The sequence below is a fragment of the Periophthalmus magnuspinnatus genome, chromosome 22 (genome assembly GCF_009829125.3).
Source record: "Periophthalmus magnuspinnatus isolate fPerMag1 chromosome 22, fPerMag1.2.pri, whole genome shotgun sequence".
In the NCBI taxonomy this organism is placed as follows: domain Eukaryota; kingdom Metazoa; phylum Chordata; class Actinopteri; order Gobiiformes; family Gobiidae; genus Periophthalmus; species Periophthalmus magnuspinnatus.
The window spans coordinates 16,927,162-17,071,340 of record NC_047147.1 but is presented as its reverse complement, the minus strand read 5'-3'; the positions used below and the strand labels follow the sequence as shown (position 1 = coordinate 17,071,340).

General features: G+C 41.6%; 3 protein-coding genes across 10 annotated transcripts in view; all 3 read left to right on the top strand.

Annotated features, from left to right (window-relative positions):
• Positions 1 to 7,431, top strand: part of LOC117390089 (intraflagellar transport protein 43 homolog A) — a gene marked incomplete at its 5' end in the record, with an annotated part of 15,773 nt that extends 8,342 nt beyond the window's left edge. The window contains 7 exons of the mRNA XM_055231292.1: positions 730 to 800; positions 2,307 to 2,342; positions 3,144 to 3,190; positions 6,086 to 6,158; positions 6,829 to 6,904; positions 7,041 to 7,103; positions 7,293 to 7,431. Of these exons, the coding sequence (XP_055087267.1) occupies positions 730 to 800; positions 2,307 to 2,342; positions 3,144 to 3,190; positions 6,086 to 6,158; positions 6,829 to 6,904; positions 7,041 to 7,103; positions 7,293 to 7,394 (468 nt within the window). The remainder of the gene's footprint in view (positions 1 to 729; positions 801 to 2,306; positions 2,343 to 3,143; positions 3,191 to 6,085; positions 6,159 to 6,828; positions 6,905 to 7,040; positions 7,104 to 7,292) is intronic.
• Positions 7,432 to 26,336: 18,905 nt separating this feature from the next.
• LOC117390876 (G patch domain-containing protein 2-like) lies at positions 26,337 to 122,286 on the top strand. 4 transcript variants are annotated; one of them, XM_055230972.1, is made up of 11 exons: positions 26,345 to 26,400; positions 26,920 to 27,564; positions 31,725 to 31,786; positions 32,265 to 32,417; positions 32,619 to 32,689; positions 32,769 to 32,833; positions 32,898 to 32,937; positions 33,018 to 33,109; positions 36,546 to 36,625; positions 41,527 to 41,577; positions 122,277 to 122,286. In XM_055230972.1, exons 2-10 carry the CDS (start codon positions 26,924 to 26,926, stop codon positions 41,556 to 41,558), a joined length of 1,236 nt encoding a protein of 411 aa, XP_055086947.1. In that variant the 5' UTR covers positions 26,345 to 26,400; positions 26,920 to 26,923; the 3' UTR covers positions 41,559 to 41,577; positions 122,277 to 122,286. The 4 variants fall into 4 exon arrangements, 3 of the variants coding, with proteins under 3 accessions (XP_033844574.1, XP_055086947.1, XP_033844573.1); XM_033988683.2 differs by lacking the exon at positions 122,277 to 122,286 and having other exon boundaries at positions 26,337 to 26,396; positions 41,527 to 44,412; XR_008649197.1 differs by lacking the exon at positions 122,277 to 122,286 and having other exon boundaries at positions 36,550 to 36,625; positions 41,527 to 41,591.
• esrrb (estrogen-related receptor beta) lies at positions 67,142 to 101,616 on the top strand. 5 transcript variants are annotated; one of them, XM_033988571.2, is made up of 8 exons: positions 69,182 to 69,519; positions 72,117 to 72,182; positions 78,351 to 78,757; positions 82,383 to 82,499; positions 87,332 to 87,442; positions 87,776 to 87,937; positions 96,813 to 97,082; positions 99,533 to 101,616. In XM_033988571.2, exons 1-8 carry the CDS (start codon positions 69,470 to 69,472, stop codon positions 99,775 to 99,777), a joined length of 1,428 nt encoding a protein of 475 aa, XP_033844462.1. In that variant the 5' UTR covers positions 69,182 to 69,469; the 3' UTR covers positions 99,778 to 101,616. The 5 variants fall into 5 exon arrangements, with proteins under 5 accessions (XP_055086946.1, XP_033844462.1, XP_033844461.1 ...); XM_033988570.2 differs by having other exon boundaries at positions 87,332 to 87,499; XM_055230971.1 differs by lacking the exons at positions 69,182 to 69,519; positions 72,117 to 72,182 and adding an exon at positions 67,142 to 67,202 and having other exon boundaries at positions 87,332 to 87,499.
• Positions 122,287 to 144,179: the final 21,893 nt, after the last annotated feature.

The following is a 144,179-nucleotide window of genomic DNA, read 5'->3' as shown; positions in this document are numbered from 1 at the left end:
CTTCATAAAAATATGCAATATACTTTAAAATTTACTTTGAAGTGTCCTTTTGCCAGATGGACTCATAAGTTGTGTTATCCTAGACAAGAGGGCCCCCTTCTGGCGCCACATAAAAATAATTGTGATGGCAGCTTTTCACAGTCCTCTTTGATAAAGCGTATGTATTTTTGTTAGGATTAATGCAGCATGCAAAGTCATTAATTTAATAGAAAGTAGAGCTTGTGGGTTGTGTATGCTACATTACATAAAAAAATCTGTTCTGATGGGGGTCTGCCAACATGCAGATGCTGTTGCCTGGAGTGTATTGTAACAAACCATGTAGTTTCAACTACATGTGTTTTCTGTGGAATGCAATAGAGCACATTGCATTATTCTTTCACTCCACACTCGATGGTGGTAAGCTACTACTGTAGTCACAGCTGCCCTGAGGTGGACTGATGGAGGTGAGGATGCCAATCTGTGCCATTGGCCTGTCCAACCAACACTCATGCACACACCACAGTAGACAACGTGGGTGAAGTGCGTCATCTAGGAACACAACAACAGTTCCCATTAGAACCACTGCTGCCCCACTTGTCACAGTGAGCGGACTTGCCACATATATGACCTGTAAACTGGCCTGGTGACATCCCCTAGTTGTCTCTATTTAGATGGATATGTTTAATGACGTACTGTGGAACAATCCATGCAAATGGGCTACATTCTGTTTATTATGTTTTGTGTTTTCAGGGTCCTCCAGTGAAGCCTACGCGCAGACTGGGAGGCTGGGCTGAGGAAAGCTCTGGTTCAGGATCTGCCAAGTACAAGTCTTTGTCTTTTTCTTCTATCTACACAAAAAGCACTTCTACTGTTATTAATGAACCCTCATGCTGTTGAATGAGCTTATTTATCAGCGCATATTTGGCACTCGGGCTGTGAATCAACAAGGTTAGAGGGAGTCTGTCTGTGCGGGCAACTCTCCATTCGTCTTCATCTGCGAGCAGGGCAGTAATTGACATGGTTAATGCATCAGCCACAGGAGGGCACTGTTAGTCAGCTAGCCACTTCATCACGCCGGTTCAAGCCACTTAATCACCCCCATACCACTGCGGGCTGGTCTTTACACAGGGAGCGTAACATGACAACTCCCCGAATATTTGGAACAGATGGAATGCGTTGGTCATAACCAGCCAACCCTATCTTGCATCAAACCAGCTAGTTGTGCTATAGTCTAACAAGTATTGGAAATGCACTGGACTGATGCATTAGATCAGTTGAGCTTGTTTATAGTGAAAGCAGCTAGAAAAGCAGACTCTATAGATCGTCCCTTTCACAAAGACTGGCAGCGCAGGCTTGCATGCTCTGGTGTAACCCAGTTTAACTTGTGGTCCCAACGCTATTGTAATAAAGGTGGTGTTAGAAAAATCGGCGCACGTGCATTGATCCTCTCTGAAACAAAGTAAGTAATGGCCCCCCTCGGAACGGACAAGGACTTGCGCGTTCAATGTCACCCCTTCTGCTCAATCACCGCCGCCCGCCCTCCTCCCACTAATCCCAGCACAGATATCCCAGGATTTGTCGATCTATCACTTCTAATTGACACTAAATGATCTGTCAGTGTATTGATGAACCTTTGAAGCCAGTTTGTCACAATATATTTTATCCCTAACAACTTTTTCGAGACAGTTTTACCATGTCTATCACTTTGCCTTACATGAGTCTTAATCAAGAAGCCAGTAATGTGTCGCCCCCCACAGTCCCCTCACCCAGACAGGACACTGGTCAAGGGCAGCCAGGTAGCTCTGCACTGTTCTGCCTTTACTAGGCTAAAAGGCCTGACAGATACGCTTTTCTGTTTAATTATTCTGTTTCAAAGATGAATTGTCTTAGAATATGAAGACAACAGAAATATTAAAATTTGAAATTCACAAAAAAATAATTCATAGTGCACTTTCTGCATAAAGGAGACAAACTTCAGGAACATTTTCTAAAAAGTAGAAATATATTTGCAACGGCTGCAATGAATATTTTCCTCTGCATAATTGTTGTTCATCATTTGTACTGCTATGTATAGCGAGTTTATAAAGTTTGTAAACTGGAGTTTCTTCTAACTCCACCAGGGGGCACTACTCCACCAGAATTCTGTGCAATCCTGCTTTGGAAATAGTTTTAATCTGTTTCAAAACCTAATACAACTAATGTGTTTTAGGTATGATCTGAGTTGTACGTATTTGGATAGTGTTGATGATTGCATATTACTAAACATATCACTTTTTGAATGCCTATCCAAGAGATGTTATTCCTAATGTCTCTTCATATTTATACAGATCCTCAAGGAGACCTGCAGCTGAGGACATGGAAGAGTAAGTCCCCACATACTTCACATTGCAGTCTAATAATCTAGGCTTAAGGTGGAACTTAAACAGCCAATCAGATATTTTTGTTTGAAAAGTATAATTAGCTTTCAGATTGTCCTCTCATCCCCTCTCTCACACAATCACTTGATTAAAAATGCAGTAACTGATTTCTCATTGCAGTTATTCTGGTAAAACTGAAATTAGCCAATGTAAAAAGATTTAAGGTTGTGTAAAGCTGCAAGTTTAAGTTCCCTCTCATTTTGACAAACAGAAAAGAATTGTTGCATTTTTCACGTCTTTGCATATTTTTTTCTATATCCTTTAGGGTTGTCAAAAGTATGAAAAATAAGATACTAATCGAATCTAGATCCTTATTTGAGCAGGTATTGATACTAAAAAAATCAAATTCACAGAACAGAAATGAACCTTTCCTGAACAGCTTTAGAATGATTTTGAGCACATCAGAAAACTATAAGACCACATAGACTAGTGTATGCCTATAAGGCCGCATGGTAATATAAAAGAAAGTACTATTATTTAATGTTGAAACATTTTATTGCCCTAAAAAATTTAGTTTTTTGTTCTCATCGTGGTATTGAGTATTAAGTCCTTAGTACCAAAATCAAGTTTGAAATTTTAGTGTGACAACACTAATGTTCTTCCAAAATATTTCTCAGCAGACTGTCCATATACCATTTTAGCAGCTCGCAAAGAAATAAATGACTGAAGGCCAATCATCAAAAGAAACAGAGATGACCTCACCATTAAAAGTATTAAATAATTCATCTCTTCTTCTTTTTTTAACAGCCGCCGATTACGACCACAGACTCCTGAGGGATCCGATGATGAAGGAGGTGAGAGCACTCTTGCAGTGTGGCGCTTTGTCTTTCCTCACAGGCTAAAAGAGTCCCCCAGTGGCTCCCAGTGCATCCATCCTGTGGAAGTGGAGCAGATAAACAGGCTCATCATGGCTTTGCATGGCTCTCACCACGCTCAGGAACCTTAGGAAAGCTACCACACTGTCACCACTGCAAACAGTGTCTCTTTATGTAGTTCAGTTTGAGTTAGAATGTAATCAGAATGTGGAAGATGGATAGCAACTGGCAAAACACGACAATGTTGCTTTAACACTGTAGTGGCGATGTAGCAGAAATAGCACAGCAAAGTCCTATAGAAGGCTCATCACAAGTAAGGAATTAAAGGAAAGGTATGTAAGATTTCGATTTAAAATTGCATAAACATGACCTAACTATGTTCCCAGATTTGAGGTTGACATACACAAATCAAATATAGCTTTTACTAATAACTGTATTGCTGATTTATTCTTAATTAAACATTGGAGATGTTGACCAAGTTGTTATAATTTGGTGTTTTGCATATCAAGATGATCATCCAATCAGAATCATTTGGGTTGTCAGTTTCCAGTTTCAGGTTTAAACCTAAAACGAATCTCTGATCTGAGTCCTTACTTCTGAAAGCACAACATATGTAGCCAATCATTAATCAGTACCTATGCTGCTGCAGTATATGCTATCCATATACTGAGAATTAGGAATTCTGTGAACTCTGGTAATGATGTGTTTATTACCTAGTGGTCAGGCTGTTGGTTATTTTGCACTTAATGCTCTAGGAAACATCATTACTCGATGGAGGGAGAGCTCTTAATGCAGAGCCTGAGGCAGGGGCATCAGAAATTACAGTGCTGAGGGTTAGCGAGATAGGCCTGCCATCTTGATTGTGTCCCCTACCCTTATCCCTTATGTCCACTGGCAACGAGAGGAGAGGAGAGAGAGAAGGCATGCCCAGTCTCCAGCTCCAATCTCCTCATCAGTGGCCCCAGAAGCTCCCCGCTGGTCACTTCTAATAGCACCAGTATCACAAACACAGCTAGCCTCAGTCACACCTTGAGCCAGTTAGTCCAGTGGTGAGTTGTGTAGTGTAAACTGTGTGATGATTGGAGTGGGCCAGCTTCTGTCCCTACATTCACAGTATGTGATTCCCTTTTTGATACCCGCTGAATCTGACTATGTAATAAAAATACACACGGGCCTCTTTCTGCCAGACAAAAGCCACGTTGATCCACATCAAGCTGGGAGAAAGGAGTCTGTGTTGGTAATATGCAGAACACCGACAGCTGATAGACCTGGCCTTTGCATCAAAAGAAAACACAGCTTGTTTGCATCTGCCCCTTTTGACACGCTGTAATGGGGTGAATTTGAAGCTCATTTAGAACGTTGTTGCACCTAATAATACACTTTACATATAGACAGCATATGCCTGTTAGCTTTAAATTTAACTCGTGCTAATCGTACATTACTGGAAGGTGTGGGCTCTGTGTGTGTGGACAGATAGACAACCCGGTTAGCTGTTTGCAAAGAGCTGGATGGCAAGGCTTTTTGATGTCATTGCACTAAGACCATTAAATTTGATTGGGGGTCCAGAGGGGACAGATTCTGCTGAACACCGTGCTTTGTAAATGAGAGGACAAAGTGTCACCCCAGCCTCATGCATATGAAATACCCGCGCCTGCATTTATTTGGATATCAGAAACACAGATGAGTCTTGTCAGTGGCTAAACGAGAAGAGCATTTTGAATTTGGGTTGATTAAAACAGAAGAAATCAACAGGGTCAGAGGTTTGTTTATCTACGAGGTCATAGGTCATATTTTGGTGTTACTTAAAGCTAGCAATGGAAATGTAAAGATGCTGATGGTGTCCGGAGTTATTTTGATGAAAAAGATGGCCAGATATGTCCTCACATCAGATGTTCACTTCCACCTGCTCACCTCTATTTACCTGTAGTATTGACTTTCCCCTGGGGCTACAGTACTGTGGTCAGAGATTACTGACAAGCCTCTTCATGCAGCTCCTTTTCTGCTACAATCCATTTCTGATCCCACTATGACACTTTGCTTCATGTGGAGAGCGCTGCAGCAAAGTCTGCAAATACAATGCAAATGGTCCAGGGATTTGTTAATAGCATGTTGTCCATGTTGTCCATGTCTAGAAATATTTTTCCCAACACTTTTACAACACATATACAGTACAGTATACATATAGTCATTTAATTTCATCTTGTGACAGACATCTTGTTTTTCTTCATTATTATACTCCTATTAATTCAAATAATCCCCAGTACCTCTCTGATTTTCCTTCTCTTGCAATTGTCCATCTGAAAATGCTGTGAAAGTTTGTCTTGTCCTTCTTGGGAGTGGAAACCTCCTCTGTCCTGTTGCGTTTTCCCAATTAAAGTGGATTCCCACTGTTTGAGCAGTGGTTGGCAGCTCCTGGCACCGGAGCCCCTGCCAGGCCGCACCGTGACTTCCGACCCCACACAGATGGGCCCGTAAGCAAATACTCTTGCACATGGCTGGACACGGCCCCAGTCAGAGTGGCAGAGTGGACACGGAGGTCGGCCCGGCGGCCAGAGCAGGTCCTGGGGGTGGGCCGTTCTGACAAGGCCCAAATGCTTAGGTAGCAGGGGGTGCTTTCTGGGGAGCCCCTGGCTCGCGCCCCTCTCACAGCGGGGAAAGCTGACGTGTGGCCTCCTGAATATTCATGGCAGCATGGCTATTGTGACAGGGCAGCTCTTATGAGGCTGTAGCTGTAGTGAGAGGAAGAGGGAACACATGGCTACACAATCAGGCTCCTCCTGCCATACACCTAGGGCCTACTGTAATTTAGAAACAAGTAAATAAATATATCCATATTTCGATAGTCTTTAATTTGAAGAATCTTATGTCTTTTAGATATTCCAGTCATTCCAGACCTTGATGAGGTGCAGGAAGAAGATCTCACCATGCAAATTGCCGCCCCACCAAGGTAGTGAACCCACTTCCCCTCCTCCATGAGCAGTTGAGGTGCTTGTGCCGCGGGTACCTTCAGCATAATGCAGAGGATCTAGAGGAGTGCAGTGGCCTGCTCTGTGACTTTGATGGCTGCCTGTCCTCCACTGTGCCATCACAGGGTCTTGCTTTATGGGGCTAAAATGCAGAAATAACAGTTGGTGTGATTTATGCAACTCTGTTACCAGGGTCCTCACTAACCGGGCCTTTGATTTACAGGGCAGCCAGAGACACGCCGACATGTGTCGAATATGTAGCACGGCTATGACAGCGGTGGAGGTTATTAGGCTCGGGCTTGCTCTCTGTGCCAGATAATATCCACATTGAACTCATTGTGAGGGCAATGTAGCGTGTAATGTGCAGTAAGTAGGACTGGCATGCACTGCTAGGCCCCAGCCACTTTGAGAGCCCCCCCCACTTAATTCCAACCCACAGATAAGCAGCTGGGTTTCAATTTAAGGCATTTACCACTTGGCAACAATCTCCCTTTTCTCTCAGTGTGAGATCTTAGAATCTTGTTTAACACAAACTGTACAGTTTGAGCAGTTGTAGTTGTCTTTCATATTTTATTTACATGTGCCCAGATTGCTGTATTAGTATTGCATGGTCAGTCTCTGTAATCATCACAACATTTTGTATCCTCTTAGCATTCAGGTGAACCGGGTAATGACCTATCGAGACCTGGACAATGACCTGAAGTACTACTCGGCGTTTCAGACTGTAGTAAGTCCAAGGAAATGTATTTTTGAATGTTTGACATTCACTTCTCCTTTTGTCCTCAAGGTTGTCCATTTAAACACATCTTCACCTTTATCACTATTGTGCAACCAAAGTGAATTTCTTCTCTCTCTCCCTTCAGGATGGAGAGATTGACTTGAGGCTTCTCACCAAGGTTTTAGCACCGGAGCAGGAGGTGAAAGAGGTGAGTGAGTTTTTTGGTAAATATAGCTTCTGAGCTCCCACTGAGGCTCTGTCCAGCTGTTTCTGGGGCACGGGGGAGCATGCCACTTGTCTCTCAGGTAATCAAGATTTATGATGTGTACATTAACACTTCCCCCATCTCTTCTTGGGCTGTCTAGTGCTGCTTCTAATCCCTCTTCCCCCTCTGCAGGACGATGTGAGCTGGGACTGGGATCATCTGTTTACAGAGGTGTCCTCAGAGCTGCTGATGGAATGGGATCAAGGAGAGAGTGAGGAACTGTCCGTAACATGAGGACAAAACTCCACATGCCCAAACTTCAGAGTAAACTGGGAACAACCAACAGCAGATTTCAGGACTTTGTGATTCACATTGTTATTGTTATCACATGTTTTTGTAAAATATATATTTATATAAAACATATAATGATGCAGTTTGTCTTTAAGATGTTTTGTATCTACCCAATAGAATGCGTTTTCTTCCAATACTCACTGATAAAAATGTCCTCTGCAACAACAGCATTATCGCCAGACCTACAAGTCCAAGGTTGATAATGAGCTAAGCTGAAATCCACTTGATTGTGTTCAAATTAACATTCTTCATTAAAGCCCACAACCTTATTCTTATTGACAGTGGCATTGACTTTATCTTCCAGCTCTTCGATAGGAGCAACTCTGTCTTCACTATTATCTCAAAAGCATTGAGCACAGTTCTCATTGACACCTGGAGGATTACCATACATTAAAGTTTCACTGGATAAAAGCAGTGTATGTGAGTCAACACCAAAGCTGGTGTTTTCATTATAGTAAACCAACAGTTTCACTTGAGTGTGTTGCAGTGAAGAACATGACAAGCCACACTCTGAACAGATGTTCCCCCGATTTGAAGTGAGAATGTAATATAGTTAATGGAATGCTTTGTGTACTGTGCTGCTCTGTTTGTCTTTGGTTCATGTGTGGGAATATTGATGTATTCCTCAAAGTCATTGCAGCTCTATTAGTGAAACAGTTGTAATATTTACAGAAAGTGATTAGGTTGATGTCTTAGGTACCGGCTGTCTCATGACAGTTGGTGTGATGCACAGCAAAGTCTTCAAGGACACACAATCTATGCATCGAACAATTAATCACCACCTTTAACAAATAATCCAGGTTTTTCATCTGTAAGGCATTGAATCAACTTCATCAGGCCTACTTTCCTGGGACATGCTGATAGAAAACAGGACAGTCCAGCTCACATGTGTGCACTGTCCAGGCTTCTGTCCAGAAAGTCATCTCTGTTGTTTGTCTGTCAGACCTGCAAACACACATTTTTAACCGCCTCCACAATTGGCGTATTTAGCCAGACTTAATGAATTCTGCCCATATGCCCTGAGCAGCTGCTATTTTGCCCCTTCCTCCCGCCCCTGCCGAGCTGCGAAGTGCCCATCCATGTAGAGACAACCTCTAGCTGTCTCTGCAGAGAAGTGTGCGCCTGCCACTTCTCGACTGGCAGCTGGCCCGGGCCGTCTGAGGTGTACTGTGGCTGGGCAGAGGACTCAGATTAGGGCCCACTGATCACAGGTTGAGGAAGGCCCCAATGATTGGCCCAAATATCTATGGATCAGAGAAGGGATTAGAGTGTGCGAGTGCGGTCCAGAGACGCTGTTTGGCATGTGTTTGCATCCAGTTTTTCAAAGTGACCTTTCTCCACTCCCTCATCTCTTTGCTCTTGCTTTATTCTCAACACAGAGGAGTTTACTTCGATGCTACAGTGACCTCTTGTGTGTGAGGTGTGTCTGCTGTGAATGTAATCACATGGAATTAACTGTTAAGTATGTGTAGTAGAGAAAGGAAGAGAGCGCAGTCTGACAGCAGTGGTTATCATGGCACACTAACATGGTGTCACTGAGAGGGGAGCAGTCTGAGGCCGTAGTGATGTTGTGGATATCTGATCCAAATACAGGCCATACAAGGTTTTAAGAGCCTCTATATTCTCCCTTGACATTTTCTATTAAAAATAATAGACCCATTGCTGTAGTGGAAAAAGAGGTCCAGTTTCAATGTAGGCATCTGTTTTCCAATATTTCATTGATAATGTGCAGATGTTGGCACTATGTTTAAAATACATTGAAGTTGATAGCATTCTCAGTTTAGCAAAGGTTTCTAAACTTGAAATGAGTGTGAAATGAGCCTTTTGTGAGTGAGTGTTGTTTTATCCTTAAAAGTGATAGGTTTGACCTTTTTAATGTGTAGCCATTTTGTTTTAACCAAAAACTGGATTTTTAAAAATGTTTTTTGATTTTACTTTTTGATGTGGTAAAAGTAAAAGAAGTAAAAGTTGTAGATGTGCTAACCTAAATTTACAAATAATGAATAAAAAAAAATAAAAAATGTACCTAATACTGCTAGTGAGTATAAACCCACGATTAGTCTGAATGGACACAGAAACTTATTCAAGTATTATTGAATCATCTGGAAATTACTTTTCATCTACTGGCATAAAAACAAATGGAGATTTGTAATACAATTTTAATAAAAATCAGATAAGGGGACCATTACTGTAATGTTCTTCCTTCTCCTCATCGACAGGCTTGTCTTAATGTATTCTGATATCGGACACTAATTGGAAGGATACAGGAGAGATAATATGGTTCCAACTCTAGTTAATATGCTGTAGTGTTGACAGAAGTTTATACATCTTATCTGGTCTCAATATCTGGCTTCCATATGGCCCAAAAGCAATATGCCAAAGTGTAATTAAAGAAAATGGGAGATGTGGAGATAGCTGGGGCAGGAGCCGGGCCACTGAGTGAGGGGTGAGGACAGATACGCTAAACCTTATGGAGTATTAAGACTAGTTCATTCCACTACAGGCCAGGCTCATCAATCATGTGCCATAAAGCAGCCAAACACTAATTAACAGTCCCAAAAGGCATGACCATAAAGGCATCTTCAGAATCCTTAGAGAAGTGAATCTAATGTTTTGCTCCTAAGCTGAACTGATGTAAGCTCCATTTGAATTCTGATACATGCAAATAGAGACATATTCAAATGGGGCACTTTGAAAAGACCCTCAAAAGCAGTATTGATTTGCCACAAAGACGCCATGAGATTTCAAGTTTAAAGGAGAAATCCTTGCCACAAACCGAAGGCAGTCAGATCAATATCATTTTTGATCAAAAGGGGATTTTGCTTTGAAAACAATAGATTAAACAGCTGTTTTATTTTTCATTAGATATAGTCCACCTCTGAAACCCTGCGGGGGATCAGAGTGTGCAATGTTGGAGGGAGGATTACTCCAGTAAAGAGCCAATGAAAGTGCTGTTTTTAAGACTGAAAGTTTGACGGCTGCAAAGTGTTTGTCACTGCTCTCCTTTTGAGTTAATATTCCACTGCTCTTAGTCCTCTTTTGTTTACCCCAGGTGGGCCCTGACATGAAATGGCAGCGCTGGCAGCAGCTTGGAATGCCCCTGGGCGTCTAAAGGCCGTCATGTTGTCAAAGGCCCTAGGAGGGAGTGAGAGGACCGGGTGGCACTCATGGCAGCTTTTTAAAAGTACAAACCATCAGACAGAAAAAGCTCATGCTCTTTTTTTGAAATGGTGAAATTGGCTGAATTCATTATACTCATATGTTCTTATAGTGCAGGCTGCTTTTGAAGGCGAGACCAGGGTTTGAACATGAAATACAGCCGTGCTTCACATTTGTCATGTATTTTATTATTTCCTCCCTCACCTCCGTCCGGCTGGCGAGGTCCTTCATTTTTCACTTGACTGCTTTTCTTATCATTGCAGGGCCGATCAGCTGGCCTATGAGTGACTTAAAGGCAATAAAACACAAAACATTCTGTAAAACACGGATGCGCCCTGCGTTGGAGAGGCCCTTGTGAGAAATTATGATAATAACTCAGAGGCGGTTAGAGTGGCCAGGGCATGCTGGGGGCTGGGAGCAATGGGACAAGGTTCAGGAAGGTCCTCTGAACAGGGACAGGTCAAGGTGGCCTATTGGGCTCCAGCATGCACCCCCCTGTCATAAACTCCATCAAGAGAGGCGCAGGCTGTGGCCAGGTACACAGCTAAGCTCTTTGTCTTGTGGCTGTTGGTGATAAAGCAGAGGATGATGGGAAAGTGGTAGTGCTGGCCCGATGGCAGAGGCCAGGTCAGCTGAGAAGTTTATCGTAAAACAACTGAGTCAACATCACACCACTGTGTGCCCTCCTGGGTCACAAATATACCACTTTGAACTGAGTTTTTGGAGGTGGACAAGACACAAGTGTATTTGCGCTGCCCTCTGTTTGGATGGTGCAGTCTGGAAATGTGGTTATGTCTGTGATTCAAAGGTACAAGAAGTACACTGGTCTTGTAGTGTTTTAAAGTGATATTATTGTAACATATTTCTCAAGTAGCTGCACCACAGTAATATAAATACTAAACCACTGTCCAACCATCTTCAGCTATGGTCAAATGAACTATTCAGCCTACTCCAATTTCTGAAGGAAACAACATATAGGCTACAGCTGCGATATTCACGCCTACAATGACTGACAGTCCATTTGAGCACCCATTCTGTTTTGTGTGTACTGCTTTAGCTGTCAAACATTTTGCAAATTTCTTTCCTACAACTTTCCTGAACTAGATATTTGTAAAGTTTTTAGTAATCTACTTTACAGTACTTCCCATAAAGTGCCATAAAGTTTGCCTCTCTAAACAAATTCTCTGACTTCAGCCCTTCAAAGTCTTCATCTGGACAACAAACCGAGACACCGGGCCTAATAGAAGCAGTGCCCCAACACCTCTTGACTGTGTGAATGAGAAGGAGAGAGGACAGGAAGAGCTGAGGAGGCTGCGATCACACCTGTTCTGCTCTGGTGCCCTCCCAGCGTGCCTCCACCCCACTCCTGGGCTTCTGCTGGCATCTGCGCCGTGGGCCGGGCCAATCCCTCCTCTCCTCTGCTCGTGGAGGCACTGGAGGCTCCATCTGCCAAGGGGTTCATCGCGGCCCCAACAGCCCGCCCGGGGAAGGGGGCTCTGGGCCTTCAACGAGCAGCCATTGGGGGGTCTCGCAGTGGTAAGCCGCGGTGCACCACATCACATGTCACGTGCCAGCTGGCCAGGCTCGCTCACCGTAAACAGAGACTAATGACCACTCACCAACACAGCAGAAACACGGGCCCTAGAGTGGAGGAAGGGAGAGAGAGCAGTCTTGAGGTCACACTTCTAATTAAATACATATACTTATAAGACATCACATCACAGAAGTACTAGTGGTGATTCTAAACTGAATGTGTAGCATGTGTAAAATTGGGCGTTAATGGTTTGTTAAGGCTAACTATCCCTGCTACTGCACACTATCACCGCTGTAATGGACCAAGAACTGCCATTCGAGATATTAACTGTATGTCTTATTCTTAAAGGGAACATATTACCCTATTTTCTTGTCTATGTTATAATGTTTCCTCATCAAAAACATACCTGGTATTGTTTTGTTTCATTCACTCATGTTTAACACACAAACTCTGCATATTTAGGCTGAATTTTGAGTTCTGTTCCAGAGATGTAGACATACTGTTAATAAACTGTTACTCAAACATGTGAGAATGAAACAAAACACAACTCCAGGTATGTTTTTGATGAGGTACCAACATTCTAACATGGCTTAAATCTCACAAGAGTCAATTTTGCATAATATAGGACATTTAATATGTTGTATTGATGCTGCAAATATTAAGGAAACGTATCCCCAATGTTAAACCATTAAGCTTTGATATAAATGTACCTGGAATGCATAAGTTACACTTGAGAAAACAGTACATTTGTGTGAAAGTAGTCTCACTAAATGCAAAGTTTTGATTGCAATTCACCTCTTTTCAATCACATAGGAACTAACTTTTAAAAATCCTTCCTTACTAGGCTATATAGGCCTGCTGGAGTTGCTTAAATGTTCCACCATCTCATTTGCCCTGGTGCCCTGACTTGCTTTATAGATATAAGCATATAGGGCAATATAAATAAATATATCAGATGTGTTACAGAATGACATTGAGAGTTATTCCCTGGTTTGGTACAAAGGGGCAGGGGGGTCACTCGGCTGCTCTCCGCCACTGGCAGCCCCGGCCCGCCGCTCCCGTAGACTATAGGCTTCATCTACAAAGTTGCAATAAATATCTGGCCATCATTTATTTTAATTCACTCCTTTCCTGCTCCGATGGAATGGATTCTTAACCTTGCAGGACAAGGACACCCGGATGCTGCCTGCCGTCCCTTTAGCTGCTAAATTATTCTTCATTCTTCAGGGGAAATAAAAAAGGAGTCCGGCGTTGCTCAAACTGTCAACTCCAATGAAAAGCGCGGCTGAAAACGTTGTCACTGAACCCCTGGACAAGGAAAAGAAGGAGTGGGCAGTGCAGACGCAGAGGCATGAAGTGGGGGTGAGAGGGAGTGGGACGGGCGAGCAGCAGCCTCCAGAGTGATTTATTTGCCAAATCAGGACACAATGAGTCGATTATGAGTCCTCTAATAAGAGAGAGTGTTTGGGGACCCGCTAATTGGGCATGATTGAGTTGCAGTCTGGGAGCCAGGCGAAAAGGGAACCTGGTCGGCGGCTGTCATGCAATCATCAGCTAATCAGAGCTTTGAAATTAAAACTGCGTGTTTGGGCTAGAGGACGGGGTAATGGCAGGGACCAGGCAGGGACTTGGCCGGGCACAGGAGCTGCACAGGAGCACTGTGGATGTTTAGTGCACTACATGTTTGTATGTAAGGGACAGCGCGTGTGTATGTGTGCGTGTGGCCGTGTACGAGTGTGGGGACTGTGCATGTGAAGTCTCTGCTCTGACTGTGCTCTGGGCTGCTCTTGATTAGGACAGTGGAGGAGCTGTAATCAGACTTTGCACTTTATGTGGGTTTGTGTGGCTCTGGCACAAGCTGATTCATGACAACTATTAAGACCCTCCCAAACAGTTGTTCCAATCGCCAAGTAAAATAAATATTTGTTTGGGTTATTATTATTTTATTTTATTTATACTTATTAATATATTCAAATTACTTAGGCTAGTTGTTTGACTCAACACAATTTAAAATCACAACAGCAGCCTACATTTACACGAGTAAAAGAAAAAAACAAAACAAAACAAAATTTATTTTTGTTTTAATCACGTGTGATTGAAATTGCTAACAAAAATGCCGTATGGCATGGCATTCTAGTAATTGCCTTAATTTTATAATTATAATAGGCCTATATTATTATTACAATTGAATCGATTATTGTAGGGGGCGAGATAGGTCTACATCTTCCCCTGTCTCTAGTAACCGCTTGTTTGTTTAACAATATAATAATAACAACAACATAACAGTGAATGTCATTTTTACCTTTGCACTTGTATTTTTAATTTGATCCTTCTCGGCATCCAGCTCTTTTGGCACATACCTGCGAGTAAAGGTGTGACAGAAGATCATTATTAACCAGTTTCTACCGGGTTACACTCAACATTACATATTTAGTTCAAACATTCACAGATTAAATACAGTATCAACTTTGTCTCAAAATGGACCGCGTGTCTGTCTGACAGTCTGAGTTGTGGCGTGAGTTGTCACTAGGGGGCAGTATTTATCTTCATAGCCAGGCGAAAGTGCAGGGGGTGATGGATGTGACGCTGAGCTCTCCACACGCACCGCCAAATATTTACCAAAGACCAAATACACAAAAATCTACACCAAGTGGTAAGTTGCCTGTTATAAGCCTGTTTAAAAGGCTACACAGCCACTTGTTGTTTTCTTGTGCGGTGCGAGTGTAGAGTAAAGTAAACTTCTGTGCGCACACTCTACATGTCTGTTTTCTATAGGCTGCTAAGGAGCGAGGCTGCGCCCGGAGTGCGCGTAAAAATCTGGGATTTGTTTATATTTCTTAATCAGAATCAAAAAAGTTCAAATTATTCCTAGCTAACCTCAACTCAGTCTCCGAAGCTGAAATGGGCTAATAATAGTTCTTCCATCAAACCTATCATCAATATTCTCAATCATTTCACCAGGAAAAAGACAAAATCCTTGAAACGCGGAAAAGAATGACATTTTATTATATACGGTAACTACTACTTACTACATAAGTAGTTACCGTATAAACATAATCTTTTAATGTAAAGATTATTTAAAAAAAAATCTTAATTTAATATTTTAACTTTCATTTTTTACTGTTGAGGATATGGAGTGAATTTTGCATTATCCATTGTGCTAGCTCCTTCCTTCATATTTGTCTTTAACACACTTATTGCTATAAATAACACAATTATAAATAGCTTGCAAGATGTATAGGCTACTCTGATCCTTTTAGACAGTGGAGTCAGAATATATATATATGAGGCTACATGATGCATTTTTCAAAAATTATATATATTTTTTTGTGTAGCATTTTTATTTTTAACATTTAGATAAAACTTATATAGTATAGTTCTATTTTTCTTTCATTCTCTGTGTAAATCCAGACACAATGTCCTAAACAAACCAACAGTAGTTTCTTGCTCTCAGTCCTCCTAGGCCCTGTCTAATTGTAAATGCACCTTACATCTAAAGAGGGGCTCACTATAAAAATCTGAAGTGGGTTTAAAGCATAAATGGGATTAATTCCCAAAGAATGTCCTTTGCTCTTCCTCCCATAATTTCATTTGCAGGGTCCACAGGATGAATAGCCAAGCAGGCAGCCGTGTGGAACTGGAGGACAGGCCTAGCGGGGCCCGAACACAGCGCAGCCTTCAGGTTATGTTACCTTGATAATGTCACAGCAGCTGGATCCCCCCGCCCACCGCCCAGGACACGGGAAATCCAATTATCCTCCTCTTAATGTGTAGGAATTTTACGCTCTCATTTCTTAGACCCGGAGTCCAGCTCTGCCCCAGGCACATCTTAGACAAATTCTGGGAGATGTTATTTATTTATTTACCTGGAAAAATGTCTAGTGACTTTTTAACAAGAATCAATATTAGCAGAAAGTTTCTCCCAGTCCACAAATACAATACTGACCCTTGATTCATGTATCAGCTGTTTGTGAGTTGAGTGGCCGGTACAGGGTATAGGGGCAGGTACATCTTCCACCTGCTTGAACCCCCGACTGTTTTGTGATTTAATTAAACGGAAGAATGTGCATCAATGTGGTCCGTGTGCTGGAGATGACGGTACACAAATTGAAAGTAAGCATGTCAGGGGAGCTCGGGGTGGGTGCAGCCTCATCATTAACATGGAGGACAATTCTGTGCAATGTAACAAGATTAGAGGCTTTATTATCTTTCTGCTTCCTGCCAGACACACGGGGGTATTTACTCACCACTTGACAATAGTGTGGATGCACTGATTTTTAACACTTGCACATTTAGTGGTGGCTTAGGAAAAACACATAGTACGCAGTGATTTTAATGCTCCATATGTACAATTTTATGACATATTCTATGACATATTCTATAACACATAGGATTATGATTATACCAGAGTTCTTTTTAATACACAAGGAATTGCTCAGCTCACCGGACAATCCAAAGGAATGTGAATGGAATGGAGCTGCAGCATGTGCCCTGTTAATGAGCAGTAAAGACAGACAAGCCTCCCCCATGCCAAGCAGGTTGCCTCAAATGGATTAGCCAAGCCAGGATTGGGATTGATAGCTTTCTTTGTGCCAAGTAACCATTAGCACTTGCCAATACGCCAATATTACAGTGAACAAAACAAGAACAGAATACCCTTCTGAGAACTTCACACTTAACCTGTAGTGAGCCACTAATGATTTAAGAAGCTGTCCTCACATGATAATAGGCCATTAACATATTTTTGGTAGCAATATTAGGAATTAATAGTTGGTTCAGGTAGTGCTGTATTGCATATCAAATGATACGTGACTACAGCCCCTGACAGTGAGGAAATCCCAGTATTAGTTATTGTTGACTGTGGTCTGTCAGTAGCTGTCACAGTGCACTTTATGAATGGAAGCTGCACTTCCTGCATGTGTCAATGCTCCCCGGGCTCCTGCCCTGTGCTCTAGAGGCGATGGACGGCTTGGCGGATGTCTCTGAGTGCCACGGGCCCTTTGCCAGCCCACTATACAAATGGGCACAAGTATGAAGAGCCGGGAAGTGTTATCAATCACTGTATTCCAGTGGAGGGGCCTCTGGCGCAGCTGTGCAGAGTCCAGTCACACCCATATAAAAGGTCCTGTGATGTATTAGAGCAGATGAGCGGGGCCGCCCCTGACACATGACTGACAGCTCATTTGACAGCCTCGGGAAAGTGTGCCGCCAAGTTTCAATCTAATCTAATGCTGCTGAAGGAATGGAGCCATGCTGTGAAGTGATGTGTTCATGTTCTCCCTTTAGGACAACACGCCTGAGCAGAAGGGATATGATGTAGATGACCCTGGTCCAGGCCACACCAGACCTGCCCCAGTCTACATCCAGGTTTGAACAGGACACACTGAGCTCAGCACATCTGTGGGTAAACAGAAACATTTGTGTCATGCATTAGCAATGCTTTGTCTATGGACTCTCCAAACAGGTAATCTGTGTCATTCAATCTGTCCACCGCAGAAGTGTACCTCTGGAAACAGGAGAGGCCCAAAAACACACATTAATATTAAGAGCTAGGTAGCTCCATTTCAGCTCACAAGTCTTTCCTTTGTCTCTAATAAGAGCTGCTTATATGGAACCCCTTGGTTATTTTAATATACTAGGGTATAATATGTATTTATTTTTATAATCCATGTGTCCATAATCAATAATAGGGAGCTAATGAGGCAATTTCTGGTCATCATTGAGAGACAGCCTCTCACTAGATCTACAGACAATATTTCATCATGGTTGATTTATCCAGATCCAGAATCTTTTTTTTGTTTGTTTGTTCATTTTTTGTTGTATTTTGATTTGCAGATATACTTTTTTTTCTTATTGACCTATATGTACTTTCTTGCTGTTGTTATTGTCAGATGAGGTCAGTAGTTGGCCTGCAAGCATTAAATGACAGCAGCTGTTTTTCCATGGAGACTAGGCCCCAGTATGAGGTGTGTGACGTACCTGATGTGGCCTCCTGGCCCAGTAACCACAGAACCTGACCCAGCAACACACAGTTGCCAGATCAGTGCAAACTCCCTTTTTCAAAACCCCAAACATCTGCCTTACATTCATTAAACTTTGGAGTCTTGGATTGTTGTAAGTCATCCTTTTTATTTTCTTATCTACTGACTTCATCCTGATAGTAATAGAGGATTGGCATAAGTCATGATTATGTGATGAGACTATAAGACTGAGTGTCCATAATGACCAATTGGACGGGGCTGTTAAATGGTATAATTAGCCCTGTAAAAGGTGAATGCTTTTAGATGGAATAAGTTATTAAATGTTTGGATGAACCTGATCTCCATTTGCCTAACTACCGCTGTCTTCCTTTCACTCATGCTCTCCCCTCCTCCATGAACCCATTAGCAGTTATGTGATACTATATGCTGATGGGGCAGTGGACAGAGAAAGTGGGTAAATTAAGCCTGACCACTGCTTGTGTTATGGACTGCTCTTATAAGGGGCTACTGAAGGACACAAGCCCAGTCAAGAGAACTACTGCACAACCCCACTGAACCCTCAATAGGCCCGAAATGTGAGCTGATCTGGCTCTGACAACAGTACAACTGTTCCTCTGACCTCTGTCATCATGGCACGCTGTAGGGGAGGACCTTCACTATGAGGATATCCTATAAGAAGTATATATTTATATGCTTATGCTGTCACATACTAATCGACATTGTACCTTCTCCTAGTCCATAGTAGTGTCCATCCTCCTGGCGTAAATTTGGCTAAATGTAATTCTCACAGTGTCACAGTGTCAAGTGACAATGTCATAGAGTCACTGCAAACTCATTGCACTTAGATGTAGAAATTGCCGTTAGAACAAATTTTCACATCTAAGTACTATGAATTTGCAGTATTCTTTAATGACAAGTTTCAGGGCATAACAAATGCCATCTATTCTGCAATGAAAATAACAACCCAGCAGTCACCTAGACACTTAGAGCTGAGTCACTTTGCAACTATAACTGACAAAACTGTCCCAGGGGTCGTTATCAGTCTGAGTTCATCTATATGCTGCCTCCATGTGTTACCTACTAGATATCTAAATTCTGTGCTCAATAGTTTGCTATCACCACTCGCTTGCATAGTTAACATGTCATTGTTTACCAACAGCTTATTAACTTTCTTCAAATGCACAACTTCCCTGATGTTTTCCAGTCAGGTTTTAGACCCCACCACAGCACTGAGACTGCTCTTATCAAGGTGACAAATGACATCCGCCTGAACACGGATGCAGGCAAAGTCTCAGTCTTGATCCTGTTAGATCTGAGTGCTGCTTTTGACACTGAGGATCATGGGATACTCTTACGTAGGACTGAGAGGGCTGGTACTGCACTAAACTGGTTCAAGTCGTATTTAGAAGACAGGGAGCACTTTGTTGAAATTGGAAACTCTTTCTCAAATCACATGGCCCTGACCTGTGAGGTACCCCAGGGGTCAATCCTGGCACCTTTTTTGTTCTGTCAGTACATGCTGCTGTTAGGCCAGTAATAATGTGTCCTAACCCAACTAGGCAAGTGACACTACGATCTATGTCTCACTGGCAACAGGTGAATATGGATCAGTGGATTGTGTGGATGCAAAACAACTATCTCCAGCTAAACTCAAACAAGACTGAAGTCATAGTCTTGCTCCACAGAAACAAAGAAAAAGTGTCAGCACTCACCTCCAGTTTCTCTCGCTCTAAAACCTTCAGGCTACAAATTTAGGGGTAATAATGGACTCAGGCTTGAACTTTAACAGCCACATCAAATCATTAATATCTGCAGCTTTTTACCATCAAAAACCATTACAAAAATCAAAGGTATATTGTCTAAACCAGACTTAGAGGGACTTATCCATATGTTTGTCTCCAGTAGTTTAGACTACTGTAACGGCCTGCACACTGGCCTCTCCAAACAAGCGTTAAGACAGCTGCAGTACATCCAGAACACTGCTGCTCACTAGAACCAGGAAGTATGAGTCCTCTGCTCAGGTCTCTACACTGGCTTCCTGTGGCTCAATTCCATTCAGTTCATTTATTTTTGTAACGCCCAAAATCACAACAACAATTGTCTCCAAGGGCGTTAAGAGTAGAGCTCAGAGAATAGACTTTAACGCGCTACTGCTTGTGTACTTGTCTCTCAGTGGCCTAGCACCAAAGTACATCTCCAAGATATTAGTACCATATGAACCATCTCATACTCTGAGGACTTCAGGGACCGGCCTCCTGCTGGTGCCCAGAGTCAGGGCTAAACATGGGGACACAATTTTATGCAGCTAAAACCTGGAACAGTCTTCCTGAAGATGTGAGACAGGTCTCTTCTTTGACAATGTTTAAATACAGGCTCAAAATGGTTCTGTTTAGCTGTGTGTATGACTGAAAGGTTTTTATTCTGTAGTCTTCTTTTTTTGACAATTATTCATGTTTTGATTTGCTTGTACTGTGATTTTAATGTCTTATTTTATTCTGTAAAGCACTTTGAATTACTTTGTGTACAAATTGTACTATACAAATAAACTTGACTTGCCTTGCCACAGGGACATTTTGTCTTGTGGACAGTAGGGACCAAAAAAGGTCCCCATGAGGTTCATTAACAACATGGTTTAATGTTAGGATATGTGTTAATTTAGGTGAAATTTGTGGCTTATACTATGGTTAGGCTTGGTTTAGGCAAGATGTAGTAAATTTAGGATCAGTCTCCAGGAATTGGGTGTAAGTCAATGTAATGTCCCCTCAGAGTATGGAAACCTAACATGTGCTCATATGTCTGTGTGAGGTAGTTGAGCAGAGCAGCAGGACTGCGCAGAGGCCAGGTTGGCTCAGCAGGCCCACAGAGAGTGACACTTCCTCTGTGCTCCTCCTGCACACAGCCCTGACAGAACGTCCCTTCATCAGCAGCACTCGCTCAGCACCACAGCAGGTTTCCCATCACCTCCTGTGTGTGCTGAGGCTGGCCCCTCTCCAGAGAGACTGCACACCACACATGCACTCGACTCTGATTGTTTTTGTTCCAAGTGAGCAGACAAATAGAGTTTGGCCTCCACAAAAGAACATGGCGCAGCTCACCTGATCTTACTGCCCTGAGGAGTGGCCTGGCCTGAAGGGCCAGTGATTGGAAAATTACAGTGGTGCCCTGGAGATATCATCAAGGAGACTTGGACTGGGGCTGTGTGAACTGCCATTGGCTAAATGGCCAACTTGACTCATGATTGGCTGTTGACCACAGAATTTCAGAAGAAGATAGTTCAATTTACTGTATTTGGAGCTGTCAGTTAAAACATTTTTTCAGATATGAACAATTGTATGGAGTCTTGCACAGTGTTTTTTGGATATGATAAAAGTGACTCAACACAGGCATTTAGAAAGCTGTGCTTTTGGGGGAAATACCTGTTGTGCTACAAAGTGGCACTGAACACAGCTGTCCCTGGCTCACAAGTGGTCCTCTCATAAGTGATTACAATTGGGTTTAAAGGAGGAGTAAAAGGAGGCCTTGTCAGTACAGAGCCTGGAGATTTGAGGTCCATTTCTGTCTGATTGCATGTGTCGTTGTGTGTCTGGGAGCACAGTTCTCATCACTGCTGAGCTGTGTCTGCTAGTGTGCTCTTTGAGTTGAGTTTTATTGTTTTGGCCCATGTCCTCTTCCTTTGTTCTTCCCTATCTGCTCTCAGTCGGCCCCTCTGTTCTTTCGTTCACCCTGTGTTCGCAAATCACTTCTTCCTGTGTCAGCAGGTAAATTGTTTTGTCCTCCCATTCCCTGCTTTCATTACCTTGTGTAAATTAAGCGATATGTCGTCCACCGGTGCGCGCCAGAGCACTCCCCGCACCAACGCCAAAATCATGAGATTTGGCATAATAAATGAAGACAAACTGGCAGTAGCAGTGCTCCTCTCCGCGCAGGCTTGCCTTCATTATTCGCTTAACTTGCCGGAGAAAATGACTTAACCCTGACCTGTGTATTACGTCCCATATTCACTCCAGATAAAAGCCTTTTTACAGCACACAACAATTTATATTCCAGCAAAGAGGCTGCTTTTCTCTGTCAGTTTTCCAATCTCAGCTCCTGAACACACATCATTAAACTTGTCTTGCCTTCCTGTATTTGTCCATCATTCCTTCTTTTTACATAAAATCTGGCAGCATTATTCTGGGATTTGATGGCACCCACTCATTTTTTCCCCTTGGAATGTTTGATTGGAAGAAATATAACCGGGTAGGGGCTATCTCCTCTCTTCTGAGGAATCATGCACTTGATGAAATAGTGTTCCCCCAGCAAGAATAATAAAAACAGACCTGTGCATTACAGGAGGCTCTCAATCTGCCATGGGCTGAGCCAAGCAAAAAAAAAAAAAAAGTCCCCTGTCTCCTGACAGATTTTTATATTTCTCCTGCAGATAGATGGAAACGCAGGCCAGACTGTGGGGAGCCCAGCTGCAGCACCTGTGCTGGACCTATAGGTTTAAGTACTGGTTGTCCAGGGGGTGTTTTAAAAATTGCACAAAGGTACAAAATACCCAAATAATGCTTGATGTGCTTGCATGGGCATCATGTGTTCCCTGTGCTGTGACCTGTTTTATTTCCTTTGGCTGCTGCAGTGAGCGAGACCTTAGTTAAAGCCCCGTAATCCGGCCCAGTGAGAGAGAATTGTGGATAAACAGGTGATTGTGCCTTTAGAGTGGCACATTCAGTTTGTCAAGTTATTGTAACTAGAATATTAAGTGAATTAACTGAAAGTCATTTTGCCCCCAAATGGATTTTTTAGCTTTTAAAGATGTGTAGGCAACTTTTAGTGGCTCTGGATTCAATAAATGTATGAGCAATAGGGATCCTCTGCCCCTACCCGGGTTCAAGCTAAAAGAAAGACCATTATTGCCTAATTAGTAGGAGTCTGGAGTTCAAATGAAGATTGGAAAGTTCCTCTGTGAATTGTAGCTTCACATTTTTCTGTCTGGGAGGATAATCAGCTATAAATGATGCTTGTTTCCAGCTAACAGGCTCTGATTAAGCAGCCAAACTGTGCAGACCAATCAATCTAGTTGTAGTGCTTTCTGCAGAGAGTGCAGCGAGCAGTCCACGTGGTTCTTTAAGTGTTTTCATTGTAGAGAGCAGTCCATTATAAGGGCTAAATGTGTCTGCTGTTGATTTCTCTACACTTTACACACCCACATAATCAGTGTTTGATTTTTATATTTCTGCTTTATGGCATATTCTTTTCCATAACTCAATAATTGTACTTTTTGTTTAAAACTGATGTAGCTGTTTAAACTGAATTGTCTATTTTGATTTTCTTTAAGACTCAGTAACCAAATAAAGCCACCTGGCATTTGTATATTGTCTAAATAAATAATGAAGATAAACATTTCCAAACAGTACAAATGTAACATTAACCACATCAGGTGGTGGTTAACTGATCTGAAATGCTTTCAAAAGGACATAAGCATGCTTTATGTTTTAAATTGACTATACACAAGTTTCAGATGAAAAATTAGGACAGTTGCCATAGCAATTGACAATTTAAAACAAAACGTCATATTCTGAATGGTGAAAGTCCTCAAAACATCCCCTATCCATAGGTTTCAGAATGCTGAAAAATGATACCTGTTACCATACTGATGAACAATTTCAAACAAAGTATTGTATCTTTTGAATGGAAAAAAGTCCTCAAAATGTTACATATACCAGGAAACCTAACCGCATGAGTAGTAGGATGCTTTATCTGGGTTAATAGGGATAAATCTTCTGATACACATCCTACTTGAAGTGGACAAGGTTTTTCAATAGAAGGATTTCTCAATGGGGCAGAAACTTGGATGTTCAGACAGGAGTGGGAAAAATTCTCCAGAATCCAACTCATTTTTTACTGTATGAAAGTTTCACAAGGTCGTCAGGAGAGCGCTGCTAACACAACACTTGAATTGTTTCCTTGTTCTACAAGTCACGGAGCCCTGGGTCTTTAAGCGATCATTATTACCATACAAATAGACAGATCTATTTAACAAGCCCCTTTTTTATCACATAACACTTATTCTTTAGTGTTGCTCTGTGAAAGGCACTCCAATGTGTCTCTCTCTCTTACTTTTTTGCAGGGAAATCGTCTACGGTTGATAAAAGCTCAGAGCAATAGAAGAAGCAAGGCTGACATCTTCTTAAGAGATGATAGTGGAGCCAAATCAAATAGGATGGAGCAGTCACTCTTTCACAGATAGGTAGCTCATTTCTGGTGGCGGAGAGTTTGCATCCCTAGTGGCGCTCTGCCTGGGAAAGATAGCTCACTCGGACTCCATTCATTATTCCATTCCCAGCCACTTTCCCATCGTAGCCTTTTCTTTTTCACTTTAATGAGTTACTTTTTTTCTCAAGTGTTGATGGGATCTTAGAATTCAGATTTACTGACAAAATGTTTAATCACACTTTTTCCATTGGTGTGGGAGGAAGCGAAAATCAATTATTTCTATTACACAATGCTGATTGGAAATGAATAGGAGTGGATTCATTTAGAGACAATGGCTCCACAGTTGCAGAGATAAGTGTCACTCTTGGCCCCTTGAGGTATATGTGCCTGAGCTTATAAAGTAGTTTGGAAAACACTTCACATCAGTCCAAAACTAAAACGTTTTATTCACTGCTTTTATTTGATATTATCTTAACTTATTTCTAATTATCCATACCGTATCATAATTACACTCCATACTGTTCTTTTTAGACTATTTACAGACAGGCTTTATCAACCGGGCAAAGGCTCAATATGTTATGCAGCTTAGCACTTCCTGAAAGGCCTTTGCTATCATATTAATTTCACTCTTTCCAAATCCCATAGAAAATTATTTATTAAAAAAAATTGACTTCTCTTGCTGGGGGTTTCTTTGAAAAGAAGAATTACAGGAAAAGATAAAACACTTTTATCGCCAGTGAAAGACCAGACAATGTACGTTGAGAAATTGGGAAGAAGGAAGAAACAATGAATATTAAGTGCCTCAGAAACTAAAGCTGCTGACTAAATTGAAAGTATATATCCTGAGGGGCCAAGGCTTCTAAATTGCTAATTACTGTCTCTGAAAGGGGGCCATTTTTGATATGTTTGCTTGTAAAAGGCAGGCTCTTAATGAAGCAGTGGCTAAAGTTTTTCTGCTCTCAAGCTTGTGGGGCTCTCTCCGGACAGCCTCCCAGGCCAGAACAATAGTAAGCCCAGGAGCGCTGCGTCCCCACAGGCCGCAGTGAGAGCAGGCTGGGGGCTGCGCTGGGAGCCGCTGATGTGCACACTCACATGTGGACTCCTCAGATAAGGTGGCAGCGGCACAGAGAGGCCTTCTCCCCTGGGCCCAGGGGGAAACTTGCAGTTATTAAGAGAAAGATGAAAGATTATATGGCATTTATACTCGCTTTCACAGACTTTTCTTTTTATTATTTGAACTGACTTCTTTAGGCACATGAAAGAAGCCATAAATGAGTTTAAATAGCCTACACAACAACACTTAAGCAGCAGTTAACTGAGATTAAACAGATGTAGGAAAAGATACAAGTCAAGCACAGGTTGTGTTGTTCTGAGAATAGCTATATATCTATATCTATCTATCTATCTATCTATCTATCTATCTATCTATCTATCTATCTATCTATCTATCTATCTATCTATCTATATATATATATATATATATATATAATGGATGTTTTTATTGCACTGAAAACCATAGAAAGCAAGCAAGCTTGCATCTTCACACACCTGACCCTTATTTGACCTGGAGGAGGGGTCCGTCCTGGTTGTTTCCATGGAAATGTGTTTCCTTTGGCTATAATCCTCCAAAGTATGACAAAAAACTTATTCATGGAGAATGTTCCCAAAGTATGGTTTTAACTTTCTATTTCCATGGAATCATACTGTTGACTTTCAACCTCCAGAAAGTTCCATACTATAACTTAGGAGATATAGAAGAAATAATAAGACACGAGGGGAGGTCAGTGATTCAAACAGCTCTTTGTTTTGTTATTGCTTTGTATTTATATTGTTATAGGAAATGGAAAATTAAAGGTTATCTACTGAGGAATTTAGATTTGTGAATATTACATTTGGCTAGGATTATAAGGAGATTAATGAATGTAGTATTTACTTTACACCTTTATTGCCTTATCAGAGGCGCGCACTTTTTTACAAATGCGTCATCGACAAAAGGAGACACCGGATTGGCTGAAGCAAGGCGGAAGTGCGTGTCCTGTGTCAGCTTTGGTGAAAACAAAACAAGACAGAACGGTGGGTGAGTGTTTGCTTAACGCTGTGATCGGAGTGCCGGTTTGTCAGTATTTAATACAAAAAAATATAAGAATATACGCGTTAGGTGTATTCAGGATTCAGTCGATCCGCCCTTGTTACGTTCTCACGTGTTTGATGTTATGTAACAGAATGCACAGAGCATGCGGCTCATTTTCACCGCTGTGATCGAGGGCTTGCAGCAGTGCCTTGAATATAGACCATGCAACATTTCTAGCTCTAGTCTCTTTAGTCGCAAACAGAGACTATTTAATACAGCTTCTTATAGGTAGCTGCTGTGAGCTCCTAGATAAAAATGACATTACATACTACGTTATAACCTAATCTTAGTAGCTGATTCGTAACTGTTGGCTTTTTGCACTATTTAGACCCCCTGTAATCCGTTGATGATTAGAAAAGAAATATCTGCAAATTAATTATATCTTACATTTTTCTATGTAAACACAGTGTTGTATGCTGAAATACTTCTTAATGTAAACACTGACAGTAGTGTTGTTTTGTGTAGCACCATGATGGATGAGCTGGTGCAGGACCTGGTTTTGGCTCTGGAGCAGTCCTCAGAGCAGAGTAAACTGGGCGAGCTGTGGGAGGAGATGGTGCTCAATCCACTGCAGCAGCAGCGCAGGCAGGTGCGGCGGCGTAGAGCACAGCGCAGGCACCGGGACTCCTCTCTCTACCATTACTGGCTCGAGGCCTCTGAGTCCAGTATGGACGAAGCCTCCAGAGGCTACAGAAGGAGCCTAGCCACAGCCTCTGTGGCCAACTGCAGTGACTCGGATGAACGGAACACAAGCAGCCGATGGCAACGGATGAGGAGACGGCCCCTTAGAAGTAGACCGTCCACATGGCCACACTATGATTCTTACACTGAGAATTCACCGGGACGACCACTCAGGAGGAAGAGGAAGGTTAAACGCATGACCTCTGATGTCATTCCCCGAACGCAGCCCAAGCTGAGGGGTCCTACTGTGGACCAAAGACCGGCACCCAGGATGCAGCATCTGTCACGATCAAAGAACAGGTCTGGTGGCTGGGTGAGGGCAGAGCAACCAACCGAAGGAGCCCGGCTCATGGGACAGGAGCACTGGAAGAGGAAACTCTCACGGGCCAGTGAGCACCAGGATGGAGCAGAGGAGAAGATGTCAGATGGGTATGTTTAGTATGTGCACAAAATAGGTCAGATCCTGGAGTTTGGGAATATAGAGTCACTTTAATTTCTTTTTGCTTAGCATATCTTAGAAACTCACATTTAATTTAGTTTGCCACAAGCCAAATGTTAACTATGCCATTGTTTTAAAAAGTCAGGATTAAATCTATTGTGAAAGATGTGCTCAAAATTCTGACAGCCCTTTTTACCCTTTAAATGGATGGACAAAAGCAGTTAAACCCGTAACATAAAAGTCATGGGCCTAACTACTTTCAGACAGAAGCAATTAAACAGCACGACATTTAAGATGATCTATATGCCTGTGTTCATCTCTCCAGTTGTCAATATTCAACGTGTCCTCAACTAAACTGAAAAAGGATCACAATCATGGCGCTCCACTTTAACGTACTGAGTTGACATTAAAAATGAATGATAGACTCTCCTCGGCCTCGTCTCCTGTAGCAGCAATAATCACTGGGGAGGGATCTTTGATAGTTATGCCTGCAGGCACGTGCCAGCTCATTATGGCTTTTCAAGAAATAGTGTCACAAGTAAATAAGTGACCTGGTGCTGTATTGATTTGTTTTGAAATAAACTCCAGTCTTGGGCCAGTAATTAAAGCTGAGAATGTCCCAGTGTCCCTATGCACACTGTCTCATGTGCATTTTATTTTACTTAAGTAAATGGATTTGCAACCAGCAATGGAGAGGGACATTATGGAGTGGATACACAATTATAGTGAGAACATTATAGTGTCAACTGGAGAAAGACAAAAGTCAAGTACCTTTAAGAAGTGATATTGATACTTTGCGTTGACGCTGGGGATGTTCTGCAGGTATGTGTGCGGCTACCATGTGACAAAATGCACACATTTGTAAACACAGCCAAAAAAGGTTTAAGATACATAAAAAATACAAAATTGATTTAAGCAACACATTTTAAGGAACCTGTGATCAATAAGAGCATTCATAGTTCTGTTGAGGTGTTTGGTTTTCAACAAAAAGGTGAGAGTGACTAACTGAAAAATGTTTGGCTAAGGTGAACTAACTTGTGACTGTAATGTTATTTAAGAGGGACTTGGAAAAATCATCTCACCTGTTGTAGTTCCAAGTAAGTAAGTTTTTTTCTGCTCTGATTGTGTTAAAGCAAAGTTCAGCTCAAAGTCTAACAAAGCCTCAGACAGTGCAGAGCCTACTGTTAGCATCAGACCCCCACAGAATGTTGATGACATCAGCTGCAAGTATCAATAGGCATGCATTAACAACAAATATACCTTCATATTTTTAATGTATTCAGTTTAATATTTATCTGTAGTCTGACTTAAGTGAGATCACTATTAGCCTCACACTTTTTCCTCTGTCTGTAGTCAACCATTATGTGTCAAGTGTAACAAATGTAAGTAGATTATTTTTGATAGCTAGAAATGGCTTGGACTGAAAGCTTTACATCTTGACGTTTAATTTGTGCTGACCTCCCTAGCCCCTTAACGGCACTTGTTTTCTTACTTTATGGAAAAATCAATAGCTGTTGTGACAGAAAACAGCTCCAGAGCAGAAATAAATGGGAACACCATGGCACACTGTCAATCATATCTCACTTACACAATGCCAACACTCTTGATTGCTGCTCAGTATACTGCCACACTGTACTGAGGGCCCAACAATCTAATGGTTAAGTCCAGGCCCTGGTGTGCAATATGACAAAATGGCAGCGTCGATGAGGGGTTGACAGTGGTACAACAGCGATATTTATACCCTGAGCGTGCATGGGCCATTTACTGTCAGACACAGATGCCTTTGCTGAAATGTCTTTTAAACAGAGTGGATTTGTTTGGTTGCCATCCATTCTATTAACCTTTTTCATACGGAGTGTCTGGTCTTTCCTCAAGGTCACTTGTCGTCTGCACACACTGGCCCAGGCTTGCCTTCAGCTGCCTCATTGTGGAGGAGCAGATGTTGGCGTCTCCAGTTGGGGTCCACATCCTTCATTAGACTGGGTTCAGCCTGCTGGCAGTGGGGCCACCTGGCTCTCAGGCTGGCCCTGCATCAGCCCTCACCTGTGGGTACAACTGTCCCCTGCTCTACTGTGGACCCCTGCTGCTCATGCTCACTTCTTATCACACAAAGTCATTGTCACAGCTTTTCACTGCTGCATCCTGTTGTAGTTTACAACATGAGAACTCTATTAGGAGTTTTTAAGAAACCGATTTGCCAAAGTTAATTTTCATAAATCTCTGAGACTAATCCAATTACAGCAGCTCAGGGAGGGAGGGATAACCTTATAATCAGACACCATGGAAAAGGGCATGGGTTTGGGCTGGGACGCCTTGTTTGAAGAAGCTGCAGAAGCCATTGTTATCAGCACTTTGCCCCCCTCTGTCACAGCTTCAGCTTTTTTCTCTGCAGAATGAGCTTGAGCTCAATAAATGATGGCGAGCCTGTAATCTTTGAGCAAACTGCCTGTGCTTCTCCCAGGAGTCCAGGATTATATCCTAATGATTACTTGCTCATCTGGATACTGTGTTTTGCTTCACCTCTTTGGCATGTATTGAAGCACTAGGGCCACATGGGGAGCTGGGTTCAGCCCCAAAACACAGCAATGCACTTTTCATTTTGCCCTTGGCTTTGTTTTATCACGGACACATTGTATGTTGTCTAATTAGGATGTGTTTAGAGTTCATCAGCTGGGAATGTGTGTTCAGTGTGGTCCCTTATATCTCTTGCACTTGGTTACACTTTGGACTTGAACCAAGTGCTCATGGCATTGGTTTGTATATTATGTTTGTCGACTTCTTTTTCTTCAAAGGTCACTGGTGAAAAAGAAGCGTTGTTTTTGGATGAAAGAAAAATGTGTTTCTTAATTATTCATGCTATTAATTAGGCAGTACTTAATGGAAACAGTCTCACATCAGCCCAATGCTGCTCCAAGGGACATCACATTACGCCTTTTTAAAGCAAATAAATACTTAATGGGAGGCTCAGTTGTTTAATTGTTTATACGTCTTCTATTTCTTTCTTTTTTCTTTTTCTCAAAAACATCATTTGTATTTTCAAATATTGTATTTATATTAGTGCATATTTAATTCAAAGAATGTTGGAGTGTCCAGTAGGCTGGCACAGCCCTGAGGAACAAGCCTAAGGAGGGGGCTGTGAAGGCATGGAGGAGCTGCCATACTCAGCCAGAACTGTTCCCTATTCCCCAGAGATTCCACACTCGCTCACATCTGCTTCTGTGGATGTGAGGGCCAATGTTGCCAAACCATATGTCCCAGCAATGTCGCAAGCAGGACGGACATTTTTCTGATGTTGCTGTCACTGACATGCCTTTTCAATATGGCAAAACATGGTATCAGCGCATATCTGACCCTGGAGCCTGCCCCTTTAGCAAGGTCAACGATGGCGAACCAAGCACAAAATGCAAGTCAATCAAAAGCCACCCTCCCTACAGGATGAAGGAGTGGATTTAGAGACTGCTTTGTAAAGCATGTAAAGTGAAATTGTTTATATTAATGATATGATATGAAAAATATGCCTATGACAAAACTAGAAGTTTCATCTCGGCTTCCGTCCTCCTCCCAGTGACCTTGAAGTGTGCAGAGGTCACAGCGCCTGATAGCTGAGGTGTGAGAAAGACAGAGACCCGGCAGCGTAGCAGGGTTTGCCCCAGGGTGAAGAGTGCAGCAGAGGGACCGGCCCAGCCGTCGCAGCCACAGCAGATGTTAGCCAGCTGTAGTGTAGCAGAGGCCCCCCAGAATAGGGCTCACCCAGAGGGCGGGGGGCCTGGGGAATGCACTTGGCTCTTCTGTCATCCTCCACAACACAGGCCCGATTAGATTGGAGCTGACAGCGGAGGATATTCAATTAGATTGTGCATGTCACTCAGACCTGCTCCTCATGCCTTTGTGTTTGGTAGTGCAACAGGGGAGCACACCACACGCTCTTGTCTTTTACGTTATTTTTATTTATAGTGACCTCCAGCTCCAGACGACTTCATTGTATCTATCATTAAATATGTTAAATATTGACATTACGTATGTTACATTTTCTGACCCAGTCTGTCTTAAGAGTATTACATCTTCAAAATTACAAATCTAAGTCGAAGGCATGGATGTGTCTTATACCATCCCTAGCAACAGTTTACATTATATTTTTCTCCTTTTGCAGAGAGACCAGCAGTACCTGCAGCAGTGATCCTGGGCTTTTCACTAATGATGAAGGGAGGCAAGGTAAACCTCCAGTACCTTCACTTGCACATGACTAAACATGCACACAACTAAATTAAATTGACATGTAGTAAAAATAAAAGACAGTTGTCCCCCCCCCCCCCCCCCCCCCCCCCCCACACACACACACACACACACACTTGGTAGTAATGTCTGGTTATAAAATGGTGAAACATAACTATTACCACAATAGCTCCACTCCAGGGAGAATGCAAGGGTATGCTTGAAGTTTGGATATAGTGCCTGGGAGCTGGGTGCCTAAGCGGCTCTAGTAAGATGTTGTCATGTCATGTTAATGAGCACTGAAGCCTTTGCTATCCTCGTTAGCCGTGGGGAGGCAAGGCCCACTCTGATTTAACAGTTGTCACTACACCTTGACTCTGAGAGCTATGGTTCCTGTGGTTGCCTACTGACTGACATTACTATGGCCAGTCAGTTGGTATATTTATGGCTTTTTTTGACCAGGGTGTGTTTTGTTTAGGTGATGATGAACAAAGTGACTGGTTTGTTGAGGGGGACTGTGGAGTCAGGACAAGTGTAACCAGTCTTCGATCCAACTGGGACTCAGATAGCCAGCAGTCCCTGGATAAATGCTCCTCAGCCACTTTCCTGCAGCCAGCACGGCCTTCTCGAGGTACCTACATTTTATAAGAGCTTGTTGTTTTCTTCTAAAAGTGTTATTGGAGTTGAGGCTTGACTTTTCTGACTTGTACAATTTAACAATGTAACAAATTACTATTTGTTGAATAGAACTATGTGTTATGTAAAGCACCACGTAAACAAAATCTCCACTGATGACGTATAATGGATAATGAATGTAAATATTGACTTGTAGGGTATTGTTCCCGTCTGGCTGGCACTGCTGCCTGCTCCATCCGAAAGGAAAGAAGACGGATTCCAACCAAGGTTATGGTCACTATCTGCTTCTTCAAACACACAACTGCAGAAATTATAATGTGTTTACTTTTTAATATATATATTTTAGGCAGGGCGAATACCCGTGTTTGTGAGAAGACTGAGACACTTACCTGAAGACCGCTATCAGAGAGGGTAAGTTACAATAAAAAGGTTATAATGAAATAAACTGTGGTACAAAAATTCTTTTTTATTTCAGTTTTTGGTTGTCCTCATTTGGCAGTCAAGAACAAAGTCAGGTGTGGTATAGCAATTCTTTACAATTTGCACATAAAATTGTCTTTGACAATTCTGAAAATGTGAATGTTATTGATTTCAGTTGAACACACTGTGCCCATCACCTGTGCGTCCTATTGACATGGTGTCGGAGAGCCCCCATCTCAGATGTTCCTCCTCCATTCGCTCTAACAGGTAGTTCATGCCATGTTCAACCAAATGTCTATCAAGGGCCTATTAGAAACCCCATTCAGTCTTCAGAAGGTTGATGTATTGATGAATAAATCTATTATCAACTCACTTTAAGGAAAAGATAGTCGACAATACTTTTAGTATTGCAGTTTGGAATAGATGGTGGGTTTATAACAACAGCCATAAAACTTATCTGTTGAGTTTTCAAGGTCACTATTGTGATACAGTGAAAGAGTATATGTTTACATAGTTGTAATGCAGATTTTCCATTCCCCCATGTTTGGGACTACACAAAGGTTTATTCAGAAGACGTTTGTCAAAGTGTTGCATTGCTGGCAGTCATCTCTGGAATTGTTGGATCTGCATGGGGAACCGCTGAGAAGCCAAACAGCCCTTTTGCCCCAAGACAGTGGGACTCCACATTTTATTGTTTCCTTTTTACAGTATTTATTGCATGCTTAATTTAGTTTCACACTCTCTTTCTCTATCGTCTCCCTCCATCATGTCTCTTGGGTTATTCCACAAAGTGCTCCAGCGCTCTTGATGAGGGGCAAATACACGACTGTTATGAAAAGCCCCTGACTTCTTAGGGCTTTCTTTTCTAAACTGGGCCTTTTTTCTCCACCTGAAAGGTTCCTTCAGATTTCAGTTTGAGGCATTGTGAATACTAATTTCTCTCTATTAAAAAGCCCTCATATCCCTGCCATGCTCTCATTTGAATGCTGGACTCAGGGGAGACCTCTTAATTCCTTTATAGTGGGATTCAAGACCCTTCACTTCAAAAAGTATAAATCATACTCCCAAATGATTGAGGGAGAGGCGGGGGCTGACGAGTGGGGCTTCTGATGTCTCCCGACGGCACAAGCTAGTTCTTTCCCCCTGAGCTGCTTAAATCCAGTCTCCGGTGAGATGGCTACTCAGTCCTCATCCTCCACTCAAGCTAAAGTTGACTTATTTACCGAGTGTTTGGTGCAGAATACAGTCAAAAGCCACCACTCAAATCCATTTTATTTCTTAGCTTGCTGGATAAATCTTTGCCCAAGTGCATCTGACTTCTCCTGTGTGTTCCTACACCCTTGAGAGAAAAGTGTTTTCTCACTGGAGCACTTGTAAGCATTAATCTTGTAGGGCAGCCCGCCTGAAATGATACTGTATTTATAAAAGCTGTCATCTCCTGTTTAGCAGCAGTTGACGGCCGCGATCAGAGATGTGATGGTAAGTGATAAAGGCTGCGTGCTGTTTATCCTTGTATCTGCGCGTGAGTAGGGACTTTGCTTTGCCAGATTTGAGGGTAATGTTCGGAGCCAGCGACTATGTTAAAATGCATAACTGCCTCCCACCTGTGCCGACCGGCGGCAGCAGCTTTTATCTATTGACTTATTTATTTCTAAATGACACTTGCGCTGAGAGATAAATCACACTCTGAGGCCACTCCCTTTGCAGTTTTCATTTTAATTGTGAGATCTTGGAGTCAGCAGTTAGTATATTGGTGTGAGTGGCCTATTGATTATTGATTTAGATTCATTGATTGTGTTCCCTGGAGGGCCTAATCCTTTCTGATTCATTTGAATACCTCTATTAATCTTGAGATCCTCCTCACACCTGCAGTACCATGTACCCTAATGAAAATAGATGGCTATTTTGTAACAGTGCCTCCCAACTCCTCTTTTGATTCATTATTTTTCATTGATATATTTGCTTTTGGATGTGGCAGCTAAAATTACAATTGACCCTGTGTCAGTGTTTTTTACCCTACACCTCGAGGGACTATATGGCATTTAGAAGCCTCACTACCTATCCTGGAGAAAAGACTACTTTCTTTACTTACACGTTTTACAAATTGCATGTTTTACTGCTTATTTTATACCAACATAACCAGCATTCCTGTACTGTATTGATTTGAAGTAACAGCTGTTAAAAGTGCACCCTGCAAGATCTACTCCAATCCAGGTAAAACGTATTACCAGCTGTTGAGTATAATAAGTCTATAGTTCTGTTTATTAAGCTAGTTGATTTATTTTATTTATTTTCATTTTCGATTACTCTTATGCTATGTGTGGTCCCTGTGATGGTGACCCTATTTCTCCCTTGCTCCCTAGGGAAGAGCTGAAGGGACGATTGGTCACACATTAAGACTAAATACATCAGAGAATTACTTTTAATACCGCAGGTGTGCCTTGTGAAATAATGCCACATTTAAACAGGCATTGATTTTAGAATTAAAAAGTTAGTTTGCAAAGATTTACTGTGGAGAGTTGAATGCTTGAGCTCTTTATCAGGGGCGCAAATGGCTGGTTATGTGCTGTCCGACAGAGGTACGATTGAGGGATCGATAGGCGCGTGATTTACTAACTGGACTACAGCTAATCAATAAGTATAAAAGTAAATGAAATATGCATTACTAGGATTTTATTAGAGTCGAGTAGCATGGGGAGAATAACGCACAGGCAGTTTAGTTTTATATCTATTGATTATACAGCATAGAGACTTGGCTCAAAGCGCAGACTGCCCTCATCTTGACACCCTGCACTGCCATACGCCCGTCAGGTGATTTATGGGTGCTGAGGTCACAGAACATGCTGCAGTAAAAGCCGGTTCAGACAGACCTGGCTGTAGTGTGGGGCTGGTTGTACCGTGGGGCTGTTAGGGCAAAGGACTTTCTAATGCTTCAGCTCCTCCGTGAGCCGTTGGGTTTATGACAAACACTCCTCGTCTCAATTTTACTCCTTGCATTCACGTTCGAGAATTTGTTGATGTCATTATTCCAGATGGAGGGCAGGGGTCTATACAACTCTATGGAGAGTTACTGTTTCTGAAAAAAGCATCCAAACTTATGATCCACAAGTGTTGAACTTCACCATTATTAGGTAGGATTTGGCTGTACAAACTTGCCATATTACTCTTACAGCTTGAAGTCCTCTCAACTGACAACAGTCATGTCTCTGGGATTGAGAAAAGTGGCACTACTTGCTGATGTTGCTTTTATTTATATACAGAGAAGGTGTTTTACTTTGTGCCAGTTTTTGTATTATGTGGCAAGCCCAGTAATTAACCATATACCAAGTCAACAAATCTACAATCTCACAGTCAAACAGCAAATTCCACCACCCAATTCTGACCTGTCATCCAGCTCAGGGCATGTTTACCATTCTTATCTTTTAACTCACATCACGTTATTTTTTGGCTATAGTACAGCAGACTGAATGATGAATAATATAGATTTAAAGTTTACTGGAGACTTTGATTATAAACCCACATATTGTCATGTCATGTTTAGTTATGTGTGTAGATGTGTTGTATTGTATTTGTTGATTTGTTTGTTGGCTTGTCTTTTGAAATAATCTTACTGAGAGGCTGGTTCGGGTCCACAGTTTACTTTTAATTCACATACATTTAAAATGAATCATGAAATACATCTCACCATAATTTTCTTTCCTAGGCAGATTAACATCCACCCAAGAATAGTTTGTACAGAAGACATGAGAAGGAGGAGGAGCAAATCATCATCCATCATATCAGGTTATTATATTTTGTTTGTATATAGTGTTAGCGATTGTAAGTACTATTTTTCTGATAAGCACTGTGATCAGATTCACAATTTATGTTTTAACAAAAAATAATAATAAAAAGAATCACATTTCAGAACATGTTTATACATATCTAAACGACTAAGATGATCAGTTTTATACAGAATAAGACAGGATATTGTGTTGTGTGTGGAGGAAATTATGGTACTTAAAACACTGTACACAAGTAAAAAAAAAAAAAAAAAAAAGGTAAAAAATTGTGATTTGCTAATTGCGTCCATTCAAATTTTGATTAGATTGCGATTAATCTTGCGGCGCTACTTGCATAACTAAACATCTCAAGTATCCAAGTCTTTGACTGTAGTTTCCAGTGTGTAGAAGTTGCATGTGCTTAAGTGTGACGTGGGCTGGGGCCAATTGAAAGTGGCAGAAGGCAACAGTTGGTGTGGCTGTTCAGAGCAGTGCAAGTGTCTTTTTTCATTAGACTTTAGGTGCAGTGTTTTGTGTCTTTGCCGGATTGAAATTTGAATTGGTTTGTCCACCTCCACTGCTCTGTCCCTTTGTACTATTTGTCATTTAAATAACAAAAGCGGGTGGTTCTCTGATTTAGTGAGGGTTATGGGTCTTTGATGTATATTAATATTGTTGCATGGCAGACTGTACCAAGGCCCTTAATTTATTTAAATAAAAGAGGTGGAATTCAAAATGGCCAAAGCTTTACTTGTAAACAGATTGCATGCGTTTATTGCACTGAGTGATGGAATGGCCAGTAGCTCTGTCCTTCACCTCATATGTGCTAAACCATGTCCCATAAAAGTAAAAAAGGATGCACTCCTCAGGACCCTCATATTTACACATGAGACATCCCTCATCTACTAAACAGCCATCTCCCATGCATTGCCATTGCTTCTATAGACTCCTATTTGCAGGAAATATGTTTTGTATTTGACAAAAAAGACATTGAGAATATAAGAATTCAGAGCCTTGGATTTACACCAAAAACCTCATCACCAGTTCATAGACAGATATGTATCTGTAGCACCCATTCAACAGATGAAATCAAAATTTTACTATATTGGCAGGTTTCAGATTCCTAGATGGGGGCATCGATTTCATAGTATTTGCCATTAAATATCCTAATAATTTTTGTTATCTAATAGACCAATAAACTTAATGTTTTTCCTGTCTCCACCATCTGTATTAAATATTATTGAAATGTGATGATGTCATCTGAAAGCCACCAGTAGTATAGTGTGTAGACTAATAGCATGGCTACAAAGACACTGGCCCCAAGGGGTCAAGAACAAATAATCAAAAAAACAAAAAACAAATTAAAAATACATATTTATTAAAGGGCTCATATTATGGGATTTTCTGATCTATGTTATAATGTTTGAAAAATATACCTGTAGTTGTTTTTTGCTTCATTCGCATATGTTTAACACACAAACCCTGCATATTTGGGCTGAGTTATTTTCTGAAAAAGAAAACGCTCTGTTCCACCTTGTGATGTCATGTCGTAATACAGGAAGTGCTCCACTGTGTTTTTAAACTCCATACACCTTCACTAGAATCATTTGGATGAGTTCAGGCATGGAATTGACAATCTCTACTGAACTAAAGGTAAAAGTAGCTGTTAACTTTAAAACTACCACTATATGACAAGGTGGAACAGAGCATTTTGAGCTTTGGAGATTAATCACAGAGGATTACTTAAACATGTGTGATTGACACAAAACACAACTCCAGGTATGTTTTTGATGATGTAACATTTTAACATGGCTTAAAACTCACAATAATCACTTTCATGTAATATTTCATGTTTAAGTCTCATCGCAAATCAGCTTAGATCATTTTTTTTAACTTGAGCATTTATTGGTTCTAGGGTCTGTTGCCTTCTACCCACTATGATTTACCATTTATTTATCTTTATTTATACAGGGCAACCCAATGAGAACACTTGGGCTCTCTTTTTCATGGGCGCCCTGTTTAAAATACAATACAAACAGAAAAAAAAAACAATCAAAACAAATAAGTCCATATAAAACATAAAAAACAGGTGCAGGTGTGTGTATAAAAGTTTGTTATCAGAATATTAAATTGCGACTATGTCACCAATGTGTCCAGTTTTGCTTTTCTTTGAAGTGCATTCCATTTCTGTGAAGCAAAACAGCCAAAAGCCTCTTTCCCATCTCATCTCTAGTGTAGCTTCACATCCTATGGTAACCAATACACGCATTTGTTATTGCTCTGTATAAATGCAACCATGGCGGTCTAGTCTACTGCCGGTTATACTTCCCACAGTTGTCTTCCCCAGGACCACAAAGATGTTCATTCCCCCACAGTTCACTCTCACAAAAGTTTGTCAGTTCTCAAATATTTACAGTCTGAATCAAACTTTGTCATGAGCATTTTAAGCAAAGTGCATTTAGCGCCTTGTTGTTTGTTGTTTTGCTCTTTTAACATGAAGGCTGAATCTTGTGTGAGTTGACCAAAAGAAGCAGATTGTTCTGTCTGTTAGCAGTTGATTTGAAACTTTGTAATCAGGAGTGAAAATGGTGTGCGGCTGGAGGTGTCTTCCTGGGCTCCATGGGGAATTACTGAGGTGGTACCCAGCTGTTGCATTGTCTTCTTCCCTTACCCTTTTAGCACTTCCTCAGCAGTGTGGAAGGTACAACACACAACTTATCAAGCGAGGGATCTGTTTGGATTAGATGACCACTCCATTTCTCAGCCTTAAATTGGCCATTTTCTTCTTTTCTCACCAACATCAGCCTGACAGTACAGCTCTAAGCACCAGCTCTCTTTGTTACTAGCTGTTTCTTATAGCAATAACTTGCATTAGATTATGGAGGGGACTCTTGAAATATTCCCATAGGGTGGTAAATCATTATCAATAGAATCCATTCTCCCCAGTGTGAATTATTTGTCATATACATCTGTAGGTTTAACTATCCTGTTGGATTTTAATAGTTTTGCCTGGTCTCATGCAAAGGCTAATTAATTATTGTCATTTCCCTCCTTCTCTACTGTCTTCTTTAATGCCCTTCATCTTTATCTCTGACTGGAAACAGTGCCAGTAAAGACATATCTCTTCTATACTTATAGTCACATTTTGGCTAAATAGACCCTTGCGCTTTACTTATGCTTCCTTATGGGACAAGTGTTTTTGGAGTGTCCACATGTGCCCGATGTGTGCCCCTACATAGCGCCTCTGTGACAGATCACCTGCAGCTGGGCCCTCCATGTTCCTGCCCGGCGGTCCGACCCCCTCTCATTAATGCCCAGGCTGGTGCGAGGTCCGCGTGGCAGCACAAGACAAATAACGCCAGCACTCAGCCATCACTTCTGCTGACAGAAATGCAGCCCACCGCACTATTTCGCCCTCTCTAGCTCCACTTTGCACCCTGCCCGTGTCCTTCAAAAACCCCACAAAACTGCACCTGCCTGCCGCTCAGCTCAACTTTGACGACAGCCATGGCTACTACTAAAGGCTGGCCTTAACATTGAGGCTTTACTAAAATGTTTCCTTGTTTTTTTTCTCCCTCATTATTTTAAGTCTGTTGGTTGCTTTTATAACTTGCTTGTTTGCAAACCATCTTGATGGGAGGTCTGTTTTAAATGTCCATGGTGTGTGTGTGTGTGTGTGTGTGTCTGTGTGTATGTGTGAGAGAGAGAGAGTGAGAGAGAAAGGCTAATCATTAAAGAGCTATTCAGCCCTGTTCATTTAAGTGCGGGAATCAGCAGGCCCATTACTGTCAATGTGTAATTAGCTGATTAATAAACAGGGGAAAGGGAGTGCTCAGAAAGGCCTGTAATGATTGTTTATAGAGAGCATCACGAGAGCTTATTAAGATGGTTCCATTCAGTCTCCCATTATCACCCACAGTAAACGCTTGTACTGTAATTCTCCTATTGAAAGAAAATCGTTTGAATTTTTTCATTGACCTTGATGTAAAATGACTTGGTCATAGTTGTATCTGTTGAGGTTACATTTAAAGCTTTTTAATGCATGCAATGTTTGAACACATTTTTCTTTAGCGGCAAAAATGTCTAAAAACTCTGAGCTATGGTTTGAGCTTGTACTATGCACATCCAAACCAGTGTACCCGAAGTCAGACCTATGCATGTCAGATATGTCAGGAAGGAAAGAACCTGATTCAAAGTTTTAACGATGTTTAACCAGAGTGTTTGGTTTGAATCTCAGCAACAGTTAGCCATCATTCCCTCAAGAAATATTAATCAATTATCTTAGCCGCCGGATCAGTTTGGGGAAGAAGTCATCTGGAAAAAGGCACAGCAGATATAATGGGAGCGAGCAAAAGCACATGCCAATGAACGCTGTAATGCCTAATCCTCTGAGACAGCCCAGAGCCACAATGTCACTTCTGGTTTCCTCGTCCTCTTCCCCCAGACGGCCTCAAAATTATCTTGTGTGGCCGATGTAAACTTTTTCTGAGAGATCAGGTCAGATTAGTTTGAAGCAGGTACGTTAGAGGTTGCATTTGTGCCTCTGTTTGTAATGAAGATTGGTTGTTGTTTTCTTCCTGATATTTAAGTTTATGGTAAGAGGAAAAAGGTCAAATTTAGTGCAATTTTAACTACAAGAGGGGGGCATTTAATGAATTCAGTATAAAATGTTAGGGCTTCGTAACCAGAAGAGTGGAGTGATGCCACAGCAGCAGAGCTGATTAGCCTTTTAATAACCATGTCCACCAGTCATATGGGGCCAATTTGGATTTGGCTGACTTGACCAAAACCTCTTTAATACTCAGTCTATTAGAGCAAAAGTTTTATTTCAGTCTATGAAGTATAAAGCCATTCATTTGGATTTTGACAAAATGTGTGCAATGCTTTGTCTGATACATTTTGAAAAATGTGTTTTTTTTGCAGCATGCAGTCTATCCCATAAAGAAAAACCATGAGGAAATGAAGATCAGAGTTGTGGAGCATCAAAGTCTGTGACAGAGAGTGACTTAGCCTATACACAGAAGCAAAGATTCAACCTGACCTGGCCTGACGTCTACACAGGCCTTAAGGAAAATGACTGTTGTGAAAGACACACAAAACTCCTGCTTTCCAAAGTTGGAAAATACAAAGCACATCATTAATCTTCAAATCAGCATGTTACAGTGAAAGCCCATCTTTGCAGGTAGTATATTAAGCTTGACAAATGGTAATGCAATCAAGGCTTGTTAAGACTGCGCTATCTCCTGGAGGAAGAACACAGCTTCAAGAGGCCTCTTGTTTGACTCAAGACTCTGCAACTCCTCCTGTCTCTGCACAGTCTCCAGGCCACCTGCTACTACACAATCCAACAATTATGGCCACTTTTATAGAGCCGCGTTTGTCAGCAGGGACTCTAGAGGGAGGATGGTTAGGATGGTCTCTCATAATTGTTTTACACAGACCGAAGCCAGACACAGACCACCATCAGAATGTGTAGCTGCTACACGCTGCTTTGGGTTCAGAGAGGAAGCCACCAGGAGAGATTCACATAATGTACAGGCCTCCCATTAGCATGCATTAGAAATGCTACACCTGATACAAAGGTACTCATTAACACAACACAGACGTGTGTAGTCTCTGTGTTCAGAGAGCTCTTACCTTCTTTATTCAAATTCTTCCAAATTTAGGTTCAAGTTCCAGATCTGTTTGAATAGGCTGCTTTTCACTGGGGTGTAGCATTAGCTGCTTGTGACTGCTTGTGAAGCCACATAGAAGCAGGGCAGGGCTCTATGGCAAAATGATTAACGACAATAATTTGCCCCATATTGATCAATCTCAATTTTGGATTAAATTTTATTTTATTTTTACAAAAATGTATTTTAATATTAAGTTTTATGAATAGAGACAATACAGACTAGACTAGGCTAGACTGATATACATTTCCTGGATTCCAAAGGCTTTAGAAACAGTAAAAGATCAATGACAGCTGCAGGGGAAATGCAAGCTTTACTTTAAAAAATATATGCATTTACATAAAAAAATAAATGCAGTAGCTCATGTATACGAAAAACACAGTGCTTCATAGCAACAAGGGTCACTTGGTATGCACAAAGTATTCTGAGGAGATAACTTTTTAGCGTAATGAAGTGCTGAATTACCAGCCACATATTGTATGTGGTTTTGGTCACTTTTAAAGCTGCATTCAAGAGAAGAATCGCATTTAGTGGAATGAGATTTGCCAATTAATGTGAGTTATATGTGTGCAATAATCCGTCTGGGAAAGCTTTATGTGATCATGTTGGCCAGAGATGACATTTATAAATGCTGTGTGTGCACGCTGCTCTAATGGATACCTCACAGAAGACAGACCTCCACACAGGGATCAGTCAAAGGGTTGAGGTTCTTCTTCCTACCCACCAATCTTTAGCACTAGTCCTCATCAAATCAAACACACAATTCAACATCCACATGACTTAGCTCTTAGATGCAATGATTGACAGAGGAAGGCCCATTGCTCCACATTCAGTCCACTCTGTTCGTGGCAGTGGATAAGGCTTCATCTGACTTCATACTAATTAACAGTTACTATAGAGTAATGATGTCCCAGCCAAAGTGCATGTCTCAAAGTGAATTCTTAATAGCCAGGAAGCAGGCCATGTGGCTTCCTTGCAGCTAGTCAATTGCCCTGTTACAGTTAAGGAATCCAGCTGGCTGATTCTCATATTTCATCCCAGGTAAAGATTACCTGTCAGTCCCATGGGAGATGTATTGATCTGTTTTCCTTTTTCCGCCAGCAATCACCTGACAAAGGCACCTAGGAGGCCGGTGAATGAGTGATGCCTGCTCTGTCTGTGGCTGAATGGGGACTTCCATGCCACTGGATGGGTGGAGTTGTGCTGAGTAACAATGCAGATAATGTCATCATAAAGTGTGTTTGAACCTCCTCTATATGCTCACAGGACAGTCCCTTTGTGCCAGAGGTTAGGGGTCTGTGTGGCTCCCGTCTTATCCAAGGTGTTTGTTTCTCTGTGTAGCACACAGTAGAGGCACACACTAAAGGAGCCCTCTGGTTCTTGCTGACAAACGCATGTTGACTGTTACTAATGTTCAGCTTGTTTTCCCACAAGTGTTGAGAACCAACTCATCTGGGTGGATGTTGTGATGTGACAATTCCCCACAGTAAAACATTTAAATGTTGCATGTTTTTGGCAGCTATTTGCTTTTTTACTTTGCCTTGTTCATTGGCGGTTTCTGTGATATACTGTACCAAAGGTACTGCTTTTATAGTATTTGCACTATAATTGTATATTATTTCAGACATGATGCCTAATTGCTTTCTACTATATGAAACATTTGAACAAATATATATTTAATGTAATTTATGAAGATAGTTCAGTACTTGTGCACCACTGTGTCATTTTTTAAAACATCACAGATTGATATACAAGGATTTAGATACATGTCCCTGATCAGGGTTCTTGGGCAGCTATCCACATTCGATATGTACCGGTATATGAATATAAACAGCATCTTATCTAATCGGCTGTTATCTTTTATTTTTTAATAGTGTTTGGGGCATGGCTAATTGCTTTGTAAATAATTTAATAGGATTATCCCATCTACATAAAGTGTGCTGTGTCATACTACATGTAGAAGAATTACAATTACAATTTAAACAGCAAGTTCAACATATTCAAGTGTATGCACTGCTTAGTCTAGTTTTCTGTCATGTTCTCGTCAGCCCATGTTGTTTGTGAAAGGGCCATTAAGGCTTGTTTCAGTGTTTCCTATGTGATGTATGTCAAATGATGTTCAATAAATCAGTGGGTATTCATGATTGTTGACTTCTTGCATGAATTTGTACCGAATCTGAGTACATTAACATATTAGACTACCTTGTGGTCTTCTTAAAGAGAAAGGTCAGTCTCTGCAGTCAAAAATGTTCAACTGAATCTTGATTATTCCATTTACTGTATTTCATGTATTTTTCTGATGTGTACTCTGTACACAAACTCCTCTGTAGGTGACCCCAGCTATGAGTTACAGCAGTCTGCTTCGTCGTCCTCACCCTCCATCACCTTCTCCTTATCACTGCCATGACACGGTGCAACTGTGAAGCAAGTACTCTTTTGAATGCATTGTGTAAAATAAGCAAGTGTCCCAGAGCATTTCCTCATCCAGACACATGTTCCCTCTCTAATAGCAAATTCACATATCAGCGCAGTGCAGCGTTCACTTAGCACCAGATAACGCTACTTGATATGTTTTATGTATGCGGTTAAGAACAGGCCTGGCTTGAGTGGTTCCTGTCATCACATTTTGCTATATAAATTCTCCATTGATATTATTGCGTGTCAGCAGTGTTGTGTATTGAATAGAATGCCGAGCCAGGGCATCTGTGCTTGTCGCGCGCCTCTCCTGTCCCCTCTCACCACCACTATCCCTTTTCATTTCTGCTGGCATTCTAATCAGAGTGTTACGAGCTTGAGTGGGTGAAGTACGCTGAAAGTTGTGTTTCTTGACAGCCAATAAAAACCTTATAATCTCCTTGATTCAAGTGGGCTGTTTAAAAAAAAAATACTAACTAGTGCTATCACTCAGACCGCCCCCTTGCCTACTCTTTTTTTCTTTAATGCCTTTTTTTATTTAATATATTGGCCATGAAAAATGAGAGACTCCCGCTTGGCCGTGTAGATATTTTGTTGCTGATGATGCGAGACGAATTTCCATCACAGCTTTGTTTCCAGCGCGTGAGCGGATAATCTTTTACAGTGCGAGAGGGAGGCCAGTGCTCCCATCAATCTCCAGGGCTTATAGCTGTTGTGCATTCCCCTACCTGACCAACACGCCAGTCCAGGCCTCTTTGTCAGGTCAGGAGCACCCACACCAGACATGTTCTTATGGACCTGGCCTAAACACAACCACCTCCTGCCCCTCGCTCACCCCTGAGCCCTTTCTTCCATTATTTCTGCCATTGTATTCCGTCATTTTTCTAACTGGGTGGTGACTTCTAAGAGGGCAGCATCACTTACCTGTTGACAGCCCAATGGAAGTGTTTGCCCCACAAAGTACCATATGTGCTCCGATGGATTCACCTTTCTTTGATTCTCCACTAAAGCGAAGAGGCTACAGTTTAAGGTTTTAGCTGTGGCATGTTGCCCAGACAGCCTCTTGAGGCGAGCCCCGTGTACAGGCTGCCAGGCACAGGGCAGGCCGCTCAATGCACCCCGCTGCCCTGGGCAATTGCCTGCCGCACCGCTCCGCCCGCGGAGACAATGTGCCTCTGATTGACAATAATGGGAAGTGGCAGAATCGATTGGAGACAAGAGAGGGGTGTGTGCGTGTGAAATTCTCCCGGAGCTCCTAGTCACAGACCAGGGGCTCTGGCAGCACTCACCTGTCATCTCTGCAGCACCGGGATTAGGGCCGCTGACAGGAGCAGTGGGCTGGGGGAGGCACTGGTCGGCATAGACAGCCTGCAAATGCTGTCTCTCTTGAACACTTCTCCAAACATAATGTCTTATTATGTTCAGCAGTGTTTATATGAAGAACTGCTCCACGATGAATGATGCACAGGACTGTCCAAAGACTGAAAGGGGAAACAAACCCAAAAACTCTATTACTTCATAAAAACCACAGTGAGGCCAACGGACATGAGCAGTGGATGGTCGAGCTTCTAATGAGCCATTTAAGTGAGCAGCTTCTCATTTGAAGTATCAAAATCCCATTCACCTTGTGCTGGGCCACTGGACTGTGTGTCTGTGTGTGTGTCTGCATGTGTGTGTGTGCTGCTGCAGCGGATGGAGGGCAGGTGTCGTGACAGAAGGGGCACTCCATTCTCTAATTGATCGACAAAAGATGCACATGAAGAAGACGTTAAGGCAAAATGAAGTCATAACAGTGGATTGAGACATTTATTAAGTCAGACGAAAGGCCCTCAGAAACGTTGAGATTGTTTATTGATTTTTGTGTTTTGGCTGGCTGCACAGGAGTAATCGCTCGTGCGACTGCCACAGAGGCTATGAGTGCGGCCAAATGTTCAGGGGGAGGCACTGGCTTCCTCCTCCAGGAACAACTCAGAGCAATGGAACACTGTGTCTTCATTATAAGTGCACTTACTTCACATTTTTAAGAGCTCTGTCTCGATGCAATCTAAGTGCATTAGTACGAAACTCCACGCATGTCAAATCATTGGAACTGTTTCCTGTTGCTATGTAGGAAGTAAAGGTCCTTAGAAAACCTTATTGGCCCAGTGCCACACCAATACAAGGTTAGACTGTTGTTGTTTTTATTCTGCACACAAAACATCTCCAGTTTGGTTTTGATTCCAGTTTTTCAAGTATTGCACTCAAATATATCGAGTTTTTAGTGTATGACTAACCCATCACCCGCTTTGACCAGTAGGAAATGAAATGCCCCACCATAACTGCGTGCATTGAACTGTGCGCAGGGAGCCATGCTGGTGAGTGTTAGGTAGAGTTCAACTGCACTGGTGACATCAATCTGCCTGTTCTTTATTAGACGGAGCAGTGAGGTGTAACTGACTGCATTGTCCACAGATGGACTGGAGCCCAGGCCTCTGGTCAGCCACCCTGACAATACAATCAATAATCACACTTTCATTACATGAGTCCTGCCTGTCTCGCCCCCCTGAGTTTCCTACTATATTCACATATTTCTCAAGTCTAGCTGATATCCTCTTTGATGGTTTAAATATGTCTTTTCTTTCTGTCACAACATAGAAACTGATGGAGGATCTCGAAGGACACCACCGTGCTCTGTTTTTGCACTTAACCCGCTGTGGTAGTATTCTGGCTGGACAGCGGGATGACAGTGATCCAGTGTGGAGCCTGGGGCCTATAAATGGTAATGCCCTCCACTTGCCTTCCTCATAAAGCATAATAAAAGGAGGTTATAAATCCTACCAATTAGCTGCGTCCATCAGTTGCCTTAATTGGAGTGTCGTGACTGGCTATGGGATGACCTTGTGCGCGAGAGTGCCAAGACAGACGAGAGGCCGGCCGCAGCTCTGTGGAGGTGTTGAGCGCTCAGGCCTTCTTTAAATCAACTGTATCCGGCAGGCCATAAGGGTCAGGCCATATTATAGTAAAACATTATACTGTAGACGACGGATGTGCTCGAAGGCCGGGGCTAATGCTAGTCATGCAAATGCACATGGGTTTTGAATAAATTTATGAGTTGTGTTCGAAATTAAAAATGTTTCAACCTGCTTCATTCATTATAGTAAATGTGATAGATAATTTTGTATCTCATCTGTAAATGGAGAAGGAATCTGCCAGCTTTATCACCCTCAACCAGTGTTTTTCATGCAGTAATAACTATAGAGCCTTTACTGCATAAAATAAAGGGGAACTGTACCGTGTAAAGCTCCACTGAATACAGGCCGCTGTCCTTCTGCAGGTCTACACACCTTTTCTCTCAGCACGTCAGTCAAGAAAGCTCTGTAGCCACTCAAACTTGAGAACTTTACTATTACTATCATAATCTCAGGCCACTGCTTACTTCCATAGAAAGCTAGAACTGGTGTGTAGAGAGAATCTTTGGTGTAGCTCAGGCACACACAGGTAACAGCAGCTGACAGGGCGGCTGTCTGAGGCACGCCAACAGTTGTTTCCTCTCTCTGTTACCGCACACGGATAATTCAGTCAACAGCCTTTGAACTGCAGATAAGGGAGGAAGAGGATGATCCTAGGATGGTCCAGAGGCATATGGGAGAGCAGTGAAAGGGCTGTACTGTCCATGCAAGGTGCATGGGAACTGCTGAGATCATAATAATACAAACCATAATACCAATAATATTAGCAAATATTCCTTTGAGTAACTGAGTAATTTGCATGACAGTGTACTATAGCTATGTGTACAATGCCAATAATGATAGCTGTGTGAATCCAGTTAATGCAATAAACAGTTAGGTTTAATTATTCTCTCGCTGAAAGCAATGTACTTAGCTCAGTGATGACCCATGTTCCTATCTTGCCCATATCATTTGTCTCCTTTCTTCCTGTTTTATAAATGCTAAGTGTTTTTGGAGAGGAAATTAATTTCCAATAAAGCTGGACAGAGTATCTTTTGTTTGCTCTGACTCGTGGGTCTGCGTACCTGCCAGGTGTGGTTCTTGGCAGTGAGGTGCACGATGAAAGGCTTCATCAAAGAGCTCTTTGAGACCCAGCCACGAGTGGGACAGAAGGCCGCTGTGAGGAGCAAGGAAACAGGACACCTCTGCACCGACACACAGCCCACTCACAGCCTCCTGAGGTTCAGCACTAGTGTACCCTAGAGACAGAGAGAAAGGAAATGTTACAAAGTTATCTATTATCTCAACTTCCTACTTCTTAAATGTTCTTTTGTTGTTTAGCAACATGATACCTGCATCTTTGGATGAGTACCGACTGTGACTTTTTCATAAAAGAGACAGCTTTGAGTTGCAGAACACAATTTCTTTATCAGTGCAATTGCGCCACAATTTTATAAGAAGTCTGACATGATGTGATCAAAGTGCGTCAGTGGGCAGCACCATGCATGTCAAACGGTGGCAGCCGTTCTTGTTGCTATGTGGGCTGGAAGTAAAAGTCCTTAGGAAACCTTCCTGGCACAGCGCCACAGCATTACAAGGTTAGACTGTTGTTGTTTTCAATCTGCACTAAAGAGCAGTGTTTGTGCACCACTCAAAGATACCCCTGCCCTGTTAAATGATGAGTGATGCAAATGAAAAGTAAAATTTCAAAAATACAAACAAATGTCTTTATTGAATTAATAAAATGAACACCTGAAAAGTGTCAGGTAAAAGTATGTGCCAGACATGATTAATCACTTTGATGTTACCTCTATACACGTGTTAGTAAAACAAAGACATGGTGACGATGTGGACTTCAAACAGAAATGGTACGTAATTATGTTCACAATTACACACTAGGACCAGTTAAGGGTGTTTTCATCTTGACAGAAGCATTCAGGCAATGTTCTATAAACCAATTTAAGAATGGCCAGCAGAATGAACTTATTAACTGCCGCCTCTTGAATGTCACTTCGCTCTGATCAAAGAGAGGTGTGCTTTAATGAAGTGTAATATAATTTTAACTGCGTGGCCCTTAAATTAGCAGCGGTCGGGTCACGGCAGGGCCTCACCTGTCGACCAGTAAACGCACACACAGGCTCTTCAATCAGCCCACAGACAGCTCGGTCCCTCACAGCAGCAGCATTGGTATTAATAGAAATGGCTCTGCTTATAACAAACACAGCTTATTTGATGTTACACAGAAAACAAGACAGGCTAAAGAAAATGTGTTTTACAAATTCCCTACTTTGTATCCAGAATCTTGAGTCAAGGTAGAAACTTTTAAATATAAAATGCCTTTGTTTTGGCCGACATTGATAAAATGTTTACTGGTTTGTTCTAATTGATAGGTTATTGCTATTACAGTTGCACATAAGACATGATGGTGTTATAATTTGATGTTTAGACTTTCAAGATGATAATCCAATCAGAAAGCAGAATGAGCCTCACATGAGTCATTTGGGTTGCCAGTTACAATATTGAAATTCAGTTAGTTTAACCTAACCTAAAAGTACTTTCCCTGTTTTTAATCCTCACTACCTAAACCCCAGCACCTAAGCATTAATCAGTGCAAGTGTAGTCTCTACTGCAGTAGTATATGCTGTCTATATACTGAGAATGAGAAAAGCTGTATGTGTCCTCTCTATACAATTTAAGGCATGGTCAACCCAGGTTCAGTTGTAAGGACCTTTAAAACAAAAACTGTATGAGTGCAAGCTACATACAGTTCCGTTAATATCTAGAAACTTCTCATTTAAGATGAATTTTTAGAAATTCCCAAAACTATAATCTGTCTAAATTGCTTTTTATACTGCATAAACTATGATAGGTTTTATGTTGTCCCATGTAATATGGGGAATACAAGGAATTATTCCCATTGACGCAGGGAAGTTTGTACCTCAGTAATATATTGCATGGGAACTTGTGATGTTCTGCACCTGCACCAGCCATTCAGCCTGAAGTCTATAAATCGCACTGTTCTCCGTCGTGGACCCACCAATGCTGTCACCTTACACCATGTGAACGCACACGCATGTATTTGTGTAACTCTCTATATGTTTACTTGCCCCAACCTCCATGCGGCTCTTTGATCTCACTACCCACATGGGTAGTGGGATTCCACTTGTGATCTCCCCACTAACCTGCCCCTTCCACCCCCAGGCCACCACTGCGCTGTGCATATACAAATCACTAAGGCCTTGTTAGCATAGTTTAGTGAAGATGTCAGCTTTACGAGGACCGGGATGCTTGCTATGCATGTCAGGGAAGGCGGAGGGAGGAGGGAGGAGGGGGCTGACCCACAGGGGGGAGTACAGCGGTCCCAAACAAGCCCTGCTCTATAAATTTAGGTGTGAGGAATGAGAGAGGCGAAATGACATGGCCTGGCCGCTGTGCTCCTCGGAACCAGCGGTGCAGTGTGATTTAACAGGCCCGGCAAAGGGAGAATGGAAACAAGAAATGGGATCCACAAAGATGTCCTGTTTTGTGATATATTACAAATAATAATTAATCATAAATCACAGAGCCGCTCTTGTCTATGGTACATAGAGTGTGTGTGGGGTGGAGTGTATTGTGGAGTGTGCTGGCATCATTAGATTGTTAATCTCATTTCCTTTTTGATGATTGAAAATGGAGAGCAGCTCGAGTTTATCAGGCAGATAAATGGCGGGCCCATCGTGTGAGAGGGTCTAATCTGTCAGGCGTCAGCACTAGGTTCACCTGCAGGTTCCTGCTGAGAGCCATGTCGAAGGGCACTGCTGCTTTAGGGCTGCACTGTTTGTCTAGGAGTGTATCTGATGGTATCGCTCATTAAGGATTCACAATTAGCATGTTATGTGACACTGGGAGGCATCTACAAGAGAAATATGACGTATTCAATTGTAGGCTGACACTCCATTAGAGATGACCTTTTATGGAATTACTGATATTTGAGATTTAATTTGGAATTGAATGAAAACTTCATCTTTATTCTTGTAGCTGGGGCCCCTCCTGTCCTCCCTCTGAAATGGGGTCTCCCTGGCAGCCTGCAGGTTGTTAATTATGGTCTTTATAAATTAAATTAGGAGCATGTCACTGCTGGATTTTTTATCTTCCTGTCCTACAGGTTAAAGACTAGATAAGATATTTATCATGTCTTGGATGATATAAAAATACAGCCTCTTACATATTAATTATACACTGAGCCTGATTTCCATCTGACTTTTTCAGCAGCTTCAACCTTGAAGCAAAATAAATTCATGATTTTTTTATTAAAAGGTTGATTATTATAGCTTTAGGTATTATAGGCAGATTATGTGTTTAAAGGTTTTTCGTTCATTTACAATAACTTCAATAAGAGGTTACATATGTATTTTTTTGTACTTTGTAGTAAATTCATTATAACTTGATCAAAAATGGCTTAGTAATGGCAATCGGCAATTGACTTGTTAAAAAAAAAAGTAGAATTGACTTTATAGTTGCATTTTATTGTAGCAAGCAGTGGCTTTTCATTTATATATATATATGTGTGTGTGTGTGTGTGTGGGTGTGTGTGTGTGTATGGGGGTGTGCGGGGGGTGTGTGTGCGTGTGTGTGGGAGTGTGTGTGTGCGCGTGCGTGCGTGTGTTCAGTCTTTTTTGATTAAATGCAAGTTAGTGTAGGAAAGTGGGTGGAGATAGGGGGTAGGTGAAAACTGAAAGCACTCAAGCCCCAAATGCAGAACAACACAGGATTATTCAAACAAGCATGAACCAAACAAAATACAACTACAGCCAGGGGAGCACCATTATGACATCGTTTAAAGCTTGTAACAATTGATTCTGCATAATATATATCCTTTAATGTCAGTTTAAAAAAAAATCAGGGAAACAGGGGACGAGCTTCTATCATACTGCAAATAAAAGACTAATGTCGAGGGTATTCTTTCTGTTCAAACTATTTTGTTGAGATTGTTATGGTTCACAATATCCTACTCCCTATGCCCAACTATTCTCACAGTCCCTGGATGTAATCTGGCTGCGGTCGCTGCTGCCTCCTCTTGTCGTCCCATGTTCCTCTGTGTTTCTCACGTCTACAGCGCCAAACCCAGCCTTACAGCCGCCCGCATTGCATGTGCATTTATTTATCCCTTCTCTTCCTAATGCAGTTTGACGAATGAGTGACAGCTTGACACTTCATTCGGCAAGATTAATAGAACGACACAATATTTACGTGGCAGAGACAGCCAATTATCCCACCATCTATCATCCAGATTATCTTTCTGATTGAAAACTACTCGTCCATGTAATCGGAATTATTTGGAATTAGAAGGGAATTTATGGCTTCTTGTGTCACTTTTCCTGGACGGTGCTAAATTAGAAATATTAGCTACATAAAGACAATATAGGAAATGGTGGAAAGAGTTTAGACATTGCTGAGTTATGATTTCTTCCCCTCAATTGAACTCCATAGTCTTTAGAGATGCTTATAAGTCAACATGGATAATGCAAAATGACTATATATGTCTGAGTTGTTTCAATCAAAAGCAGAATTAGTGTTTACCTAGTGATGACAGTAAAAGATATTATCACTGCAGATAGCCTTGCCCGTATTGATCTGGGCCTATGTTTTTAAATGCGCCACACACTCAAGCACCAATAGTTCATTCCTCCAGCCTATGTCCTTCAGAGCTCTGTTGAATCACTCACCTGTCTATTTGTAACACATTTCTATTCCATGCATCACCTTTTCCCCAAACTTTCATGGTTAATTTATTTGTCTAATCTCTCCGACGGCTTAATGTCTTGAGTATCTGTATCCTCCCAGAGCCTAATCGCGTTCGGCTTCTATTAAAATCAAAGAGGAGCAGAACAAATGAACACTTCTGCAGATGACAGTATATGATGTGTCTCGATGGATGGACATGCGGTGGAGCTCCACTGCGCCAATCAATAAATGCACTTTTTAAACAGCTTTATAGTAAATTAAAATAGACCTCTGATGTAATCTGTAGCCATCATGGGGCCAGAAATAACTGTACCGGCCTATTATTTGTTATAGTGCATGAATTGACTGGGCACTTTTTTTCTGTAAATCTTTGCTAATGAAATTTGTGCAGTGACGTTTCATCCGTTTAGGAAATCCTGCCAGTCTAAAAGCCATGAACTTGTCGTCCCTTGGTCTAGAAATAGTAAAAATGGCCACACATTGCACTCTGTAAATCTATTGCCAAAGTACATCTGAACTTGTAAATGGGATTATGTTCTCCCAATATAGAGCTTGTTTATTTTTACCCCCAGATTAGGCCTAAGGGGTGCCAAAATTATCCTGCAGATTGCTGACAGGAAAAAAATGAAAGGTCTCTAACAGTTATTATAAGCAATCTGTCTGCACTGAGGCCCAATGTGACTGCTGCGCTTGCGATACCAGAGGGGTGACCTCAGTCAGATGGGGAGGTGAAGCGCTCAAAGTCAGACACACCGTCTGGATGCAGGGACCACCAGGAATACACTCATCCACTGTACAATGTATGCAGCTCCTGTCCAGTGACTTTGTATGTAACACTTACCAACTTTTCACAGTGAACAGAAAAGCTAAAGAGGTTACCCTGGTGATTGAGGGCAGCTGTAACATGGATGCATAGACTCACCTTGTCTTAGGCATAAGGCAAAGAGGAAACTTGATTCTGATTTTGGGGGGTTAGGGGGTAAGGATGAACCCTGGTTTTGGAAAGGTATAGAACATTATTACATGAAGGAATAAAACCGACACAGTGGGGCAGCAGTGGCTCTAGTGCATACTGCTGTTTGGTCCTTATCCAAAGCACCTCACCCACTTCCCTAATATGAATGTGGTGTGTGAGCGAGTGGTGGTGGTGGAGCTGATGGCGCTGATTGGCAGCCTCACTTCCATCCAACTACCTCTGGGCATCTGAGACTACAGTAGAAGTTTACCAACACCGAGTATGGAGTTAATGAATAATGCATGAAATTGTAAAGAAACTTTGAGCGTAGGGAAAAGCTCTATATCTTTATTATAGAAAGTGCATGTAGGCCACACACTTAAAATCAATATTTAAGTTTAATTGCATTTTAAAGTGCTCACTCCATTCTGTTAAGACTGCAATACTCTCACTGTGGATATGGGGTTTTGGGCATAACAGCTGTCTGTGGAAGAACATGGTATTTGGTTTTGTCTCAGGAGTTAGTGATCATTTGGTTGGGCCCAGGGGAGCAAATTAACAGTATGAAGCACTAAGTTTTGCAGTAACCTTTCTCCATCCGCAGTGACATTTGTAATCTTGCCATAGGCTTGGGCGTCCACAGTAATATGAGAAGATGCACAGGGACACTGCATATGCTGCTAGTGTTTGGCCCTGTCAGTCTGATGGGTGGTGTGAGGATGTGGGCTGTGGTCCGGCTGCCAGTGGGGGTCTCCAGACTCTCCAGCGTCAGGGTCAGGAGATCACAACATGGGGTCTATACACTACTTACCCACATGCTGATCCATGAATACTGACTGCACTTAAGGACCTCCACTTTAGTTTTATAACGAGTAACTATTCAACATTTCGATATATTTAAAGGACACATATTGCGCTATTTTCTGATCTATGTTATAATGGTGTTACCGCATCAGAAACATATCTTGTGTTTTGTTTCACTCATGTTTAACACACAATCCCTGTATATTTAGGCTGTTCCACCTTGTGATGTCCAGTGATAATACAGGAAGTGCTCCACTGTGTTTTTAAACTCCATACACCTTTACTAGAATCATTTGGATATTTTCAGCCCTGGAATCGTCAGTCTATAATGAAAATGTAAAAAGTAGCTGTTAACTTGAAAACTTCCACTTAATGACATCATAAGGAGGCACAAAGCATTTTGAGCATTGGAGATGTAGACAGACTAATAATGCAGGGTCAAAGGTGTGAGAAAAAAAAGAGTTATGCTTTTCATGAGGTAAAAGCATTCATGGCTAAACACGGCTTAAAGCTCACAAAAATCAATTTAGCATAATATAAGACCTTTAATTAACAGCTTCAACCATTTATACAACTGCACTTATTTTCTTCTTATTTTTCAAGTTTTGGCTATGGGTCTGAGTTTCCAAACCAGTGTGGGATAAGAGGGCTGGAAATATGGCGATATATGAACCTTACTGTTGAGCTGTCATGGTGCTAATGGGGGAAGTGGAGCAGAAGGTCAGAAGTCCTCAGCACCTGTGTGGAAGATTAATGACCACCGGGTCTCTGGGAGGGAGAGACAGACAGAGAAAAGGTGAAACTCTGAAATGGGCCTGAGCCTGGAGCCCACCACACAAAACTCAGATTTGCTACAGCTATAGATTTGTCTGGAATACTGTAAAGTAGCATTGTACATTAATTGTTACTTATAGCACAAGCAGCAATACTGAAGTTCCTCTTAGGTCTCAGTATCCAAAAGTGGTCCAGTAAAAGATATTCATATTCAGTGTGAGTTGTTGTGCCTTCAGTTACAGATGCTCTTAGGCACTGATGACCGAGAAGGCCTTTTACCTCAGTAGCATGTATCACTACTACAGAGAAGAGATATCAACATTATCTTGACATAAAGGTGGCCTGCACATTGTTAAAACAATTTGCTGTGTGATAATATAGGCTGTCAGTGTGGAGGGCTACTTCCAGAAGTTAAGTTGTAGGGGCTGCCCCCCTCTTTGGAGCCTGCCATGCTGGATATGAGGCTCATTTCCTCATCAAACGTTGAGGACGATGATGATAATGAGTGATTTGGAATATTTATGAGTTTCCAAATTTAAGTTAGACATTTAACAAAAAAGCATTTGATTATAATGAGATGTAAAAAAAAAAGGGTTCAAGTCCCCATGGACCACTGTGGCTTAAAATGAAACAAGAAATCCTCCAGATGAATTACAGTCGCAGGTCGATGGCTGAGTGCAGACCCGAGCTGTGATATGGTTTGTGAAACAAGTTTGTCATTAACTGAAACCAAGAATGAGCAGAAACTCACTGGTCTACAACATAATATAATTTGTACTGTATTATTATGGAAATTTGATTCTTTGTAGTATATACTTGTAAAATGCAAACCATCCATTATTCATTGAAGAGATTTTAAATCACTGCAGTACAAATATGTAGTTCCATATGGCTGTTTCACTTAATGGCCAATATTATGTGCAGACAAAATAAAGATCTCAGGTCTCATAACCCTGTGTAGGTCAGAGGGCACATGTAACACTATGCCACATAGACCTTATTGATAATCTACGACTTTTCTAGTGTTCCCTCCTGGTTTGATAGTGACCAGTTCTGACTTTGTCAAGTGGTTTTCTCTGTGCTTCCCGTTTAATCACAGCTCCCACATGAGCATTCAGCTGTCTGGATTTCCTCACTATGAGACACATGAATTATTTTTCATAGCAGATATGATATGAGGTGAGAGTCAAGTCCATTGCAGATTGTACTCTCTATATGAGGAACATATCCAAGAATGGAAGGAATTGTTCATATTTATACAATTGAGGAAATGGCATTTTTGTATGTTATTCATTTGGAAAAATTACAAAAAGATAATCTAATTAAAACGGTCAGATTAGATGGATAGTTTATTCCTGTCTTTTTAGTTCACAGAAATATCTGTATAGTATCAGTAAATTGTCATAGTTGTAGATCTAATTAATACCTTTTCAGTTCAGATTTGAAACATATAGTCAACAATATTAACAATGCTTTGCAGATTGTGTTTGTTTATCCCCCTATCCCTGGGGCATACCTCCAGAGCCATGATGCCTGAAGCAAGATGCCCCTGCCACAGTACATCATACTTCTCCATGGAGCAGTTTGTCATTTACATGAGTGTATGATTTAATGTTGTTATGGTTGTAAACAGTGCCACTTTTAGGACTGACCAGAAGTGGAAGGTAAAAGAGCTTTATCTGATTTGAGCAAATTGTCACTATTAGAGAGTATAGCCTATGCAGCAGGTCAGATTGAGTCAGCCTCCTGTTGTTTCAGTTTGATCTTATTCTCTGAGCAGGGAAAAGGACCACCAGCCTCCTGTGATCCACCTGGCAGGCGGGCCGTTTGGACCCAGATATGTGCACTGACCTCTGGGAAAGTGTCTAGCTGTGCTTGGCCAGCTGCTCGGGCATGGGCGTCTAATGCTAGAGATGTTATTAGCTGACATGGCGCCTCGGTTTTGCAAGCTGTCGTATTCAGGATGAGCAAAGAGTGGCTGGAATAGAAATAGATGTATTGACCTGTAATCAGAATGACAAACATGCTATTTTTTGCAAAGGGGGGACACGTAGCTGGCAAAGTGTGTGACGTAGATTCTAATAGCAAAACATGCTGTTGCCAAATTTTTCGTGAGTTTCCTGGCCTGTGAATGAACATCTTTCAGTCTTGGATAAAGGTTATGTATGTCTGTAAAAACAATTTCACCTTGAGTATATTTATTTTGTTCTATTTAGCTATTCTATTGCCACTTGGTTTAAAATGGTCTAAGTATGTCAAAATAACAGCTGCTTATAATTGTGTGTTAAAATTCTGTTTCGTGAAGACAGCCTCACGTAACAAAAGCAATTGTTTAGTCTTTTTTAGACTTCCTTCCAATATTCTGAAGTCATTTCATTAAATCAAAACATTTGGTTGTTGCAAATGCCATTTCTCAAATCTTACAGCCTTTGTAGAAAGCTGATTTATTTGGCTCTCTCTCTTCCTTGCCCATAGGTCCAGGCCGATTGTTGGAATGCCATAGCCAAGAGTTCAGATGAGGCTTATTCTCACTCACGCCACTCACTGAACTCCTCCACTCTTTTTGCATAAAGTAATTGCTCTCAGGCTGTATGCACTGCAGAGAGTTGCTTTGGCGCTGCATGCACCAAGAGTGAGATTAGGAAATAAAAGAGCTAAGTCAGTGCTACTTAGGCACTCCCAGATCCTGCGTCTGTCATGGTGCTGCTGTGGATGAGGGCTGACAGTGATGAATATTGGCTAAAAGTTGGTATTCCACATGATGGTTTTCCCTAATGAGAATTGATGATTGTGGGAGGGAGGGACTCAGGATTGTGTGATGAGAGGGGGACCACTCATTAGAAGCCAGTCATGCTAAGTGGAGCAGCTTTAAGGTGGGCTGGACCGCTGTGCTGAGCTGTGCCACACCAGCAGTTCTTCACAAAACATCAGCTGATATCACTGATCAATACTCCCTCACACACACAAGTGTCAAATGAAATACATCCATATGAGAAGAAAATCAATAAGGAAACTCCTCCCAATGCACAAACAGCATTTAGCCATACTGTCCACATAGCAGTGCATTTATGAGGTGACTGTCAGCTCCACATGTGCTATAGTAAGCTTCTATCCATATGTATGAAGCTGCGGTAAACACCTGGGTGTAGAAGGGCCAGTGTGGTCGGGCTGCGGTGTACAGTGTGGTGTGGGGCATAGGACCATGGCTAGAGCAGATGGCGGAGTGCCATGGTGCTGAACGTGCCTCAGGCAGCCCCAGAGGCCAATGCACAGCCACAGCTCCACATGTGGCAGCCCAGGAAGGACATTAAGTGGGTAATAGTTAATAGTGAACCAGGTCATTTACTATCATGCGCGTACTTTATGGAGCACAACTGCCACTCCCGAGTGCAGAGGGCTCAGCGCCTAATGCGGCTTGAACTTTCAGTAGATGTAGATAAAAGTGCTAAATGAGTGCACATGGCCATTTGAGGACTATCACCTTCTTAACTAAACATTGCACAATACATCAGGTGATTTAATAGCTTGTTGCTGGAATGATGAGAAAAGGCATTAGTGGAAATGCTGTTCCCTTTAGCCATAAGACTGGTTACGGAGTGTGTACTAACAGTCCAGCTCCATTATCGGTTTCCTTTTAAAAGGCCTGCTCATGTGATGTGGCACACAACAAGAGGTGAGGGTAGATGAAGCGATAGACTCACAAATACATTTAGAGTTGGTGAGAGCCTAACCCCAAAATATATAAAAATATCAAGATTTCTGGCAGTAAAAAATATGTATGCCACAAGTTCAAAATAAATCATCACTAAGACACTAATAATTTCTTCTCATTAGGGTTTTTAGATAAAATAACACGGAGGAAAGGCTATTACAGGTAGTATGCACTCCAACCTGTCCACATTCAAATTATTTGCCTACTTTGGTTAGCAGCTTGTTTGATAGATTTGGCTGTCACCAACTACAATATTGGATTTTTCAAATATTTCTATTCATGGAGCCGTTTTGATTTCCTTCCTGTTGAAAAGACATGCTTTTAATCATCCAAAGCACAAACTGTCTGAGCGTAGAGGAGTCATTAAACCACACACACACACACTCTTCCTACTGACTGCTGCCTATTACAGAGATGGAAGATTATGGCCTAAATGAAGTCATTAGTTACGCAAACCTAATGATCATCTTATTTGTATGTATAAATCCGATCCATTTGCATGGCTCAAGGCAAATCTTCCTTCCCTCAAATGATTTTAGAGAAATTGAGTAAAAACAACAGCCGCATCAAAAACCAAAACAACATCAGGGCCCATAATGAAAAGAGTGAAGGCAAAGGCACTGGGCGATTGCATCCATTACCCTCTTTACTACATAGACCCTTCATAGGGATTACCCCCAGTTTCAGAGAGGTTGATTATTAGACGCTCGCAAAGGTTTCGTTTGAATCGCCCCAGTTAAACGAGAAATTGCAGGCTGAGGAGAGAGGCTAATAACAGTTATTAACCCCGTGCGGGCGGCAGTGTAAAAGAGCGCCACAATAACGAGGTGCACCACCAAGGTTTGAGGCGCAGCGCAGCTAGCACACCCCCGAGGAGAAGCTAACTTATTAAAATAATGAATTAGCCGACCAGATTACTGCAGCCTGCGGCAAAGGCAATTATCCCCCTCCAAATCCCTGGACAGGACTCCCTAGCGCCACCATAAAACAAGTGCTCAGAAAGCAGGAGCCCCATGCTCCACACAAATGAATAGGCTGTTAATTAGGATCTCTCCCGCTGCGGGTAGCCTTCCCACTGCCATAACAGAAAGCACTTCTGCCACAGCAGAGAAGAGGATGTAATGGGAGGTGAATGAGGGAGTGATTGCGAAGATAGTGAAACACATAAAAGTAAGTGAGTGAGAGTGGTTTAAAAACACATTGACAAAGCAAGAGCAGCGCACCGATGAAAGGTTGAGGCAATCATTGGTGACCATAATTACAATTTACCCCTCATTCTTTTCAAATAAAACACAATTACTTCAACTATTGTTATTCACATTCACAAAGCATTTGTTAAATCACTAACATACATATAATACGATTAGAATTCTACTTTCTACACCCGTCTGTGCTAAAGACAGAGATGGCTGTGAAATAGGCCAATAGCCAGCCCGAAAAAGAGGCTACTGCACCTTCTGACACGTATCCCGCCTCTAATGGTTATAAATAATCAAGTATAGCACAGTGGACATCATGAGCCAAATCTGGCTACCTCTTGCTCTCTCCTTCCAACTCCGCATCAGTAAAAATCCCAGAGTTTTGAAGGGCGGACTCATCTTGTACAGTATAGCTACACTTAAACAAAACACAGACAACTGTCAAAGAGGAAAGTATAGCACACATGCACAAACAGTATGCTGTATAGTTAAGATTATGTTTCAAAGAACATAAAGGTTCATGGTGAATAACAGGTCAGCCATATAGCCATTAAATACCAATATTTATAAAGTCCCTTAAAATGAAGCATACTGTATAATGGTTCCCTTCACCACCCTTTATATGGCGCTTTTGCTCCCAAGAGAGTGATTTCATACAGATATGCAAGACAAGAAACAAGACATTATGCCAGTGTATTGTACAAAAATGCCTGCAAGGCTTGACATGAATGCAATTTCATGTCATTTGAATGCCTTTCATGAGGCAAGGACTCTTTTGAAGTGCCTTAAAAAGCTCATCCACCATGGTATCTGCCACTGGCCCTGGGTACAGAGGAGTCATGTCGACAGGCCCAATTAATGATGTGGCGTCTGAGAGTGAATGAATGAGGAGCTTTGAGAGGATTCCTCCACCTTAAATCCCCCTGTGCTGCTGCTCCCACTCTGCCTGTGAAGAACAATCAAACGGCAGCAACCCCCTCCTATTTATCACTTTAAGACATTAGCCAGACATGGGCCGGAATATTAACCAGCTCCTTTTCCAGAGAGTTCCACACCAAAGGCTGTGTGTGGCAACATACATTTTTAATCACAGGGGAAAATGAAGCACCTCAAACTCTCATCTACTACCTGCTTAACTCAACACCATTTCTCTCAAGAGCTCCCAATTTGTTTTTTCTTTTGTCTTTCTTAAGATAATACATTTTTTTTCTATTTGCTCATATTCTTCCACTGTTTATTTTAGGGTGTACCTCTGTACCTTCATTGTCCTAAGTATGTGTCTTATACCACTGGGACAACTGCAGCAGGCTTTCACAGAATAATTGGAGTCATGTTCTCCAGAGCCTGGAGCTCTACCAAGCTCTCCATGGTGAGAGCAGAGGGGCCAGGGCATGGACATCATGTGGGCAGGGAGATGATCTATTCACCCCTTCCTCTCCCTGCAGGGCCCACCCACTGTGACACATGGCACCTGGTAACAAGGTCACTCCACTGTTGTGGCACCACAGGGGGAGCTGCTCTTATTATCAAGAGAAAAGTCATTCTTAAGAAGAATCTGATCTCAAATTACAAGACAAGGATTTCTATATCCACCAGCCTTCCTTCAAAGTTTTCAAGGGTATAGTAATATCCACACAGTAGTCATTGTGAAGTTAGATAAAGCCAACATTTCTTTTATAATCTATGCCATGGAAATGTATTGAGTTTTTACATTTTTGTACAACCCACAGTTACAAATGCATTGTGTGCTCATATCTAATCTCACAATAAGGAGTGGTCTAGGGCAGTTGGCCTGTTGGTAAGAGTGAGGTGTACTAACTGGTGCTGCAGTGTGTGAGCTGGGCAGCCTTCAGTCACATGTGGCAGCAGGGGAGCAGTGTTACAGGTTAAAGGTCATGGACGAGACGCTACAGTCCCGGACACTTTAAACAGTTTAAAGACTCCTGCAGACAGCACACTCTGTGTGGCTGTAGGTGATGGATTATGTGACACTCATGCCGTTGTGATACCACCACGAGCGTTGGGTCACGATGAAACATTTGTTAACTGCACAAGCTCAAAGCTTAATAAATGAGATGCCTCTTGGCCTGATGTACCATGCTGCTCCTACACTCCCCTTCAGTGGTCACATTTCACACTTGTTTTTACTTCTGAACAGCTTTTCTGTTTTTATTTGCATGAACGCAGGAGAGGGAGGTTTTGAGTAACACTATTTTCAACTTTTATTGTGTGAGCTCACTCAGGGAGCCATGTGACATGTGACAGCATTATTTGTTTCTTCAAATTCTCTTTAGTAGGAGAGTCCACATGGCCATCAGTAAGACTAATTGATCTTAACACTTTGCTGTGCACTAAGGAATGGCTTTATCTAATTTATTGAGATAAAGCATGTTGATCCCAGCATATTGCTTTCAAAAGTACAGTTTTAATGATAATACGTGCATACATTTTTAGAATTTGTCATTAAGTTTGGCATCAGAAACCTTTGTACTAGCCTCTTCATTGTGGGGGGGGAAAGGGCATTGATAGGAAGGCAGATAGAGCTGATCAATACCTAGTGCAGTTTTCTCCTCAGGCCTTCTTTCATATCTCTGTCTTGTTTGTGTTTTGAAGGGGTCGGGGTTGGTTCTGTTAAAGTGCTGGTGTGGGCGGGCTTTTGCCCCTTTATCAATTGGGATTTTAATTACACACGTCTAGGGCGACAGCTAGATTAGAAACCAATCGACGCTATCGGCCACAAAATCTAATTACTGTTTATTGACAGATAAGGGCAGGCCCCCTTCACTTTTCCAAATAATATAAACCCCCCCCCCCCCCCCGTGTACACAATGAGGTGCAGAGCATACTGTCCATGAAAGACTATGATAAGTACCAGTGCGTTCCTCTGCTCTTACTCATGGGACCATCTCCTGACATACTGCAAGGCCTCAAAAAGTACAAAATAATTAAAAGCCTTTATTACCACATGGCAGATAAAATTAAATTCACGCCAACGCATTTCCGTCCTTAAGCCTTCATCAGGGCAAACTCAAAATGGCTGTCACAGAGCAGATTTAAAGTCATAGGTGTAGCTCATATGATCAAAGTGAGCTGGCAGACAGTCACCTGGTGCATGATGGAACATGTAGGCAGAGCAGAGTTTAAATTATACATACTTCATGTTCACATTAGTTAGTTTAGTTCATTAGTAAATAACAATTACATAATAGGAAAACTGCAAAAGTGCCCGAGATGTACAATTTTCTAGAGGATGAATCTTAAAAACATTTATGTAATCAAACTCTCCATTGAGGAAAACTGGGTAGCCTTCAGAGTATAGATCCAAAAAGACTCTCTGAAGAAGTTTTTTCAGTCTATCTCCTTATAGACTTATTATTTCTTCAACGTGTTCTATTCCAGATGTGTTTTACTTTTAGTCTGCCATGTGGCAATACAATTTTTTAATTATTTTGTACTTTTTTTCAACTTTGTATTTGAGACTGGTCCCTATACTGAAGAGCACCAAAAGGACAATTTTGCACAATCTCTGCACATCCAAGTAGCACTCCTGTCCCAATTTTTTTCATACTGTGAGGCCTATTCAGTGCAAGAATATGAGACCCCTGGGTAAGTTAAGCACAAATACACAAAGTACCACTAAAACAAAGCAAAGTACCAACCGCTCAGTCTGAATCCTATTTATGAATATAATTTTATGTCAAAATCTAATATCACACATTACCAGAAGTCAGTGCATTTGGATGATGCATGACATTTTATATTTCTTTTTCAAACTTCCCCATAAATCTGGATTGTCTTAATGATGAGCAATGGATGACAGTCAGCCCAGTTTGTTTTGTGCAGACAGGACTCCCTGGAGGCCAGCGCGTTCCACTGGTCACTTTCCTCTCTGTGTAAAAAAACAGGCCTACCAGCTGTTCTACAGCCCTAATCACAGCACAATGCACTTTGCTCTAAAACCGAGACTCTGCCTCAGGTAAATGCGAAGTGAATGATTGGATTATTGTTCTTTCATTTGGCTGTGTAATAATGGCTGGATTATAAACATTGCACAGTATAGATTTCCTGTCAGATCCTATGAATCAGACATCCTTATCTCATTTCCAGACTGCCACTCCAGCCAATGATGCCATCTCACTCCGAGGTAGCATGGGAGCGCAGAGAAGAAGCATGTGTATTAGCACACATCTTAACATAAACTGTAGATGTAAACATAAGCAGACAGGCAGACACCAGGCTCTGCACGGCCACAAGCAGCACTAAAACCCACCTGTCTATATAACTTAAGCCAGGGAGTTTAGTGCACTGCTGCGCTGAATCCAAAAAGAGAGGAGACAGCAAAGAACAGCAATGGGGAGAGGGGGACAGGGAGAAATTTTTTCTAAATGAAATTTACTGAGTGTGGGGATGGAGGATGGCTGACAGCAGGTGGAACAAGAGAGGCTGAGGACCCTCTGATTTGGTTTAAATCTTTCAGAAAAATGTTTGAGGTTGAATTATGCAGTATTTTGGGGCAGAGCAGGAGATTGATGCTTGGACCTCCTACGTCCAAGCATGCATTTTGCTTTCTGCCTCGGCCACTCTCTTCTCACTGATTTTTCTTTTCACTGGATTACCAACGCTGTAATTGGGTTAGGGAGCTGCTTGTACCAGCAGTCGGAGCCCAAGCATGCTTTTGGTGGAATCAGTCTAAGCTCTCAAGTCAAATCCAGAAAGTCAACCAAACAAAACAACAGACTGTCCTATGAGAACAAATATGCTATAGGCCCTGAGTGCACAGGGACTGAAGGAATAATAACAACATCATTAATATTACTCTCACTTTAAATTACTTTTTTGAGTTATTTTTTTTTTTGTCTAACAGTCATTCCCTACAAGTTCATTGGACTAACTATATGAACTGACCACCAAAACTGTTGTCAAGCACTGTGCCATTAAACATTTTCTTTTTGGTGGGTTAATTTGGTCCTTATATCTCTCACAAATTAAGTGATCCTTGTGCTCCTCACACAACTCTATTTTCAAATGGCCTACAGTTAATTACATTTGAAAGGAATCAATAATGCGTTGCAGTGTCATTCTTTTAATGCCACTTTATTTTCTCAGTGAAATTATTACACCATAGAGTGGAACTCATTTCAATCTTTCAGCCTAATTCATGTAACTGCACATTTGTAATGTTTATGGATGCACTTTCTGCGTTACAAGAGCCCCTGTTGTGTGCTGGCACGGTCCTATCTGTCATTTATTCATTTTATGAATTGCACTTGTACCCTGAGTAATAAATAAATAAAGTGTACCTCCGCTGCAGCTTGTAGCTGTGTTGAGATAGCCCTCCCTCTAGTGGAGATGCTGGAGTCGGCTGGCGCTGTCAGATGGCTTGGTGCTCCAGGGCCCGGTCGAGTCTGGAACAAGAATGAGAATTAAGAAAAAATACAAATTATCTAATAATTCTTCATAAATATCCTGCGTTTTGTTTCCTCCTTAAACAAATTACATTTTCCAGTATTCAAATAGACTATAACTGTAGGCGCCTAAGGCTGGAATAAAAATGGACTGATTTTTAATTGAGTTTTATGACAACATACGGTGTGAGTAGGCAACACTTTGGGATGCTCATCCTTTAGTTTCCTATCATTTCCTGCGTGTATAGCCTGCACTGGCTTTGAATGGGCCCTAAAAGTGGAGGAAAGTGCAGCTGTGGACGCAGGGTTATGTGATCTACCAGCGGAGATCCGTGCCACAGACGAGACGCTGCTATTGTGCTGTTATTTATTCATCAGCAGTGGAAACCGCCGGGCAGCACCGGGCAGCCGCGGCGTTCAAACCTTTTCTGTCTTCTGTCACCTGACGTTTCCTCGGGTGAAATTGCCCACGATCACGTTATGGATGCAGGGTAAACTTGAAAGATTAGATTAACATTTGGCTGAACAGCAGCCGATCATACTTTTAGACTTTTAGCTAGCAATTACGCATAACTGCTCACGTGTGCTCATCATTAGCTAATAAAGACATAAAAGTTTAGTAAATGAGCAAAACTTTGTATAGGTGATCATACTGATTAATACACTTAAATACTTGAATATAAAACATGCCGTACCACAGTTTATAAAATCTAAATGTTATTTGCGGTTTATATTTTTAACCACATTTCCAGTCCGGTTGCTCGCAGTCGCAGGAGGTGTTGGGTTAGCCACAGGGCGCACACCGGAGGAGGGGGTGAATATGGTGTCTCCAGTATGTGACAGTAAAACGGTGCACGCAGAGACAGACAGCCACAGCACACCGCCTCCCCAGCCTGGACCAGAGGACCAGAGATCGCGCTCCTCCTGCTGCCCTGGTCTGCACCCTCTGCACCCTCACCCTCTCCAGTCCACACCATGCTGAGGAGCCGGAGCAGTGACATGACCTGTCCGAGTAAGACACTCTACTAAGTTGCAGTATGAGTTTGTGCATGTTTTTATTCAAAGATTTTGTGCAGCACTTGTAACGATACAGTGGATTGATTTGTGCTGATAATTGAGATGCGTTTTGTTTTGTTTTGACAGACTCTAGACAAATGTGTTGCTGCCTGTAATATTTTATGAAAAGTAAATTATATTTTTCATAGTGGTTTTGGGTTGAGTAAATATGTTGTGGCTGTCTTGTTTAGTTTGTACAATATATTCACTGGGCCTACTTCAATATTATTGTAATTAACAATATTAAATGGATAGAATAGACAGAATGCAGTTGTTTTATTTTTACCCAGTGTGTAGTTTTCTTTGTGAATGATTGAATTCATAGTGCCTTTTCATCCCTTACTGACGTATCTTCTGTCAAACAGATTTCTTTTATCAGTTCAGATAGGAGCCTGAAGTAGCTTATACATGTCAGGTTGTGTGCTCTGCCAGTCACAATCCTGGAAAGCACGCATTCAAATATGGTCAAATATGATAATCAAACGCAACAAGACGGAAACAAGGCTGTTTCTCTACCTGAGACGGCCTTTGTTTTCTATTTGTATTAGTCACGTTTTGTGTTAGTCACATTTGTGTTTTGTTTCGGTAAGGATTTTGCTCTCACACGAGATAGATGCTGTGTGATGTGTGCATTGGAGACACTACTGCTGCTCATCAATAGGCCTGTGATGATCAATAGCCATTGCGTGATGTTTTTGCATTGATTACAGAAATGTGGGCTGATGAATGCAACTGGATTCCTCTCCAGGGCTTATGCAGTTCCTGTTCAGAGAGAAAGACAGGCATACAGGCCACTTGTTCTCCTTTGAGCACAGGCTGCAGATTGAGCTCATGGGTGCTGCTCCTCTACACATCCAGACTTTATGAACTTTATGTGGATGGATTGAAGTTGACAAAAAAAGTGGAAGTCTGGCTTGTCTTGTTAGCTTGAAGCAGTGTCACACTGGACTTTACTAACTCACTGGCCCCCTCGTTTCTTCAATAAGATCCCATGGTAAGCTCTGTTTTTATAATGTAGGGATACAGTAACATGCAGACCTTCACTGTCTGTGAAATGCTATCTGCATTCTCCACATTCTTACTGAGCTTCATCAACGCTGAAACACAGGCGCTTCTAAAGCAGGGGTTAGACAAGACAGAGATGGAGTTTCCAGTGCTGCAGAAGCCGAGGGGCTTCCAGAATATGAGTTATACTGAGATCATCACAGGTGGCGAAAGCTTTACAATGGTCCCCTCACACGTGCAGTCTCAAACAGTGCAAGCCACCAGCTCATTTACTGTTTGCAGTGGCCTAAAAGCTATTGCTTTAAGAAAGTGAATTGCACCCTGTGGAGATGGACCCAGATTTGAAATGTGTTTTCTATGTTGTCACAAACAACTTTTGAAGTATAGTTTTTATAACCAATACTTTGTGTAGGTGATCATACTTTGGGTTCAACTCATATTGTTAAATTATACTAATGTTGTTAAATTATTATTTTTTGAATAAAATTTTTTTTGAATGGTCCTGAACAGAAATTCACCACTCTCAAATATGTGCAATGATAAACAAAAGATTGCACATTTACTTGTAACGTGTGTCCCTCAGTTGAGTGCAGTGAACATGTCCTACATGTTTCTTTGACTCTAGCTGCTGTAGTTGACTGGAGCTCTTGACTTGGATTTGTCCTGTGGTTGTGTCCCATTGTTATCCCGTGTTTGTGGTGCTCTGGTCCTGTTGCGTGCCGACTGCTGTCTGCTTTCTCTGGGCGCACATTGCGAGTGAGTGGAGAAGCCCTCCTCCCAGAGCTCCGCCGGCCCCTCTGTCGCTTTAAGTCCTGCCCCTCAGAGCCAGCCAACAGCAGCTGTTCCATATTCATCAAGCCCTGGAGTCTTAAAGAGCCCTATCCTGAGCATGGAAAGAGTCATTCCTCTCAGCTGCGCTCTCATGCTCGCTCCATCTTAGCGCTCATCCTAGTGCCGCACGCGTGCTACTCCTAGTCCCTCCCCTCTGCCTCTCTCACACTCTCCCCACTCTCTCCCTACACTGTCCTGTCTCAGATCCACACATGCACGCTTTCAGCCCGTCCCAGTGCCACATACCTGTGCAGGCCGGGGGGACTGCCGCTGGAGGGGCTACCGCCAGCCGCCACTGTCTCTGAGCTGCTCTGCTGCGTCTGGAAGAAGCTCACAACTGTTTTCTCTGTCCTCTGCTCTTATTCCTGGAATGCTAAAACTGGACTGATGGACATTTCAGAACTTTGTCTTCCAGACCCTCTCAGCTATCATAACCAGTAGGTGCACCTTTCTTCTCTCACTAACCAAACCACTCTTTTCTTCAGCTCTGTCTGTGTGTGTGTGTTTGTTTTGTTCAGTCAAACTTTCTTTCTGTACAGTGTCACTTCTCCATGTAAAGTACTTTAGCTTACTTGTTTCACTTTTCTCTTTCACGTTTTACACTATTCAGGCCAATGTGTTGCATGGTCTGTTACTGGTGACATTTCCTCTATTCTAAATTTTATTCAGAGCATGGCCAATTGATTTTGCGTGCCCTGAAGCAGAGGAATATTTTCCAAAGAGGCTGAGGTACCTGTCTTGTTAGGATAACGGTGTGTGTTGATGACTTTGTTAGCGCTGTATTGTACTGAGTCAGAGTAAAATAATATTGATATTATATTTATTTATATAGCAAATGTATATCCAAAAACAGGACTAAATGTTAATGTAAGTGCAGAGAGCAGGGAGTTAAAGCAGCGGCTGCAGCCTGGACTGTGTGCTCTTGAACTAAACTCATATTTATTTTATCAAACAAACCACTGTGTTAATGTTTCAACATGACAGTTTTCTACTGGAGTTTTAAATGAGCCGAGTGAAAATGTTATTAAACTTAATACAAATATAGCCATGATTTTAGTACATCACAGTTATTATTATGATTATAACAGTTAGTGTCATTATTTATATGTGATTGGTCTTAATGAAGGAGTTATATTTTCATCAGAAATGTAGGTTCCTCTTGTGTTCTTTCTCTCAAAAATTATTATTTTTGTTGTTCGAAATGTGTTACTGAAACGTGTGTTTTAACCGTTCTCAACATTAAGGTCGTAATAAAACATAAACAATTTTTTAGATATACAGTTATTTCAGATTTTTAATGTTTACAACTTAAACTACTGCATATTCTTAGCTTTGCATTTTTCTAGTTTGTGATATACTTGAATAGACTTACAGAAAGTTGCTGCTCAAGCCAAATGCACATCATTTCAGAAATAGTTTTATTACACCACTCCTTTGTTAAATCATGTGTCCTTTTTGATCACACCTTTTTTAGGTTGTCATATAAATCATTTTGCATTAACAATTTCTTATCTTTTATTATATTGAAATGTAGTAATTTTTCTAAATACTTTCAAACTTAATTACACTTAATTATGAAGTGAAGTGATATTCTCAAAAAAAAAATTTTAAACATGCACTCCCTTGTCTTAATTTATTTACTTTGAACACTGTATAGCCTAAAATATTTGGCAAAAAATACATATATATATATATATACACAAATTATTAAAACTGTAGCTGTTATATTATATTATACTAATATTTATATTCTATTTGTTTTTAATTAAGTAATGTGTTTCAAATTTTATTAACAAAAATCTTCTCAATTTAGACCTTTTCAAGCAATTATAATCAATGAATTGGTAAACTCCATGCAGTGTTTTTTACTTTTCCAAATGTTTCATGAGCTCATTTTGAATCAGGTTGATCTATTTATTTGTATATTTTTAATGAAAATAACAATTCTGAACTGAACTGATTGTGCGCTCTGTGATGTGACTGGGAAGAGCTCTCCAGCATTGGCCTGAGAGTGCTGCTCTTTCTTCTGTCACCTGCCCTTTCTCCTCTCAACTCTGTTTGCCCCTCTGTCCTGCCCCTCCGTCCTACCCTTCCGTCCTGCCCCTCCGTTCTGGCCCTCTTGTCTGAGAGGATTAGTGGGACGAATGCGCTCCATGTAATTAGCACAGCACCGTTGTAGTGTGCACTCTGTAGGCTGACCCCAGAGCTTCCCTAACACCTGACAATCTTTGCTTTAGTTCGTAACCCTCATATTACAAACATAAATACAAGTTTTAGACATTGTTCCTCTTTATTGTAACTTTGCATAAGGGCGCTTTATTGTTGTGTAATTGTTTGAGCTGTCAGCTTGTTTTGGGTCTTGTCTGTTAAGCTTTGTCATTAAAAAAAAACAAAACATTAGGCACTCTCTTTAAACGTAACTCTTTCTGCTCATTTGTTATATCATAACTTAAACAGCACTACTGCTTTAAACACACGCTTTTCAATTTCCTTTCATCAAATAAAAGCATTTTCATGTATTTGTTAGATCGGCAGAAAACAGTGAGCACACATTGATGAATTAGATTTCAATTTGTTTGACTTCATTCCCGGTCTGCTACTTTAGAGGCTGCAAACGCTCCACCCGTCTGATTCTTATTAGGTTTCAGAAAACAAGGCGCGGGAATTGCATTAGTGTATCTTAAGTTAAAAGCTCTTTGCTCTTTGACCAAGTGTTTCATTGTTATTGGGGTAATCAGATTTTTGCTGTCTTCATGGAGATGCTATCACGGGCTGGAGGCAGCGGTGGGTAACCAAAGCAGCCGTGCACAGACACTATCCAGATGGGATCAGCTTACGGTAATTTGGTTTCAGAATACATTACCAGAAGAGGCTCCTGGCCGAGCATGACCACGCCGCTATGGGCCTGTAGTGGACTGTCCGGTCCTCCCACTCCCACATATTCTTTACTCTGACTTGGGATGGGACTATCATCAGAAACATGTTTTACACTGAGTTTGACTCCATTCTGAAACCTTGTTCCTTGTACCAACAGGGCTTTGTCCAATTCATTAGAGAGATTCCTGCGTCCCCTGGCCACGCTGGAGCCCTCTCATTTCTGGTATCTAGTATCATTACTTTTCCTGTAAATATGTCACTCAGCCTTTGTGTGGGGGAGGGAAGCATGTTATCTCACTGCAGGCCAAAGGGATGCACAGACAGGATGTCCACATTTGTGATGTTCACTGTGTCTACGTCCATCTCAATGCATTATCCTCAATACATTTCAGCTTATTTTTTTTAGATGGCATTAAATACTTTTACACACTCTATTGGCACTCAACAAAACTAACTACAAGATACAGACACAACTCTAAAGGCAACGGCAGGTGTATTTCCTCCATCTTTCAGTCAAAACCAGCTCAAACTTTTACTGACTAAACAACCAAAAAACATTTATGAACCATCAAATCACAACCTTTTCATTAATATTACAACAGGAAAGCAAAGTATATTTAAGAAAAGATACAAGCTTAACTTTGTAAATCAGCTCCGCTATTGTAGAAGTCATATATAAGATCTCCTGCCCTTTAGGAGGTGCAATGATCGTCAAAACCAAACTGTAAAGTGTGTGCCACTTACCTCAACAGATTAGTATTAGATTGTGTGTGTGTGTGTGTGTGTGTGTGCATGGGAGTGTCTGCTTGTGCGTGTAATGGTATGTGGGCTTTCTCTGTTTGTTATGGTGCATTTGTACATTAATTTCACATTTACACTTTAGTTCTCACACTTGAAAATGGGAATTAGGCTGGATAGCTGCATGCCTGTTTATCAGAAAAGCTTATTGGTATCGAGCGGCCTGTTGTTAGAAAGCTATGTTTCAGAGCAGTAATTGAAATGCAAAATAACGTTACGATCGATGGTTAGCTTTGTTTATTTATGAAATCAATATTGAAACGGTCCGTCACAGTAGCAGCTGTGATTCTCACTGACAGCTTCACCAAGTCTCCGCTCTGGGCCTGGCACGAGTGGCATCCATAGAGCACCACCCTCTGCTCCAACTGGTAGTTAGATAGTAGATAGCTATTCTTTTTGGTTTATGCTGGCAGACTTACATCAACCTAAGTTTTATTATTTCAGAATAATGACAGTGTATGGGGGGGGCAGTATAAATCAAAATTAGCCCCTCCCTTTTATCAGCAGCACTATTTATGGGCAAAGCATGGCAGCTGGTGCAGATGAGCCTGTATAAAGCTGGGGGCTAGTGCTATGTCTGCTCAGCCACATGCACTTGTAACAACAGTGTTAGTGGTGAACAGAACATCCCAGCATCCTGAAGCTCCAAGTTTTGGCTGAAAGATGGTAATCAAAACAAAGTGAAAATTTTAATGGGTGCAATTATCAAATCACAGAAGCTGCAGTTATGAAATCTGCTGGGCTCTGTGAACATTGTGAAAAGATGGAATTCTTGTTTTAGTTCAGCTGGTAAGATCTGTAAAACATCTTTCTGCAATTGCAATACATGTAAAAAAAAAAACAAAAAAAAACGACAACACACTTAAATATTGTTCCAAACTCCTTAAATCTCAGAGCTGAGCGAGTCTCGCACGCAGACTGATAGACAGAGCAAACATTTACACTGTGGATTGTGTTGAGATGCTCCAGTGTCCCTGATAAACCTGTGCTTTTCTGCCTCTTCATTCTCATTTTCATGTATGTCTGTGTTTGTTTGTATTGGGCTTTTTTAATGAACAGGATAATTTATGGCACAAATGGGACAGGCTCTTTGTCTTAAGCAGGTAGTGATTCCCCATAAGGAAAGATTAATGAAGTAATTTCATGCATGACTTTATGCCTCCATCCATTGTGTCCACACCTGCAATACGCACTAGGCTACAGTATATATTCTATGGAATGCTCATGTTTAGAAAAGAGACTGTCAGTGAGTGTGCAGGAGTGAGTTTCTTCGTATTGTTGCAACTGTGCTCTGATATCGGCGCCAGTGGATCAGTTACATATTACAGGACAACATTGTGTCGGATGTCATTAGCTTTATGCCAGTGTTTATTCATATTGCCAAAAGATTGCTTGAAAAATGTGATTTTAAGAAAACATTTTGCTGTGTGTAAAACTCACAATGTGGAATACATATGTCTCATGAAGAAATGCTCTTTTTGACTGTGATAAAGCTGATATATTTTGGTTTCGGCTGTGCCCCTTGATAATGGGCACTTGCTCTTTACTTCCTGAAGTGAGCCTGTTGTCAGAACCAGATCTGCCCCGAGCGGCCCAGACAGTTTACGTCAGGCCCACAGCCGCTGTGCTGCCAGAGGCTGCTGCCAGGGTCGCTCTCAACAGGAAGAGGAGCAGATCAATAGATGTGATCTGTTTTGGAGCTGCTGGAGCGCAGGCTCATGTTGTCGTAGTGGAGTGAGCTCATGGCTTTATAAAGACCACTGCGGCTCGCTGGGCTAAAGCTAAATATAATACTCTGCGGCAGACTGAAAAACTTAATTGCCCAAGCCACAGAGCAGCCTGGTCCCCCAGTGGTAACCCGGCACTAGCCTCTACCCTACGGGCTATTGATCCAGGCTCCGACCCTCCAGTGGTAGGTACGCAGGACACTCGCTCTGTGTTTGTGGCCTAATGTATCATTTACCGGCTGCTTCCTTCTTTGCCTAGTCTGTGTCTTCTGGACTGGCTTTTGTTTGCCTTCACATATCAGCACATCATACATCTCTGTCCACTTCTCTTCAGTGTCATGCATATCTGTTAATAAAGGGCCCTCCCTCCACCTACGGTGGGCTCTCTTTGCCAGAGCAGGACTAATGAATGAGAAACTCTTTAAAATTAAGGGCCTCCCCCTCCTAGATTAACATGGGACCCTGTGGACAGTTTGGCCTCCAACCAAACCACATCCACCACCCCTTTTCCCAGCAGACCTGTGTGTTTGTGTCTGTGGCTGCTAAATGCTCACGCCCATGTGCAGTGAGCCAGTGCAGCACAGGGACATGTGTGCCGTCTCCAGAGGCCACAGCCTTTATTCCCGTGACAGTCATTAACCTGGTACCAGGCGTCCTCCATATTTCAACAGAGTGCCTGAACCTCAATTTCCCCCTTTTTCCCAGAGCATGCCGGACCCCACATCCATAGCATTTACATTTCCCCAGAGAGCTCTCTTTCCTCACGGCCTGGTGACACACCTCAGTCTGGAGGTATTACTTTGGTTAGAGTTGGTTTGCTGTGCTCTGTCCATCAGCACAGTGTGACAGTGGCCCCTGTGGAAAGGGTCAGCATGGCAGCTAAATGCCGACCATACAGAGACTGTCTGCGCTGAGAGCACATCTGTCAGGAGGTAATTGACTTGGTCCTAGTAGTGCTGAATCTGGGGCCACTGGTTTTACAGCACTCACTGTCCTGGGCTCTCCACTCATGTCTGAATCACTCTCACCTGTGCTGTGATACAGGAGACATGTGGGAGAGGCCTGTAGTTACCCAAAGAGCAGCAGTGGATGTGCACGCAGCTCAGCGGGGATACCTACAAATTGAGTCAATTAGCCCCCGGATGTAGCGTGTTCTCACGACACTGTGGTATAGTGTTCATTGTGAGGAAGTGCTGAGACATGAGGGACAGGAGCTCTCAGTTCTGTTCAGGAAGTGAAGAGGAGTGTGAGACGAGCCGGTGGATCATTAGGCCGCCTAATCCTGGTCACAGCAGCACCACTGGAATGATATTAGGGATCTGAAATGCAGTTAGGAGGGCCAGGTGGAATCAAATTAAAACCAAACTGCACAGTGTGCGATTGCAGGCCCATAACCCACTACTCAGCATGAATTTTGATCGGTACAAAGGGAACAAAAGGAGGGAGAACAGAGGAGAAAAGAGAGAAAGGGAGATAGTGTATCTTAGACGAGCAGCGCTCCTTTGGGCAGCAGACAGCACAATTTGAAATGCTCTTGAGGAAGAAAGGAAGACGCAACTATGGATTTTAACGCATTAGGTCTCAGTTATTTCAGCACACCTTTTCCAGCATGCCCTCTGTAACACACAAGCTAATTAGCATGTGGTCCACACATTGAATTATTTATTAGGACCATTGCTGCTGTCATACTATTTAATGTTCATGATTCATTTTCATATACAGTTGTAGTTATAGATTTAAATTAGACCTGGCCCATTAGAGATTACGAATATTTATAGAATTGTTGTAGTCTGTTTGATTAATAACTTTGCTTTAAGTGGTTAGTATTGCCCTCATATCATTAATCAATGTATGCAGCTTGTTAAAAACATAAGCATAGTCATAGTATAATGTGTCATAGCAGACTGAGTTAAGGGAGCCGGGCTCACACATTTATTATAAATGACCACATAGAGCCGGAGGGGAAACAGTTAAGACACTTAGCAATTATGCTAAGTGTCACCCTGAGGATGGCCTTTGAACCAGGGTTAAGCTTACTCTGAATTTGTGAAATAAAAGCTAAATGGAACCATCTTCTTCTGCTACGTTTTAAAATATGGCCTTTAATAAGCCAAGTGCAGGTGCCCTTTTGCATAGGTGCACATATTCCTCTAAAATAAAGAACATAAAGCAAATGAACACGCATTCATTTACACACGCTTTTGTTGCATTTATTAACCACAAACTAAAATTTAGATTTCTCAACTTTAAAATTTAGATTTCTCAAATTTATTTTATTGGGAGAAGGTTGTTATGAACCACAGCAAACATTGGTATTGAATTGTGATTTTAATCTCTTTTTAAACATGAAGACAGTTTGCTAATACTTCTCGGTATACATAGTTGTTATCTTGTGTTGTAAACACATCGGTCAGATGCCACATCTTTTTTTAGTCGACTAATCAATCAGTAATCAGCAGTGTGCCTTGTTGAGCAAGAATTTCTTTAGTTGACTACTGCCCTAGCAGGTAGACTTTTCCTTAATGCCACCAAAGGAATATGCATTGTACAATAAAAAAAATGCAGTTTTAATATTATACTTGTACCTTGAAAGTAAATTTTGTAGATTGTTCAGACCAAAGACTGACTCCACAAGGTCAACAGCTTTAACAGGGGCCATTTTTATTATTTATTTTAGCTGTTAACCTTTTTCAGAATTTCCGGAAGTGGTGGCACCTGGAGCTCAGATGAATATACATGACAGCAGGGATGGAAACCCGGGAATGAGATCTAATTTGACATGCTGACCCCTATCTCCACAGGCCCAGTGAGGCAGGGTGAGAAAATAAGGTTGCCCTCATGACCCCTGGGCCTGAACCCCTCCGTCACACACCCTTACAATTAAATCAGCCTGGAGCCGGAGGTACTGCAATGAACCAATAGGGGACAGGCCAGAGGCTCCTCTCAGGTGCTCTGTGATGGACAGCTATCATCCAATCAGCCAGAAAGCGTGAAAATCTCTCTGCTGATGCTAAACTCACATGTCAAATGTGTAAACATTAGCATTAGCTGGCAATATGCTAATGGAGCTAATGTGGTAAGGCACAAGATGGTCTGTCTAGCTGCCACTCACTAGGAGCTGCTGTGCCTGTTTTTGCATAAGCCACACAAGGCTCAATTTTGTTAATGCAGGCAAGTGCAGGGGACCTTTGACCTCTGCTACGGTAACCAATGCAAAGAAGTGTGTCTGTATGTTCATGTGTAACCTTGCCTTGACCGTAACAGGTCACTGTGTCTACACCACATCTCCAATACATTGAGTTATCCATCTCCTCTGCCCATCCACTGCTGTAAAATTAGACCTGGATAGGTTGCTAAGTTGTTCTCCCCAAATATGAATTAAAGGTTCTGGAGCAAGACCTCAATGCATTCAAATGAGCAGAGGAGGCTTCAGAGGGCATTTTCAAGCCCACCCAATACTGCCAGCATCATAGTCCAGCATACAAAAAACTTATGTGACATATTTCATTAGTTTCATCATAATAAATCTGATTATTACCGATATGTAATATGCATGACACATTTTTAAAAGTGCTTGTTTAATAACTATTAGTACATTCACACAGTGCAGCTGCTGTGGTGGAGTGGCTAATGAGATCATCTGAGAATGAATGCCTTAATGGAAATACATGATGTTCAATGAAAAAGAGTAGCTCACAGCTAGACAGACCAACAAACATCAATGAATGCATTTCAAATGCAAAATTTATAGAAATTATATATTTTTCACTTAACTATTTTAAGTAGTAGAAGATGTGACCTTAGAGTAGAGATTTAATCTTTTTTTTGTGTGTCTGTCCTCTCTCGCACCCCTCCCCTCCCCCTAGGCTGTTGAATAGAATGGCTGCTGATGACCGGCACCTGCCTTCCAGTTGTGGGTCCTACATCAAGACAGAGCCATCCAGTCCCTCCTCAGTCATCGATACCGTCAGCCATCACAGCCCCAGTGGCAACTCGGACGCCAGTGGGGGCTATGTGAGCACCATGAACCACTCCAACGGCCTGGATTCTCCTCCCATGTTCACCCCCACCGGCCTTGGCCCGGGATCCTGCCGCAAGCGTTACGATGACTGCTCCAGCACCATCATGGAGGACTCCTCTATTAAATGCGAATACATGTTGAACTCCCTTCCCAAGAGGCTGTGCTTGGTCTGTGGAGATATAGCCTCTGGGTATCACTATGGGGTAGCCTCATGTGAGGCCTGCAAAGCCTTTTTTAAAAGGACAATACAAGGTATACTTTATTATATGAGAATGCCAATGCACACACATACAAACACCCCACAGCAAAACAGTTGATTAATAGTACAAATAGTAACAGTATGTGGAGTGTGGCTATCTCTTAGGCTAGGATGGCTGTAGCACTAGGAGAGCCTTTTATCACTGCCTTGTTTTGTGTCTTTGGACAAGAGTGTGTAACTGCCTATCTTTGATGCATGAGGCATGATGCATAACGGCTTCTATTAGAGAGGTCCCACTGAGTCATCTGGAAGATTGTTGAACTTGGAGAGTAAGCTCCATAGCTGCTGTTGGGACCTAACTACAAAACACCAAGCAGAATTTCTACAAGAGAACAAGAGTTTCACAAGCCCAGCACATGTCCTTCAGTATTTTCAGAAAATCTTTATGAACAGATCATGTTTGGCCTTTCTCCCTGATAGGTGTTGATTTTGGCCCTGATGGCCCTATCAGCTTTAGACAGTCTATGTACCTTTTGCAGACAAACACAAGCATTAGGCCAAATCCTCATGTTTACTCATGCTGCCATCAACAATCCTCTATTGAAAAAAATTAGCCTTTTCTCTCAGGCTCAAGTAACATAATTTGGTTTTGTATCCTCACTCATCGCACACTGACAGCATCACAATGATAGAAAAAAGAAACGACTTAAGTGCTACAGCCAAACAATTAAGTCAAAGGTACATGGGAAAAACACAGAAAGCTCCTCCACACTGTGTATTGTCGATTCAAAATCCCTCTCTTTTTCTTCTTGGAGGGCTGCCTGTAATGGAGCTAATCTGCCGTCGTTTGTCCGAGCCACAGGAGTTTTGTCAATAACAATCAGCGTTTGGAAAGTGTAATTAAGGCCGAGGCTTTTCATTAGGAGAAAGGGAGGGGGCTGTCTCCAGGGACGGCCATGCCAATTAGAAACTCAGGCACGCGTCGGCGGGTAATTTCAGGGAAAGGAGGGGAAAAAACCCAAGACTTCTTTAGATTGGAGAGGGACCCTGCTGCTGCTTCAGAGGAGAGCAGGAGAGGCTTAATGGCATAATAATCAGACCAGGGTCCCAGACAAGGAAGGCAGAAGGACGCAGGCCCTATTTGGGGGAGGTGTAAGCCTTACAAAACTGATGAAAGGAAGAAAAATGAACAGTTAGATGGAGAGTTCTTGAAGGGATGAGAGCGCTGCTGATGAAGAGATTCATTAAAGGAATAACAAAGTCGTTCTGGGTGGAGTTACAGACAAGTCTCTGTAATGACAACAAATCAGTCATTAACACAATGTTGGAGGACTCTTAAGAATAAGAAGCCTTAAGTACTTCAGTCTAACTTGTGTTTCTTGTTCATCCACCTGTCTCTGTCTTTTCAACAGCGATACACTGAATATCCATCTTCTAGCACTTATTAATTTAGCAAATGCTCCTTGACCCCTCACATGAGGATAGTTACATTAGTCAAGGCCAGGTCCAAATTAATGTCAGCCCTGATGCCCATCCATCCTGGATGTACCTGCACTCTGGCCGGTCCCCAATCATAGCCCCATCCCTGCACTTCTTGTGTGCCACCAATCAAAAACATGGGAGCGTGTTTTCTACCCATTTTGAACCCAAGTGTAAAATTGCTTGAAAGCAACTGAACTCCTTGGCCTTCTTTTATATGAAGTAATAGACCTTGACAGAAAGCCTGTAAAAGTCACTTTAGATTTTGATGAGAAATACCTGCCATTTTAGTGTAATTTACTTACAAGACCTGACTTTCCCCCCTGTGCCCTGGCATGGGTCCTGAGAAGCCATAAAATAGATTGAGACAGATACTTATCAAGAAAAGAAGGAAATCTTTTTCTTATTTATTTTTTTTTTACAATTAGGTTATTGGTAACCATAGCATAACCTCTAGCACGTGGATAAGCACGCAGCCAGCCATATCGCTTATTTCAGGAAGTCCTGGGGATTGTTTGTTGTCCACTGGTCTGATGAAGCGGCATCTAAAGTTCTAAAAGATGCACTCCTTACTAATGGAGTTTCAACCACCTGCTTGGGATGTTATTGAGTTATCTGGAATGTTCCACATTTAACTCATCTATCTTCACGGAAACAAGTTGATGACGTCACAGGACCAATTTACAGGACAAATCTGTGGAGAAAAGCCCGGTCCCGCTAAGTGTGGATGTTTCTCAATTTTTAATTTTAATTTTTAATTATTTTTTTTTACCACAAAACCACCTATAATTAATGCAGGTGTGGAACACCAGAAATGTTATATAGTGCACCTTTAAAGCTTTGGCATCCAACACCAATACAAAAAACAGTGCATTAGCAACATTGGCATATGTAATCTGACATTAAATGTACCGTTTACATCTAATACCTGCTGTTTATTATTGTAATGTTTATATTGCTCTCCAATGATAGTGCCTTTATTATGTTCACTTTAGTCTGTAACAACAGAGAGAAAAGCCAATCAGAGCTCATCAGCCGCTTCTCTCACACCTTTATTTACTCCATTCCCAGAGAGATGAAAGGAATTAGCATAATGATTTCTATCACAGATATAAGCTGAAATTTCTAATTATTTGTAACAGCTTGGGACCCCCGACTTGATCTGTCCAATATTGTTAACATAATTGCATAAGTTGTCAGAGGATGTTGGTGGGCTTGTGGAGAGATGTCAGTGAAATATCACTGGGCTTTCTGTTACTTGTAATGTATACAGTCAACACACTATGTAGCAAGTTTGGCTAAGGCACATTTTACACACACTGAAACTCAATTTTTTTCTTGAGCAATCGCTATATAATAATGTCAGTATAATCATAGATTACAACATAATTTGATAATACTCTAAGAAAGACTAAAGCTTAAGAATTACCAATGTCAAAAGCTTTATATCTTCAACTGAAAAGGTGGATAATTCAAAGTCCTATGCTGAAGCCTCTATTATATGGAATCCCTTTATTGAAAAGGCCTGAACAGAGTGAAATGTAGGGAATCAGACAGCAGCGGAAGAATCTCTCAGCCTATTACTAATGCGGGGCGCACCAGAGACAGCTCTTTTATTGTGGAGCAATGAAACTCTTTTTCATTGGAGTCAGACGTTGCAGCTGAATAATGCATTAGGGCCCTTGCCACTGCTCTATGTAAATAGTCAACAATGGCAACAGCGGTAACAACAGGTTTGGCTTTGCCTCAATATTATGTAAAGTGGTCAGAGGCGCATGTCCGGCTATTGTGGCTTTAGCTTGACCACCGGAGTGGAGGGTACAGGAGATGGGCCGGACATGCACAGAATACATGAAGAGGGTCGCTGGCCGCTGGCCGCTGAGGCGTTAGCGAGGTTTTAAACATTCACCTATGAAGTTATGTTATGGAGCGTGTTTGTAGTAGGCTAGTTGTTGTATGTTAGCAAAATGTTAAAAGAAAATGACAAGACATTGTATTTACCTCCACTGAATTCAAAATCTCTGAATTTCTTTATTGTTTTACTACTTTTTCTGTTGCCACACTCTTGAAACTAGACAGTTGATCAACCTGCATAATTCCAAAACAACATACAAATATTATCTAAAAAGATAAACACTAAATATATTGTTTAATATCCTTGTCAGATATGTTTTTAACTTCTTTCTCTTTCACTTGCAGGTAACATAGAATACAGCTGTCCGGCCACAAATGAGTGTGAGATCACAAAAAGAAGACGCAAATCATGTCAGGCTTGTCGCTTCATGAAATGCCTAAAAGTGGGGATGCTAAAAGAAGGTAAGAACAGTTTTTACTACCACCATATTGGATTGTAATTTACATATAGTTTGTATACTTTCTATAATTGCAATGTCAACATCAGTCTCACAATATTATGACAAATTTGTAAGCTCCTGGGCTTAAAATGCATTGATCAGTTGCAGTGCATTTGTAAAATAAGCAGAGTGAACAACGTTGAGTAGACCGTTTAAAATAGAATCCACAAAAGCCATGCCATGGAAGACTGGAGCATTTCTGTAATACTGTGAGCCTCACCACAATAAATATAATATATATAAGCATTATATATAATAAGCAATATAAGCATTTAATACCAGGTACCATGAGATTTGGATGTCATTACTGCCCTACTAATTTTCCTAAACATCCATACAATGAGTTGGTCTGTCCGCCCACTAACACCACAGTGGTAAATAATTTGCACTTGAGCTGGGGACAGAGAAACGCTGAATAGGTTGATGGCTTTGTCTGAGTAATAGAAATGTAACCGTAGTGCTCCTAGAAGGACTCAGGCCAGGTCCCTCAGCACACACACACACACCAGTCTCAGCTCTCCTCGGCATATTGATCCGCTAAATGTTTTTCCGAACATCCCAGCTCTCTTCCTGTGGATGGTTTTTTAAAGTCACGCCAACAGGGAATTCTGTGACAATTAAACATGCTTCCGATGGATTTGTCTGGCTGCCCTCCTCCTCTGTCCACATGGCCCTGAAACCCCAAGAGACACCTCGGGGAAGCACCTTCTCTTTCACCAGTTACAGATAGCATTGCACTAGTGGTTTTTCAGTAGCCTCTCTCTGACGCACTGTCTGTCAAAAAACCTGAAGAAATGAATAATGAAAGATGTGCAGCTTGGGGTTAAGTGGTGTTATTACATTTATTCAAACCTCCTATGGGAGTGGAAAGAGAATTTGTTGCTTTTTGCTACCTTAAGTTGTTACAGGCTGCATACTTACTTACAGCATACTTAGAGACGTGACGCTACTTGAAAATGTGTTTGTCCTTTCTGCCAAATGCCGTAATCTCACTATTTGATTGCTTGTTTTTTGTTTTTTTATTCTTTTTTTTTGCTTTTACTTCATCTGCCCTAAATAACTGACTTAATGCAAACAGATAAATATTATGTATGCTTCTGACACCATATATATCTATTGAACCCCCACCAAAAACTGCCACCTTAGCCCATGTGGATCGTCAGAGAGTAACAGAATCTCCTGTAGCCAGATAAAGCCGCGGTGCCAGAAAGATGGAGTAATCACATTACAATCTGATGAAAAATGTATGCCAATATATCATCTCAGAGAATAAGAGACTACAAAAATACATAGTCGTGGCTATTAATGAATGACCAGTGTCAGGTGAGTGTAAAAACGGTGTAAAAGTCAAATATGCTTAGCCCAGTCAATTCTGCACTTTTCTGTGTATCCAAAAGCACAGTGAGAGAATAAGAATGACTCCATTTTACATATAGCTAGACTCCCTCACTCTTTTATTGTTCCTGTCCACTTTCAGCTAGCATAGTGTCGGATGAAACAGTGTTGTTCAAGTTGACATATGTCTAGAAAGCGCTACCGCTCATGTGACCGAATTTCAATACTGTAGAAAGGTTACATAGTGTCTCAGTAATTGTAAATTTACAGAAACACTGTACTGTAACATTGCTCCCATATGTCTTATATGAAGTAGAGACATAAAGTAGTAAATCGTGGAATATGAAGAGTAGTAGTAACATTAAGTGCATTACTCTCTGGTAAACAGTGCAGATAAAGAGCAGTTTCTTGGAGGAGTGGCTGTACTATCCTGACTGTATAAAAGAGGAAGTGATCAATAGAAGAATCAAATGTCAGGGGCAACAGGTTTTTCCTCTGATCAATGGAAACGGATCAGAGCTTAAAGCGAGAGAGAAGACAAGATACTATTGAGAGATTACAATGACATCATTCAGCACTTACACCGAACCCACTTCCTTTATCGCTTACTGCACAGGCCCTGACCACTCACACACAGTGTAGTATGTACTGACGATACATTTTTGACAGATTTGAGCAATGCACACATTTGAATTACACAGTCTCTAATAGTTTGTACCATTTTAAAAGCATTCTGAACACGGAAGTGACCTTGTAGCTAACCTGTAAATGGAGCAGGTGTCACTATGGCAGCCCAGGGGTCAACAGGTGAAGCAGGGGGCAATGCGGGACCATTTTTCCACTCCCCTTGCTCATCACCTAACATGATTAAAAATGCTGTGACACACTTCAAGCATGCAAAGCTGGCAAGAGGGGCCTTTTGAAATAGTGCTGATGGTGGTTTAGTGGGCGGCTTCCTTGAAAGGCAAGGTTCACCATGCCTTGCCATGTGGCCTTCTGATTTTCCCAGCTAAAATAGGGTCTGCCTAAGCCCCCTTTGGCATTGCCAACCATCCCAGACATCCTGACACTTTCCCTAGGGAGAGACATCAGAACAGGTGAGAGACTCAAAATAAGGACCCCTACTGCGGCCGGGCGCACAAAGTGAGTGAAGACAGCCCCTTTTGTAGGCTAGTGCTTGGAAGGGGATTATTATTGTTTTTGGAGAGAAAGAGGAGCCTAGGGTCAGCTGGCCCTAGCCCCCGCCCTGGGCCAGTGATAATCCGTGCATAAATGCCAGCCGCCTTGGCCACAAGCCCTCTGTCCCTCCAGCCTGCTTTGAAGAGATGACACCCGAGCCCAGTCTGCTCTCCTGGTCACACTGTAGCGGCCCATAAAGCACTGACATCAAGTGGTACGCCACTCTTTTCACACATTTATAAGACACCTACTGTTTACTCTGGAGGGAGCCAACCACTCAGAGTCAAATCACTTAAAGCTGTGCGAGCCAACAAAGGGACATCTGAACCTCACAAAGACTTCTTTAAAAGCCTGGCCATGGTGTGCGGCAGCACCAGTCAATGAATCTGCCTCTGCTTTAATCAGTCATTCCGCCACAGAGTGTGTGTGCCCCATCCGACACTAAAATGAGACAGGTTAGTGCCAGGCTTTAATTCCTGTCAGCATCTGTTAATTATGGCCAGGACTGTTCTAATTAAAAGAGGCACCCATCTACCTTCAGCAATGGCTTTGCACTGGGCTCACATAGCCCATTGACCAGGTGAAGGGAGCAGTGAGGACAGAAGACATTGAGAAGTCTGTGTACAGTCTTCTGATTACAGCTTTATCATCTTTCAGAGTAAGCAGAAGATTGGAGAGGCAACATTCACAAAAAAAGAATAATACAAAAGAAATAGTTTTCCATTATACTTTCATGTGTACATGTGTACAAGGAGCTCATTCTCTACTGCTTGCTGGAAAGACTCAGTTGGGAATTGGGCATAATTGGGTTAGTGGGTTGTCAGTGTCAGGAAATTGAAAGACACTTCTAATCAGATTTGTGTTTCAAGGGAATCAAATAATTTCTGTTAGTGTAGGAAACCTTCACTGTTACATTGCATTGAGTGTATATTAGTAAAAGTTATCTCAAATCATTGCATTGTATTAAAATATTTGTGAGTACCAATGCACATTACTTCCCTGTGTCTGCTCTGTCCCTGCTGCTCTGGTGCTGTACTGTGCGACCTCTATCCAGTGCATGGGACACATCCAAACTCATCCATTCCAAGAGCACTCGCTGATGGCCAAATTGTATTAGGCTCATTTGCAGTGGCTACACAATGCCCAGGTTTGACACCATTCTCCCTGTTATAAAGTGATGAAACCATCAAGGAAGTGCTGTGGCTGCGCCTGCCGCTCGCTCAGAGGACACAGGACGCTGACAAATTAACTCTTCCTCCACCAGCAGCATTACGCTCAGGCTTCTCTCATCCACCTTTTAGTATTCAATTTGTTTAGGAGGTTACATTATGCACACACGGCAAATTGAAAAGGATTCTCCCTCTTGACAGGATTAAGATATCAGGCTGCACTGAAGCTGTACTGTCAAATATGGAGGTCCGGGATAGACACATTTGCATAGCATTACATTAAATAACAAAATACCTGCCTTGCGGTATCAAATAAACAGAACAACACAGAAGACATATTTTAACAATGTTGAAAATTAATACAAGAGAAAAGACATTCAAATGGAAACATCCTTATCAAATAATGAGATAATAAATAACTTATGTTATGATGAGGCTGGTTTGACATTTACAGTATCAGTGCAGGACCTGGCCTTTAGGTGTGCTTGGGCGTGATAAGACTGCGGTGCTCCTCCAGTGAAAGAGGGGTGAAATAAGGCTGTTTTATGGGAAAGCAATACCCAGGTATCTCTGTGCAGAATGACAGCAGTATACAGGATGCATTGTGCAGTGGATACCAAAGCCCCTAAGCATGGACATACACACAAACACACGTCCCAAAATGCATGTAAGTGGCAGCTAATTAGTATGCAGTCTGCCTCACCCCAAAAGCTAAATAATTAGAGGGCCAGTCTGTGAGATCAGTGACCCCGCATTAAATATTCATATGTTTAGACCTGCTCTGGGCTCAGCTGTGTCACACTAGACCAGCCAGGCATGGACCACATATGGGAGGACAGCAGTGCTTCTGACACGTCCACACACTCACGCATCCAGCTACACACATTTTTTAGAGATTAAGCCTATAGTTTAATAGTGGCAGTACCAGTAGCATTCCTGTATACTGAATAGGAATTGGAAATTGTGTTGTTAAATTTGACATAGACTACATGCTCTCCCGACTGTTATGGTTTTTGCATTTTGACTGTTGATATATCTGATTAGCCATTACCTTTTTATCAAAAGCATTGGCATCTGTTCCATCTAATCATTGTGTTTTTTTCTTCCCCAGGAGTGCGTCTGGACCGTGTGCGAGGGGGCAGACAGAAGTACAAACGGAGGCTGGACACAGAGAACAACCCATACCTGGGGCTGACACTCCCCCCTCCCACCAAAAAGCCTCGTGAGTACTGCCCATTGTCTCCCACCTCCGCCGTCCCTCTGCCAGGCCAGCAAGCAGGTAAAACTATAGGACCCTCCTAGGACAGACTCATGCCCCCCTCTCATCTTTGGACAGAAATGTAGGCCAAGCTCTGATCAAGACTGGAATATGAGAAAAAAAAAATTAAGCTAGAGACCACTTATGTTTTGTAGTTTTACATAAATGCCTTTGTCAGTAATAGTAGTTAAATCTGGAGTATATACACAACAGAATTGCTTTTAATAATTTTCTATATTTTGGGGCCTTTAAAATGCTATATATGTAATGTTCCTCTCCATCACTGTCTGTTCTCAGTCACAAAAATAGTATCGCACTTACTGGTGGCCGAACCAGAGAAGATCTATGCCATGCCAGACCCCACCATGCCAGAGAGCGACATCAAGGCGCTAACTACACTATGTGACCTGGCAGACCGCGAGCTAGTCGTCATCATCGGCTGGGCCAAACACATCCCAGGTATGAACTATTTTTACATACTGTATATATTTTTAGATTCATAGAAATACAAACCAGAATCTAAAGTGCCTGTATAAACTAAAGAGGGACAACATGTGCTGTAATCATAAGGGACTTAGGGCACAGTTGGGCTCTTGCCCAATCAAATAACCGATCATAGCACACACACTTATGCACACAGACACGGCCTCAGGTGCACACACAGTGAATTATTGATGGACATAATCATGTTTCTTCCTTGGCCCTTACACATTCTGATGGACAAGGTGTTAGGTTAGAAGTGCCTGTTGAATTAAGGATGCAGCACCTCATGTCAGCAGAGATTTTTTTCAAGACTTTTGCTCTGATTTTGACACTGAATACATTGTTTAGCCCTTATTTTTTGCAAGCCAGGCAAATTCTGCTTGATCTTGATCTTGACCTCCATAAGTCTATAACATTAAAGTGGTGCCAACATACAGGAGAAACAAAGTAAATGAATCCGCCCCTCAGTGGGTACTCCAGAACCTCATCAGCATACAGTATATTGGACAGTCACAGCATTTTTTCACACAGAAGACTGCACAAACAATGCTCCTTCTCTTATTTGGAAAAGGGACTCCAGTTGACTTCAGGCAGGTGGATTTTGTACTGAAAAGGTTTTAGAGTTCTTCTCAGAAGGAGGCTATTAATCAGTACAGATCTGATAGTAAGGAGATTAGCCCTGGATGTGCCGCTATACCCTGCTTGGATCACTGCTGGGATCTCTCCCGTGGCCCTGCATCGTCAGCACGGCCAGAGTTTAAACAAGAGGCTTACTCACTACTGACCTGATAACACACTCTCAGACTGACCCAAAATTACACAGGTGACACACAAGTGCCAGGGCTGCTGTTTGCCAAAATACTTTTGTGTATTAAAGGTGCACTATGTAACTTTTTTGTGGGGGTTGGTCACCTGCTTGTCTCCATAGAGATGTTATTGCTATGCCTGGAATGCTCTACATTATGACATTAACATCTGTTTCTTGCATTTGCGAAAGGTGTGTTTATTTTCCCCAAAGCTTGAAAAACATGCATTCTTACTGTCAGTTGACTTGCGAGTTATCTGGACTTTACCTTGGCTTGGTGGCTGGACATGCTTGTCTCCATTGGAGATAGAGAAGTGTAATGGACACAATTAATTCCTTGGACAAAAGCAGGTCCCTCCACCAGAAAAGTTACATAGTACTTATTTAATATAGATTGCTCACTACACAGACATACGGTACTGATGTCTTAGGCTATCTAAGGCTAAGCAGTGACGTAAGGATCATTGGTGCGCAGTCAGAGCCATGTCTCGGTCTAACAATTAAACACTCCCCTTTCAAGATGTTATTTCACAAACAGTTTACAGAGTAAACCACTGTGGAGAAGCCAGTCTTTCCATTTATTATATAACTTTGTGTGCTACTATGTAGAAGTGTGTTAATCAGATTAGATTAATGCTGTCTGTATTGTACAGTGGATATCATCACAGCAGTAATAAGATTTGTCCCAGAGTGGCACAGGACAGTCATTCCAGTGGGTCGATAATGATCATTTAACCCAAAACCTGAGACCGTAAGTCTGATGCCTGTCCAGTCTGTGTGCACGGACAATGTGCTGCACATGCAATTTGGTATGACCAGGCTTTAAGTAGATTATACAGTGATGAGATTGTCTGTTCGTTGTCTGCAGCCTCCACACAGAAGAAAGTTGGTGCATAGGACAGTAGGGCTCCTCTGGCCATGAAATGGCTGCATAATTGAGTTGTACATGGCTGAACCTGATCAGAGACGGTTCACTGGTTGAGTGAGACTCCATTGCACTAACACTCTATGCACCAGCGGTACCTCAGGGTAGCCACCACTCACTGTCTGTTGTACTTCTCCCCTCGTTTGCTTCAGAACACGCAAGTAGAGTGGGAAAGTGCTGATTACATTTTGATAGATTTTTTGCAGCCTTAGGCAGTGGAATTAAAAAGATTAACAGTTCATTATGAAATAGAGCACATTGATTAGGCCATTGACAGATGGGCCGATAACCCAAGTCCAATGTAACAATTTAAATGTCATGCAAATTGGCACTTACCTTCCCTCAATTGGATTTTAATTCCCCTGTTCTGTGCTAATATTTATGGTCATTTTGAGAAAATTTGCCCATTAGACAGTGTGAAGTTATGGTTTGTCCATGTTAACCTGCTTAGCACATATCAAAATATCACAAAGGAGATTGTTTTGGAACACAAATAACTTTGTAAATATGATCAGGTGTCACATGTATCCATATGAGAGAGAACTGTAAAAAGAGTCCTTAAGCACTTTTGACAGAGCCTTGATTAATGGATAAGTAGTGCGGAGGTTCAGACACTTGTCACTGCTCCAAATAGCTCCATGAAACAGACTTGACTTGCCTGAGGCCCATGGTCATTAGAGGCAGTGTTAAGAGAACGCTGACAGATGGCTTGTTGCTCCTGAGGTGCTAACAACCTTTGACATACATAGGCACACAGACATATACACAGGCCCACCTCTCATCCCAGGCCAGGCCATAAAGCAGGACTTCTCTGTCCTCACACTCCTGAATTCAATGCACTTAAACATGGCTGCCTTTTGAGGGAGGATGCTTAAGGGACCATTCATTCATCTGAAAGTATCATTCTTTCAAATGTTAAAATGAGAGAAAGACCGATTTCATCCTTTTTCCCTATGATGGGCTCCTAGCTTGTGTGTGCCTGGTCCCCTTCCAGCATTTCAGGCTGCGGTGTTTTCAGTTGGGAATTCAGCGAAGGCTAAAGGGCCAAGCAAACATTTACACTGCACCTGTGCTGCTTTACTCCTACACAAATAAAACATATTTTTATACTGGCATGTTAGTGCTAGAATGTATGATATTTAAACAGAGTCGAATTCTGTGTCATTCCAGTGTCCCAGTTTTGTTTTTTTCCTTTTGACATTCAAAGCCGTTTGGTGCAATAACCTTGTTTACAGCCGTGCGCGTTTATCATATCCATTTTATTGTATTTCTCATCAGCTGTGCTCTTGACAGACAACAACATCCTGGCGTGTTGTTAGTGCTGTTAAGAGGACACCACGCCTCTTGTATGTTGTCTTGTTTTTCGCCCACCCCCCGACCCCCTCACGCTTCAAGACCCCCTCCTCATCCCTCCCCAACCCCCATCCCCCTTGTGGGCCCCGTTTTCTCTTTGCCATTAAATTGTGAAATCTACTTACTGTGTTGCCAGGCTGATCCCGCTCAAGCTGTGTAATCTCCTTGTAATAGAGTGTGAATACTGCCCAGCAATAAATCAGCACCTCATCAGCGTACTTTATTAAATATAGATACCAACAGACAGCTCTAGTATATTCAATTTACCTTCTGACGTAGGCTTCAACACGGCAGATAAAGATAGATTGAGCAGTCAGGTGCATGCTAAGGCCCTAAACCTGAGCAGGAGGGCAGGAGTGGGCTGGTGCACCCAACAAGATTGAGATGGGGCGTGTTGATGGAGGTTGACAGGGTTTAGACACAGCACTTAAGTTATGACAGCTTACTATACTTAACTGGTCAGTCTGGTCATGTCAGGATGTCAAAATACAACAAAGTTTCATGTATGCCTTTGTTTTTGTCTGTAACATAGCGACTCCCAAATTTATGTTGAACAGGATTTGTTTTTATGTCAGATGCCCTCCCTGTTGCAATCCTCCCTATTACACGTAAAGACTGTGTGAATCACTTTTATACTTACTTTTTTGCTTACAGAGAAGATCGTAAATTTCTAAATAGCATTTTTTTTTTCATTTCAGAAAAAAATTTCATCTGACATCACTGAATACAAACTTTACAATTTTAAGTAACACATGGAATAGTTGTATAGTATAAGTAACTATAACAAATCTGAAGTATTTTGTAAGATATAAAAAATACTCAGTGTTGACTAAATCTATGGCAGCGGTTAATTATTAATCATTATGAGAAAACGCTGTGCTCAGTTGTGGAATAAACGGTCTTTCGAATAGAGTGAGGACACTAAAATATATAGTGCGTGATTTTCCTTCTAAGTGTGCATCCACAGAGCGCCACCCCTCATTAGCACTGCGGCGTGATGGCAGCGTAGATAAATTATGTGTAATTATGGCCTGATTAAAGCCAGATTCATCTTGGTCTTTGGGGCTAAACAGAGATATGTAACATCAATATAGAGAGGACGGGAGGGGGGGGGGGGGGGGGGGGGGGGGTAGCACGAGGGAGGGGCTAACCACTTCCTCACAGAAGGTCAGGAGGTCACAGGGTGCAGATTAAAACAAGGGGATTACAGCATTTAACGTTCCTCGGTCTCATAATGTTCACAGGCCGCCGCTCAAATCACCCATTCGTCAGCGCCTTCAATAAGATAATGGGCTAGTTATCATTCAGGAAGGAGATAGATAGTGGCTGTGTAAGTGCGCTCAAGGCTACATTAAAAGAAAGAGAATTTCGTTCCTGCACTGCAGTTTGTATTGGCGTGCTTGTTGTGAGTAGTAAAAGCAGCCGTAGTGTCATCAAATATGTGTCCGGGGAAAAGGCTCGTAGCAAACTGAGCTGTTTGTGTTTGTACATGTGGCCCGACTTCAGTTCAAATTATTTATGTCAAGCACAGCAATATATTACTAAGCGTCTATTGATTGGGTCCTCCCGGTGCTGTCATGTGAAAGGTAAATAACTCATACCAGCTTGTTTACCTATGAAAAAGTGAAAGAGGTCAGTAGGGCTGCACAATATATTGCAACTGAATCAAAATCACAATTTCAGATGCATGGATTTCTTAGATTAGTTTTAGTTCACCTCTGTGAAAAGTGAATGCTCTTGGGCACGTTTGAAATGAGCACTCTGATATTGATATATTGATATTGTTCAAACTATATATATATATGTGTGTGTATATATATATATATATATATATATATATATATATATATATATATATATATATATATATATATATATATATATATATATATATATATATATATATATATATATATATATATATATATATATATATATATATTTTAATAATAATAATACATTTTATTTATAATGCACTCTTCATTAAACAAAATCCCAGAGTCCATAAATAAATAAATTGTAAATCTAATCGCAATGCTTGTCAGAAAAATCACAATTTGAATTTTTTTCCAAATATTGTGAATCCATGTTTTGGGTTTTTTTTTGTTTGTTTTTTTTTACCATTTTAGGCAGTTTAAGTAAGGATTTGCTCTGTAATGTACAATATGTTATTTTTTAATATGAGCAGAAATCCTAGGTGCATATAGTGTCTTTTATCATCTTTTTTCGAAGTATCTGAAATAGACATCTTTGATAGTGAATTGGCTTATGGCAGCAGGATCATTCAGCTCAGTGTGAGGTGAAGAAAAAAGCGATAGGCTGAACCTCTGGGGTCCTGTTAGGGGCCGTTTTACTCCAACTGCGGCCCGGAGAGCACTTGACTTGGCCGGGGTGAGATTGCCGCTGGGCTCAAGTCTTCGGGGCCCGCTTGTCCTTCTGATAGCTGCCCATGATAGATCAGCATCTGTCCAGTCATAGCCTCTCTCTCTCTTTCTCTCTCCCGTTTCCTCACCCCCCTCGCTGCTTATCTGCCTCCTCCCTGGCCCCTATCTTCTCCTCTCTTTCCTCCTTCCCTCCTTCCTTCTTTTCAGCCCACTCCGGCTCTCCCCCGTCTGCTCTGTTGTCTGATTGAGGGTGAGTTACGAGGGGGTTGCAGCTGGAAGGGGGCCACCGTGCCTCGTAATTACATCTCTTTTTATTACCCGTGCTAATGGCCCTCGGGGAGAAGGAAACAATAATAAATTAATAGAATATGAACTCAAGCTCAACAGAAATCTCCAGCATTTCATTTTGGTGTGTCCCGCGCTCTGGCAGATGAAACGGCACTCTGATTAATCTAGCGGAGGGGTCTGAGCCCACCGTCTGTGTGGTGTTTGGGCTGCCCCCTCCTGCCCACAGCCAGGGGCTCGCGCAGATAAAAGAGATGATGTTTTTGGCTTGCGGTGCTGCTCTTAAGTGCTCATTTTCACTATTTGAGGCACGAGCCATGGTGTCGGATGCAGTTTGCTGCCGTTTAGTGATAGAACTGTCAAATTGAATTGTTTTCTTAAAGGAAGGCATTTTTTATTATACATAAAATCACTTCTTTGTTGCGTTGTCCCAGAGTACAAAGGAAAACAAATGTTATGATTAGGTGTGAGTGTTCCTGCTATAGATGTAGACAGAGATGAGGTGGTGCACTCAGCAGTGGAGTGGAAAAGGCCCTTCAAGCACTCAGACAAGCCTCTCTGCTTTGGTCAATATTGTGTCATGTTTGGTCAAAGCCCGCCAAGGCAGTGGGCTGGAAATGAAGATGTAAATATTGATATTTCATTAGAGGAAATCACCCACTCCGACGGCACTTAACCGGGCCACCTTCAGAGTGCAGCGGCCGGAGCACTGTGTGACCTGCAGAGTCGGGAAGTCACTTCATTACTCGATTAAATTGAGTGGAAAAAAGCGAGGCAACGACACAAGATCCCATTTGGAGCGATAATTTAGGCCCCGAGAAGAGGGGACGGAGCAGGGGAAAAACACCACCTCTCCATCTCACAACACTGGATTAAATTCAAGGACTTTTAGCGTCAAAGGTAATTGTAGGCTGCTGCGGCGTACGCGTGCATATGGCTGAGAGGTTTCTGCTGCATCAGAGCAGCTCGAAAGCCTCTCCAACAAGCCCTGAACCGGGCCTTCACACAGGCTGTCACATTGGGAGCAGCGCTTTAGTTCCGCTCCAGTCCTCCTTGGCATTAAAAGGCTAGACAAAGCCTTGCCTGTGATTGTGATGCCAACCTGATGCAGCAATCAAGACCACATCTCCACTCGCATGACAATTTCCCTCCGGCCAGTCCACAGGCTGTCCAACTTAATGGCCACGTATGCAGACAAGGAAATCACACAACATTTTAAGATGCATTTTGGATACCTGTAATAGCACGGGCGTTCACCAAATATGGCTTATTGCCTCCACTGATAATAGCCATGTGTCTTGAGTGCTTTTGGCAGTTTGCTTTTGTTGGGTCTAATTTGGGCTCTGCAGACCTCTGACCGGTCCAGCTCGGCACCGGCACCTTTCTGTTAGCACTCCATTCTACTGACTATTGATTCCCCTTCAAAATGTGAAGGCCCTCACATTCTGATCACAATCTGTTAATTAATGTATCCTCCAGCTCTTCCCTGCAGTGGTCATCACCTCGATAAGGAAAATTGAACACTCAGGGAGCACTCCGCCTGGCTTCTCTGTTCTCTCTTCTGTCTGCACTGTTTTCCCACACACTTCCTCCTCCTCATGTTTCTTATTCTAGGGCCTATACATGTGTGTTCAAAGTATCCGGGCAGGTGCAGATAAACATCAAGTCGCCAATGCATGTATCATTTATATTTAAGAGAAAACGGGGGGTGTCGCTTTGGTGAGCTGCCTGGTCAATACTGTAATCTATCGCCTGTTAATCATCCGCTGGCAGTGGCTGTGACAATGGCAAACTTGTAAAAAGCAATCATATTAATCAGGGGTGGAGCCGAGGAGCTAATACGCTGTCAGAATGGGCTGCCTGGAGGCACTGAGCAGCACTGTGGGACAGGAGGGAGGAGATGCTCTGTGTGTGTGTGTGTGTGTGTGTGTGTGTGTGTGTGTGGGGGTGTGTGTGTGTGTGTGTGTGTGTGTGTGTGTGTGTGAGAGAGAGAGTGCAGTTTATTGACAGCTAAAGGCTAGTATGAAAGGGGAGATTCTTATCCACTCTTCCGTTCTATTTTGCTTTACGTTTAATTTTCTCAGAGCTCATCTATGGGAGATCTTCTGGTTTGTTTAACTTAATGCTCTATTCTAAGCATAGGTAGAGGCCTCCAGTGGGAAGTCAAAGCAGAGCCACTTTGAGATGATGATGTGGGAAAGTTATAACCCTGGCATTAGCTTCTATTCCATCCCGTCTTAAACTTTGCCCACTTTGTATGTTTGTTTTCAATTACATCTCTCTGCTCAGGTAATGTGAATGCATGCTGTTGACACATTTGTGTGTCTCCCAGCGCTCCGTATATGCTATGTCCTCGATCCATCCTATGAGGCTGTATAGCGGTGTTAATCCCCCTCACACCAATACAAGTGTGACAGGATACAAGGGGTAACTGCGGCTTTGTGTCCCTCAGACCTTTGCACTGTCCGTACTTACAATAAAGCCCACTCAAGAGCTCTGACACGGGCTGCAAAAGGCAGCGTGCAACCTGCATTTAAAATTAACATCCTTGGTTAGTATGAGCTTTGGCTGTCCCAGCTTCTGAAACTTGGGTCAAGTTGACAAACGTGGGAATCTTTTGTTCTCCACTTCTCATCTTGTGTTTGCTTAATGTCAGACTAAACAGGGTTCACAATTAGTGCGGCAGATGTGGCAGGATACATTTTAGATGAAACAACTCCTGGTTGTATGTATGTATCTATACTACTAATATTACGGTCTTAATATTAACATGTATTAATATTAATCTAATCAATAAATTATGCATGGGAATAAATGTCTTAAAATGTTGAATATAGCGTCATCATGACAAAAATAATATTTTGACATTGTCATATTCTTATCTAATATTTCAGAAAAACAAAAATGTTAATTCAAATAAATAAAATAGAGCATTGTAAAATTATATATTGTACTAGAATCTAAACAGACAATCTGTATACAAATAGTTTAATGGGTTAAGTAAATGTTTACACATGTTCACCAGTGCAATCTAAGCCCCGTTAAAATCTGTGGTAAATGCACATGTTTAAATATGTATTCCTTTGCGTGTGTTGTCAGGGTTCTCCACCCTGTCCCTAGGCGATCAGATGAGTCTTCTTCAGAGCGCGTGGATGGAGATCCTGATCCTGAGCATCGTGTTCCGCTCTCTGCCATACCAGGACGAGCTGGTGTACGCAGAGGACTACATCATGGACGAAGAGCACTCGCGGCTCACCGGCCTGCTCGACCTCTACCTGTCCATCCTGCAGCTGGTGCGCAAATACAAGAAGCTCAAGGTGGAGAAAGAAGAGTTTGTCACACTCAAAGCCATCGCGCTAGCCAACTCAGGTGAGTCTCCATACACATATTTAAAATAGTGTTCATTAATTCTTATTTTAAGTAAACAAGCATTCTGTTTATTGTTCTCAATAATGTTTTAATTATTATACACAAATTAACAATTTAATCAAATTTATTCTGATTCAGTCATTTTTTGAAACAAGGACCAAACATCGAAATGCAAATGAAAATATTATTCTAAAAAGTAATTCATCATTTTTTTATTTTGCATAGTTTCTCATTATTTATAAATTTATGTAAAAAAAAAAAAAAAAGATTTATCTAAAATGTTTTAAATATTTTTTACTAGTGTCAGTAGTCAGTGATCTGAACTGCGCACGATAACAGGCAAAAATCTGAGTTGATGTAACTGAGTTTGAGGCCTTACATTGGTGAGTTTTCCTAGTTTCACGTAACCTTTCGCTTGGAGCTGGAGATGGGGGGATAAGAGCAGTGTTGGTGAAGAGCTGGAGGACAGAGCTCTTCTAATTGAACATCTTCTATATTGTGGTATTTCTCTGCCGCTTTTTCTATATCTCCATAACAGTAGCTGCTGGGCACAGCAGCGAGGAGAGATAAATTTAGCATTTCATTTGGAGCACAGGGGCTGTCAATAAAATGTGTTAAGTCCAATGGAATAAGTATCAGGGAGTGATAGGCCTCGTTTATTCCAATAGGGAGAAGGCACGCAGCTATCGACAGGCCCCTTTTGAGAAGGCAGGAGCTGTCCCGCTCTGATCAATGCTCGCCTGGGTCACCGGCCGCTCTCCGCGTTTTGTCCTGGCCTGAAAAATGAAAATGCTGATGGTGGGGCTTTGCTTTGACTCCGCGCGGCTTTTGGTACAGAGGTGGAGAGGAGAACTGGGGGTCGAACAGGGAGGGGAGGGGGGAGGGTGCCCGGCACATTAGAACAAGGTCTGTGGAAGATCACTCTCCCGGGAGCCCCTCTGTCTGACAGCTGTGAAAATTCATAGCGATTGATTTTGTAATTAGCAGTTTATCAATCCGATCGACGTGGCCTCACTGATGGATTGCAAGGAAATTGTTTCTTCAAAGTTGTTTTTTTAGTCTGCCCCTCCTCCAAGGACTACTACACACAGTGTCTCCTCTTTCCCTCCATCTGTTCTGATGTCTCTATCTCTCTTTTTATTTTCTTTTATCCACTTCAGGCCATAACAAAGCATCACTTTGCATTCAAATCAGTTCAAGCATACCATTTATGTTTATGCGCTGGCAACAGAGACATTCCTGACTATTTACATTGTTATTTTGACTGCTGTATCAAAATTATGTCACAGCACATTAGATTTTTGTCTTTTGTTCTCTCCCCCTCCTGCTCCATCCTCCACATTCACTTTCCAAAATGACCTACTTCATTTTACCGCTGTGGATTTGAAAATCGGCAGGGTGAGAAATGTTTCAAGGTCTTGGGAATACAGTTGTTCCAGTCAATGAATTTGGGGCGAAGTCTAAAATCTGTTTTGCTTTTTATTGTCCCGTGTGGTAAAATCTGCACGGGCAAGGTGAGATCAGTGAGCCAGCCAATGACACGTGGTCTCCTGTGTGCTAGGCGGCGGTTAAACAGTGGCCCCGTCCCTGAGCAAACGGCAGTGCAGGCTACAGTACGAGGCGAGGAGCAATGTGGCGAAATGTTAGAGGAGAGAGGAGCACCAGAGAGAAGCTTTCCAAACTGAAACCGTAGCTGCCCTGATGAGATCCCTAACACCAACCAGGACAGAACTGGGCTAACAAAATCTGAGAGGACCCATTTTTTATGTTGTCAGCGAAGTACTCTGCAAGGTTTAGGAATACAAAGGACATTTATTAATAGTATAATAGCAGATCCGACTTGAGCATGTATCCCTGTACTTGTCTGTCTCGGATCAGACTTAGACGGATTGCTTTTTTGTTTTTTTCAGTCAGACGTACCGCTGAGGCCTGCGAGAAAATTAATTGCGGAGACTTAGGTGCATTCAGCTGCGCTTTTTTATGTGGTCCAATTCTCTAATGGAAGCAGTTTCACATTGTTTTTGTCCTCTGAAACAGTGCTGTGTTTAATGTGTACTCACTCAGCAGAGATTGGGTGCTATTCATGCCATTGTTAGCAGAGGATATCATTGATTTTCAGTCCCCCTGGTCAGGGGCCATGTGAACATCCTGCCTGCACCACGGGGGAATAGAGAACTAAATAAATAAAGCACAAGTGGTTCTTTTCTTGTTTATGATCTATTCTTTATCGTGGTGCAGTGAGTTACACTGATAATGTGTTCCCAGCACTGACACAGCAGTAAAGATCAATCATCAGATTTAATTTAGTTTTAGAAAAATCCATTTCACATCACTCCTGTTATATTACCAGTGCCAAGTGCTAACTACAATGTTCTACCAGATTCGTTTTTTGTCCTGTCAAATAGTAAAGTAGCTGTCCTGATGCGCTGGCCTGTACTCTCGCCCTGTAGATTCTATGCACATAGAGGACATGGAGGCGGTTCAGAAGCTCCAGGACGCGCTGCATGAGGCTCTGCAGGACTACGAGAGCAGCCAGCACCAGGAGGACCCTCGGCGGGCAGGCAAACTGCTCATGACCCTACCCCTGCTCCGGCAGACCGCCACCAAGGCGGTCCAGCACTTTTACAGCATCAAAGTGCAGGGCAAGGTGCCCATGCACAAACTCTTTCTGGAGATGCTGGAGGCTAAGGTCTGATTGTCCGATGGGACTGACATCAGCCAATCACAGACTCTGTCCCTTTGGACACCCGAGACTGTGCTGGACAGGACAGACTAATCCTGACAGACACTACTGAAAAAAAGAACAAAATGCAAACTTGGTTATTAGTATAATATAAAATGAATGATGAAGATTAATTTAAAATATATAAGAAATACATGTACAGTAATAATTTTTGTTTATTGTCAGTGGTCATGTTGTTCAAATGGACCATCTGCCCTCCAGCCCTTCTAAATAAGTTGTTGCCAGACAAAAGGCTTTGTTTTTAAGAAAACTGAACAATCCTTAAATGGTAGCTGGAGGCAGCAGAGGCGCACCTGTTCACATTGTGTTTCTCCTGGACGTGACCAGGAAATGTACTGTACATATTTATTATTGGACGACTGGGTGTACAGTTTAAAGTCTGGTGAAGTTGGTCTTGATCATCTCTTTGTTTTTCTCTGGAAAAAAATGAATTGTTAATGTGAACTCTTATCAGTTTAAATGTCCTTGGATATACCTCTCCAGAGCAGTGCACCATGTGATCTCTGTAGATCTGTTTCAGACTGAAGACTCGCTGGTCTCATAATTAACCATACTAGCAAAGGCCATTATAATAGTCAGTCATCTTACTCTGTAGAACTCAGCAATAAAAGGACCTGTAGCAAAGCCAGGCCTAGCCTGCAGTACTCCATGTGCTTCTCAGTGCTGCTTTTGTCTTTCTCTCTCTAAACCACACATCACACTAGTGTTGAGCCCCATTGGCTGGTCTGAATCAGTGCTGTTCATGTCATCCGCTCAAGCCAAATTTAGCCTTTGTTTGAGCCCATGGAAATTGCCCCTGGCGTGCATAGGCCTGATTCAAGCTAGGTGAAAGATGATCAGTGGCTGGTGGTATCAAAGGATTTATGGTGAGTGGCTCAAGTCCAGGAGATTCCATGTTCAAACAATCACAGGCCCATATGTCAACCTCTATTTTGGGCCCCCTAAAGCCTATGTCCGAGTCATCCCACACACAGGGAGCAAGGTGCGCAGCATCTGCTCTCACCATTTTAGACACCTCCATCTTTTAATAGCGGTGCCTGCATTTATAGAGCTCCAACCAAACAGAGGTAAACGGCAGGTGCAAGCCTGAAGTGGTGGCACTTCTCACAAGGTTTATTTATAACCGGGTGGGAGGCTGTTGTCCCACACAAGTACAGTGGGCACATGATCCCTTCTTCTTGACCTCATGTCGACACTGTGCAGAGTAACACCTCCTGCAGCTCAGAGGAGGGGCAGACGTCTTGTGAGGACAGCCTGAGATGCCCGAGCGTGCACATGTGAATAGCTATGCAAGTAACAAAGTGTCAGCATGCTCAAACAACGCAGCCCTGTGTCAGTACAAGGTGTGATCTCTGGTGGGAGACACAGATCCTGATTTAGCCAGGTGACCAGAACAGTGAGTCACTCTCCAGCAGAGCCTCGCTCCCCTACTCTTTTATATGTGGAAAAGTGTGCTTACTACTGAAAATCTCATGTAATGTGATGGATTGTATAACCCTCAACCATAAGATACTGTGATCAAATATATAACAATACACAATGGTTCAGCCTATAGTAGGTCTGCTCCAGTACTGCCATGTTTCTGGTACCTCATCTTCCTAACCTATTAGACCAGTCTAGCTCCCAGCGCTTGTGTCAAAGGTCATTATGTACCTTCAGTTCATAAGGATACATATGTTCTGCGTGCAGGCCAAAGTGTTTTGCCCACATGTGACCTGTATCTGATCTTTTATGTGTGAACAGCATGAATTTGATTATCTTCCAAATGCAACCCAGGCCTCTTTCACATGTGGTCCTGATCTGTTCAAAATTTTTGCAACTTTCAGTGTTGTGTGGCACAAATGGGACCACCAATCACAGTATTAAACGTTATGAGATAAAAGACAGGTTGATTCTGATTTCTCAACCTAATTACTCCACTGAGAATAACCCCTGTCCATGCTAAGTGTTTTGTAGTGGTCAGGGGGTAACCCGTCAGACAGAGGCTTTCTCCTTTCCATTTATTTTTATTTTCCAGTGTGGCACTTTGTTGACAAAAACATGTCTTACATTACAAGTCTGTACATATATCACTATTAAAACAGTAGGTTGCCCAAATATCATGAAGTATGCAGCCCCCTGCTGACTACTACCTCATAATCATAGTCTGTTTCTCTGACTGATCATGTGACATACCTGAGCCATCTTTGTTTTCAACAGCATTTCCTCATCAGTGCTCCTGCCAAATCATTTGTAATTGTAGGCACTGGCCTCAGTCTCTTATTCATTCATTTGTAAAGCATGCTTCATTCTGACCTGGTTGTGGTGGCTCTAATCCCACTCTTCACTTCCTAAGCGGGTACATCATTTTCACTAGTGTCAGAACTGGTCCCTCTCTGCAGACAGGATCAGGCAGCTGATTTCCTGCTTCTGTGCTACTGGACTTTTAGTGTGATATATCGCTCACAATGGTGTACATTGATATCTGGTCGTTGAATCATCAATATCTGTGTAACTTTTACATTTTGATTTTCAAAAAGGATCAATTAATTAAATACTCCTTGAACTCTGTCACTGCTTTGTGTTGTACTTTTGTGTAAATGGTCAGCAATTCACACAATATAATAATAGAAATTAGGACATATGACAATTATCTGTCTAACAAATTAGCAACATCTGCATGTCCCTTTGACTCTGTTAGTGAAATTCAATGCAGTAGAGAATCTAAACAGCATCTTTTGGATAATTTAGTTGTAATTATCTTACATTTGAATTATATTTAGGTCATTCCAATAGTGATAAACAATAGTTATCAATGGTTAATATGTGGTTATAAGAGAACAGTCGCCAGAAGCAGTCCTGAGTAAGTAGTAGCTTATGCTTATTTACCAGCAGGATAATGTGTCTCCTACTTAGTCATTCTGCTTGACTGGTGCCTCTTAGCCCTAACCTTGCCCTGTGCCTGTTGTATTTACCCATTCTACTCTGCAGCACCCACTGACTGGAGCAGACATGCAGCTGTTAGCCACCCAGCCACCCACCAACTCATCCAACCGTTCAAGCATCGCCAGCCGGGCCAGGAGCTATGGAGAATGGATTGGTCACAGGAAACAGGCAGACAGACACGCTCACTGATGGAGGTGGGGGTGTGGGGATGTGGCTCCATTATTTCAGGAAGCTGATATACCAGGGACTTACAGTATTCCCTCATCTCTATAATTATAACAGCCAATTTCCCTTTTCGAAATAATGTCTTGCTACCAATTAATACAAATAATCCTTTACATGGAAACAATGGCATTGTGAGTCAAGAGACGACTAGAGAGGGAAAAAGAAGATGACACTGTAACACTTTACAATAACTACACAGTTAATAACCTTATTGCAGTAAAAATACTTAAATCATAATGAACAAAGAGTTATTTAAAAATGATTCAGGCTTAGTTACTACTTAATTAACAGGCTAACTCCTAATGCCGTTGTCAAAGTATCTAAAATCAGATGCTGACTGACAGTAACAAAACTAGATACTCATTTGGACACTAAAAAAAGTCACCTTCACAGGACAGAAGTGAACCTTTCCAGAAAACTTTAGAATTAGAATGATTTTGAACTGTACAAACTGCACATAGACTACTATGGAATATACTTGGACGACTGAGAGAAACAGAAATTTTAGTATCGTGACAACAGTAACTCATAAATCCTTAATTGAGTGGCCCCTAAGCCTGAATCATTCTTAAACTATTTGTTCATTATGAATAGTCTTTGTTCATGCGTTTTTAAGGCTAATTAAGATGTAGTTGTTATAAAGTGGTACCGATGACACAAATATCTCTCATCACTATCCTACCAGGTGCTGTATTTTTAAAGGCAATGTGCTCCTCGTTTCTCATGCAAATCACCCGCTTGGTCCAGATATTGCTTTCAATAAGTTTCCCACAGATACAGTAGCGGGGCAATCATTTATGCCCATTGACAGGTCAAAACACGTTTCATTAGAGTTACGAGACATCTCATCAAGATGCGGGCCCGTGCGCAGCTGTATGACTGCTGTGAATTGCTTAAGTGTGTTTCATTATTCCCAAAGCAACGTTGATGATGGCGAGGGAAAGGATTACACGTCAGGGTGAGTGATTGGCTTTGAACGGAGCTGCTGCATACACTTTGTATCAACCCAGCGCCTCGAATTACACTTAGGTGGAAAACAGAGCACGCAAATGCCCAGGAGAGCTGGTGGCACAGAAATCCAGAGTGCCCCGCCACCAGCTCTCGCCCGCACTTCACGCTCGCACTTTTCATCACTTAGCGTCGTCAAATTCTCCCCCTCCACTCACTCACATGCTTTGTTTCTGGGGCTGGTACCTACTTTACAGCCATTCTTACTGTTCACCCATTCTGTAGTGTGTATTTATTGCTCCATTTGTGAAATTGGAGGCAGTGGCCGACAAGCCTATTACTATTCAATAACAAGAGCTGGGCGTTTTCACAACTATCAGCGCACCAGACAGATACATTACATCACATCTGTTTCATGCAACACACAATCTTGTTTTTGTTATATTGGCAAAAAAAAAAAAAACTGTCTTAAGAGAAATATCTTACTTTTCCACTCCCTCTCCTGTACCTGCCCCATCTGAGCCCACACAGCTCACCTCCAACCCGCCCCAAGACTATCTACAGCTGATCGATAGTCAGTCAAAATGCCTAGCAGGCACGTGCACTCCCGTGCGTGCACGACATCTGAGATTTCACCCGCTCATTGTCCATCTTTGCCATTTTAAGTGCATTTATCAGGTTACCCTCCTGCTCTCCTCATCACTTAATGCATCGCTGAGCTGCCTTCTTAAAAAATCCTAATGGCCATTGCTTGTCCCAGTTTGTCCAAATGAATCTGGTTACATTGTTTAACTGTTATGCAATGACAAAGTAAAGAGGTGATATTATCTATGGTCTTCAAACTGGGGTAAAGGCTTTAAAATTGGCGCATTAAAATTGGACTCTACAGGTGAATTCCTTCTCAGCAAAGTTATACAGTTTATTCTTATCTTTCCATAATGTTATGTAAGTTAACTTTTTTTTAAATCCATAAAGTCATAAAATTACTGTATTCATTGTGAAAGATCAGTTTAGTCCAGAAAATTTTGAAATATATTTAACACTAAGTGAGTTAGTAGCATATTTTATTCCTTAGTGTTGTAATGAGAGGGCCTATCCCAGCAACTATGGGCCTTTGGTTGATTTTGAGGCTGCTGCTTGAAACACACATTGACAATAATTTTACTTAATTTCTGGACTATTTAAAACACACGTCTCAAGATGTAGGAAGACGAGGACACAGGCAGAGCTAATTGTTTCTGCAAGTATTAAACTAGGGCCTTATGTTAGTCAAATACAAGAGTCATAATCAAATAAAATATTCAAATGGCATACAAGTTTTGAGAACTACTACTTTTATTTAAAGTGTGTGTAAATATTTCCTGTTATTTGATGAATAAACCTACCAAATACCTTGCAGACAGTGAACTGTTTGTTGTTGCTGTGGTGCTCCCCCAGTGCAGCAGTGAGCCCATCGCTATGACACCGAGCTGACCCTGGACCATCACGGAGAGGCTTTTAGCTGAAATCACTGCACTCGTGTCCGCTTACTCTGCAACAACAAGCGCGCTCGCGGTTATAAAGTGTAGCCCCACACACCAGATTACTGCACCTAACGCCTTTTGTTCCCTTATTGAAGATTTATTTGCCCAAGTGTATCTTTATCTGCGCTGCTCACTGATATGAAGCTGTGGGGGAGCAGAAATATTTCCAACTATCTGCTCAATGTATCTCCCTCTTCCTTTAGAGAAGTGTGCAGCGGCCGGGGTCTCTCTGTTTTATTGCCCCTGCCATGTATTCACGCGCTCTTATGGGCTTTTCCAATTTAACCAGTGCTTGGGAAATAATGAAGACAGATAAAGAGCACAGATAAGCATGGATACGTCTATCACACATAGAAAAACTCACTGGGCTCCGTTTACAGGTGCTTACCACAATGGCAGTGATGGAACAGGGAGTAAGGTGGCAGTTGGGGCTATTAGGAGTAAATGGAACCTGCAGTTTAAGTGTCGGATGGGTTGAAACAAATAACCAGTGTGAATTAAAATATTTTAAATGTATTGTGCTTTTTATTGCAATTTCTTCTCTGATTTGTTTGTTTATATATTTTCTATTGTGCTGCAAGACAATTTGGTACTTGGTTTTAGGTTTGGTATTTAGTAGCTTCATTATGTAACTTTTCTTTCCTGCTTCTCCCCATGGAGATATTATTGCTTTGCATAAATGTTCCTGAGTATGGCATTTGACTTATCTATCTTCATGGAGACAACAGGATACGTGACCAGGCCAAATTTTAGGTCAGCTCTGTGGAGAGGCAACCCCATTCACAGTAAGAATGCACGTTTTTTGTTTGTTTTATAAAAATAAAATATATAATAACATTTAATGCCATATTGTGCAGGTAAAGCAATAACATCTCCATGGAAGCAAGCAGATAGCACATCTCCACAACAAATATTACACCTTTAATTAGCAACTGGTAAAGATTTTGTTCCATTGTGACAGCAATTATTACCATTACCATTTATACTGTGAATCTGGTTGTGTACTTTGATTCATCACTGAGAAATACAACCAGAGATCTCAAATTCTATTAGCTTAGAAGCTGAGAGATCCCACAGACAGGGAGGGGTCTGGGTTGTGATTGTGGTGGAAGTGTTCCATGTGCCATTTGCCACAGACATGCTCCTGGTATTGGACTGGTGAATCCCAGGATTTCCTCGTGTCCAGAGAGTGGGGAAATGGTCAGGCTTAAATCCATGGGGGAGGCCACAGATGGGCTTGACCTTTTCGGCATGTCAAGCAAAGGTTAGAAATCTCCACTGGCCTTAAAGCAAATGTACTTGTTTGCTATAATGGAGGAGGCCCAGGTTTTGCAGCTAGAGACCAGGTCTGGTCCCAGGAGGGTTAAGTCTGATGGAATTCTCTCGCGCTTGCACACAAATACAGTAAGCACAGGTTTACTGTAACATTAAAAGACTCATGTGTTGTTTGGTCATTTACAAATTCAATTCAAACTGTACAATTTTTTTTTTGCATTATTTCTAAGCAAAACATATGCAGATAAAAGGAATACATATGGCAGCATCTGCAATAAAGGCTAATGCTGTCAGTTATTACATATCACAAGCTATGGTCATTCAGTCTCATGGGATGATCCAATTTCCTGGATGGACACATCTACAGTAACAAAAAATATAATTAAAAAAACAGCAAAAATGGAAACCTACATAGTGAAATGATGCTTGTTTATTCTAGATATTTCAACAAAAATGAGTCATTTTGAACAAGAGCAAGCTAAAACTTGTAAATGTGTAGCCCCCATCTCACTGTCTAAATTACTTCATGTTATTTCTCAAAAAATCATGTGCAACATTAGATTACACAGCACCAATTTAGAAAATCAACGTTTTCCTGCCAACATTGTGCAGCATCCTGGTGAACAGACCCTGATCCAGCAGTACTATGGAAAGGAGCCATCCCTTATCCTTTTACTGTGGAAATATCATAAATATCGGCCAGACATTGCCAGAGCCTATAGACATATTGCACATCATTTTACACATATGAGCGCTCGTAACTCAAATGTTTCTATTCATAAACCTGATTTTGTATTTAAAATATGACTCGTAAAAGGAGATATATGGAAATGGACAGATCATATGTGATTCCTGTATTAAATACGGTATAGATTGCATGCTTTATGTCCTCTACTCTCCTCTGCCTGAGAAAGGAGCCTTGACCACGCCGATAATTTACAGTGTTATGGGACGAGCGCAAAACATGTTGTAAATAAATAAGAGTCGACCCGTTTGGTTTTAGGACGTCCTCTTCCCCAATGTACCCCAGCCAGGCACGTGTATATCACCCAGAAGAGAAATAAGAGGGTGGTGGTGGAGGAGGGAGGGGGAGGGAAACTCGCAAATGGGGCAGCGAGCGAGCAACGACACGGCGCAGTCCATTTGCTAATTTCAATATGGTGCGCGTCTGTGTGTGTGCGCGGCTATGGCCTTGGGCAGCCTCCCCTCTTGGTGCGCACCCCCCTTACCCCACCTCCCCCCTCTCTTTCTCTCTCCCCCCCTCTCTCCAGCTCACCCGTGTCCCTTTGACCTTGCACTCAATCACAAACAGACCCCACGTATATATTGACTCCATAAGAAACTATACACAAATCACATCCCTCCGTCATGCGTTTTATCTGGGCACAATCAACCTGCGTATTTGCACAGCGCCTTCTGTTTTTTCCATTGTCGCCATACACTCCAGGTGCGCCTCACATAAAGGTGGCCCTGACGCGCATCGATACTGGACAGTGCAACTCCTCACGCCCTACTGTTTTCCTGTGCTGTTAAAACCCAAGTATTGGCAGGCGTTTTAGGGCACATTGCAGCAGAATTAACTTTGTCAATGGCCACACAATGGATGGATGGTGTCCCCGGCTCGTTTGTGTGTGTGTGTGTGTGTGTGTGTGTGTGGGTGTGTGTGTGTGTGTGTGTGTGTCTTGGCGTAAGCTCACATACATCCACTACATATGGCTACATTTGAGCAGCTATGATTTGCTCAATAACTCTCTACAGTGAGATGTGAGCGATCATTGGCCAGCTGTACGCCGCAATATCGCACCGGGAAATGGACTGTGGCTTTGTTGTAACATTATTCTCATTTGTTCTGCCTCTACTCAGCGCTTCTGGTTAATTGCAACTTTAGGAAAAAAAAAAGATTAAAAAATAAAAACTCAGTGGAGTGCTGCGTAAAAGTACTTAGGAAGTTTAAATAGACATCTGTCCAGAGGTAAATTTGAATAACGGCAACATTTGTGCGCAGATTTGGGATATTCAATTGCCTGAGGGAGATAAGGCAATCTACTTTCTCAGATGTAACAAGAAACTATAGTTGAATAATAATGATGACACAATCAGAACTGTCTGTCAAACACATTAGGATTATCAGGGAAAAAAACAACACCCAGATTCTAATTGATATTTAAAGTAGTACTAGTATCATTTTGGCAAGTTTCAAAACGTACATACTACTGTATCCTAACATACTACATCAGCAACGACACATTTTGACCTTTCCTGAAGAGTTATACCTGTCTTTATCTTTAGAAAAAGTAGTTCAAGACTTCCTGGTAACATCAAATTATCTACTTTTATTTTATTTTATGTGAAAAAAGACACTCTATTTAATGTTGTTTTGTTTTGTTTGTTCATTAAGTATATTTAAAATGTAGTTACAAATACTCACAACTGTTGTTATAATTACCAGTGAGATGGATGTTTTTTATTGCAGCTTCAGCCTGTTTGCTTTTATCTGAATACTGATTTAAGTTTCAGGCTAATGTCTTTCTTTGACTAAATCTGTTCCAATTTTTTTTCCATATTTTGAACTAGCTCTAGGTCAGAGAATGTCTCAGAAACTTTCATATTTAACTCAAAATAAGATACAGGCACATGTAAATTCAACTTTAAAGCTTCTTGTTTATTTAATCTCTGTTCTATGTGTGAATCTTAGACTTCAATATGGGGAAAAAAAATTAAATTGATCAAAGAAAATTGGACAGAGGATTATGGAGAAAATAAACATGCACAAAATTGAACTGTGCCTGTAATAAAAAAAACAATGTGAAGAAGTCTTTGATAGAATCTAAAATGAGATTTTTTGGTCTGTTTTCCACAATGGTCTCCTTCCCCTGGCATTGTCCTCCTGTCCACCTGCCTTCCCCTGTCCCCACCTTTACTAGCCCATGAATCGTGATTAAAACACCCTCTATGAAATCTTTTATAGTTGTTTCCTAACCACAACCTGGCCCATCAGCTGCGCCTGTGTGCCCCAGCCTCCACTGCACAAGGTGTTAAAGCGGCCTCATAGGGGAGCGTTACACAATCCTCAGTGCATTATTGTAATTAGATTTCCCTGGATAGCTCAATTAAGTCATACCGCTCCAGGGATCTGCCGGTTTGTGGTTTGACACTCGTTCACAAGGGGGTCCGCCGAGTGTTTAAGTAAGGCACAGGATCACACAAGAGTTAAGTTCAAATGCGCTCAGATCTAAATATTCCACCCGGTGTTTCCATACGGCTCCTATAGAAGTGTCGTGTGGCAGCTGTGGAGGGGATGCTGCTGAAGAATGAAGGACAGTTAACTCAGGACAGCCCTGTATGGTAATGTCATCTCTAATGTATATTCTAATGAGAAGAGCTCCATCTATGGACCACCTGTTGAACTGCACACAGCAACAGCCAAAGAATCAAGCTCAACTATGGTATTAGTATTACACTGATATAAAAAAATAAATGTAGCTACAGCTTTGACTCAGAAAGATTATTTTAAAATTCTAAAATAATTTGGTTTAACTTCAAAAATATCAGTCTTTTATTAAGTCAAATCAAATAAATACAGCTTAAAATTAATAATACTGTTTTAATGATATTGTGGATAACATAATTATATATTTTTGTTATTTAATTGTAATTTTACAGACAATCCCAACTTTTTCTTTTAAAATTTGGGTTGTAATAGTAGAAGATGCACGACACTATAAATCTCTGACATTCAGCATTACCACGAGACGTTTAGGTGCCTGCTCCTATTCCCTGTGATTATTTATTTGTATGTGATGTGAATATGTTTTGGAGAGATTGCGTGTCATGTGTAGTGACAAAGGGAGATTCAGCACTTTTGATGATATGTGGTTACATTACTGGTCTCAAGGCTGGCGCCGAGTTTAAATGCTCCAGTAACATTTCCTTTTATTTATATCCATAGACCTTGGCTGAAATAAATGAGTTGAGACAAGTGCGAGGGGGGCCTGATGTTACGAACAATTTCTTCCTGGTGTGGCGTATGGTGGGGGGCATGGGGGGATGCTCGATACATTCAACTCTTTCACTGCCAATGCTCTGACAGGCCCGCCTCGGATTCGGCAGCAGGAGTCCTCTTAAAAAGATTCAATGTCGGCATCAACGTGAAAGTCAGGGTGTCATTATCTTAAATCTTAACTATCCGCCGTGATGAGAGTGTGAGAGACAAGCGGATATGTCAGCGGTGGTCGCAAGATGGTTTATTTTCTGTGTACAGTTAGGAAGTGCCATCTAGGAAGCAAGGGAACAAGGAGGCAAGGAAGGAGGTAAAGAAGTCACTGAGCGAAGGGTCATTCTGCAGACCAGCTTCAATTTACGGCCACTTTTAATATTCTGTCTGTAGTTATATTTTTTATGAGGCCCCTTTTACGAGCGTATCCTTATGTCCCGCGCTTATGAACTTTTCTATGCAAATCACTCACTTGAATCAGAAATGTAGTGCGCTGGTAGTAGCTCTTTGTTGGACATCAGCTGCTGTGTCCATCTTGGTCTTTGGAGTGTGTGTGGTCCACGCTAACAGAGCAGGACAGCTGTGCAGGCAAAACAAGTGAACAATCTCATAAATTTGGTATTCACAATGACATCACCAGGCAATGTGTTAAAACAAATATTCAATCCGCTGCTTCCTGTGTGAGAACAAACCACAGATCAGTGAAATCATTTTTAGTTTTTCTTTTGGTCAGTCTCTCACCAGGGACTAGTTTGTCAGAGCACTGGCTTCGCTGTGTTTCCTCACATCTTCCTCCATGATGACTGCACTGCTCCTGTTTTTCTCAAGCTGATAAAGGTTCGTCTAGTCTGGAGACAAACAAAAGGAAGCAAGTTAAATGGTACATATTTGCAAAGGAACTTCCATTGTGTGCGAAGAAATCAGTAATGGGTATATCACTGTAGTATGCATTTTTAAGAAATTACCAAATAATATTACCAAAGTATTCATGACTTTCAATGCATATGACTATGGAGCTAAATGATATTCTGTTCTATCATATAAATATATTTAGCTTTTTTTAGTGGACTCTTAACATTTTTTTTTACTGTAATAATCATATGAGGGTACCACTTTAAAATAACTATACCTTAATAAGCCTTACTAATGCATTAACAAATAGTTTATTAAAAATGATTCAGGATTACTTACTTAAGGGGTTATGGTTAAACATTCAGTGGTTATTAAGCCTGAACCTTTCTTAATAAATGATTTGCTCATTATGAATTAATTTTTTGTTATTTATTTATTTTAAGTGCCATATTAAAATAGTCTTTTTCACAGTTATGACATGCTATGACACATATACTGAATGTGCTCAAAGTAGTCCAGTATCTAGGTACGAAGGAAATGCAAATGAATGACTAAGACTTATTCAACTAATTTTACTTTTATGTCTGTGGGAATATAGTGGGAAAGTAAAACAGGAGATTGCAATCTATACATTAAACTATTAGTCCAGAAAATGCACCTGCTGTCAAAGTCTAAAGCTGCTGTAACATTAAAACATTAACTTACTTTACCAGTAGTTTCATAATGTATATCTCCATTGTGATATTTGCCCTTGCCTTCCATCCTCCTCTTGTATTATCTACGTGCAGATTACAAAAGGCCTTTCATGCGGCCGGGATCATACATGCTGCTGAACAGGTGGGAGACACGCAGGAGGCTGGAGTCCACTGGTCTGGATCTCTGGACTATTGTTCTGGTGCCATGGAGGCTGGTGGGACCGATCAATACCACATTAGTATGACCGCAATGCACGCCGCAGATACCATCCTTTTTCCTCCACATTGGTTTTAATGCTATTTTTTCTGATTGGCCAAAAGGTGCATGTGGGAGAATGCTGACCTGACTGGGGTGATGTGTGGTCGGGTGAGGGCCTTCTAACTGCTCGTCAATGGCCCTAATGAGAGTGGCAAATGGAGATATAAAGTGCGAATGGGTACACTTTTCACTTGGTTCTGACATGGCGTCGCTGCCCCCCGGAGCCCTTGAGGGGGCATTTGGAGATGGGGCGACCATGCTTCACGTTGTGCTCCTCCTCCCCAGACTAATTGTTCAGGATATTGACCTTGGAAAAAGAGAAGAAATAAGCGATATTAAGGAGGGCCTGGGAGGGAATCTGAGGTGAAGGGTTGACCTACCACACAACACATCGCTCAGACATTTTGGAATGTCAGAACTGTAATCCAGAGGAGGATAAAGTACTTCAAACCTGTGACCAAGAGAAAGTTGAACTAAGAAGGGGGTGATATGCAAAAAATTATATCAGTTTTTAGAGCCAAGATCACAATTCTATTTTTATTGTGCCATCAAAAGGTAATTAAAGCCATAAACTTTTCTAAAAGTTCAAACTTCTCTGTGATTGGTTTGATTCACCTGTCACTCACTTAGAGCCTGGTAGAGGTTGACCAGTAGGAGGGTGAGGGGTTTAAAGTGTCTGTGTTTGAGCATAGATCTGCATTAAACAGAACAGCATTGAATCACGATATAACGATCACATCAATAAGCAAAATGTGATTATCACAAAATAAAATTATAATTCAAATTTTTATTGCCCAGCAGCCCGCAATGTTCCATTGCACAACTATTGCTACCACCCTTACCACAAGTTTGAATATCACTAGAGAAACAAATTTGGATTACCATCTAAAGTCAGCAACCCAATAGTTAAAATGTATAGGTAAAATTATCGTAGTAGATGTAACTTTTGAACTAATTAAGGAAAAGTTGTTTACATTAAGTGATTTCCCACTTTGCTGCTCTCATCAGTTCAGTTTGAGGCCTTGTTCGCACCTCATTGATTGGTCCGATAGTGGGGGTCTTGGACAGACACATCCCTTCGTGCCATGGCCTGACCCTGGTGTGCGCAAGTTCACTGTCCTGTTGTGTCTCGGATCCCAGTCGATGGGTGTCAATATGCGGGATTGGCCGGGCGACAGGTGCTCCAGCAGGAGTCGATGAGAGGCTGATAAGCGCAGGGAGGCTGCTTTGTTTCAGTAATGACGGCTTAGATGAATGCCCAGCGGCCTTCCCGTTAGCCCGCGGCGTCACCTCAAACAACAGCCTCACGTCAATACACGCATACACGCTGATCCATCAAAGCACGCACAGCTCAAAATGGCTCCTGCAACTTCAGAGTGGATCACAAAACTGCAGAGATATAAAACACAAATCTATATGAATGTGGCAGTAAAATCTCCCTTTTATTTTTCAAGCTGATTAATTGCCAACTTAATGGCATTTTATAATGTTACATTAATAGTTTAACGATTTCAGAGCCTGCAACCGTTCTGCAACGTAATATCCAAAGTTCATTAGAAGTAAATCATAGCTCATTAACAGAGGCGCTGGGGTTATTGAAATTGTAATTCTGATTTATATGGCAACAAGATATGTGGAATAGGAGAGTTATGGCAAATAATTTATTAGCACTGGTTGCACATGAGAAAAGTGTGAGTAAAGTCAAGAGACAAGTTTTACTGGCTTTTGTTAATTCATTCCTCCTTCTCCGTGCATACCAAAAATAAGGCTTTTCAACTATATATGGCATACAAATGATCAAATGGTAAAGGGTCACATTTTTATACAGCGCTTTTCCTCCTTCAAGGTACACAAAGCACTTTACAACAAGGAACCACTCACCCATTCACACACACATTCATACACCAGTGTACACAGACACTGGGGGAGAGGTGGGTCAAGTGTCTTGCCCAAGGACACAATGATAGCGTTCATCTGTGGGACCTAGAATCGCACAACCAACCTGTGGGTCAGTAGATCGGACTGTTCAACCAATGATGCTTATTTCGAGAGTGGAGTTCGAACCACTAACCTTTGGATCAGTGGACAAACACTAACCGAGCTACTGTCGCCGGAGAATCCATATCTCAAATATTGGCTGTTTTATATTCTTATCTAGACCAACACAGTTATAACTTGTTGCATGTTCTCCTCACCCATAGCCAGATGCTAATATTGCATTATATTCAAACTCTATTTTCAGTTAGTCCCAAGCCTGGATAAATGCTGGCGTTTGAATCCAAGTGTCCTGTCCCTAATCATGATATGCTTGGTTACCAAACAACAGAAAAACTGAAATCCCGAAGCAATGATGTCACACAACACACAACCAAATAAATCACTGCTATGAAAGAGCGCTGTGTATGATATGTTTATTACATGAATCAGTATGAAAGAATTGTGTTTTAACGGATCATTGGGCCTGTTATCATTTTGCATAAAGCCTGCTCTGCCGTTGCTTTGACCAGCGCTGTACAAGAGCAAACAAAAGCCTTTTACTGGTGGGCCCTCCTCCTCTCATGTGGCAGCCTTTTACGGCATGACAGTTGCACTATACCTCCGCAATTACTTTTCAATTAGCACGATGAACATTTCCAACACTGCGCTGCAATTATTTTATAGCCCAGTGTCTTAGCCCGTTAATGGTGCTACCAACAGCACGGAGAGTGATAAACCATCTGGCCAGGCTCCCAAAGAGATAGAGCACACTTAATGGAGTGAAAAAGTAAAAGCAATTAATGTCACATTAATATAATGATAATAATGCCTTCCCTTACTGTGCTGGGGATGAGCAGAGGAGCGCGGCAGGGCTCAGCTCAGGACACTGGGTCTGATGGGAGCTCAGCCACACAGGGGAGAGAGAGTAGAGAAAACCCCAGTCTGCTGCTACAACTGTGGAGAGAATAGATACAAGTTATGGACACAGGAGACTGGTAAATGTAAAATGTCAAAGACTTTCTGCTCCTACTATACAGAGGTTGTACAATTTAAATAAGCGTGTAAAACGATTTGAAAAGGGACAGCACTTTAAGCCACTTTTAGTCCAAGTTTTTATAGAGCTTCACTTCAGCAGCTGGACATAATAATAAAATATAGTCTATACTTTTATTTTACTTGTAGTGGCAGTAAATGGTGAACTTGAATCGTCTCTCTATCTCAGCCAGACGGGTTATACCATATATTGCAATCGAATCAAAATCACAATTTCAGTTGGGGCAATTATTAAATCTCAAAGACTTCTTTTTGGGTCACAGAATGTGCTCTGCAAAGAAGAGAATACAGAAATATGCCGTTTTAAAATGCATGGGATTCTTGCATTAGTTGATCAGTTCATATTTCAGTTCTTTTTTGAAATCTTGTCAAAAAATTGCAATTTGATTTTGCCCAGCTCTACATCATAACATATGTAGTAGGTCTAAAAACTACACTCTGCAAGTAATCTATTGTCAAAAACAGTCCCATCATCCAATCGACTCTATGCAAATCTTGGTTTACTTTATTTCAGAGGTTACAGACCCCACGCACTTAAGACAATGAGGTCTCGCAGGTCAGTCGAATACAATACATTGAAAAACCGAGTGTAAGTGTCTAGTGGCATAAATGTGTAACTGTTAGATTGCAACATAAATTATGATTGAAAAAAGTGTTTTAAAGTATACAACAAACAGAATACTCAGACACTTGTGTAAACTATGTGTTGCCAAGTCACCTGTCAAAGCAGTAACATTTTATAAAGTTGATGTTGAAGTTGGTGCTAATATTGCATAGCGTTGGCATAGAGCAGTGAGGTGTGTGTGTGTGTGTGTGTGTGTGTGTGTGTGTGTGTGGTAACGTGCCTGTCTCCCGTCTCTGCTCCTCCGTCCTATCTGCTGACCCCTCTGTGTTCCCGCCGCCCCGCTTCTGTTTGTGTTAATTCCTCTACATCTCCAGGGTGGCTTACATTAGAATATCTTAACCACTGGGCCTGCATTAGCATAGCGTGATGGATGCTGCTGAATCTCTATGCCAGATAATGTCCACATTTTGCATTTTAAACTAAGCTACGGCGTGGACGTGCTATCCATTTTCACCGGGGAAAATTAGGTCCTGGTGGGAGCGCAGCCTGGCACTCTGTCATCACCAGCAAAGCTCCCCGGCCCGCTCTTATGACACCTCCGGGGGGCGCCACGCTGAGACGGGCTGAGGGTCATTGTCCGGCGCTGGTCAGCTGTAATGTCAGGTAAACAGTTGTCACTTGTTTTAAAAGTTGGAGCACTTTTGTAGCCTCCTATTGCAATATTCATGCAGCTGTCCACCGTTAAACATGTTGCATTTCTTCTCGCGGAGTTACTTCCAAGTCAAGCGTGAGAAATCATGCATAAATTGCCTTTTAATCCGACTCATCCAGGCTGAAGCGGGGAGAGCTTGGGAGCGCCGGGAGGAAGTGTTGATTTCCGTTACGAGACTGTGGCAGCCCTCAGCACATGATCAATAGGAATAAATCAGCGTGCGTCTTTATGTGACACAAGATTGCTGTACATTTATAAGCCTCTTTATGAGATAAGATCACACTTGGGCTTGCATCATACACACACTATCACACTGCATGCACAATCACTACAGAGGGTTATTAGCTCTCACAACAACAAGGCTACTTCCCCCCAGGTAGGCCCTTCCCCATAAACGTCTTTATCCTTATTGGCAGTCATATGATTAGGAGGAGGAATAATAATAACGGCATGTCAATCTTCGGTCTATTACTGTTGTGTTAAACTAATGGGGAGCAGAAATATTCCATGTTTATAGGTAAATGGATAGTAAACATTTTATTGTATTTGAGATGAACTCTTTAATCAGCTAACAGCTTAGTGGGAAGATGTCATAAGCCTGATCATCACCTTTAGAAAGTCACAGAGCCGGTACAGTGTCTTTTTCAATGTGCCAGAGTTAGCATCTATGGGCCTGAAGTAGGGTGCAAAGAGAAGGATGCCAATTTTACTCGTGGATTCACAATTTAGAAGCACCAATCAATAACGCAAGCGGATCTTTGGAGAATGGATGGGAATAAGAGGCTGTGTAACTATACAAGCAGTGGTGGAACATAATCAAGGAAAACTATTCAAGTACTGCACTAATTTTAGGTATCTGTACTTTCTACTTCACTACATTTTTGAACTGGACTGAAAAGTATGTTGTTTGAGACCTGAGCCAGGAAAAAACTATTGATTCAATTGATCCTGTAGAACAAAATTCAGCACAAATCTTTATCAAAATCATTACATTTGAAGCTTTATAAGACCTCAAAATCAACACTTTTACATTTTATTCTTTAAGCACATTTTTAAACAGATATTTTAATACTTTCATGTGATACTTTTAGTTTTTCTTGAGTATTTTTTGCTCCAGTATCTTTTCTTTTATTACTATAATTTTAAATTATGTATCACCAGTGCATGCAAGTAGATTAATTCGATTCGATTAATTCCCTTCTTCCCTTCCTTCTCCCCTTCTTACTTAACAAATGCTTTTTTTAGTATTTTGTAAATAACTAAGACATGCATAGGTAAGTATTCTACATTTTGTTCACTGTAAGCTGCGCTGTTGATCTAAAAAGCCTTAACTGGTTAATTGACATCCATTTTAAAACACTGTAGCAAGCAGCAGATTTTCATTCTAGGTTTTTTATTTGTGAAGAATGGCAAAGCAACATTTGGGACCTGAATTTTTCAAAGAATCAAGTAAGTACAGGGCTGTGGGTGGGGATAGGTTATAGGTGAAAACTGAACAGTAGAACAGAATATTCAAGTCTAAATCACAAGCCCATGCAGGATTACTCAAACATGCCAGAAGAGTGTAGTTTGTTTTTCCACTGATCCAAAAGTTAGCGGTTTAAATCCCACTTTCGATGTAAACATCATTTGCTGAGGTTAGCTATGCGATTCCACCTCCCACAGAGGAATACTGTCATTGTATCCTTGGGCAAGACACTTAACCCACCTTGCCCCGAGTGTCTGCGTACACTGGTGTATGAATGCGTGTGTGAATGGGTGAGTGGCTTCTTGATGTAAAGCACTTTGAGTGACCCGACGGTGGGAAAGAGCTGTATAAAACTGTGACCATTTCCTACATGTCTCTAATAAGATTCAATGACATTTCAAAAGTCCTACATCTGAATCAACCCACAGTCACAACATGACACTAATACTGTACCCAGACCAATTAATGATATGCAATGTAGTTTGGATGTTGTTACAATCAGCCATTACTACCAGCTCATTATTTCTTATCCATTTCACAATAATAGCCATTGATGCTGTAACACACTTTTTATGATATTGGATGAAAATGCTACGTTATTTTATACAGCCCTATCCATATCCGTCAAATGATAGGCCCATTGATTGGTTGTATCCTTCCTCTTCACACAAGCATGAAAGGCATTGCAGTGCAGCCTAGCAATTCTGTAATGTTCTGCTAATTACGTTTGACTAATTATGATTCTTTTATGTGGCCGTATAAGCTGGGAGTTTCCCCCTTATTACAATATAGCTCCTCGTCGTGCTTCATTAATCCTGATTGGATACCAAGGCCTCCTATTTCTGTTTATTTTCTAATTAAATATTAGCTTTAACCGTTTTGAGGTTGGGGGGTTGGCGATAATTAAACTATTACACCCCCCACCCATTGACCGCTGCAGAATGTAATCAAGTGAGACTGGAGCTTTAATTAGATGCTTGGACATTAGTTTTTTTCAGGTTAGGGAAACTAGGCAGGATGCTTTCAACACTAAGCACATTGACCGAGCTCAAATTACATCCGCCTCTAAGTAGCAGATTGATTGGGAAAGGGGACGCTGTCTTTAAGAGCTAAGTGTTTTTGAATAGAGCTACCACGCATACCTTCAACCCTACTCTGTTATAGGGCTCATAAAGAGAGCCCTCCTGGAAATGTGGACACTGTGGAAAACAGCAGGGATAATTCAGCAGCACACGTGTAACAGAGAGGACTGTGGGAAAGATAGGATGTCTATGTCTTGTGTCTGTCTATATGTGTGTGTGTGTGTGTGTGTGTGTGTGTGTGTGTGTGTGGGGGTGTGTGTGTGTGTGTGTGTGTGTGTGTGTGTGAAGGTATGGGGAGGTGGAGGTGCCACATTCTCTTTCTCCACAGATGATGGATAGCAACAGTGGGGAGAACAAAACCAAGCATTCCTCATGCTGTCACCACAATGAAACAGGGACATAACAGGATTTGGTCACAATGCGAGCGGAGCACTTCAGAGAGATGCCAGGCCATCATGCCACTTCTACTGGAAGTCAAAGACTCCATCCATCACACAGAACATCCCCTTAGCGTTTGACTGCGGCCGACGCTCATGTCTTCCCTGGGACTCCCCAATCCAACGTGCTGCTCTGAATGATGAATTCATTGGATTGGCCATTGTTTTGTTGTTCTTTCTTCTGAGGTGAGGGGCACAGAAAGACAGAAAGACTGCACACAATTTGATCTAATATATTCAATATGGACAATATACTGTAGTGGATAGAAGAATCATTCAAAGAAGGACACTAGAGCAGTGACTTCATGTGTGTGTGTGTATATATATATATATATATATATATATATATATATATATATATATATATATATATATATATATATATATATATATATATATATATATATATATAGACACAGTGGCCTGTATATACCTATATCCTATCATTGTTGACTGATATCAGAGCTAGCTAAAACTAAAATACTATGTCTTTTCCTTCAAACATAGATAATGTATGGCAATACTGATATAATTGTGCTATGTAACTGTTATTTAACAATAATAGTCCCAAACAGGGCATCGACTGAACCAATATCCTTGAACTGTTTCATTGACATGCAATACCTTATTTCAAAGTTCTTAATTTCAACAACAGAACACAGAAAATGTTAAATAATGTATTAAATAATGTGAGACATCTATAGTGTGCGTGTAATACTTTTAAATTTTTTTATGAAACAAAGATTATTATGCTAGTGTAATGCATTTTATGTTTTTTGTATATTTTGTGTGTTACGCTATTATAGCTGCACATAAAATAACAGCAACTAACAACTAATAACACTACTTTTGTTAGGCTTATTGACTTTGCCCTGGCTCTCACACAGACTGTATAACTATGGGGGAGGAGGGTGGGGGGGCGTCACAGGTAAAAGATCAGTTGCATCTGTGGTGGTGGGCTGTGCTTCTGTTTGTAACATGAAGCCCCCAGACTCGCCACACACACCCTGCACTAGTGAGAGGTTTACAATCAGGCCTGTGAATGGCGGGCTGCGGTGATAAACATGATTGTGTAATGCTCCTGTTTGTGATAATAGGACTCCTACACTGTGAGGGGAGGAGGAGGGGTCTTTGGAAAGGGCCATCTGAAAATGAAGACTGGAGGAGGGGAGCTCTGAAGGGGGAGTCGCATTCTCAAAATTAAAAGTTGTAGCCTATTAGTCTGCGTTTGGTAGCAGAGCGCGCGCCCATGCCTAGCCCGGCTGCTAATAGGAAAAGATGTGTGGAAGTGTATGATTTATGGTTGCACGCTGGCAGGGGTGGAATAATTTGGTGCAGAACGGGTACTTACTGAACGGCAACAACTCGGCTACTTATCCGTACTTTCTGGTGATAAATTAGCTCTTGTTTAAAGTAGCTGGAGACCCATTTTTCATTTTGATTACTACACTTGATATCTCTTTCTTTTCTCACTCTCTCTTTGTCAGCACTGGTTCTTAGCATTTTTTGTGTATGCTTTCGTATAAATGTTTTGCAGGCCCTTAACCCCTTGATGGCTACATAGCGTCACACCTCCCCACATGGTAATATACCTTGATAGTGTTAATTGCGTGTAAAGCTTGTATATGCTAGGAACGTCAGTGCTGCTCTCATTGACCGTGAGCTGTCCCACTGCCAGCTGGACGAGGGTTCCTGTCAATCAGCGAGCGACCCCTGACGGGACCTTCCCCTGTGCAGACAAGGTTCCCATTGATCCCCCCATCGCCCCACTGACAGGAAGCAGCCTCGATGTGGGAAATAAGCAGGTGAAATATTAAGTTATAAGCCCTGCTACCGATCAATAAGTAGAGCAGGAGGGGAGGGGTAGGGCCAGGTCCCATGTGGCGAGACCCCCATATCCCGCAGCGGCCAGGGAGTAATGTGATTGAGGTCTGTGGCTCACCGAAAGGCACGCAGCCAGAGCCCCCAAACCACAGGCTATACCCAGGCCAAGAGATGAAGTGCTGCCTGGCATAGAGTCTGGATGTCCGCTGTTTGGCATGGGGGCAGTGCCAGGGCTGGACACGCTACAGACAGCATAAATAAAACATATGAGAGCCATAATGAGAACAGAGCTGCAGGGCCAAGCGCGCCAGGGACATTGTGCATTGATATACACAGTCAGATGGGAGAGTCTATCAAAGTGCCGCAAACTCAACTGCAACCACTTATGCTACATTTGATTTGTATTATGGAAAAAGGTTATAGCTTTGTGTGTGCAAATTATAGACTTTGCAGTGAAATCCTCAATTTAAGTGTGAGTCAGTTATTCTGTAAGTCAAAGAATTATTTTAGTTCACACTACTAAAATAAATTCTCTTATAGTGTGCTGAGAAATGATTGTTTTCTTTAGCCCATTTAACTATGTTGATCCCTTGGTTCTCCGGCCCATAGTGCTGAGTTGGTCAGTGTCTGGCCCCAGGGTTGTCGAGCTTGGCAGGTGTCAGCAGTTATCTTAAGCTCCACAGACAGAGTGAGGAGGTGGAGCTCCTGTCAGCCCTGTGTTAGACCTAAGGGGGCAGGGGCACAGGGTACTGGGGCAGTTCCTCTGGTAGAGCCATTCTCTCCCACACTCCCCTGTGCACCACTGCAGCTGACTGACAGCTATCTTCCAGCTGCGGGACATGTGCCCCAGCAACCCAGCGCTGATAAAATGTTAATGTAATTAACAGATAATGGCTGTTGTTTTTAGCTGTCAATACTCGGACCGGGATGGGATAAAGGATTGGAGGCATGCAAAGTCACATTCAGATATCTGCCAGCCATTGTAGAATTTAATTATTTCAGCAACACTCCCCCCCCTGTCCTCAGCTGCTAACCAACGACAAGCCGCGCAGATCTGATGGTCCTCATGAGGTATTGACAGGGTTTTCTGTTTGCTTAGAGGCCCACTGTTCAAGCTACACACGGAACTTTTTCATATTCAGCCACGTAGTCCTGCTCTCTGCTTTTGGATCATAAATCAAGTGAGTGAGGCGGGCAGCCATGGGGCTCCTCTCACCTCGGACAGCACGTCGGACACAGACGCACCCAGCCAGCCAACCGGCCAAGACAAATGTATTTATATTTGTAACCAAAAAAACAAGACGCCTATCAGGACACGGCCAGCTGGGCTCTGGACATCTACTGCCGGACTATTCTGGTATTTTAATAAGTATCAAGTCCAAACAAGATTAGGTGCTTCCAGTTTACAAAATGTCAGTGAAGGCAGCACTATCACTCATAATAAATGGGCTTATGCAAACAGTGGGGTTTTTGTCATGCATAAGAGCTTGTTTGGTGTGCACCACAGTGATGCTGTATGCTGATATGCAATTATTCTAAAGAGTATCAAAGTTCAGGTGTGAGTCCACCATCTTGTTGTAGCAGTGGGGGATGCTGTGAGCGCCTGCAGATTACCACAGGAATATTCCATGAATAAAGAGGGAAAACTTGGGCCGATAAGGGGAGCCTGAGCGTATGATAAAATGCATTCCATAATGGATGATTCATATTTTGTTTTTGGTCCGGCTCTATAGCTGATGTGAGTGATAATTCTGCAGTGTGCAGTACTGTTAGCTGAATTTACTCTTTGAACTTTCATCAGTCCATCTTCAGTCTGTGTGCTCATGTGCCCCAATTAACCCAGTTTGTATGTGCTAATGACACCTAATTATCATTTGTTTAACAAGATTGCTCTCATTGCCATAATGAGAAAAAAACTCCTTCAAATGTTGTTCCATGTACAAGTGCCTTTGTGCTGTTATTAGCAGGAATGTTTATGCAATCACCTCTAATTGAAGTGTTAATTAAATCAGATGTAGCACAACAAGGATGCTGTTGAGAAGGAGTTGTGCAATAAGCCTTCACTACTTCCATTACTGTAACTAGGTACCCTTCAGTCGAAAACCACTCGCAACGCAAACACTCACCCAATTCACCACAGCAAACAAGGACAACCAATCACAGGAGGTGATCCCTGTTAGGCCCCGCCTTCGAAAGCTCCAGCCGCACAAGGTGGTCAGGGGGCTGCTGACACTTGACCTTGGTGACCAGTCGATATCCATGGTGACCTGAGGTGACAGCATGCAAAAGAGGAAAACAGGGATCAGCTGGCAACAACACTGAAAAGTCCTACAATAAGCTGTAACTTTATTGGATACTTTCATGTAGAAATTCTATTTAATAATGTGCAGTTAGCGCTACCACCAAATTGGAGCACACTGTAAAATTGCCAGAAAATATGTAAATTGGTTAGAAACATGCATCAAGTTCTACATTTTACATTATATTGCAATGGTCACATGAACAATTAAATATAAGCTATTGTTACGTCTTTGACTTATAGATTTAAGTAGGAAAGCAGATGCTAAAAAAAATACCTGCAAGCCATAGACACTGGCTCAAACAAACGTTACTGAAACCAAAAATAAGTGTTATTGTCTCTATTTAGTGATATTAAAAATACATTAAAAGTAAAAGCACTCTCTAGTTTCTCTAAAATCAAACTGAATTTCCTCTTGAGCAAAAGCCTCTGATAACTTTTGACACGCTTATTTTGTACAGCTTAAGTCTTCTCTCCCTAGATCCAGATGATGTCTGCGTCCTTTGGAATAATTGCTGAAGTCAGAGTGGAAGTCAGCACATTATGGCTTATGAATTTAGATTATATATTATCCTTTTGTAGATGTTCTGAGCATCTTAAAGCATTACTAATAGCCACTGGAGATAGAGTCATTTCTATTTTTCTAAATCTGAATGAGAAATGAGGAAAGGGAAAAGAACAGGAACACATTTTCATCCAAATACTACTCATCATTTGTACGATAAGTGGCTTGCTGAAAATGAAGCAGGATGAAAATTGTTTTATTAAGTAATTCCTTTATAGCCCCAACTGACAGCAAAATGAAGACATATTCATTTAATAATTCACAAAAAAAAGTCAATGCAAAAAGCAGATACATTAGAATAAACCTGAGAATAAACATGTGAAGTAGCCCTTCCTGCCACTACATTTTCTTTGTATTTTATGATCCATTTTGGTAAGTTTGAGTCACTATAGTCATCAGTGCAAATATCACCAGAATCCAACGGCACCACTAACAACAGTAGATATTTTGTTATGACATTCTCCAAATGTCAATTCATTCCATGTCATTTTTATGGGACATTGCATGGAGACATAGTTAAAAGCAGAGAGTAATTCTATGTATGCCAGAGTGCCATCCATTGAACAGTTTGCATACTCATTCACCTTCCTCCCGCTCACAAAAGTGATCCATTTCTCTGCGCTGTCTTTACGTCCCTCTCCTTTCCATCTCATTTCATACCCCAGCCATTATGCCCCCCACCCATGCCTCCCACCCCCCGCCATGTCGGCCTGCTCCTGAACGGGACCCATTGGCCCTGATTAATCTGCTGCATTTGACTTAATGAGAGGTCATTCACATATCTGATCACAATGGCTACAGGAATCAATGATAGATGGCCACTTGGCAGAAATACTGAGGGTTAGAGAAAAGGTGCTAGGACTTTATTAGATATTCCCTCTTTGCAATGGAGTGCGCTGGCTTTACGGTGTGTAGAAAACGCTTGACTATTGCTTCTTTTCATTCCTCTGATGTTATAGTCCACTCTTCCGGACACGGGGCTATTGGGATTCTTTACGCAACACCCAAAAGTTGGATAAGGTGAAACGTTTGTGACCAAGAACATGATAGGTCATTCAATAATACATGAAATAGAGAGATATAGCAGATACCACTACCTACTCACATGCACGCTGGCTGAAAAATCCTTTCAGTTTGGGAGATTATGAATTGATTTCTTCCACCCTATAAAGTCCATGTCTTGTTGGCGGATGGAGTAATGTGTCCACTTGACCTTTCTTGGTGCGATGCTTTCGGGTGAATTGACTCCTAAGTGTTTGGCCCTGGCCTTTTCAGCTCCACGGGTGTCCTCCATCTGTGGTGTGGCCTGGATGGCAGAAAGTGGAGGGTTGTCAACACATCAAGCACCAAAACACACAAAGAACGAGATGTAAAAGGAAATCATTTCTCAACAGGAAATTATTGTCTGAGTAAATAGCATTGATTTAAAGGTGCACTGTGTAACTTTTCTGATATGGGGTCTGCTACCATGGAGATGTTTTTGCTTTGCCTGGAATTTTCCACTGTATTTTATTAAATGTATCTGTTTTGCATTTATTAATTTATTGCTTTTTCAATTAATAGATGTGTGGGTTTTTTGTGGGGGTTTTTTAATACCCTGAAAAATATGCACAGTGCTGTGAGCGGTGTTGCCTCTCCACAAATCTGACGTGTAACTGGGTCTGGTGAAGTAATTTCCTTGTCTGCATGGAGATAATTGCATTTTTTTATTTTTTATTTTTTGTCAAACTGTAACATTATGGGCAAAGCAACAACTTCTCTATGGAGACAGGTAGTTGGTGAACCCTCCACTACAAAAGTTGTGTAGTGCAGTGTGATAAACAAAAATAATATCCACAGTTGCTCTGCCTCGTCTCTGCATGAGTTTAAATCTCAGCTCTGAAAATGTGCTAAATGTCTCTCCTGGTTCATGCTTGATGCCATATCTGAAAAGTCTACTATGTGTAAACTAAACTATGCTGTAAAAATCCCTGATATCAATGTGAGACTTTTAATAACAAATAATGTTTTACATCATTACTATTACATGCTTCTGAGCCATAAACATTGCTAAGTACATGATATGACTTAAAGTAGTTGTACATCTCTTGAGTATCGAGTGTATTGCGTATATTAACCAGAGTGTACTTTGAGTGTTTTTGCTCATGTCCGTACAGGCCGGTCAGTGACACAGGGGTCTGAGGTGTCTGAGCTGGCATCTGCTCTGGTAGAAGCTGCACAGCGCTGGCCCTGTCCTCTCCACCAGACCGCCGATCCGCTGTCTGTCATGCCGGGCACCCTGTGAAGTTAATTGTGAACTGGAGTGGCGCGTTGGGGCCCTCACGCTAAGCAGCCCCTAATGACAAGTGGAGAGACAGCTACACATGTTCTGGGCTCTCCCTCTGGAGGTGGCTACAGATAGCGGCCTGTCACAAAGCTGTCAGCGCGGCAGTATCCCAGGTGCTCCGCTGACAATCTCCTCGGGCCGCTCTGTCAGACGCGCTGCCAAGCCTGCTGCTCTTGCTGAACGTTCATTTAGGCTCTGACGCAGCCACTTGGCCACTTCATTAGAAGCAGTGCACAAAATAACACATTCAAACTTCAGTCACTGCTACAAACAGTGCTGCATTACTCAGAATTCAACCCTTAAAAACAACACAGCGGTTTTGGATGTTTTGGATGGAATTCTCTCAATTTAGGCCTTAATGCTTTTTGGAGGGTCTATTTAGGTGTTTTTTTTCCATTCTCATTTGACTTTCAATTACATCTTTTTTAATTTATGCAGATGAGTAAACCAACTGCCAATGGAAGGGAGCTTGGTTCAAATGTGATTGTGCACAAATTGTCCCTCCTACTTTCTATTCAAATATGGAAAGAATGTGACCAGACCATAGAGTGCATCAAATCACCGTCCTCAGTTGGGACCAATCACAGATGCTAATTTTGGAAGACATCTCTTCTTGAATATCCCCATATAATTCAAAACACAAATGGACCATGCGTTTATCTGATTGGTTAATTCACTTGTCATTCATGCTCATTGGAAATTGGGGAGGCAGGACATGGTTCCAGACCCAATCACCTTTGTAAAGTATTGTAAAAGTGTATGTGGTCTTGGATGGCCAGACCAGTGCATAAATATATCAGACTAGCCAGTGTTGAACATTATTAGCACTAAAATCTTTGAAAATAAAACCTATGATTTCTATAGTTACTTTTAATTCCATGGTATTTAGGTAATAAAACCAAAATGCAAACCTTAAATAGTCAAATCCATGATTCTTTTGACTTCTTGGTACTTCCGTCAGACTGCTGAGGTGTGCCTTTCTGTTTATGAAGGATTCTCCTGGTGGTGTAATGGAGCCCGGCACAGACGTGGGAAACACATGTGCTAATATCTTCTCATAGGAGCCCAAATGAGCCATTACAAGAGTTAATCTGACAGGCACACAGCATTCACTTCCCCATCTGCCAGCCCCAGTGCTAAGAGCCGTGTTCCTCCTGAGTGCAGAGCAGTCAGGGACGGGCCAGATGGAAAACACCCCAGTCTGGAGACAAACCACTGACCAGGAATCAGGCAGCGAGGAGATGCTGCAGGCGAGGGAATTACCTGGTGAAACAGAAAGACAAATAACAAAAGAGTGCAATGAATTTTGCCTACAAAAATGTTGTACCACGACAAAAATTAAAAAAATTTTTGCTGAATAATTAAGTTTAAAAAATTAAAAACAAATGAAAGGAATGAGACAATATCCAAGTTCAACTTCTCCATACCCACACCCAACACCAAGCCATAAACACACTCAAAGGAAGCAATACAAATAAATTTTAAAAATACATTTTGTCAAAAAGAACAATTCACTGAATGGAGCAAATACTGTAATTATATGCAAAAATATGACACACAGCACATAGATACTGATAATAGTGCAGAGGAGAAAATATAGAGACTGGCACTCATGCTGCAGAGGGAAAAGGGAAAACAGAAATTGATTAGCCTAAACATGTGAATGAAAGTGAGAGAGATAATGCACATATAAAGTTGAGTGAAAAGGAGGAAGGAAACTATATCTGGCATGTAACAAGAAAGAAAACATGGCTTGATGTCTGGGCAAGATGTTTATACACTGTTGATATTTTCAATTTCTTTTTGTCCTAAACTATCAACTAACTAGAAAAAATACATTTTCTAAGTTGGTAAAGACACTGTTAAGACAGGCCTCTCTTTCTCTCTAGTGCTTTGTATTCTATTGTTTGATTTTGTAAACTCATGTTTCGTTGCTCTCCTCCAGGTTTCCTTCAGGGACTGAGGCCATAGACTGCTATAGCTACTCTGAAACCTTTATTTTAAGACCATTGAACCATTCTTTTGTAGATTTTAAAGTACTCTCCTACACTAGCCTTCCATCTCCTCTCCTTCTGTATGGTTTCCACACACCTTAGCCACCAAGAGTTAACCTGGAGGGAACAAAGGGGCAATATAGGCTGCCTTGCAGCTCCTGGGGAAGAAGACATATAACATTAATGGTATCCGTTAACATCTCCTTAACCCCAATCCCCCTTGCCTGCCGAGCACCTCCCATCCCCGTCTCTTTCCCCTGCAGCCAAGCGCAACCCGCTTGACTCCAGCGCCACAGAGGTTTGTGCAGAGGTTCCCTTGCCCCCACCCCCCAGGCTGTGCTCCCCAGGGGCCTGTTTGTTTCCCTGCCAGGGGCACAGGCGGCGGAACACTGATGAGGTGCTCAGGCCACCGTGAAATGCGCCATAACCTGCCAGCACGAGGGCCTGGTGAGATTGCCGTATTTACTTTTTAATCTGGCCGCCTTAATACATGCGATAAAAACTTTGTCACATTAGATGGTGACAGATGGGCTTGGAGATGTTATTACTGGTCGAGGGAGGCAGAGGGAGCAGGGGGCTGTTGGGAGGAGCGGGTAAAGGATGGGGGAGCACAGGGTGGTGAGGGGGAGAGAAGCAATGCCCCCAATCACGATAATTTTTCATCACCCCAATTACATTGTTGACTGCGTCGCGGCACTGGCATGTGCACAGCCAGTGCTGCTGCTGGGAACACACAGCACACAGACATAAATAAAGATAAAATGAGGTGCCCTAGGTCCTCTATCCCGCTGACTATTCCTCTGCCATCTTTTCAAACTGATGGAGGCCCTTTAAATGAAGGCTAAATCTTATTTAGATAAGAGAAGTGAAGTGCTGCCCGGGACCACACCGTCATTGTTTGTTACTGATGGCTGGAGAGGTGGAGGAGCAGAGGCAGGGAGAGGGAGAGGGGCTGCTTTTTGCATGTTTTTATGTTTTTATTCAGGGGAGATTGAATGTGTTGTGTTTGCAGGCGCACAGACCACATGCCCAGAATATCTGTCACCTCACAGATAGACAGCTATGGTTTCTGTTTTCTAAGTGTGCATTTGTGAAGTGAGTCCCTTGGTAATAAAATTTCATTGTTGTATATCCATCCTAATGTCCTTTCATATCTCCAGGCGCTGTAGTGCATGGAATACAATATCAAAATATCGCTATTGTTTATTGCCTGAGCTTTATGGCTGAACATCTCAATGCTTCACAAACATTTAGTTTGAGCCACAGAGCACAGCACAGTGCTGCCTCTGGCTGCACAAATTTAGCAAGTGTTTTTGTTTTTAATTGTTGTGGAAATGAAATTAGAGTGTTTGTGACATGACTGCTGCAGGTAATGAGAGGCTGGGCCCTGCGCGCGCATCATTAGGAGCTCAGAGGCCCCCACACTCCACGCTAGCGTAAGCCGCTAATGAAAAGAATGTAGTCACAGATCTCATTTTTCAGGCAATTCTTGTGTAAACTGGAGATTTTCCAGTGTATGCACAGTGGAACAGGGGGCTCACATAAATCACACAGCCTGGCTGCCTCAGCGAGGAAGAGGGGGTCTGAGCACATGCTAACCACACAGACATATGCTGCAGGAAACTGGAAATCTGCAGCGCCACTGCACCTGTCCCACCACCCCCACTCCCTGTCCTCTGTACCTCTCCACCTCTCCTCTACCCCATCCTCTTGACCTTTTCCCATCTCTCTCCCTCTCTTGCTCTCTACTCTCCCTTCCTTGCCAACTCTTCTCTCTCCCATCTTCACCTTTCCTCTCCACCTCTTCCTTCTCCTCTCTTCCTTTTCCCTCTACCTCTCTTCTTTACCTTACCTCTCCTTTCTACCTCTCCTCTCTCCCCACCTCTCTATCCATCTCTCGCTGCTGTCAAACGTCCCAGCCCCCACACACCCCAACACCCCTCTACCCGCAGGCAAACCAACCAGCAACGCCTGCATGCAGCCACTCAAATGGGTCATTTTTTAATTAAATACAATATTAATTACTGCGAGCATCATTAGCGATATGTGAGATTTGACTAATTAGTGTAATAGTTTTGGAGTCACGCTCATTAAATATGAAAATTACAGCAGTAGAAAGGATAGCTTCCGTGATCAATCTTGTATGGACAGAAAGGAAATGATTTAGAGAATAGCTTTTATTGTACAATTAACTCCATTACAACCTGCCAGGGAAGAATAAAGAGAGCTGGGAATTCAGAGGCAGTTAAGAGTTTCACACAAGTGCTGCCTTCGGCCATGGTTTCCGTCACTTTCAAGAGCAATCTCCGGCAGTAACTAGAACCGACGCGTGCCTAGGAGAAGAGCACTATCCACACCAGTCTAGCCTCGGTCTCCACTCAATCAGGACTGCACCAGATCAATGTGGACTTGTTGAGCTGACAGACTCCAGTAAAGTTAATTTAACGACTGTGTATTGAAGTGCCATTTACCCCCCCCCCCCCCCCCCCCCCCCCCCCCCGGTCGACTAAATGGGATAAATGGATCACATTTTTACAGTTGAAACCAGAAGTTTACACACACTATATAAAAAGTCACAGACATTTTTCTCACTGTCTGACATTAAATCTGACTAAACTTTTCCTGTTTTAGGTCTATTCTATTTAACAAATGCCAGAATAATGAGAGAAGGACTTTTGTTTTAACAGATGAATGTGGCACCGTCAGGCATCTGGAAATTGCACCCAAGGCTGAACCAGACTTGAGCAAGTCCACAGTTCTCTTCCTGATATCTTGGCTGATTTCTTTTGACTTTTTCAGTGTTGTCAATAAATCAGAAGCTTCCAAAGACATGACATCAGCATCTGGGTTTTTCCAAATTGTTTAAATGCATAGTAATCTTACTGTATGTACTCATCTGACTTTGAAGAAAGTAATGAAAAATTATCTAAAAGAATCTTCTGTTATTATTCTGGCATTTAGCAAATACAAATAATTTTGCTCATCCTTATTCACCTAAAACAGGGAAAGTTTTGTCTTTCATGTCAGAGAGTGAGAAAAAAGCATATGTGTCTTTTTATATAGACTATGTAGACTTCTAGTTTCATCTGTATATAAGCGCTTTTCCATCTTCAAGGCACTAAAAGTGTCAAGGAACCACTCACCATTCACACAAACATTCAAACACCAGTGTACACAAACACTAGGGTGCAGAGGTAGATTTGATGTCTTGCTCAACTACACAACAATAGTATTCATCTGTGGGAGCAGGATATGATTACTCTACTAATTATGTTTTTTTATGTTGAGAGCAGGTTTTGAACCACCAACCTTCAGAAAGGAGGACAAACACTCTAAAAACACGAACTAACTAAAAACATCCCCTAGGCCTTAATTAAACATCTAAAAGGGGCAGGGCACTGGCAAAAGCTTTCAGGATTATTAGGACTGTGCGTAAATACAAACATTTATACAGTATAAGTTAATAGCATCTTCACAAACGAAAATACAGGTTAAACAGTCCAGTTACTCCTAAAACACAAGCTAACTCACTCCATGTATTCTCGTTTTAGCCGTGCATAAATCCTTATAATCCCAATAAAATAATGCACTGGTAAAAAAAATTGGCTGACGAAGATATCATTGACCAGTTCATTATCTTAATGCCTAAAAGACTATGGCCCTAATAATTACTACATTCACTTATTGTAAAATTGTAAAAAGCAATTAACTTTCTGAGTGCTTAATAATTATCATGTTACTGTTTTACACTAGTATGGAACCTTTTCAGATATTTTGCATTATGTTCATCAACTCATTTTAGAATTTGTATAGAAACTAGAGTTGTTTGTGTTGATTTACATTCTATTTTATTTTTTAAATCTTTAACGTGTTAAAAATCTGTACTTAGCATGAAGACTTTTCCTACATAAATCACCAGATTGTGATGCAATTCTGCAAAAAATGTGACTACATATCATGTTTTATTGAATTAACTAATTTTATGGTTATTGTGAGAGACATAAAATGATCTTTAATATTTTTCATAATATTTTAGGTGACAAAATACTGAACATTAAAATGTGTTACAGTTGCAGGCCTGGTGTCATGTGCAATATATATGTTTTGCTACAAAATGTGAAATTCTATTTTTCAAGGTTAAAGTTGTGTGAATCAAACACTAATTCAACAAACACATATTTCCCTCCAATTCCAATGGCTTTGTTTCTGTTTCTGGTGAAAGGGGCATTATATTCTGTTAGTGTCTTTAGAAACCTAAGCACTCCTTCAAACAACATTCAGCTCCACACTCAGGTCTCAGAAAAACCAGAAACTATATCAAGAATCTTCCTGCTTGAGGTGAGTGTGTTAACAATTATACCACTGCCCCACCCCCATTAACAATGAGTTGTTAAATATATACATGAAAACACTGAATGGTTTTGGATGTAGTCAACCTAAACAGTACTCATATTTGTGTGGGCCTTATGAGTGAGTCTATGGACTGCCTCCAAGGTGTCCAGTGGGCACAGGCTCTGCTGTTATTTGCGCACCCACGTCTCTCTCCAGTGCTACGGTAAACACGTTGCATAGGAACCAAGCCAATGCATAAGAGCTGAACACATGCCCTCCTGTCTCCCGCTGCACCCCTCTATTGTCCCTCTTTTCTGGACTGGACTCTGTGTGTTTAGCATAACCAAGCTGTGAAAATAACCATGTTTGTGTTGCCTCTACTCTGTCAGGGTCAGCTATCTGGGCCCTGGGAGTGGATGGTACCGATTGTGGAGCACCCCTGGCTAGCAATGGGAAGGGAATGGTTCCACTTCCAATACAACCGACAGGCCAAATACAACATCAACTAAATGTGTTTTTTTTCATCATAGTTTGTCCTTGTAATGATAATACAATCATTGTATCAGTTATATTTCACTACACTCATAAAATATCAAAAATATAATTTGATTTGCCGTACCATTATGAGATTATTATGTTTAGATGACGATAAAATTATAATCTAGTTACTGAAAGTAAAACTATAATTCAGTTTCAATCTTGTTCTCTAAACCATACATATATTTTTCTTTTTTTAATATTTTAAATTAATTTAGATTTGGGTTAAATTGTACTTCTAAATTTGTGGATCCTACTTCAGGCTCAAAACAGAAAGTTTAAACTGTTGTGCTGTCATGATACTAAAATTTCAAACTCGATTTCAATGCTAAAGAATATTCTCAATACTTAATACCAATAATAAAAAATAAAAACACACTTTTTATTAATAAAAAACACTCTTTATTTAGACAATAGAACAATTTTCAACATTAGATAATACTACCGTAAATTTTGGACTATAAGCAAGTACTTTTTTCCCGCGCTTTGAACTCTGCGGCCTATACAACGATGTGGCTAATTTATAGATTTATAACAGCCAGCGGGGGGCACTCTCTAACAGTAAATGCAAAATGCAAATGTGAGACAGACATGGGGAAAGATTTTGAACTGTCATTTTGCACATCATGCACACACACTCATCATGGAAAACCCACAAATAAATGCAAATGATGCAGCTTTTAAGCTAAAGGCAATGGATCTGGTATCAAAGAAGGAAATAGAGCCGCTGCACATAAGCTTGGCATCAATGAATTGATGGTGCGACGTTGGAGGCGTACTGCCTATTTTCAGGCACAGTTTGAAAAAAAGAGTGGCTTAAATTAAAACACAAAAAAAAAACCCAAAAACTCAGTGTACCATCTTTCTTTGTAAATATCTCATGTTACAACATATTTGTAACATGCGTCTTATATTTGACTTATATATGTACCAAACGTATTTTCTTTTAAAAATTTAGCTGGTGCGGCCTATATTCAGGTCTGCTCAAAAGTCCTAAATGTACGGTATATACTAATAATAATACTAGATACTAGTACTTTCTTTTATGCTACCATGTGGCGTTATATCTATGTAATCTCTCAGTCATCCAGGTATGTTCCATAGTGGTCCTTGGGCGTATTCTAGTCTATGTGGTCTTATAATTGTTCTGATACAGCTCAAAATCATTCAGCTGTTCAGGAAAGGTTCATTTCTTTCCTGGGAATGTGAAGTTCTTAGTATATATTCTTTCAAATAAGTATCTAGTTTCAATACTTGTTTTAATAATGATTAGTTTAGATTTTCCATACTTTTGACAACCCTATAAATTACAAATACTGCTGTTTTTGGAGATAAGAATAGCAAGAGTAAGAGGTCATGAGTTCAGGATAATACAGTCTGTGTGTGTATTAAAATATTGCTGTGAAACTATTAACATATTGATTTTAGGCTAAGATGAGATTCCAAAAAACTGTAGTAAAAGTCACGATGTGACCTTGTGCGTTGATGTCTGTGAGCCTGTGCTTCACATATGTACCACAAACCTCTCTTTGAATATATGCAATAATGCTATCTCCAGTCATATGAATACTGGCCCTCCATATTATTGTAATGCTCACCTCCAGAGTCCAGACTGCATGTCTGATAGCCAATACTTTATCACGCCTTTGCCTTTTTATGGCTCTGGCGTCTCTTTAAAATGATTGCCCCTGTTTTGATCTGATTAATTTTGTGTGAGCGCAAACAATTACTTTTCATCTTTATCTGCTCAAGGAATCACCCCCTTTTATGGGCATCATTTATTACATGTGGACAGCTACTTGTTTATTAGAATTTCAAGCAGCCTATCGCAGCCAAGATCTCCCACAGTCTATATTTACATTTCAACTTCAGCTAAAGAGGCATGACAAACACACATAGGCAGAGGCCTACATACAGGCAGAGCAGGGAGCTGGACTTAATGCAAAAGTTCCTGACACAGTGGCAGAAGGTGGCAGAAGGGAGGAGAGGGAGGACAGCGAGGGAGGAGAGGGAAGAGAGGGAGGAGGCAAAGCAAAGAAGCAAAACACCTTAACAGTGAGATGTGTTGGCTTGACTGAGTACCTGCTTGGTCTTTCAGGTGAGTGTCCATCATCCAGGGGAGGCGGGTGGGTTCACGGCCTCTGAAATCCATCTATGGAGAGGGGGTCTTCACAGTGAATATAAATATGTGTGTGTGTGCCATGGGCCAGGGCCACTCTTGACAAGCCAACAGCTGTTAATTATGAATTGGCCTGCAGAGAGGAGAGACAGCCTGGTGAATATGCAGAGCTAAAGCAAGGCAGAACCAGAGGAACACAAGTGTCAGACCCCCACCGCACCCGGAGTGGCAGGGGTCGACCTGGGTGTCAATCACTGCACTGGCCAAGCAGCAGCACAGGGCATGCTTGGAATGGGCCCAAAATACACAGTTTGACTCGCATAGAAAATGTTTTTTTAATGATCCCTGGGCAAGTTAAAGGGGACATTTTCTGTAAAAATCTACTTTTATGAACTCCTAAGAATGTTATAACATGTTCTCCTTTGATTAGCTTACTCACTCAAAGTTGTATTTTGATTAATATATATTGTCCTGCATTTACAGCAAGAAGGCTCAGAAACTACTCAGAAGCTGCTGTTTTCACCTACCCCCTATCACCACCCACTGCTCTGTACTTAACGGTACTTGAAATTGTTCAGAAACATTCCGACTCCAGTTCATCTCAAATAAGCCTGTCACGATAACATAGTTTAAAGTCTGATACATCGCTGAAGTAAATATAGATGATAAACAATAACACTGAAACAAATTTATGCCACTGACACAATAACCCAAGAGCAGATTTAAACCACAAAAACTATTCTAAATCTGCAATACTGTTAAAAGGTCATGAGCTGCAATAAATAAATAAATAGCATAATTAAACACTTTAGTACTTAGTTTGTATTTGTATTGAGTCATAGAATTTATTAATTCAGTATTTTACGGCTTATTATACAGCCAAAAAAATACCAAAAAAGTAGCATAAAGAAAAAGTAAACACTATAAATACTGACCTCCAAAAAGTATTGTTCCAGCTTTCATATACGGCACTGTAAGTCGAGGACAGGCCTAATGTCACATAGACATTTTTCAACAGTAAATATATTTAAATAGAAAAATTTGTCACTTTCTAAGATGAAATGCCACTCTGAAGGGGTAGGGCATCCCAGCTCTGAAGTTTTGAATACATCAGTTTGTTACTAAGCTGATATAGACAAATAAGGAGAAAAATTGTGATATATGTATGTTTTAGTTTAATAAATTTAAATACACAGAAAAGTTATATTTTCTCTTTTTAAAACCTCTTTCTGCAATGCATGAATATTTTAGTAAACAAACGGTTTTAGTATAGCTCATTATGAGGTAATATGCAAAGAATATAACTCACCTTCGTGGTTGAAAATAATAATAATTTTTGTTCAGAGGCAAATGAACCTGCACACAAACATATGCCTATAGGTTAGACAAAGTGAATCTCTTCTTGAATTCGTAGACAACAAAAAGAAACCCGTTGCAAACATGGCTGAACAATTATTTCTGTTTAAAAAAAGTGCAAAAAGAAACTGCAGTTCTGTAATCGGCCACATGGTTCATAGAAGGCGCACTTTAAAAACCTCTAGGTGAGGTTATTTAGGTGTGGCAGAGTTTTGAAAAGAAAACAGAGATTTTGAGAATAAAACAGGTCTGCTTGCTCACTGTCATACCAAACTTTCAACACTGTGTAAGAAGACTATTGGTTCCTAAAAACGTAAGTAGCTTGTTTATACTGCAAACATGCTTAAACTGCAATATGCCCAGTCGCCCACTATAAATACAAAGTTTATTTTAAATGGTAATATCGTTTTAATTGAGTGGAGCAGACTAAAGATAACATTTATTTTAAAATAATTGAATAAATAATTGGTGATCATGACCCTGTTAATTAAAAGATACTTAGTCTATGTGACCCTTTAAAACCCAATACACCCCCTTGAGTCAATGTGGAGAGCTGTACTCTTACCACTCTCACTGTGGACAGCGGGTTAACAGGCCTGTGCCTTTAATGACAGGAATATCTCTAGGAATTCTAATTAATTTTCCACTCTTAGCAGCTGAATCTGCGTTAATTTCCCCCTCAAGGACTTTTATAAATTTCATCATTAATAAAATCAGACATTCAATTAGTCCCAAAATCCAGATTGCCAACTGTTTCATAACAGTCCTGCTCTGATTTCCCTTTTTTATTAACTAGAGTGAAGAAAGTTAAAACTAATTTCATTAATCTAATTGTCATAACTTCGAACCATCTCTTAATTAGTTCAAATTAATATGATTAATCACAATAATGACAAAAACTCATTCAATTACAGGTTTTCAATGGCAAGTGGATGTGTTGGGGGCGATAGGGGCATAAAGGATGAGGGCGGGAAGCAGAGCTGGCTCAGAGACACCCGATTGGTCCAGATTATCCCCATGACTGACAGGTTATCAATCATGCTGCACTTTTAATAACGGCTGCTGGAACTTCAGTGGAAGGCCCAGCTCAGTTGTCCTCTTTCTTGTTTTATTCCTTCAAAACCCTTTGGAACTCTCCTTATTCCTCCATGAAATATGATCTCCCTTTGAATGGCTGGAGCTGCACATTCTAATGAAGAGAGTGGTGTGCATAAAAACAAAAATGGACTCATCCATATGTAAATAAAATGACGGCAGAGCATATACTCATCTCCACTAGGCCCTTATGGCTGGGAATTGCACACGTTTATGCTGCAGAACGATATTCATTTGTTGGCGTCTAAATGTATGCTCTCTTTTTGTTTTCCATTCTTCTCTGTGCAGACATATGGATCTGAGGGACGCCCATCTAACGAAAGCACAGGAGCAGAAGCATGTCACCATTTGTCACATGCCACTGGGCCACGCAGCAAGCAGCAGGTACACCCTGGGGTGCAGCACAGCGGGACACGAGAGCAGCCACCCAAATATTCCCCCCGTTCAGTGTCTGGTAGGATTGGGTGATCATTAGGTCCATCTGGGGTCCCAGTGGAGGAGCCCTCTGTTCTCTGCACTCTACCCTCTCTTTGCTGCTTGTTCTGCTCTGATCTCCTCACTCTGGGAGGACCCACCTGCCACCACAGGTAAAGTCAGAGCCCAGCCTGCTGGAGCGTAAAGCAAAGCATGGGATAGATACATATGTTACGTCCCAGTGACAGTGCTTATCATGCAGCTCAAGGACTCCTATCCTTTACCCAATGGTTATATCGCACACAGCATTGGATCCATGTCTGATGCATATCTGTGCTGACAGCATAGTTGAGAGCCCAGAGGATGATAGACATGTAAAAGTATACATTATATACCCAAGTGCCCTGAGTGAGAGCCAAAGCTTTTAAGTACCTTACTGTGTACTTGCACGGCTCTGTCAGGCCCCGCTGATTAGAGGCCACTGTGAGCTAACAGCGAACAGTGCCATATTTGAGCAGAGCTGTGAGCACATGGGGCAACATATGGAGCCATTTTCTTTTCCTTCTCCAGGACTTTTTAGGCATGTCAGTTGGGCCTTAATCATGCATTTTTCTGCATGAAAGGACAACTGGAGTATCCCTGTGCCCACTTGGCTCATGTGCCGTGTGGTTCTTCTGCTCTATTCCAGTCCACCAGTGAATACAGGGCCATAATAGCAGAATACAAATAGTATAGTCACAAACCCAGTGTAACAAAGGCACACTCGAGAGCTGTTTATTGTTTGTCTGACACATTCTTTTCTGTTTTGGTGTGATGAGATGTTGTGGACAGAAGAGCTTGCATTACCTCTGTAGTTCAGTCTCCAAGAAACCCAGGGACAAAAGGGGCATTTTTCAAAGTCTTAACTAAATCTCTGCTTATTGGGCCAACCATCCCCACAGTCCCCAGCCACCCCAAGAGAGAGCCACAGCTTTCTATGTGCATAAAGTTGAAATAAACTGCAGTCTATATTTTCATTGGGGAAAGTGAACTCAATTTACGCACTGCTCCATTGGAGATGAGAACTCTAGCGTACTCTAGCTCTGTAATCTTGCCCAGATTTCCCCCTTTGTGTCCTGCATTATTGTTGAAATAAATAACCTTTCACTGCGATCAATGCGGGGATCTTCACTTAAATTATCGCCCCACAGATAGCTCACTCATGATCTGCTTCTATATCCATTAACTATCTGCGAACGTGATTTATTGGTGAAGGCTGGAAAACAAGACTGGAGGATAATGTGCAGGTGTGATGGTTTGTAAGACAATAGTGCCCTCTGCTGTTTGATAAACAAATCGTTTTAGAACTTTAAATGTGGAGACTGCAGGAGACTTCTTCTCAGCCTCTTATGAGCTCCTTAAGGTCCTTCAATCCTTAAGAGCCCAAGCATTTATTTTAACTGAAGAAAATAAACTTAAATGAGAAAATGTCATGTAAGGACTAGTTTCTTTCAAACATACTCAGTGTATTCTCAGTGACTCTCAGCATCAGCTGTGTACAGCCCTGTCTCCTCACCTTGTCCATCCATCCTCCTGCTCTCCATCTCTCCTGGCGCTGGTGCCTCCTTCCTCACTCCTGTGATGTGTCGTTACACGCTCCGCTGGCTCCTCTTCCATGACAGACTGTTACTTCCTGGAGCGGAAACGCATTTGATTGTTAACATCTGGGCCATTACAATTGCAAACTAGGGCTCTGTACATCAATCAGGAAGTGATTTCAAAACAAAGAGAGCGTCCTCCAATCCATCTATTGGGAAGCAGGGGCATTACATGCTCCTGTAATCTCGGCTAATTAGCGGGATAATGGGAATGAGATTTATGAATGTGCTGAGGAGAGTGGAGGTACGAGGGCATGCTCAAATTAGCAGGGATGCACGCCAGCTCTGGCTGCAATAAGGAGGATGTGCTGTTGGTTTTATCTGCTTCTGTGGCTTTAGGTGCTCCACCGAGGGGAACATCATCATGTGCACTTCAGGTGCTGTTACACTACATCAGCTCTGTGTGTGTTAACATCACACACTCAGCCATTACCAGCTTTAATGCTGCTGTTGGCCATCTGGCTCTTCACACTTTAGACTGTAGCTCCAATGCACAACCACACCATAACCACCATCACAGTGAGCAGGGGTGCACTAGAAGCTCTGTGTGTCCCATGGCTGCTCCATAATGGCTCAAGGCCTCAGTACAAAAGAAATGTTAAAACAGACAACAAAGTTTATCAATTATCCCCATCACATAGAATGTTGTGGAGAGGCATAAATACACAGTTACCTGTATAAATATGTACAGTCGGTTCGAACAGGCTTACAGCTCTAAGATGGTCTTCTTTAACATCACATGTTCAAGTGGCAGAACATTGAAGTATTTATCTTCTATGGGTGGTAAAACAGCACAAATTGGCCCTGAAATCCTCAACAGTTAAACAGAGCTAACCCTGCTTGATGCACTTGGCTTAGCCACACATGATGTGAGCCCTAATCTGTTCCTCTCTGTGTAGAGTATAGCTGTTCTCCCTGAGGTGCCCCGTGGTGCCACCCTGAGTCTGCTCCTCCCTGCGGCCCCAGGGCCTGACCTTGCCCGCTGCTGGGGGGACATCTCCTATTAAAGTCGCACGTTGTGATAAGGCCATTTCTTTTCCTTCAGCATCCCTTTAATGTCATCCCTGAAATATGAAGTCATTAAGCCATATTAAAACAGTGCTGACAAACTAATTAACAGAAGACATTATACGGGATGGGCTCGATTAATCCGCTTTAATTGCTCTTTTAAATGGGGGCTCCAATTAAAATTAATAAAGATTTACTGGTGATCGCGCCCAACTACACCAAGAAGTAGATGTCTGAAGGGCAGCCTAAAGTCAGCGTCCTGCATGCTCAAGTTGCACTGGCCTGGCCCCTGTGCGCCCTCTGTCTGTGAACGTGCCAAAAGCCGGAGTCAAAAGGCGAGAGATTAGACCGGGGCCTGTCCCTTTTGCCCCATGTGGCCCCCAGCTCTTATGGCTTCTTTGTGCTCTGCTGTGGAGCACTTGATCTCTCTTTTGTCTTTACTGTGGCCCGTTTAATACACTTGGCCTCATTTTGCTCTTCACACGTCCCCACAGACACTAATACTCTATACACAAACATTAGGAGGTAAAAAGATTAAAGCATGAAGTTTGGATTTGGCTTTTTTTTTTTCTTTTTTTTTTTTTTTTTACTGTATCTGTGTATCAGTTATTGGTACCACATAATAATAATACTAGTAATAGAAACAATAGTAATAGTTTCCAAGCCAAGACCCCCAAAATAACCTCACAACTGACCCAGGACCACCCACAGAAAAATAATGTTATAATAATTTCAAGCAGTAGCAACATTTTAAATAATGTTTTATAGTTTATTTTAATCAGTTTGTTGTGTTTTCTTTTGTTGCTGTTGAGTTGATAAAGTTCAGATCTTTTTTGTATTTTCATGCATATTACTATCCTACCCAATTGTCTTATATACTGTTTTTTCAGATACTGAAGGTCCATCCATCCATTTTCTTCTGCTTATTTGGGGCAGAGTCATGGGGACAGCTGTCTACGCAGGGATTCCCAGACTTCCCTCACCCCAGACTTCCCTCCCTAGACCCCGAGGCCTAATACTGAAAGTCGCTTTTGCATTATTCATTCACTCCACATCATATCATTAGCTTACTCGAAGTTTCATTTTGATCTTTTTAACTTTGGTTCCTTTATGTCTGAGTAATCCTCCACTGTCCTGCATTCAAGGCTTGAGTGCTCAGAAAATTTCAGCTTCCCCTTATACCCCCTGTCTCCACCCACTTCTCTGTACTTATTTGTGATTATTCTGCTTCTTGCTATGGTGATCAAAAATGAAGTTTACTATGACCAAAATGACAAATAAGCATCTATGTATGTTATAGTTTAATACTTAATACCCCAAAAAGCATAACACGTCCTCTTTAATTATTGCCCTGAACGATGGAAAGGACACACTCATGTCATCCCTAATGCACAAAATTATCTGTGTCTCAACAGTGTACAGTACAAGTCCACCACAAATTAACCACACAATGCTTTAAATGTGGCAGTTTAACACCGACTACATCAACAGTTCAATCATTTGTATTTTTCCTGTATTTTTTTCTCTTTTCTAGGACACTGAATTAAGCTGAGGAGGCTTCAATACCTTTTAGAAGCTACTCTATTGATGGGACCTTGGCTGACCCCATCCAATCAATGAAGCCCGTCTTGGCCCTTCTCACACAGAAACCTCTTTTGCTGTAGGTTATGGTTAATTATTGTAGTTTGTATATGATAATGTACTGTGGAATATACCTTTGAATATTTTTTCTCTCGTATAATATTGTGGGTATGTAATTGCAGCTATGCAGTATGCGTTGGGTTGAGTACACTACAGAAAAGGACCACTAGATGACGCTGTTACTCCAAGAACTCCATCACATCACAGCAGTAGTCACTCTCTTCTCCTTATAAAACCGCGTTAATCAGCTTAGTGCGCAAATGTAAAATTAGTGGTTCGCATATAGCTCAAACAAAGTCATTTTACGTTCATTTTCAGCTCTTGTTTCTGTCACCTTTTGATTCCCATTTCATCTTCATTACAAAGCATGATTTGTTTTATAAAATACTTCCTCTTATCTCCAAAAACAATTTCCATCACTGTGGTGAAGTCTGTGCTCTTGACGCCTGGGGCTGCCTGCTCAACAACTGAAGGCACTCCCTTTGTTTTCTTTCATTATTATCAGAGGTGACCAAGTCTTGTTCAGAAAATGTCACACAACAAATTAATTTGAGCATCGCACTTTGCTTTGGACCACAGGTATTTTAATTGAGTTGAGAATATAAATTAATTTACTGAAGGAGACTGGTCTAATTGGAAAGAAATGTGTATTAAAAGATTAGTGGGCTGTATTGTCTCCTGTCTCTCTCATGAAACAGACTATTGTTGTAATTTCCTTAATGTTATCATTTCTGATGTAATTGGTGCTTGGGTACCTGACAGCTTTTCCAATTAAATGTTTGGTTTTGGGCACTGGCTGTTTTATCTCAGCAGCAACAAGAAGCGCCATGTTTTTATAATATTCAATCACCTGAAAATAATTTTGACTTGTCTAAAGTGACTATAGTAGGTCATAAAGTATAAACCAATTTTTAAAAAGTTGGGGCAATAATATAGTGCTGTGCAATCAATCAAAGTTTAATCAAGATTAAGATTCAGCCATTTCTAATTGTCAATGACCACCTTGAGCTTTTTTAATGGAGAGGTCCACGGCTAATCCTCAGTAAAAACATGTGGTTTGGAACATATCTCTGACTTTGGAGGAAAAATGTGACAATTTGTGTTAAATGGCAATGATTAAAAGTATGTATTGTTTTTGTTCAGGAAATTAATATATAATTTTATTTGTTTTTAATAGGAATGCACCGATATGGATACTGGTTGAATGTTGCACTAAT

Coding starts and splice junctions, on each gene's coding strand:
- esrrb (XM_033988570.2), top strand. CDS start 69,470: ATGGACATTTCAGAACTTTGTCTTCCAGACCCTCTCAGCTATCATAAC. Junction 82,500..87,331: donor AGTGGGGATGCTAAAAGAAG/GTAAGAACAGTT, acceptor TTTCTTCCCCAG/GAGTGCGTCTGGACCGTGTG. Junction 87,938..96,812: donor CTGGGCCAAACACATCCCAG/GTATGAACTATT, acceptor GTGTGTTGTCAG/GGTTCTCCACCCTGTCCCTA.
- LOC117390876 (XM_055230972.1), top strand. CDS start 26,924: ATGATGGATGAGCTGGTGCAGGACCTGGTTTTGGCTCTGGAGCAGTCC. Junction 27,565..31,724: donor GAGGAGAAGATGTCAGATGG/GTATGTTTAGTA, acceptor CTCCTTTTGCAG/AGAGACCAGCAGTACCTGCA. Junction 31,787..32,264: donor TAATGATGAAGGGAGGCAAG/GTAAACCTCCAG, acceptor TGTTTTGTTTAG/GTGATGATGAACAAAGTGAC.